The sequence below is a fragment of the Schistocerca cancellata genome, chromosome 3 (assembly GCF_023864275.1).
Source record: "Schistocerca cancellata isolate TAMUIC-IGC-003103 chromosome 3, iqSchCanc2.1, whole genome shotgun sequence".
In the NCBI taxonomy this organism is placed as follows: Eukaryota; Metazoa; Arthropoda; class Insecta; order Orthoptera; family Acrididae; genus Schistocerca; species Schistocerca cancellata.
The window spans coordinates 344,667,024-344,811,202 of NC_064628.1; the positions used below are offsets into that span (position 1 = coordinate 344,667,024).

The 144,179-nt window shown below is 42.2% G+C and overlaps 1 non-coding gene across 1 annotated transcript; it reads left to right on the forward strand.

Moving 5' to 3' along the window:
* The first annotated feature begins 37,973 nt into the window (after window positions 1-37,973).
* On the forward strand, window positions 37,974-38,048 carry Trnas-cga (transfer RNA serine (anticodon CGA)). Its single transcript has one exon. It is a non-coding gene; the product is annotated as a tRNA-Ser (tRNA).
* Window positions 38,049-144,179: the final 106,131 nt, after the last annotated feature.

Sequence of the window (144,179 nt, forward strand, 5' to 3'; positions counted from 1 at the left end):
ATTCTTTTTGGTCTGTGACCTTCAGAATGTAGTGAACATTTTAGAGAGAATAGTTTTTGATTATGAATCCCAGACAATCTCCTAATTCCTCAGAGCAGTAAGCTGTAGCTATAAATGTATTTCTCAGATGAAGTGGGCACTAGGAATTCTAATTACAGGCTTCACATTTTGCTAATGACTTTCTGGTTGCCAATGTTGTAGTTAAGGAGCCAGTGTTGAGAACAGCAAACAACAGCAGTAAATAAATAATAGGAACGTTAACAATTATTCCACCCACCGCCCCACATATGTTACTAATCGGCCGGGAAACAAATTGAGTAAAAGTGAAAGTGATTTTTAAATATTCGGATTCAGAAGTGAAATGTGACACGCAACTTAGCAATGGAACAGTGATAGACAGTGTTACGTGTGCATGTGGACGACGCCTTTGGATTAACAACGCATCTGGATTGACGGAGCTGGCACTGAGTCTAGTGGCGCTGCCGGCATCGCGAGAAGCCAGTTTCGCCTCACCGCATTCGTCCGCCGGAGCAACCGGAGCCGCGCCTGCAGTTGCGGGCCACGCAAACACACAGCAGCCGTCGAAGTGCCGTCTGCAGTTCGACGCGCTGCGTCCCATCAGTAATCCTGGTACGACGCGCCGGCAACGCCATACGTCGTGCAGAAGGAACTAAGTTAAGTGAAAAGCTGTTAAAACTTTTACTAACCTGCACTAAAAGACTGTCGGTGATGGAACCGCCAGAAGAAACTGAGGTTAAAATTAAATCAGAAACTATGTCTGTTGTGGGAACTGTAAATCCAGACAACGGTACAAGTGTAAATATGCACGAAAATAGTAACGTTAAAGTGAAATATGAAGTATTGTCTCCTAACAGTATTGTGAAAAGGGGCAATAATTCAATAATAGAGACCCCTGTAGTAATGCAGAAATCAGAAATTGTTAATTTATTGGATGATAGTTTATCTGATGTGTTAAAAACGAAACAGTCATCAGAGGTGGTAGAGTTTAAAAATGATAAGTTAGATATGACTGATCAATCATATGTTTCATTTCGTTTTGATGATTCTGGTATTGGAGCTACTTTTTCATCACCTGAGTGTGATAAAAAACCAGCTAGTGAGTAACCCAAAGATACTGGGGCTATTGATTTAAATGTTATATTACAAGCAATAGCTACCAGTAATGCTAAAATGACAGCTGAATCAAAGTATGAAATAACTGAGGTCAAAAGCAGTAACGCTGAAATAAAGTATGAAATTGTGGCCAGCCAAACTAATTTTAATAAACGATTGGAGATAACGGACAATACCTTCAAGGCTGGTAGCAATAGGTTGAAAGAGGATCTGGACAGTTTGAAGCATAAAATTGATTACAATCATGAGGATATTAAGAAAAAGGTTGCTTAACAATTTTCTGAAATGTATAAAACAGTAAAATCCGAAGTTGCTGAGGTTCGCAAAGACTTCCAAATGGAAGATGCGAAGCTGGAGCACAAGTTAACAGAAAAGATCGAGGCGGAATCCGAGCTGTGCTCAGATAGGTGTAAAGATGTTAATATAAAAGTAAACATATGTCAAGCAGAATTAAATGCAATCAAAACTGATACTACTCATATTGTGCAAAGAGTAGATAATGTTGAAATGAGAGTAGAAAATATTAGTACTGACATTGCTAACATTGAGAGTAAAGTAGCTTCAGTAACTTCTGGTACTGGTAGTATGCAACACGTTGTAGATGCAAACGCCGCTTTTATCGGATGTCGGCAGTTCTTGCGGTTCGATCCAGATAAAAATATCCACCCGCTAGATTTCTGGAACCATTTTGAAGATGTGATTCCACCAACTTGGTCTGAATGAGAGAAAATCTCATTTATTAGACGCCAATTAGCAGGTGACGCCATGCGTTGGTCAGCTGATGTTATGTTGAAGTGTAAAACATTAGCGGAATTTAAAACGGCTTTCATTAATGAGTATTGGTCTAGCAATAAGCAAAATGAAGTGTTGAGAGAATTTTGGAGTGAAAAACGCTTCAATGCAGGCAAGGAATCTATTAAAGAGTTCGCTAGGTCATGGATTTCACGTTTGTCACATTTGGCAGAAAAGCTGAAACCTGAAATGATAATACTAGGTCTTGACGCCAAACTGCCATGGTATTGGCAAACTACTGTAGAATTATATCTGCCCCTAGAGACAATCTTGATCGTTTCATTGAGTATTTGGAACGTGTAGAGCGTGTTGCTGCCAATGAGGGGCAAGCATGTAATAACAGAAATGGTAATAACACTAGTAGTAATTTTAAGAACGAGCAGAATGGCAATGCAAACATCAGAACAGTAGGTGTTCGCCATCCTAAGAGAGGTAGAAATTGGAGAAATAATTGTCAGAACCAACAATGGCATCCAAATGATAGTAATTTTGTTCCGAACAAAATTATGCAGGTAAACAGCAGTGCGGAAAGAAATGCTGCGCCAGTTAACTATAATGGAAATAAAGGAAACAGTAGTAGGCCGAGGCAGGAAAACTAGTTCCCGTCTATGAGGACACTGGCGCTCACCAGGCGGTTACTTTTCCCAAGCCAGTAATTACAGTAATTGGTAAGACAGATCAGAATACTCAGACTGAACATGTGGATGAGGGGTCGGTAGCATCTAAGGATACAGCAGAAATATTAGATCACTCACAGTATTTAATAAATACCATGTTAGAGACGCTTTCTAAGTGGGAAGAGAAAGAGAAGGCGCAGCAGTGTAATGGTAGGGAAGAGCTACAAAATACTAAATTGTCAGGTGAAGTAGAAGAAGAAAGAAGAAATTGATGCTTATATTTACGATAAGGATGATGTGCTCTTATCTAAAGTGCCTGTGCAGGATGTTGATACTGTAATAACAGATTTAGGACGGGAGGTAAGTGAGAATGTAGAGGATAGCCTGTTGTGGGTCGATGAACCCAGTACCTGCGACCAGTTGTCACTTGAGAAGGAACCTGACAATAATAGTGAAAGTGGTTTAGCTGTAACTAGTGTTATGCCCTGTCTGGAGGCGCAGAATCGCTCAGACTACAGTAATTTGGGTCATGTTCAGCAAACTAAATGTAATGAAGTCATGCGGTGTTTCGATTTAAAATTAATAGACCGACTGGAAAAGGCAGCTGAAAATGTAATTCAGGAAACCCCTACACACTTTGACCTAAATGTAATGAAGACAGATGTCGAGCACTTTAGTTGGAGACAAATCCAAAATGAATTATTGGATGAGTTTGAGGAACCACCTGTACAACCTAGATTAAGCCTCCTTATAATAATAGTGAATAAGTTGGGTATCAATGTACGTTGTCTCATAGACAGTGAAAGTGAGGTGAGTGCGATATCTCAGTCCTTCTGTGATGCATTACCTAGTAAAGACAAGCTTACCATAATGGGGGTATCAGGACTAAGGATAATTGGTGCTACTGGCAAGGTGTCAAAAACGGTAAAACAAGAAGCTTTGCTGCCTTTAACATTAATGGTAATTTAATTGATTATCCATGCTGAATTGTAAGTAATCTCAGTATTGAGGTTTTAATTGGCATAGATTTCTTGTCAAAATATCAAAGTGTTGTTAACTTTGAAAGAAGCCAGTTAAAAATGGTCTTGCCGATAACAGGAGTAATTACGGTACCTTTTATTGATAAACATGTAGTAACTAATGATGAAACTTGGAAGCTGCCTATACGAGTTATGAAAATTGGAGATATTGGGACGAAGGTGTTAATCTTAGTAAAAGTAATCTAAACACAGAAGAAGAAGAAGAAGAAATTATTTTGGACAAGATAGAAGCTAAATTGCAGGAAATTGATAAAATTTCAGCTAACCAGAAGGAAGAACTGAGACAGGGTTTCAAAAGGCATCATAAGGTATTTTCAAATCGACCTGGCGTGGTCAAAGGTTATGAATTTCAATTAAAGGTGAAACCTGGCCAAGTGCTTTTCAGGAAACCACATGCCAATGCATGTAGACTAGAGTACCCTAAGAGTAAAGAGCTATTCGGTCTCATGAACGTGATCGACATAAAGAAGTTCACAGGTAGTGAATGAATTCTGTAGGGAGAAGGGTTGTTCTGTAACCTCTACACAGTGTGGCAGCTGTGGAGATCTTCTTTCCCATTTCAGATTTCACTCTCTCTTCATCTTTTCTATCCACCTAAAATTTCGACCTCTTCTTTCGAACACATTAAATTTTCCGTTATGGTTATCAAGCCAATAATAAACTAATGAATTCTGTAGGGAGGAGGTTGTTCTGTAACCTCTACACAGTGTGGCAGCTGTGCAGTCCCTGCTGTGTGAGATCTTCCTTCCATTTCAGGTCTCACCAATTCCTCATCTTTCCTATCTAAAAAAATTTCGACCCCTTCTTTAGAATACGAAAATTTTCTGAAACCAATGAATTCTGTAGGGAGGAGGTTGTTCTGTAACCTTTACACAGTGTGGCAGCTGTGCAGTCCCACCTGTGTGAGATCTTCTTTCCTTTTCAGGTCTCACTCATTCTTCATCTTTCCTATCCACCAAAATTTCGGCTCTTACTCTCAAATACTAAAATCATCCGGTATGACTATCAAGCCAGCATTATGCTAATGAATTCTGTAGGGAGGAGGTTGTTCTGTAACCTCTACACAGTGTGGCAGCTGTGCAGTCCCAGCTGTGTGAGATCTTCTTTCCCATTTCAGATTTCACTATCTCTTCATCTTTTCTATCCACCTAAAATTTCGACCTCTTCTTTCAAACACATTAAATTTTCCGTTATGGTTATCAAGCCAATAATAAACTAATGAATTCTGTAGGGAGGAGGTTGTTCTGTAACCTCTACACAGTGTGGCAGCTGTGCAGTCCCAGCTGTGTGAGTTCTTCTTTCCATTTCAGGTCTCAATCATTCTTCATCTTTCCTATCTTCAAAAATTTCGACCCCTTCTTTACAATACGAAAATTTTCTGAAACCAATGAATTCTGTAGGGAGGAGGTTGTTCTGTAACCTCTACACAGTGTGGTAGCTGTGCAGTCCCAGCTGTGTGAGATCTTCTTTCCTTTTCAGGTCTCACTCATTCTTCATCATTCCTATCCATCAAAATTTCGGCTCTTACTCTCAAATACTAAAATCTTCAGGTATGACTATCAAGCCAGCATTAAGCTATTGAATTCTGTGGGGAGGAGGTTGTTCTGTAACCTCTGCACAGTGTGGCAGCTGTACAGTCCCAGCTGGGTGAGATCTTCTTTCCCATTTCAGGTCTTACTCTATCTTCATCTTTCCTATCCACCAAAGTTTCGACTCCTTCTTTGCAATACAAAAATTTTCCGTCATGGCTATCAAGCCATGAGTTCTGTAACCATTCTATCCAGTGATTAGTGAAGAAAATACCTAATGTGACAAACCTAACAGTGACATAAATAACAGAGAAGTATGATGTAATTAAGATTGAAAGGTATTTGAGTAACAAGTATGTATAGAACCCTGGTAATATTATAAGTGCAAAGTTGTTGTTTTATTGGAAATAGTCCACCAACAGTAATTTAAAAAGATATACAAATTCGTGTACAAGCAGGATCTGAAGTGGCAGTGAAACCTATTGTATGCTGTAGAGCTAACTAATTAATAGTAAAAGAGATTGCTTAGTGTTATGAAAAATATGCAGATAAGTTTTAAGAATGAACTCACCTTGTGTAGCAAGGAATGGCAATGTAATAGAATTGAACAGTGTTTGTGGTTGAGACGTGAAGGACACGTCCTTGAAATATTTATAAGGTTGGAGCTGGCCGTTATTTGGTGTAGTGTGTGACAGGACACACCTACACGTATTGAGGTTATGAGTTGGAGGCGTGAATGCAACCGTAAGTACCCTTATGTTAGATGAGACAGAGTAGCACATGGTGTCCTATAGGTTTAATGAATTTAGCATTACGCTCAGCCATAATTCCTTAATGCACTTTAGTGGTAGGTTGAGAGAGACTATCTGTGGTTTCAGCATCCAATCAAGTGGAAATGGATTGCAACGTGAGAAAACTGATCAGCTGCAATACACTATAGATATGAAATAAATGTGCTATCCTATGTGTTAAATGTTAATAGAGTGAGTGTTAAATAAGTACATACACTAGCAACATAATTGAGTAACATAATGGCAGACGTGAAACATTATTTATAGCTCAGCATAAATATACTTCGATGAAGTAAGTACATAATTGCAGATGTGGAATTGACACAGCAGCAGAGGACCAATAAGTGGATTAACTAAACATAGTGTGTTTTGAACACTCAGAACTGTACTATTACCACAAGCTTTTCACATATACGAAAAGGCTGAGAAGACAACTGCTAATCAAATATACTCATAGTATCTCTTTGAATAAGGTAATCGAAGATGAGTCAGTTAAGTAAATAAAATACAGATTTGTCAGGAATGTACTGAGCATTGGATCAGTGTTCTGGCCCAGAAATAATAAAGTGAGATTAAATAGGATTTATGACTATATGCCTTGAGCATAAATTTTCTCTAGTATGTGACTAACGGCGTTTTGAGCCATTTGTTTATCGATTTTATGACAGTTAGGTAACCGTGACAGTAAAATTGAAAAAGTTCTGTTAACTTTGTTCCAGTAACATATTGAAAGATAAAATGTATATATCCCCATTTCATTGTGACCCACCCTTAGATATTGTAAGTAGGCTGTTTATGTTTTCTTATTGGCAACGTTACGTAGCGCTCTGTATGAAAATCACTGGCTGTGCTGTGTGCAGCCTGTGGCTAGTTTGCATTGTTGTCTGCCATTGTAGTGTTAGGCAGCGGCAGCTGGATGTGAACAGCGCATAGCGTTGCACAGTTGGAGGTGAGCTGCCAGCAGTGGTGGATGTGGGGAGAGAGATGGCGGAGTTTTGTAATTTGTCATGAACTGCTATATATATTATGACTATTAAGATCTATTAAATGATAATTTTGTAATCCACATTCTTTAAAAAAAAGGAGCACTTGGAAAGGAAAGAACAATAAGAAGGGACTAGTAACAGTAACTGGACACATAATTTTCTTTTCAAGTACATGGTAATATTTTTTTTTACAATAAGTTGTTGTGGTGCACCAATTTAATTACATAGACATTAAGATGTGAATATGCATTTCCCTTGTCTGCATTGTTGTCTTTAGTGTAATATTTTTTCTGCTTGAGCTATGTCATGTTTCGGTATAAGTTACTGTTGTTTGCCAGGCATAGTGTTACTGAATTTGACTTTGTGTTACTCTTCTAAGCTAGTTTTCCTTGTTTGCTGCACAGTGCCTTATATTAGTTGTAATTTATGCTGCTTGCTTTGCCATTTCTATTTGTTGTCATTGATGTTTGTGTTAATTATTTTGTACTGCTGCATTGCCTCGTCCCTTAGTTTAGCATCTGAGCTCAGTAGATTTAAGTTAGCTTAAGAGGGGTAGACTATATAAGAAACTAACTATGATGACTTGGAAGAAATGTATTGAGAAGCTATATGAAAATGGTTTGGGCAAAAAAAAAAGGATACTGTACAGTGGAGAAAAACTATTTTGACAGAGGATGTGAACAGAATACAGAAAGCAGGCTTAGATAGGACTTTTTGGGAATAATGATGAACGAAGGGAGATCTCCATGCAAAATACTGCAGTAAAACAAACCCTGTCCTTTCCTTTTGTGTCATCCCTCTATATGTTTGTGTACCCTTGTGTATTTGTGTTTTTCCTGTCTTTATGTGTTTAGCTGATGAGAGCTATGTTGTAGAATTTTTCTATGTTATTTACTTTGTAAAAATGTTGAGACATTATTTATTCTGTTTTGTTTTAATGCTCATGTGTAAAGTTGATGTTTCAAAAGTTATTCTGATCGTTTATGTATTTACTTATGTCATAATTCCTGTAACACTGATGTATATGTTTATTTCTATTCTTTTGTAAAGCCTGTATTACTACAAATGTTATCTGTATTGTTATGTTTTTAATGATGTATTTTGTATCTTTGTAATTGTATTCTTATGTTATAATATTGTAATTGACACCAGTTCATCTAATTAAGTAACTTATACGTTACATTTCACTGCACACGTTTCTGTTGGTCATAGTATATGGACAATATGTGAGAAGTAGGGACTGATAAAGTTTGCACGTGTGTTAATAATTCAGCAAGGGACTGGATAACAGCATTGCTGGTTCTAAGGACAATTCCAAAAAACTTTGTGAGTGCACAAGTGGTGGTTATGGACTTGCTATATTAACTCTTCAATGGTGATTGTGCACCCGCACAGTCACAACAGATGGCTGCTGGCCATCTCTACAAGGACTACAGTGGGTCTGCACCTCTGGTGGCCCACCAATACCATACTCTCTACCAGGACTACAGTGGGTCAGCTCTGTGATGACCTACCTACCAATATTCATCAACTTCGACTGACTCTGCTGTGGGTTTGCTCTGTTGTGGCCCATTACCTGTCAGCATGTCAAGAGTCAGCACTGTCTTTCTGTTGGAAGGACAACACTACTTCTTCAAGACTGCATGGACATCAACTACTTCCGTGTGCATTGTCTTTTACTGCTCAGACTTTGATAAAAGAAACGGCAGTTTTACTGTGATGAATGATCAGGACTGTCTTTATGGACTGTGAGAAAATTTTAGCTTTTGACCAGCATTGTATAAATAAGTGTGTGCATTTGATATCTTTGTTATTGTAATTATGAAAAATTTTTTCAAATCATTATTGGCCACTGCCCAAAAATATTTTGTAAAATTTTTTGTGTGGAGCATGGGGGCTATGTAAGTTGGCTGTTTATGTTTTCTTATTGGCAACGTTACGTAGCGCTCTGTATGAAAATCATTGGCTGTGCTGTGTGCAGTCTGTGGCTAGTTTGCATTGTTGTCTGCCATTGTAGTGTTGGGCAGCGGCAGCTGGATGTGAACAGCGCGTAGCGTTGCACAGTTGGAGGTGAGCCGCCAGCAGTGGTGGATGTGGGGAGAGAGATGGCGGAGTTTCGTAATTTGTCATGAACTGCTATATATTTTATAACTATTAAGGAAAATACATTGTTTGTTCTCCATTAAAATCTTTCATTTGCTAACTATCCCTATCAGTAGTTAGTGCCTTCCGTAGTTTGAATCTTTTATTTAGTTGGCAGTAGTGGTGCTCGCTGTATTGCAGTAGTTCCAGTAACGAAGATTTTTGTGAGGTAAGTGATTTGTGAAAGGTATAGGTTAATGTTAGTCAGGGCCATTCTTTTGTAGGGATTTTTGAAAGTCAGATTGCGTTGCGCTAAATAATATTGTGTGTCAGGTTAAGCACAGTCGTGTATAAATTCTTCAAAGGGGACGTTTCATAATATTAAGTGAAGAGAGTCTTTTTGTTTGTTCTACAGGACAAACCAGATAACGGCAGCCTGGTAGCTGCATGAAAGCTTGGAGTGACCTGGACACAACTCACAGTGACCCGTCCCCTTTCTCCATGTAATTTAGAGTGAACGTGAAGAACGCACACCATAGCAACTTCCCCTCCTCTACCCTTGTAAATGGAAGTGTAGAACGCCAGCCAAAGCGGCTACAACCACGTGTGTAAAAATGAAATTGTCAAGGTTTGTGAAATTTTCTTTCAGGTTTAGAAAAGACTGCTAAGATATAATTATCTGTTTATGTATCATGAATAACTATGTTATTTTCTTTGAATTTGTGTATGTAAAAATATTTACAGACAATTTAATGGATTTAATATTTGCATAATTTTACATATTTTTATGTGTTTTTCTGTCTAAGGCAATATGTATGCCAACGTGTTTCATTGATTTTGCTTGAATTTTGAGTGATAATGTTGCTTAAGAGGCAGTGAACATGCCAGCAATCTAAATACAGTATGTAAGAACGCTGCGTGAGTAAGAAGGCCCCAGTTCTCTCCAGACGCTGATTAGCGCACTACCTGTGCCGGGAGTCGCGTCGCGTCGGTATCGTTGATATAAACAGCCTCGGATGCAGTAATAAGTTACTCGGGATATGCGTAACCGTGAAATCGTTTCCGAGTGAAGTGTTAATTTTGGGATGACGTTAATGATCTATCTTTAGTTTGCGTATGTCGTATTTTCACGTTCCGCCGCAGGACAGACATTATTAGCGTGGCGTTTGATGAACATTATCATCAAATTATGGTGAGCATTCACTGAAACATTTAATTTGAACAGTTATAGTTGCATCAGCGCATTAGACTCTGAACTGCTCTGGTAGTTGGATTGTGTGGATTCTTTTTGGTCTGTGACTTTCAGAATATAGTGAACATTTTAGAGAGAATGGTTTTTGATTATGAAGCCCAGACAATCTCCTAATTCCTCAGAGCTGTAAGCTGTAGCTATAAATGTATTTCTCAGATGAAGTGGGCACTAGGAATTCTAATTACAGGCTTCACATTTTGCTAATGACTTTCTGGTTGCCAATATTGTAGTTAGAGAGCCAGTGTTGAGAACGGCAAACAACAGCATTAAATAAATAATAGGAAGATTAACAAATAATCCACCCACTGCCCCACAGCTGCACCACCCCTGCCTAAGAAGGAAAGCACGAATGGTCACAGGTTTGTTTGACCCGTGTGATAGTGTAACCCAGATGCTGAGGAAACTGGATTTGTGGAAAGACAGACTCAGACTGTCCCGAGAAACCGTACATACAATGTTTCAAGAAGAGTGCTTATGGCTCCCTAGGTGTTGTAAGGACAGGATTAAAATAATGGCACCACGCATAGATGCATTTAAGTAGCCATCTTCCCACGCTCCTTACGTTAATTGAACGGGCAGAAGTCCCAATAAGTGATACAATGGGAAGTACCCTTTGCCACACATTTCACAGGTGATTTGTAGAGAATAGATGCAGATGTAGATGCAGATGCAGTTCTGGTATTGTCACCGCGGAACGATATAGTCGTGCGTGACTGCATTGGAGAGGGAGTCCGTCAAGTGATAACATGAGGTCCACTCGATCTATAAGAAGCGGCGCCGAGAGATCGCGCGATCCGAGGCGCCATGCCACGGATGGCGCTGCCCCTCCCGCCGTGGGTTCGAGTCCTTCCTCGGGCATGGGTGTGTGTGTTGTTATAAACATTGTAAGTAGGCTGTTTAGGTTTTTATGTTGGTAACGCCACGTAGCGCTCTGTATGAAAATCACTGGATGTGCTGTGTGCAGTCTGAGGCTGGTCGGTATTGTTGCAATAGTCGCCATTGTAGTGTTGGGCAGTTGGCTGTTAACAGCGCGTAGCGTTGCGCAGTTGGAGGTGAGCCGCCAGCAGTGGTGGATGTGAGGAGAGAGTGCTGGCGGAGTTTTGAGAGCGGATGATCTGGACGTGTGTCCGTCAGAGACAGTAAATTTGTAAGACTGGATGTCATGAACTGATATATATATTATGGCTTTTGAGCACTATTAAGGTAAATACATTCTTTGTCCTTTATCAAAATCTTTCATTAGCTAACTATGCCTATCAGTAGTTAGTGACTTCAGTAGTTCGAATCTGTTATTTAGCTGGCAGTTTTGGCGCTCACTGTATTGCAGTAGTGCGAGTAATGAAGATTTTTGTGGGGTAATTGATTCATGAAATGTGTAGGTTATCGTTAGTCAGGGCCATTCTTTTGTAGGGATTATTAAAAGTCAGATTGCGTTGCGCTAAAAATATTGTGTGTCAGTTTCGTGTTGATCAGAATAAGTAAAGAGAGTAATGTCTGAGTACGTTCAGTTTTGCTCAGCTGTTTGAAAAGCAAATAATGTAAGAGGTTTATCAGCACAGTCATTCATTAATTTTTCTAAGGGGACGTTTCAACATAAGTTAGTTTAAATAGTGTGTAAGTTTATGGACTGATAACCTCAACAGTTTGCTTACTTAGGAATTCATAGACACATTTGATCTATACGAGACATGCGGAATAACACTAGAACACTGGAGATTGTGGTATCCCTTCACTTGCGTTAAAATTTCACAGCACAATTAAAGTGACGCTTATATTTTCCTACTCATTTGTATGTTATGCACACATTTGACTCAAATCCTTACCCAGACGTTCTAACGCTTTTAAATTATAATTTTTGTTACAAAAATTTACATGTCTGTCCAGAAATGTGATATATTTAGAAAGTTCCTAACATTTCTTCATGTATTTCACTTGTTAAGAAACAAATATTGAAATCACACATTGAGCAGATTGTTGGTACTTTTAGAACACATCCTCGACAGAGGTTTTATTTGCATTTCTCGCTGTTGTCGTTGATGATGTTTCCTCCGCACATTCCAAAAAAGAGGAAAAGACTTATCTCTCTCTTTTTTTATTTGTTCTGCACCACAGCCGTTTCTGCGTTCGATCACCTTTTTTACTCCTGTCCTTAGTTATTTCGTCAGTTTGTTAACCAAGTGAAGAATGAACTCCTTACTCTCTTACTCTTCAGGTTACTTTGATTATTTGGTTGTGGATGTTACACACACTTGTTGCCGCTATGTCTAGCACACTGTAAAAGATATGCATCGGCCGTCCGCAAGCACCCTTGGTTGAATTTTTATCAGTCTTTTGATCAACGCCGTACACATCATACTTCGTGGCGTTATACGAGGTAACGGTTTATGATCTCGTCGTTGCTTCTTCGCTCACTGCTTCAGGATGCACTGTGTTGAGGATAATGACATTCTTATTCTTATTCCCGTCAGAACAGTTCTTGTTCACACAGTTGGGGAATTATCAGCGAATCCTATTAAGTGACCTCAGAAACGACGCTTCATTCGAAGTTTCTTGTCGAGGATGTGACGAAGGGGTATGTTGTCACGCTCCTTTTTTGGTTTAGAAATGAAACAATATTGCGATGTTACGTACTTGGATGCCGCGTCTGCAGTTATCCAAAACTTGGCTCCGTATTTGTCAGATTTGTTAGGCATAAACTGGGTAAACCTGCACCTTGAATTGCCTAGAAGTAACCACCCGTTAACTGGAACTTTCTTTTTTTCAGGACGTAATAGCAGAGGTAGTTTAGTACGAATCTGTTCTATATTTCAGAAATAAGAGCACACTTGTCAGCAGGGATGTATTGATCTCTGTCTGACTTCTTACCGAAGCGGAGAAATGTAGTAAGTTCGTGGGACGTGTCTCCTTGATTAAATGAGGTCGATAAGAATGCGAATAAAGAGTATCAGTGCATACACCTTTAGCACAGAAAGCAGCTCTGGCCTACATGATACCAACCACTTCCACCAGTTCCTCCAACGATATGGTCCAAGAAGTGCTTTTACTTCATTCCAATCATTCGACTCTGTGTGTTCCATGGTGGTGCGCATCATCAGTTAACCAAAATGAAGGCGAAAGGTACCCCGGTGGAAGGCAGACGGCTCCCCACCCTTCCCCCCCTCCTCCCCCACACCCAACCCTCACCGCTCTCACCACTTCAGGACGTTCAGGGAATTATAGTACACTACTGTCAAAAGCAGAAGAAGCGAGGAAAAGTCGCGAAGTTTGGCGGTCAGACAGTAAAAACTGAAGTTGTTATTGCGGAAATAAAAAGTTGGAAGGGTTATTTGGGCCGTTTTGCTGTTCTTGCGGAAAGTCGTGAGTATTTACATAATGTGAATATTGATGTATTCTTTAGCGATAGATATTAAATGCTGCTAAACTCGGTACATTTTTCCGTCGAAGTAACTTGTAGTAACGCCTATATCTCGATAGAAGAAAATGTTTCGAGTACTAATAATTCCGCAATAGATGCAATTTCTTGTATGCTGTCATTTGCAAAAAACTTCGTTTGGTTACCATAAACCGTTTATGAAATACGACGGGTGTTACGACCACGCGGTTCAAGATTCAGATGGAAAGATACAGGTCGCATTTCGAGCAACCCTACCGTGGATATAAGAATCAATATCTTGCTCTCAGCTTTAAATACGGTTTCGGTATCTCAGCTCCATTTAGTTCACTGTCAGCAGCGTCGTGAAACGAACCATATGCGATGTCTGTGCAATGTGTTTTTACATCTGCAAAAATCTTATTTAGCATTGCACAATAGTTTTTCATTTGATGCAGCACAGTAAATACGACGAAAAACGAAAAGTAATTCAGTTCATCATAGAATGAAGATATCATGCTGTAAGCTGTAAAACAATCAGTTTTTTTCGCCAACTAGTCTTTTTAAAACGGGATGATGGTTCTTTTTACACCTTTTACAGTAATGAAATACTTATCATCCCGTTTTAAAAAGACTAGCACACCATAGCACAATCAGCTTACCAGCAGGTAAATCCAAGCTGCCTAGACTAATAAACAGAAGTAAGTATTTCATTACTGTAAAAGGTGTAAAAAGAATCAATTGTTTTTGGAAAATAGTTGTATTTAAAACGGATTACAAGTATTTCATTAATGCCCCGCATTTTCGCCCAACTGCATGTCTGACACCGCGTGGACAGAATGAACAACCGTGGCGTGGAGATGTTATTACCGTCGTTCCCAACGCTTGCCACTGCATTTGAGCGATATCACTGATAGGTTCATCCTTTCCCTTAGTTATTACGAGTATGAATATGCAGGGTGATTAAAAAGTCAGTATAAATTTGAAAACTTAATAAACCCCGGAATAATGTATATAGAGAAGTACAAATTGACACACATTCTTGGAATGACATAGGGTTTTATTAGAACCAAAAAGAAAACAAAGTTCACAAAATGTCCGACAGATGGCACTGGACAGCAAAACGTCAGTAACTGCTACCGTGACGGTTGAGAGGTACGCCGAAATGTTACAGAATGGCATCATCCCCAGCCTGGCTGATGAACACCTGCTGGAAAGTGCGATGTTTATGCAGGATGGCGCTCCATCCCATATTGCTAGACGCGTGAAAGATCTCTTGCGCGCGTCGTTTGGTGATGATCGTGTGCTCCGCCGCCACTTTCGTCATGCCTGGGCTCCCAGGTCCCCAGACCTCAGTCCGTGCGATTATTGGCTTTGGGGTTTCCTGAAGTCGCAAGTGTATCGTGATCGACCAACATCTCTAGGGATGCTGAAAGACAACATCCGACGCCAATGCCTCACCATAACTCCGGACATGCTTTACAGTGCTGTTCACAACATTATTCCTCGACTACAGCTATTGTTGAGGAATGATGGTGGACATATTGAGCATTTCCTGAAAGAACATCATCTTTGCTTTGTCTTACTTTATTATGCTAATTATTGCTATTCTGATCAGATGAAGCGCCAACTGTCGGACATTTTTGAAATTTTGTATTTTTTGGTTCTAATAAAAGCCCATGTCATTCCAAGCAAGTGTGTCTATTTGTACCTCTATATCTACATTATTCCGTGATCTATTCAGTTTTCAAATTTATACTGACTTTTTGATCACCCGGTATGTAGGACAGCAGATTTATGGAAGAGTACCTATGAAAGAACACTACGTTACTGAGATGAATCAAAAGTGACACTTCGCTTTTGCCATAGGATTAAAAGACCCTACTAAAAACTTCAGGACAGATGTTATTCTTAGGCGTGAAACGATACTGTCATACCTGTGTATTTGCGTATTCTGTGATTCATTTATAGATGTGTTTTAAAGTCAAAAACTTAAATTGTTGGAGTAACTGCATTTGCAGTACGACTCTTGACTCTCCGATTCGTTACTATCTAGCGCTTATACTATCCGCCGTACTGAATTAATATCATAATAATACTTATTTCTGGTAAAATAAGAATTAATTATTGCATGTAGGCTACTGTACTTTTCCACCGCTTTCGCACAAGGGCGCCGGTATCTATTCTGCGTGGCCTTTCAGAATGTTTTATGCATCTTTAACGTGTCTAACAAATCTGGGGTTACATTTATAAGTCGCATACCATGTTGTTAATACCGAATAAATTACCGGAATTCCTCTACAACGAACGATACGTAGGTTGCGGTTACAGTGGAGCGGCGTGACACGATCTAAGCCAGGCGGCGTGGCGGGCAGATCAGCGCTGGCGAAACAAAGCAGTGCTGTTCTGTGGTTATACTGGCTGTGCCAGCACAGCGGCTCCGAACGAATCGAACTCGTTTGTTTCTGAGTGCGGCACCAGAGCGTTGGGCCGACTCTGGCTGTGTTTGGGCAACGCCGGCAGCATTCGCTTGTTGTTGCGAGTAGCAGAATCAGTACTGTTGTTGGCACTTGTGTTTCCTTTGGTGTACTATTGAGAAAGTAGCATCACTCATAGCATTAACTGAAGTTGTTTTTTGCTCAGCATCCGTTATGGGACCGGAGAAACAACTAAAGGTGGCAGCAGTATTACAAGCTACACTGACCGGCACTAAAAATGCAACAGCCAACTAATGAGGGCAATCATTGTGTAATTATCTATTTAATGGAAGTGAAGCACTTCGACCAAATTTTTTGAGACACGGTATTTTACTGGCGTTGCTTTTCGAGCAAACAATGATGTGTTGATTACTTATTGCACAATTGTCAATTGTTTCCCGCACAACCTGGAAAACACATCACTCAATGTGCGCGAATAATGTTTTCCAGCTCTTGTAGCGCCACGTAAACAAAGAGCAATTCATCTCAGATTCAAGAACAGTAAGAACATAGCTCACAAAGAAAAGCTGAACGAAGCGAAAATGAGCGTAGGGAGAGCAATCGGAGAAGCGTTCAATGATTTTCAAAGTAAGACGTTGTCAACCGACCTGACTAAAAACCCTAAGATATTTTGGTCGTTTGTAAAATCGGGAAGTGGGTCAAAATCATCAGCGACCACACCGGCACCGAAACGGAGGATAACAGAGAGAAGGCCGAAATACAGAATTCGGTTTTCCGGAGTTGTTTCACCGTGGAAGATCGCAGCACTGCCCCTGCTTTCAATCGTCGTGCTAACGTCGAAATGGCACATACTGAGATAGCCGATAGCGCAATTGAAAAGCAGCTACAATCGCTTATTAGTGGAAAGGAGTCAGGACCAGACGAGATACCTGTAAGATTCTATAAAAACTATGCGAAAGAACTTGCTCCCCTTCTAACAGCAATTTATCATAGATCGCTTGAGAAACGAAAGGTACCTAACGATTGGAAAAAATCGTAGGTAAATCCTGTTTTTAAGAAAGGCCGTAAGACAGCTCGACACACTTACAGAACTATATCGTTAATGTTTTATGCTCAAGAATTATGACGTTTTTGAAATATGAACATCTGCTCTATAAAAGTCAACATGGATTCCGCAGAGGTCCTGCGAAACTCAGCTCGCTCTGTACCTCTATAAGATCCACAGCGCAGTGGACAATGGCGGTCAGGTTGATGCCGTGTTCCTTGATTTCAGTAAGGCATTTGACACCACCCCGAATTGCCGTTCAATGATTAAAAAAAAAACGATCTTAAAGAGTATCGTAGCAGACTTGCGATTGGATTCAAGACTTTCTTGCCGATAGAAGTCATCTTGTCGCTCTTAACGGAACAACATGGACAGATGTAAAAATAATATCCGGAATACCACAGGGAGGTGTAATAGGATCGTTGCTGTTTACAATATACATAATAGATTATCTAGTAGAAAGCGTCGCATGCTCTTCAAGGCTATTCGCGGATGATGCGGGTATCTGTAATAAAGTAGCAACGCTAGAAGATAGTAAGAATTTGCAGGACGATCTGCAGAGAATTGATGATTGGTGCAAGCTCTAGCAGTTAAGCTCGAACATAAACAAATTTAACATATTCCGCATTCATAGGAAAAGGCATTCACTACTATCAGCTACACTGTTGATGACAAACAGCTGGAGACAGCGTCCGCGTAAAATATCTAGGCATAACTATCCAGAGCGACCTTATGTGGAATGACCATATAAAACAGAAAAGCAGACACCGGACTCCGATTCATCGGAAGAATCTTAAGGAAATGCAACTCATCCACGAAAGAAGTGGCTTACAAGGCGCTTGTTCGCCCGATTCTTGAGTATTGTTCTTCTGTCTGGGGCGCCTATCAGGTAGGACTGATACAGGACATAGAGAAGATCCAACGAAGAGAGGCGCGTTTCGGCAAGGGATCGTTTCGCGGCGAGAGAGCGTTACGGAGATGCTAAACGAACTCCACTGGCAGACGTTATATGGGAGGCGTTGTGCATCACGGAGAGAGTTACTACTGAAATTTCGGCGCAGCACTGTTCAGGAGGAGTCGGACAGAGTATTACTTCCCTCCACATACATCTCACGTACTGACCACGAGGAAAAAATTCTAGAAATTGGAGCCAATACAGAGGCTTACCGACAATCATTCTTCCCATGCATTATTCGCTAGTGGTTGGAGGGATCAGCTAGTGGTACCGAAAGTACCCTCCGCCACAAAGCGGAGTATGATATAGATGTAGGTGTAATGTAGCGCTTACTGTTGTTCTCTGAATTGTTACCCTTCCAATCATACGTGTTGTAGAACATTTCTGTGATTGTCGTAATCAGCGTTCTGGAGTAAACATGCCGTTAAGTCCTGAACAAGCTGCGAGAGCTGGCGCTCTAGCGGAAGATGGCCGCAGCGTGCATTACGTTGCTGTCTACATCTTCCACGTTTCCCAGAACTGTACCAGAGTACAGGGAAACTGTAGGCTTTGCAGGGAAACCAGGAACACGCCCGAGAAGAGCTACATCAGATTGAAATGACCGTTTATTATGACTTAAAGTTCTCTGCAACCGTCACACCATTGATACTGAAGCACGGAAACTGCTCCTCTAGGATAGAGTTATCAGTGTTAGTGAGAGAACCGTTCGAAGAAGACTGTAAGAAGGCAATCTTAAGTTCAGAAGACCTGCTACAGGTCCGGAACTCACCAGAGAGCATTACATAGCACAACTTAGTTTCGGAAGGGAACATCTTGGCAGGACAGTACAATAACGGGTGTTGTTCACTGATGAGTCGTGATTTGGGCTCTGATCACATGATGGAAGAGAGAAGGCCTGGGGAAGGTATTCCCCTTGCACAGTCTCATCCAAGACGCCTTTTCAGGGTGGTTCTGTGATGGTGTGGGCAGGAATCAATACGCTGCAAGGACGAATTTGGTCTTTATGGAGCATGGGAGCCTTACCGCATTTTGATATGTGAAGGAAATCCTTCTGGAGCTTCTTATGCCTTCCGCTTCATTCATTGGTGATGATTCTATACTAATTCACGACAATGCACGCCTACATGTTGCAAGAGTAGTGCAACAGTTCTTGGATGAAACAGGGATTTATGCTATGGGTTGGCCTGCCCGAAGTCCTGCTTTGAATACTGTGGAGCCCGTTTGGGACCGGCTGGGGGAAGACCCATCACCACTATACACAGAACCTGCAGGACATTCGGAACGCCGTCCTTGAAGAATGGGATATTATTCATCAACATAACATTACTGCATTAATCAGAAGTATGCCTGATAGGTTGCATGCCGTCGCTGGTGCAAGAGGTGGCAATGTACGCCTCTGAAGATGTGAACAGAGGTCCGGAAGATCGCCTCCGAGGTCTGTGAAGTAGGGTTTGAAGTGAAACTTCCTGGCAGATTAAAACTGTGTGCCGGACCGAAAGTCGAACTCGGGACCTTTGCCTTTCGCGGGGAAGTGCTCTACTCTTTCAGGAGTGCTAGTTCTGCAAGGTGCGCAGGAGAGCTTCTGTAAAGGTTGGAAGGTAGGAGACGAGGTACTGTTGGAAGTAAAGCTGTGAGGACGGGGCGTGAGTCGTGCTTGGGTAGCTCATTTGGTAGAGCACTTGCCCGCGATAGGCAAAGGTCCTGATTTCGAGTCTCGGACCAGCACACAGTTTTAATCTACCAGGAAGTTTCATATCAGTTCACACTCCGCTGTAGAGTGAAAATTTCATTTTAGAGAGTATGAAGTGTATAACATCAAAGCAGACATGTATTACCTTTCTGAGCTTACTCAAAATTTTCTTGAGGTGTGCATCACTGGCTTAATTTGTTACATTGGTTTATAATCACCTTTCTTTATCCAGTATTGGACACTTAGGAGGGACCGTAAAACAATATTCCATCATAAGATGGTGGATTAGTGTTATAAAAGCGTCGTAAATTTAAAATAAATTTCATGTTATGTAAGAAATTCAAGTGTTGCGTTTTTCTTGCAGGTCTGTGTATACGTACAGAATACATTCGCTTATACTCTTATTTCTTTCATTGTCTTAAAACGACAAGCGGTAATAAAGTTGAAGTAACATAACTGACAAACACTTAAAAATTATGTTTTATTGTGTGAAACAAGGTGTATACGACACGGGACAACAGGGAAATCCGAGACAAACCCAGATATTTTTTAGTAATCAGGGGATTTTTCATTGTTTTACTTGTCAGTTAAATTTTTGTAATTTTATCCGGTAAGAACTGAGCTCTAACTAAGCGTTTTACGTTTCCCCTCTACTCCAGAATACGATATGTCTTTCTCGTAGGCCTCGTTTCAAAAAATGGTTCTAATGGCTCAAGCACTATCTGAGGTCATCGGTCCCCTAGACTTAGAACTACTCAAACCTAACTAACCTAAGGACATCACACACATCCAAGCCCGAGGCAGAATTCGAACCTGCGACCATAGCAACAGCGCCGCTCCCGAGTGAAGCGCCTAGAACCGCTCGGCCACATCGGCCGGCGGCCTCGTTTCAAGGAACGTGTCATTCCGACTGCTTATATTTCCATTCGGTCGCTGGAAAATATTGGGAATGGAGGTTTGAGAAGTATTACTAACAAAGTACATTTCCTTTTACACAAATTGAATTACGTGTGAGAATGTGTCGTGAATTTCTTGAATCACGGAGCCTTATACTCTCATTCAAATGTTATCACACAGGACCAGCCACTTAGAAAGATTTCCAGCCTAGGAGATCAGCCATATCTTCTATTATTTAAAAAAAATTTCTGGCATATTTGTCTTCGGTACATCTTAAAGGATAACACACGCTAAAAAAGACCAAGTTTCAAGATTACATTTTAATATTTATTTTACTTATTTCATAGTTTATGAATTGTGCAATAACAGTTACAGCAAGTATAACTGTCATTCAAAGTGTGCCAAGTGATTTCCGGAGCAATTTAACCTATAACTGGCTGTTCTACGGAAAAGTCGAAGTGTTTGACGGAACATATATTCAGCCAGGTAACTCACAAAATGTTCAGTGCACAGTAGTGAATTTATAATCGTGCTTCTCAGAAATATTCAGTTGCTACTATTGAAGCTGCGCTCCTAGGCTTCTGTTTAACCACACCCTCGGAAGAAAAGCAAAAAATTAGGTATTGCCGTGCGTTAAAGGTCTTTCCGAAACGCGATGTTTTTTCGTTGCGTTTCGTTTCCTAAAGTACCTTGAAGTTCTACGCCTGTGTATAAAACGTTCGTCATTCAAGTAATTGATAAGTTCTACAGCGCCTGTAACCTCCACCTCACTTATCGACCTTAATGACAGTGAAAAATTAAACCGCGTGTACCTAATGGAAATTTGGGAAAAGCAATCGTCACCGAAGTTAATCTGCCGGTAAAGAGGGAGGAAAGGGTTACATCTAAATGAAAGGAAAAATGCAAATGAAACTGGTGGAAATTAATTTTGAAAAGGGTAAAGTTAATAAAGAAAGTAAATGTCCGGCCGTTACGTTAACAATTAACTAGCGGTAATTAGATATTTGAGATTGGGGGGAAATTACGGTCGCCAGCCCTATGGACAATTACTATAGTAACTGAAAAAGAAAGGATATTACACATATAATTAGCACTAGAAGCGTGGCAACTGAAGGTTGACACGTGTAGTCTGAAAACTGAAAGTTTGTCAGAAGTAATAAATTTCCCTACACTCTGACTTAATTTAGCAAAAGAATTAATAAAACCGGAAAATTGAAAGTTAATTTAGTGACTGAAATTAATAGTGAGCTTTGTTTCTGAAACACATCGAAATTCAGTAAAATACGGTTAGTCTTGTGCTACCTCAACAATCATTTGAAAAGCTACTTGAATCTACGCGATTTAGAAATAAGAGATTTAACTTTGAACTTGAATTAAATGATTCTGAACAATTAACTTTAGTAAAATTTAGTACGTACCAAGCTGAGCTGCAGTCACAGGTAAACTAAAATACGGTAACAAAACTCGCACTCTCAATTTGTGCTTGAGTAATCTAAATATTGTAGCCAGCTATGAATACCTTAACTGAACTTTGAAATTAAAGCAGTGAAATCGAATGATATTACTTTAATGCTGGCGTTTGAATTTCAATGACACTCGGGTTCATTCCGGAAAAGGAAGGGACCCTGCTTGGTAATGCAGTTGGAACAATGAGCAACAAAGGTTCACGCTACGTTGCTGCAATTTTGTGAGTAAAATTTAACAATTTGAAAAGCTGAAATCTGCCATACAGTTCTAAAACTTTACGTGCTTCCAGTCTTCCTTGTTGGTTGATTAAAGGTTTGCAGTCGTCGGTCGAGCAGGTGGCGGCAGTCACTCATTGTCGGCCGTCGCTGTTGCAGAAGCTGGATGCTGGCGCGCCTTCTTCTCGACACGGTTACCAGCCGAAACGGGCTCTTGATGTGTGCCAGCTAATGCTCCCGTCCGCGACACCATGTCAGAAACTAATATAGAAAGTCGAGCGCAATTACATGCTGCCAAACCCCGAAAGCGCGGCAACTCGCGGGAGCGTCACACAACACACCTGCTCCACTGCCCTCCTCCAGACAGACTCTCTCTGCTCTGCCTGCACTCCACGCGGCAGAGTTAACAGTACTAAAGATCTTAAACACTTGGGTTCTTCAGCCGACCTATCGATGTAATGGTTCGATAGCATAGTTTTCCCTAGACCAGACCCAGCGTAAAAATACAAATAATATTTACAAACAAACCAATTATACATCGGCATAAATGCATAAATAAATATATATATGCAAATAGTAGAACAATTAAAATATACAAGGACACAGAAACGTCATATCTTCAGGTAACAAAATAAGGAAAAAAAATTGTAGTACAATAGATGGAAATAGGAGGATATGCATTTCCGGCGTTACACACCGATGGAAAGTAGATTGTAACTTGACTCGGAAAAAGTCTCTTCACCAAGGTTGTAGGGTACTTTCACCCAGGGAAAAGCGTGATTTTAACTGGGAAATCTGCGAAAAACCCGAGATACTGTTTTCCTATCCCTGTACACACTTCGTGAAAAAATGTTTTTAAAACTGTCTCGTTTGGGCAGCTTCATGAGTGCTCCGTTGAAGTTTCGTCCTGTGAGATTAGTAACTTTTATAGAAGACTCAATTTTTACTATATGTTGCTCATCGACACCAAGGGATCCCTATAGCCATAGGACAATGACTGTGACGTCAGTAAATTCAGTCGGGATTTGTAGTGGCTTCCAAGTATGCTCTATTAGTGCACATTATTCCTAAAGCACATCTACTTAACTATCGTGGTCTGGAAAAGCTTTTGTCGAAACAATCTTTCCTTGGCTCTAAAACCCATCGACTGTATCTCCTTCTTACATCACGCGAAATACATTAGAAAAAATGAAATCTCCACCTTCGCTTTCCTTCCCATACCACCAAACACCGATAGTAATTAATTTCCTGTGAGGATCTGCACTTTCTTGTAGGATAATTGAATGAAAATGTTTTGTAGTTATAAACACTGTCACCGTCCGTTGTGGCCGAGTGGTTCCAGGCGCTTCAGTCTGGAACCGCGCGACTGCTACGGTCGCAAGTTCGAATCCTGCCTCGGGTATGGATATGAGTGATGTCCTTAGGTTAGTTAGGTTTAAGTAGTTCTAAGTTCTAGGGGACTGATGACCTCAGATGTTAAGTCCCATAGTGCTGAGAGTCCTTTGAAGCATAAACATTGTACCTTAATTTGCTGAGCGTTTTAGACGAACGTGTTTTAGGTCAGCATCACCGACAGCATTTGGAAATTTCTGTATGTTGTATAAATCATTGACAGTATTTAGAAAATCATCTTCAGAAGACACTCATGCGTTCTGCGGCTGCAGGCAATCCCACAACCCTTTGGTAGTTAACTCCATAGCTCTTACAATGGTTACGAATCCTATTGTGAAGTCAGAGCCATGCGTCGAAAACTTATTCTCCTTCCTAGGAATCTGTCGCAGTTCTCGTTTCAGCAGCTGTCGAGGACCATTAAACAACTATATTATTCCACGAAAAAAATCTGTAGTACTTGTACATCGTAGAAGATAAGAAAGTACCGCACAGTAACCATACAGCAACCTACTCTCCTCTTCGAATGCTATCATTTGCCAATATCTTGTTTCTATATCTTAAACTGTTCATGAAGTACAAGAATGTATCGAGTATTTAATTCCTGCTTTATAGTCTGTTCAAGAGAGCGGAATGGAGCGCGCAACATACGATCCATATACTTCGCGAATGCAGCGAGTTAAAGATCCCATCCCAAGTTTAACGAATAGTTCAACATGTTAACAACATTTGGCATGCACCTAACGTGCACAGAACACAAATTCATAGTGACCTCTAATTTTCATCGCAAACTATTAGAATTTCTTGCAGTAGCTTGCTTAATTTTGAAATATCACTGCGATAACTATGACGGCTAACGAAATGATAAGCAGTTCATCACGAAGCTGACGAATAAAGCTACGACGTGCGTGAGAACCAAAATTATTTGCTGAGTAGTTTCCTTAACACGCTGCTCTCTCCTCAACTACATCTGGAAGCGAAACAGCAGTGCGACAGCTGCCCGACCCGCAGCTCAGTTCCGCTGTGTAGCTCCGCTTCAGTACAATGCGGGACTCAGAAGCCCTTCTCGAGCAGTCGGAAATAACAAACAGCAGCTCTGTTGGCAAATCCGTGTTCTTCGTTTCTTCAGTTGCATACCAGACGTCCAGACTGTGTGCACTGTTAAATTTTTATTTTGTGTACTCCGTCGTGTTTCAATTAGAGTCCGAAATAGGTGATACGTTTTACGTAAGATGTCAGAAAAGTGAATAAAATCAGTTTTTATATAATAAAGAGTGTTTCGAATGGAAGTCGGAAGAGAGGATTTATAGAAGTCCTGCCTGTCTAGTTTTATTGTTATCCTACATCTACATCTACATTTATACTGCGCAAGCCACCCAACGGTGTGTGGCGGAGGGCACTTTACGTGCCACTGTCATTACCTCATTTTCCTGTTCCAGTCGCGTACGGTTTGCGGGAAGAACGACTGCCGGAAAGCCTCCATGCGCGCTCGAATTCCTCTAATTTTACATTCGTGATCTCCTCGGAAGGTATAAGTAGGGGGAAGCAATATATTCGATACCTCATCCAAAAACGCACCCTCTCGAAACCTGGACAGCAAGCTACACCGCGATGCAGAGCGCCTCTCTTGTAGAGTCTGCCACTTGAGTTTCCTAAACATCTCTGTAACGCTATCACACTTACCAAATAACCCTGTGACGAAACGCGGCGCTCTTCTTTGGATCTTCTCTATTTCCTCCGTCAACCCGATCTGGTACGGATCCCACACTGATGAGCAATACTCAAGTATAGGTCGAACAAGTGTTTTGTAAGCCACCTCTTTTGTTGATGGACTACATATTCTAAGGACTCTCCCAATGAATCTCAACCTGGCACCCGCCTTACCAACAATTAATTTTATATGATCATTCCACTTCAAATAGTTCCACACGCATACTCCCAGATATTTTACAGAGGTAACTGCTACCAGTGTTTGTTCCGCTATCATACAATCATACAACAAAAGATCCTTCTTTCTATGTATTCGCAATACATTACATTTGTCTATGTTAAGGGTCAGTTGCCACTCCTTGCACCAAGTGCCTATCCGCTGCAGATCTTCCTGCATTTCGCTGCAATTTTCTAATGCTGCAACTTCTCTGTATACTACAGCATCATCCGCGAAAAGCCGCATGGAACTTCCGACACGATCTACTAGGTCATTTATATATATATGGTGAAAAGCAATGGTCCCATAACACTCCCCTTTGGCACGCCAGAGGTTACTTTAAAATCTGTAGGCGTCTCTCCATTGAGAACAACGTGTTGTGCTCTGTATGCTAAAAACTCTTCAATCCAGTCACACAGCTGGTCTGATATTCCGTAGGCTCTTACTTTGTTTTTCAGGCGACAGTACGGAACTGTATCGAACCCCTTCCGGAAGTTAAGGAAAATGGCATCTACCTGGGAGCTGTATCTAATTTTTTTCTGGGTCTCATGAACAAATAAAGCGAGTTGGGTCTCACACGATCGCTGTTTCCGCAATCCATGTTGATTCCTACAGAGTAGATTCTGGATTTCCAGAAATGACATGATACGCGAACATAAAACATGTTCTAAAATTCTACAGCAGATCGATGTCAGAGATATACGTCTATAGTTTTTCGCATCTGCTCGACAACCTTTCTTGAAGACTGGGACTACCTGTGCTCTTTTCCAATCATTTGGAACCTTCCGTTCCTCTAGGTTAGGTTAGTGTTGTTTAACGTCCCATCGACAACGAGGTCATTAGAGACGGAGCGCTAGCTCGGGTTAGGGAAGGATGGGGAAGGAAATCGGCCGTGCCCTTTGAAAGGAACCATCCCGGCATTTGCCTTAAACGATTTAGGGAAATCACGGAAAACCTAAATCAGGATGGCTGGAGACGGGATTGCCGTTCCTCTAGAGACTTGCGTTAGACGGCTGTTAGAAGGCGGCAAGGTCTTTCGAGTAACTCTGTGTAGAATCGAATTGGTATTCCGTCATGTCCAGTGGACTTTCCTCTGTTGAGTGATTTCAGTTGCTTTTCTATTCCTTGGACACTTATTTCGATGTCAGCCATTTTTTCGTTTGTGCGAGGATTTAGAGAAGGAATTGCAGTGCAGTCATCCTCTGTGAAACAGCTTTGGAAAAAGGTGTTTAGTATTTCAGCTTTACGCGTGTCATCCTCTGTTTCAATGCCATCATCATCCCAGAGTGTCTGGATATACTGTTTCGAGACACTTACTGATTTTCTGTCAAGTGGGTACAGAGAATTTTACTTTCGGATTCACTGAACGCTTCACGCATAGCCTTCCTTACGCTAACTTTGAAATCGTTTCGCTTCTGTTTGTCTGAGAGGTTTTGGCTGCGTTTAAATTTGCAGTGAAGTTCTCTTTGCTTTCGCAGTAGTTTCCTAACTTTGTTGTTGAACCACGGTGGGTTTTTCCCGTCCCTCACAGTTTTACTCGGCACGTATCTGTCTAAAACGCATTTTACGATTGCCTTGAACTTTTTCATCTACATCTACATCTACATCCATACTCCGCAAGCCACCTGACGGTGGCACCCAACAACCTGCTTGACCTACCGCCACATTAGGCCTGTAACGACAAGCGGAGGCACGAAGATGAACAATGCAAGAGCAGAGTAGGCTGTGAGACGACGTCAGCCAACAGTACGCTGACTAGGCCCGCACCACGACAGCAGCGGCCTCTACAAGAAGAGAATATAAGCGCCGCTCTTGGCAGCCTCGGCCGGACACTAGAAGAAAGTACTAGAAGAGCCGTGGCTTGTGAACCAAATGAAAGTGTGTGATTAAATCGCATGGACATAGTACATAGCGAAAAACAGTTATTTGCGTGTCGCCAATTGCTTGCGTCACGACATTGTAAATCAAAGTTAAGTATTGCCAGCCGGCCGTTGTGGCCAAGCGGTTCTAGGCGCTTCAGTCTGGAACCGCGCGACCGCTACTGTCGCAGATTCGAATCCTGCCTCGGGCATGGATGTGTGTGATGTCCTTAGGATAGTTAGGTTTAACTAGTTCTAAGTTCTAGGGGACTGATGACTTCATATGTTAAGTCCCATAGTGCTCAGAGCCATTTGAACCATTTTTAGTTACATATTGCCAATTCAATTACTGTAATAAACTCCATTAATATGATTTGCTTGTATGTTGTCTAGCTTTCCGAGAACAGCTGTAACCTCCCCCTCACTTATCATCATTAATGGTAGTGAAAAATTAAACCGCGTGTACCTAATGGAAATTTGGGAAAAGCAATCGTCACCGAAGTTAATCTGTCGGTAAAGAGGGAGGAAAGGTTTACATCTAAATGAAAGGAAAAATGCAAAAGAAACTGGTGGAAATTAATTTTGAAAAGGGGTAAAGTTAATAAAGAAAGTAAATGTCTGGCCGTTACGTTAACAATTAACTAGCGGTAATTAGATATTAGAGATTTGGGGGAAATTACGGTCGCCAGTCCTATGGACAATTACTATAGTAACTGAAAAAGAAAGGTTATTACACATATAATTAGCACTAGAAGCGTGGCAACTGAAGGTTGACACGTGTAGTGTGAAATCTGAACGTTTGTCAGAAGTAATAAATTTCGCTACACTCTGACTTAATTTAGCAAAAGAATTAATGAAACCGGAAAATTGAAAGTTAATTTATTGACTGAAATTAATAGTGAGATTAGTTTCTGAAGCACTACGAAATTCAGTAAAATAAGGTTAGTCTTGGGCTGCCTCAACAATCATTTCAAAAGCTACTTGAATCTACGCGATTTAGAAATAAGAGATTTAACTTTGAACTTGAATTAAATGATTCTGAACAATTAACAATAGTAAAATTTAGTACGTACCAAGCTGAGCTACAGTCACCGGTAAGCTAATATACAGTATGGTAACAAAACTCGCACTCTTAATTTGTGCTTGTGTAATCTAAATATTGTAGCCAGCTATGAATACTTTAGCTGAACTTTGAAATTAACACAGTCAAATGGAATGATATTACTTTAATGCTGGCGTTTGAATTTCAACGACACTCGGGTTCATTCTGGAAAAGGAAGGGACCTTGCTTGGTAATGCAATTGGGACAATGAGCAACAAATATTCATGCTAAGTTGCTGTAATTTTAGTTATGAAAATGGAACAGTTTGAAAAGCTGAGGTCTGCCATACAGTTCTAAAACTTTGCGTGCTACCAGTCTTCCTTGTTGGTTGATTTAAGGTTTGAAGCCGTCAATCGAAGTGGTGGCGACAGTCACTCATTGTCGGCCGTCGCTGTTGCAGAAGCTGGATGTTGGCGCGCCTTCTTCTCGACACGGTCACCAGGCGAAACGGGCTCTTGATGTGCGCCAGCTAATGCTCCCCGTCCGCGACACCGTGTCAGAAACTATCATAGCGAGTCGAGCGCAATTACATGCTGCCAAACCCCGAAAGCGCGGCAACTCGCGGGAGCGTCGCACAACACACCTGCTCCACCGCCTTACTCCTGCCAGCCTCTCCCTCTGCCCGCGTTCCACGCGACAGAGTTAACACTACCAAAGATCCTAAACATTTTGGTTCTCCACACGACCTATCGATGTATTCGTTCCATAGCATAGTTTTCCCTAGGCAAGACCCAGCGTAAAACTACAAATAATATTTACAACACAAACCAATTATACATCGACATAAATGCATAGTAAATAAAATAGTAAAACAATTACAATACATAAAGGCACAGAAATGTTATATCTTCAGGTAACAAAATAAGGAAAAAAATTTGCAGTGCAATAGATGGAAATAGGAGGATATGCATTTCCGGCGTTACACAGCTTCCTAAGACGCAAATGGGCAAGACACCACAAGGCCGGATAGTCAAGAGTCTACTGAGTTTTGTGTTGGAGGCGGCGAAACCCATTGTGAGAGAAAATGTGACACGAAGTACTCCAGGAATATTTGGTTCTGGGAAAAAAGGACCGTGAGGCGGGACCCGTTCACAGGTGGTGGCCAGAACACTGTCTCCCAGTGGGCTACAACAAATCTGAGCCGTGCGGCTCAACTTCCTTCGAATTCCAGGAGTCTCTCTGTCCTTTATTTGCTCACTTCTGATATATTCCTATACGGATGAAGGCGCACGCGTCGCGCCGGCAGCTCGATTCCAACGACGGTGGCCGAGGGAGGGCGCAAGAGGAAGTGACAGCAGCAGCTAGGAAGTGAGGAGGCGGCCCCATCGTTTTTCAGAACGGTAGGGCCACAGGTGTTGGCGTCCGGTCGAAGGGGTCCATTGCCCGCCATGGTCGTTTTTTCTGCTAATGATCTTCTTTAACTTCCGTTTTCTGCTGGACTGGCTGTAGCGCTGTGTTTCCGGACACAAATTTTGATCTTAGATGCAAATTCTGACTTACGGCTTAGCTGTTTGCTTACGTGGATTACTGAAAGAATGAGACTGGATAGTGTCGCCTTGTTGGCTATTGTGCTATATTTATCAAATTAATTTGAAGTCCTACCCGGTATTCTATTCTGAATGCTTCAGGGTAATGGGTGTATGTCATTAACTCCAGCAGTGAACTGTGTAAGTGGCCGTTTCCTCGAGTTGACCTAAATTGCGCGGCTGTTTGCTTTAACCTTCGCATCTGTCGGCTAACACTTGATCTGTTCTCGTTCTCCACAACATCTCTCTGGTGTTTTCGATCGGTATGGCTGCGTAGAGTTGCGGGCCTTGGTTTCTGCTCATTGCCTTTTGAGCAACTGCTAGCTCAGCGTTGCCATTCAGACTGGTATTTTACGAAGGTACCATATTATTTCGCACCGGAGGTATAATCCTCTGCAGTGTGTGTTTATTGAAACTATTCTGGAATTTTTTCTTTTTTTGAGTCATCAGTCTTCTGAGTATTTTGATGCGCTCCGCCACGAATTCCTCTCCCCTTTCAACTTCTTCATCTCAGAGTAGTACTTGCAACCTACGTCCTCAATTATTTACTGGATATATTCCAATCACGCCGGCCATGGTAACCGAGCGGTTCTAGGCGCTATAGTCGGGAACCGCGCGACTGCTACGGTCGCAGGTTTGAATCCTGCCTCGGGCATAGATGTGTGTGATGTCCTTACGTTAGTTATGTTTAAGTAGTTGTAAGTTCTAGGGGACTGATGACCTCATATGTTAAGTTCAATAGTGGTCAGAGCCATTCCAATCTCTGGCTTCCTCTAAAGTTTTTGCCCTCTACAGCTCCCTCTAGCACGAGGGACATCATTCCCTGATGTCTTAACAGGTGTCCTATCAGCCTGCCCCTTCTCCTTGTCAGTGTTTTCCACATATTCCTTTCCTCTGCGATTCTGCGCAGAACCTCCTCATCCGTTACCTTATGAGTCCACATAATTTTCAACATTCGTCTGTAGCACCATACCTCAAATGTTTCGATTGTTTTCTGTTCCGGTTTTCCACAGTCTGTGTTTCACTATCATAAAATGCTGTGCTCCAAACGTACATTCTCAGAAATTTCTTCCTCAAATCAAGGCCTATGTTTGATACTAGTAGCCTTTCGCTTGGTCAGAAATGGTCTTTTTGCAAATGCTAGTCTGATTTTCTTGTCCTCCCTGCTCCGTCCTTCATTGGTTATTTTGCTGCCTAGGTAGTAGAATTCTTTAACTTCATCTACTTCGTGATCATCAATCCTGATGTTATGTCTCTCGCTGTTCTCATTTCTGCTGCATCTCATCACTTTCGTCTTTCTTCGATATACTCTCAGTCCATATTCTCTATTCATTAGACTGTTCATTCCATTCAGCAGATAATGCACCTCTTCTTCACTTTCATTTAGAACAGCAATATCATAAGCAAATGGTGTCATTGATATCTTTTCAGTTTGAATTTTAATCCCACTCTTGAACCTTTCTTTTATTTCCATCATTGCTTCTTCGATGTGCAGGTTGAACAGTAGTGACGAAAGACTACATCCGTGTCTTACGCTCTTCGTAATTCGAACACTTCGTTCTTCGTAGTCCACCCTTATTATTCTCTCATGGCTCTTGAACATGTTGTAGTATATTACCCATATATCTCTATAGCTTACCCTTACATTTCTCAGAATTTCTAACATCTTCCACCGTTTTACACTGTCGAACACTTTTTCCAGGACGACAAATCCTATGAACGTGTCTTGATTTTTCTTTCAGTCTTGCTTCCATTATCAACTGCAACGTGAGGATTGCCTGTCTGGTGTCTTTACCTTTGCTAAAGCCAAACTGATCATCGGCTAACCCATACTCAGTTTTCTTTCTCATTCTTAGGTACATTACTCTTGTAGAAACTTGAATTCATGAGGTGCTGGTGTGACAATTCTCGCACTTGTCAGCTCTTGCAGTCTTTGAAAATGTGTGATGACATTTTTCCGAAAGTCTGATGGTATGTCGCTAGACTCATACGTTCTACACACCGATGTGAACAGTCGTTTCTTTCCCTCTTCCCTCAATGATTTTAGAAATTCTGATGGAATGTTAACCATCCCTTCTCCGCTATTTGACGTTAAGTCCTCCAAAGCTCTCTTAAATTCTGATTCTAATACTAGATCCCTATCTTTTCTAAATCGACTCGTGTTTCTTCTTCTAACACATCAGACAAATCTTTCCCTTATAGAGGCCTTCAATGTACTCTTTCCACCTATCTCCCCTCTCCTCTGCGTTTAAATTCTTGTTGCGCTCTTAATGTTACTACTCTTCTTTCTAATTTCAACAAACGCTGTTTTCACTCTCTATATGCTGAATCAGTCCTTGTGACAATCATTTATTTTTCGATTTCTTCACATTTTTCATGCAGCCTTTTCGTCTTACCTTCCCTGCTCTTACTGTTCATTTGATTCCTCATCGACTTATATTCCTGAATTTCCCTGAAAATTTTTGTATTTCCTTTATTCATCGATCAACTGAAGTATTTCTTCTGTTATCCGTGGTTTCTTCGAAGTTACCTTCTTTCTACCTTTGTTTTTCTTTCCAACTTCTGTGATTGCCCTTTATAGAGAGGTCCATTCAGCTGTACTGCCTACTGAGCTATTATTTACTGCTGTATCTAAGCCTTATAGAATTCCAAGCGGATCTTGTCATTCATTAGAACTTCCATATCCTCCTTCTTTTAGCATTGATCCTTCCTGGCTAATCTCTTAAACTTCAACTTACACTTCATCACTGCTGCATTGTGATCTGAGTTTATATGTGCTCCTGTATACGCCTTACAACCCAGTTTCTGATTTTGGAACATCTGTCTGACCATGATGAAATCTAACTGAAATTCTCCCGTATCATCCTCCTTTTCCAAGTGTACATTCTCCTCTAGTGATTCTTGAACAAAGTATTCGCTATTACTAGCTGAAATTTATTACAGAACTCAATTAGTCTTTTTCCTCTCTCATTCCTTATCCCAGCCAATATTCTCCTACAGCTGCAATCCAGTACCCCATGACCATTAACTTTCATCTCCCTTTACGTACAGTATTACCCTTTCAATATCCTCATATACTTTCTCTGTCTCTTCATCTTCAGCTTGCGACGTCTGCATGTATAGCTGAACTATCGTTGTCGGTGTTGGTTTGCTGTCGATTCTTATGAGAACACCCCGGTCACAGAACTGTTCACAGTTACACACTCTCTGCCTTACCTTCCTATTCATAACGAGTACTACTCCCGTTACAGTATTTTCTGCTCGTGTTGATATAACCCTACAGTCATCTGAGCAGAAATCTTTGTCTTCTTTCCATTTCATTCCACTGATCCCTACTATATCGCCGGCCGGTGTGGCCGAGCGGTTCTAGGCGCTTCAGTCTGGAACCGCGCGACAGCTATCGTCACAGGTTCGAATCCTGCCTCGGGCATGGATGTGTGTGATGTCCTTAGGTTAGTTAGGTTTAAGTAGTTCTAAGTTCTAGGGGACTGATGACCTCAGAAGTTAAGTCCCATAGCGCTCAGAGCCATTTTGAACCTACTATATGTAGATTGAGCCTTTGCATTTCCCTTTTCAGATTTTCTGGCTTCCTTACCACGTTAAAGCTTTTGAAATTCCACGCACCGGGTCGTATAACGTTATTCTGTCGTTAGTTATTCAATCTTTTTCTTATCGTCGACTCCCACTTGGCAGTCACCTCCAGGAGATCCGAATGGAAGACTATTCGGGATTTTTTGTCAATGGAGAGATCATCATGACACTTTTTGCGTTACAGACTACTGGTACAGAACCGGCCGTTAACACGCGCCTTAGTGTGTTTTCGTTTTGCCGTCGTGAGGGCCACACATCGAAGATGAGGACGCCGGTGAGACAGGGGAAGAACGGTCGGACCTGCGACAACGGGGGGACGGCGGCTCGGCGGATGGCTCACCGAATGAAGAGACACGTGCAGGAATTATACATAACTGAAACCTTGCCTTGAACGTGTACCTAGGGCGGAGGCTCTCAGATGTTTTTTCTCTCTTTTCTCAAACCGTTGATACTTAAAAAGTTTTATTGTTGTTTCGTAACTGAAGGAAATTGGAAGATTTTATTAAATATGATGGAAACATGTTGAGTTTAATATTTTACAAAATTATACATAATTCGTAGCTTGCCTTGAAGGTATGTTAATAGCGTCCCTTAAATGGTGGTTTTTGTTAAATCGATAAAATATCTTTTTAAGAAAAAAAAACGGGTTGCTCTTAACTGTCAGAAAAGTGTAGATTTAGATGGTTAACATTACTTTTAAGGATTTGGTAATTGTTGAAAGGTGGCTACACTGAGCCACAGTGCCAAAGATCGCGCCAGAGAGTATTGTTCCGCCGCCTCCACTGGCAGTGCCTATTGAGAGGTAGCGGCAGGCAGTTATGCCGAGAAGTTATGGTGGACACTGCTTGTCGCTGAAGTTGGAGTGAGATGGGGTAGTAGTGAGTGTTTGTTCCATGTTTTATGCAGCTATTTGATGGGAGAGATAGCAGATGTTATTCTAATGGAGACATTGTAATGATCAGAGTGCATTTCGTCAATATAAATTAAGGTAACAAACTACTTTTATTTTTCTCTCTCATTATTTCAGTGACCTAAATAATGCATCATTACAGGTTCAGTCAATAAAGCATCTGGCGTGTGTTCTTGTATTAGAGTGTAATTCTGGTTTTCTTGCGCAATTATAGTATTTCTAATTTTCTTTTATCACGTCAGTATAATTGGTATTTAAAAATTCTTGTCTTGTTGAAGAAGAACCGTGCCAGATGTGCGTTGAGTCATACTACCACATACAGAACAGCTACACTTGTGTTTGTTGTTTCGTAGGTTTTATAGTTGCTGGGGACTTAATTAATTAATTGTGCTAACAGAAATTTTCTTACATTCTTTGTTGTCATTCTAAGCAGTCAGATTGCGTACTAAAACTAGTCAGGGCAAGCCGTTTACGACACAGCGTAATCGGACTGACAGCTACTAAAAAAAATTTTTTCATTAAGATTTAATAGAGCCCCCATGCATTGTGAACGGTCCTCAAGCGCTTTAGTTGAACTGTGAGTTATGCTAAGTGTTTTTATGTAAATTATTTTTCTTAAGTGAAAATTTTTCAGTTGAAAATTCTTCGATCTTGATTAATTAAAGCGTGTAAACAAAAGGGTGAAACATGCTTTCCCTGAACCTTGTCCAGCCGTGCCTCGTTCCCTTGGCCTTATTTCTAAACCTGTTATCACGTTTTATGTAGCCATGTAAAAAGTCGCGTCCTCCACGCAATGCAGTGGGCACGTTTGTAGCAGTCAGAGAATTAACGTACTAAGTGAAGCTATAGGTCTATAATTTTCTAGTGTGTCATTTGGTTTCAGTAAGCCTACCTCTGTTCCCCGTATCATTTCATACGGTATTGCCTGTTTACTGAATGTTTGCGACAGACTCAGTCAATCACATTTTCACATACTCGCCAGGGCAATGAGAGAGGAATTCTGCGTGAATGCCATCAAAGCCGCGGACATTCTCTGGTTTCATTTGCTTTATGGCAGTCGTTTAATCATCAGTGCTGAATGGTAGAGAATATTCAGTTTCAGATTACCAATCTGTTTTGTGTGCCTTTAAATTCTTCCTAGGATGTGTACAGGGCGAGTCTGAATTCTAATAACAAACTTCTGTTTAGTCATCTGGATTATACAGCAAACGAGACAGCATACGTGGCCTGCTTAGAGTTACCAGTTTGAATTGCGGATGATGTCTTTAGAGGCCTTCCCTCATGGTAATAACGAAGAGTAGAAGTTTTGGAAATCACTCAACCGAGTCCATTCTGATGTCGCAAGGGGTTATAGTAATCTCCAGAAAAAGGCTCTCATTGTGGAGGTTGTGTCTTTTGAATCTATTCTGAGTCTCGTGCACCATGGAGGACTTAGCAGATGACTAGTTCTACTGAGTTTCCCATGATTCGGTCAGGACCCGATTTATATCTGGAGCGTTTATATAGAGTCCTTTATTATGATGTACTATGTGTTACTTGCTTTTGAGACGATAATGAATAAATAAAAATTATTAAACGCCCCGGTTTACACAAAAAGTTGGTCCCGAGTCGCACGTTTTATAGTGAAATTCGGTTTCTGTTTCAACTGAACCCTCGACACCATTTGCTTTGGACGTGTTTGTAAAGACGAAAAATCAAGTATTCTCTGTCATAACTCAGAAATAATTCGCATATTTTCTTAGAGGCTATGAACGGCAACCAAAGACTGTATGTAACTTAGGAGACGGACCTGTTACTTGTTAGCGCTCGTTCAGCGACCTTCGACGGCCCTCGTTTAGTGGTTCTTCTAATGTTTCACTGAGGATGTAGTCATTGAAGGTTACAGTCACTACAACCGCTTATTAAGTTTAATGAAAAGAGTTAAATCTTCACTATACAGCTCTTTTATACACAAATAAAGTTATGAATGTCGGTGTTTGAAGCGCCAGAGATTTATATGCACTTCTTGCAGGTAATGTGCAGTTAGAATGTTAATTTCTGTGATGTTCTGACTCATTACAACTTAATATTTTTCTGGCAAAAGAATCCGCATTTTTCAAGATTTCAGGACAGTTTATTTAGAAATGGTAAATATTCTGAAAATCCCAAAATGATGTGGATGTTCGCTCTATAAAATGTTGTGCTGCACTGATACTTTTCCTACTGTGAGGTTTCCCATGGCTTTTCCCACTGCTGGTTTGCCTCTTTGTTTGGAACGTGGAGAATCTGTATAAATAGCGGATTCGCTTCTTTTATGCTTTCTTTTGCGACTCCATTTACTACTTCATTTTGTCGAGTATCTGAGTACCAGTTTAACTACATTACATGAATGGTTTTATTTTGTTCGCATTCTTTCATTCATAGGCGTCGGCATAAATTTTTCCAAGAGTGGGCAAGATTCAAAACCAGCAATTCTCTATGTAAGTGATTTAGTGAGTTAGCAAAAGTGCAGTACTCAAGGAACTAAATTTAACGAGAACTACACAAAACTTATTGCATCCGAAAAGACTCAGAGTATGCTTGGTATTTCTAAGGTAGGTTACGTTGGTACCTAAACGGTAAGCATGTTTCAATAGTATGTGCCAAGCACACCTTTTTATGTTATTAATATATCGATCTGACCATTTTTAACCAACGATCTCAAATTACAGCAATCCCGGATATCCAACGAGTTGTGGAACAAAACTAGAAAACAGATTCACCTGCCTCGAGATGACTGGGTGTTTGTGTTGTCCTCATCATTTCATCATCATCCCGGAAAGTGGCGAAATTGGACTGAGCAAAGATTGGGTAATTGTACGGGCGCTGATAACCACGCAGTTGAGCGCCCCACAAACCAAACATCATCATCATCATCATTAGAAAACAGACACAAAAATAATTTTTCATTCTTTCACAAATTCAGAACTAGGCAATAAATTTCAGAACTACTAAGAAAATCATGGTGTACATCAACAAAAACTCCACGTCAGTATCCCCCGAAGTGGGAAAACAGGTAATAAACGTAAAAAAATCTTACTGAATTTGGATGTCACCTGTAACACTTTCTTCATTCGTGTGTACCTGTCGCCAATGTAGAATATTGTACCATAGACTCAACGTTGAGGATGAAACTTCCTTGCAGATTAAAACTTTGTGCTGGACCGAGACTCGAACTTGGGACCTTTGCCTTTCACGGGCAAGTGCTCTACCAACTGAGCTACCCAAGCACGACTCACTCCCTGTCCTCACAGCTTTACTTCTACCAGTGCCTCGTCTCCTACCTTCCAAACTTTACAGAAGCTCTCCTGCGAACCTAGCAGAACCAGCACTCCTGAAAGAAAGGAGTCGTGCTTGGGTAGCTCAGTTGGTAGAGCAGTTGCCCGCGAAAGGCAAAGGTCCCGAGTTCGAGTCTCGGTCCGGCACACAGTTTTAATCTGCAACGAAGTTTCATATCAGCGCACACTCCGCTGCAGAGTGAAAATCTCATTCAAGGTTGAGGATGTTTGGTGGCCGGTATCCCTCCCCTTTCTACAAAACAACAGCACACATGTATTAACAGGGTTCATTATTTACATAAAGAGGAAGCTACTTATCTTTAAGAGAGTCCACGTGTTGTGGTACAAGCTCTTCAATATTACTCCACGTTATCCTGAATGCTGGTGAAGTGCAAGTCCTACTATGCGATAAATGACAGACGCCAAACTGGAGTCCTAGTTGTTGCATCAGTGAGTTAGCTAGTGACTGAGCGACTGTGCTAGTGACTGAAAGACTGAGCTAGTGGTTGAGATTGAGACTGAGCCCTCCAGTCAATGGCATCGATCTAAATACTAGCGGTCGAGACACTGTTAGTGGCGTGTTGCTTGCGAGTCTGTCTTTGGCCTCTCTCCTGATAGGCGCGCTTGATCAGCTCCTGCTATCTGCCAGCAAGTTGCATGATATTTTCTGTTTTCGACTGATATGTTTTGGATTAAGTATAGACGTACACTCCTAAAATATAAGATGTCTTGAGTTCCTCTAAGTGTAATTCAACAGCTCTGCCGTGCAAAACTTAATGAAGAAGCAGCAAGCCATCACAGGTTTTCTTTTTACCACTGACAAATGGTAAATTGGTATTGTCATTCTGTTCTGTATCAAGGGGAGGGGACATACAGATACTTGTGTAAAATTGAATGAAGAAGCGGCAAGAATGGGCATAATTTGCGGTGAAGACGAAGACAACTAAGAAAACCCAAGAGATATAGTGATTGCTTAAGGTGCAGTATTTCTAGACGCAGTATTAAACTTGCAATTTTATGTAGTCTTAGACAATGACTGCTAGAAACACCAGAGAATTCTGTAATGAATAAAAAGCCTTCATCAAGGTTCCAGAAGGGAGAAAGCGCCGCGTCTTGTCCCTCTAGATCCCCATCTCCCCTTACCCTTGCAGACGCCTTTTCTTTCATTATTAATTACATTGTGTCATAAATATAGCTGTTGTCACATTTCCACTAGCTAGATATGCTCCAAAACACTTCTGGAATCGGCTAGAATTAATGTTTTGAACCCTTTTCTTAATCCAATCATAGTACATCTCAAATTACCGTTAGTTCTGCAGCATAAAGAGTAATTAATTGCAGTAAAGAAATTTTTTTCGCTAGTGCAACGTAGGGCAATAACATGACAAGAATTTACCCTCCGCTGCTGGTGGCGAGTTACATTGGGAATCTTTGGCAATGCTAGCCACTCTTGGTGGAGACACGTCAGATCCTGGGACGTACGCCAACACGCCACACATCACATAGTGGCCTCGAAAGCCTAAAAAATTCTGACTGCGACCTTATTACGCTGTTCAGCATTGGAAACAACCTTCTGTAATTTAGACGTGTTACTTCCTCAAGTGGACGATGGTCATAATTAGTGAACAAATAGAGAAGTATACCGATTTTAGTCGCAGAAGCCCATCGGTCAAGTAGTCGTATTAGTACGAAGCGACGATTCACTAACTTTTACTGAATGCTGCACTACACAGATACATGGCACTACTTTATCTGCATAGTCACCAAGTCACAGCTGTGGCAACGCTTTTACCGTTAGAGAATCTCTTTCTCTCCAGATGTTCTTCCATCTTATCGAAAAGATGGAAATCATGCTGTCTTCTAGCGCGACGCACGAGAAATATTGCAGCTTTAATAGTGTCTATATCTCTTGGACTTTCCTGGTTGTCCTCTTCTTCATTGCTAAATTATATCGATTCCTTGATGCGGATCTGCCGTGGAGGAACAAACTCACCCAAGCCTGTGCGGAGTTGGTCAAACTGCGGGCATCATTTCGCTATAGCTGGACGCGACATTGTATTTGATCCTTTTATCGCCATAATTTCATGGTGAATCTGTGTAATTTAAAGGATTTTTCACACACGAATAGTAGTGTTCCACACTGCGATATAACAGAACTGATTCTGTAGCAAATCTTGAACATCTATTCTTTTCTGACGATGCCCCAGCCTTGTGTCGCAATGGTCTTAGCTTGGAACATACTTTCTCAGTTCGCTAGGTGTGTTTCTTTGCATGGCCCAGTAGGATTAGTAGTTCATATTCGTATCGGGTCTCCAGCTGGAGCATAGCGTCGTCTTGACATAATATTTCAGCGGTCCACGTGGCCGCCACCTTCAAGTGAGCAAGCTGTCGCACTAACTCACGAGAACTGAAATCAAACACGCAGCGGCGGCTCCATTATACACCGGGTGTAGGTCCACCGAGCGTGCGCGAAGGTAAACTGTCCTCTAGCGCACCAGTGGTGAAAATTCCCTGAAACAATAAATCGATATCAGACACTGTCAGCACCTTTTCATGACCAAACAAAGACAGTTTTTTTTTAATGTCAACAAAACAGGTTTCCATCTCTTACATAAAGGATGCCCCTTGTCTCTGTTTATAACATGGTCAGATAGCCGGATTTCAATACCTTCTTTCACTACACAGTTCCAACAACGCGGCACATGGAGAACTATTTGTGTCGCATCGCTCAACATTTTGTGTCCTTCAGTGAGACAATGTTCGGTAACCGCAGATTTTTCTGTTTGAAATAAACGCTTGCGGCGATGGTAATTGATTTGATATTAAAAGTGTTTTGCGTCCGCCAGCTAAGACTAGAGCGCTGCTGAGCTCAGTGAAGGATGACTTTGGTTTGAGGAAGTCCGGTGTCTACAAAATTTCCTGCCATTGTGGAAAAGCCTGTACTGCTCCAAGATCGATGCGTGGAGCACCATCGCCACACGCGTTTATTTCAGCCAGAAAAATCTGCGGTTGCGAAACACTGTCTTACTGAAGGACATAAAATGCAATACGATGAGGCACATGTGGTTGCCCCTTTCCCGACATTGAGACTGTGTAGTGAAAGAAGCAATTGAAATTCGGCTATCTGGCAATAATGTAAACAGAGATAACGGATATCCATTGTGCAAGAGTTGGAACCCTGCTGTGTTTGATATTAAAAGACAACGGTCTTTGTTTCGGTTATCAAAAGGTGCCTGCAGTCACCACCTGTGCATTGTCGTTCTTTGCGCTAAAGGGCAGTTACCTTAGCACACGCACTGTGGACGTACAGGCGGAACGCAATGGAGCAGCCGCTGCGTGTATGATTTCCGTTCTAGTGAGTCAGTGCGATGCCTTAGTCACCTGAAGATGACGGCCAGGTGGAACAGCGAAATACAGGTTGTTTCAAAAAGCACTTTACAACTTTGACAGTTCGTGTAAATTAATTTACAGTACCTACAGAGGTGACTGTAGTGTCAATTTGTAGGGAAACGCATCAAGTTCTGTTTCGCGTAGTTAGCTAGTGCCGAATCGCACCCTAAGGAGCTCTAGCGGCAGATGCGTTAAATATGGCTGCCTTCAATGGACCCGAGCGTGCTAGCTGTGTTTTTTGGTTTGAAGAATCGAAGTCGGCGACAACAGTTCAGCGTGATTTCCTTACCAAGTACGCTAAGGATCCTCCCAGTAGGCCTACAATTTATGAGTGGCACAAATGTTTTGTAGAAACAAGGTTCTCGGTTAGACATGGGAAATCAACAAGTCGTCCAAGCACATCTGACGACGTCGTTGAACGAGTGAGACAACGTTTTGTCAACAGCCCTACGAAATCACCCCGGCGTGCTCCTTGCGAACTGGAGATCCCACATACGATTGTTTGGTGATTGTTGAGAAACCGTTTGCATTTGAAACCGTACAGATCAACGATTGTACAAGCAATAAAATTTCTCGCAAGAACTTCTGTGCGGTTATGTTAAGTCGATTACATGGGAATGAAAATTTCTTGTACAAAATCATCTTTTCTGACGAGTCGACTTTTCAATTGTCTGGCAAGGTTAACACACACCACTGTAGGATTTGGGGCAGTGAAAATCCACATCAAACATTGCAACATGTTCGTGATAGCCCTAAACTGAAATTTTTTTGGGCAGTCAGCATGAACTTAGTGTACGGCCCCTTTCCTCCGTTAGAGAACCGTCAACGGGATAGTGTACCTGGATATGTTACAACAATTTTTCATACGACAGATCGATGAGGATGACCAAGAATGAAATGTTTACTTCATGCAAAATGGTGCACTACCCCACTACCGGTTCACGCCCTGATTTTTTCAGTGACCGCTTTCCAGGTCAATGGATTGGCCATGATGCGCCAGTTACATGGCCCCACGTTCCCCAGACCTGACAACACTCGATTCATCAAAGATATCGTGTTTGTACCTCCTGTGCCGGCTCCTCTACCTGAATTTAGAGCAAGAATTTACGACGCTACTGTGCAAGTTACACCTGCAATGGTACAGCGGGTTTGGGAGGTAACTAACTTCCGATGGGATGTGTGTAGGATAAACCAACAGAAGCCACGTAAAACATCTTTAGTTTAAGGTAAAAAATCTTGATGTGTTTCCCTACAAAACTACCCTGCTTTATATCTTCTTTGAATAAACTCATACAAGTTTTTAAAGTTGTAAAGTCCTTTTTGAAATACCCTGTGTTATGTCAATATTACGTTGGATTCAGGCTGGAGGTCCTTTATGAAAATCATCAGCCTTCAGCCTATGAACTTCATAGGCGAAGTACTGATGCTAAGCTGTGTTCGTATCGACCCTCTGTCCATAATCATGCTGTACAAATGGAGATGATGTTTTAACTACTGACGACGCCTTTGGAACAATTGTTTTATTAATCTCCCTTGCAGGATGTAATTTTAGATATTTTACATCTGATGAAGGTATATTTATATATACCGAAACCCTTGGTCAAGAATTTTAATAAATCTTTATCCTGCAACTGTTTTGGCTGCATCATTTACCGTGAAGAATTTCAACAGTTGCTGTTTCAGCCATGTTTAAAATCTTAAAATAATCAGCTACTACCCCTGGAAAATTTACAGAGCCACATGATTAGTACTTGTGTAATTGAGTAAGATATAAAAGTAATTTTTTCTTTTTCTTTAATTGTTGTAGTATTAGGTACTTTTTCTTTGTAGTGTTTGTAGTACTAAGTTATAGTATCTTTTCATTATTTATAACTATCACGCTGTAGTAATTGTTACATTCACTTTTCATCATACACAAAAAAGTGTGTTGGATATTACCTTTCCTGAGAATAGGCTGCAATTGTGAAGAATGAGGAAAGAACTACTATTGTATGCTTTGCAAATATTGGCTGTATCCTTTTTCTTGAAGCACTGCCTGCCACTCTGTTTTAAGATTCATATCTTCATGACAATTCAAACGCTCCAGTATGAGGTTCCTCCTCTGAGCTAAGTTGAAAACGTGGAGGGTGGTCTTGTATGATGGACTGTAAGTGAGTCCTCAGCCACATTTCTGACGTACCCGCTCTATTCCGTTTTTGTACGGTATGAATCAAAGGCTTTATAGTATTAAGAAATACGGAACGCGAACGAACGTCTTGGTACCGGAAGATCTCCGGCATAGACATTCAGCGGCGGCATTCCCTTTGGCAGGAGCAACGTCCACGGGAAGCGCAGGCGGCTACACTCGCCCCCAGAATTCCAGCCGCCCTCTCCCCGGGCGGCCGTCGGCCCTTAAGACGTATTTCAGTCCTGAGAAGTTTGCTCCTGACAACCAAGTTTCGGAACGACCGCCATTCAACCATTTGCGGAGCTTTGTAATGTTTCCCCGTGGGAGGAACATCCTCAGAAGGCCCCCCGCCGCCGCAGTTTCGCGATATGAATCCCTCCAGAGACAAGGAGCGCCGGCCGATTTACCCTGCACCACAAAGGCAATAACGTCTGAAATGCACCTCGTTCTGTAGTTGAATTTATCACTGCATTGCACGTGCTTTACAGCTTTGATGTTCAGATTTATATAACTGGAAATATCTACTGTAAATGTCATGCAGAATTGCTCTATTCTAGTAGTTGAGACACACTCAGAAGCTACCGACAATTCTAACGGCGTATTCGTTGTTACCAACTAGCTATATAAAATTGTGCCTGTATTAAAATAAACGAAACACCTATAAACTCCAAGAAGCAATGGAAATCACGCGTCAGACTTTCGGAACAAGAGGATCTTCACATACATTCAATAACAAACAAAAGTATCCCTCTCCAAAAACTTCATCGACTTCTACTACCCCATATCTTAGCAGGAAGCTACTACAGCATCAGTCCTTAAGTCTCTGTATGTGGCTAACAGCCACACTTGCTCCCACGTATTTTAGCCTTTTACTGGTGTGCCTAAAGGCTTTGTCTTATGGTGTTACAAAAAGTTACGGCCAGACATTCAGGAAACATTCCTCCCACACAAATAAAGAAAAGATGTTATGTGGACATGTGTCCGGAAGCGCTTAATTTCCATGTTAGAGCTCGTTTTGGTTTCGTATGTACTGTACACCGTGATCAAATTGTAAATTTTCACAATCAACATGTGTGGGCTGACGAGAATCCGCACGCAATTGTGCAATCACGTCGTCAACACAGATTTTCTGTGAACGTTTGGGCAGGCATTTTTGGTGATGTCTTGATTGGGCCCCATGTTCTGCCACCTACGCTCAATGGAGCACGTTATCTTGATTTCATACGGGATACTCTACCTGTGCTGCTAGAACATGTGCCTTTACAAGTACGACACAACATGTGGTTCATGCACGATGGAGCTCCTGCACATTTCAGTCTAAGTGTTCGTACGCATTTCAACAAAAGATTCGGTGACCGATGGATTGGTAGAGGCGGACCAATTCCATGGCCTCCACGCTCTCCTGACCTCAACCCTCTTGAATTTCATTTATGGGGGCATTTGAAAGCTCTTGTCTACGCAACACAGGTACCAAATGTAGAGAATCTTCGTGCTCGTATTGTGGACGGCTGTGATTCAATACGCCATTCTCCAGGGCTGCATCAGCGCATCAGGGATTCCATGCGACGGAGGGTGGATGCATGTATCCTCGCTAACGGAGGACATTTTGAACATTTCCTGTAACAAAGTGTTTGAAGTCACGCTGGTACGTTCTGTTGCTGTGTGTTTCCATTCCATGATTAATGTGATTTGAAGAGAAGTAATAAAATGAGCTCTACGATTGGGAGTACCTTTTTGTAATACCATATATATATATATATATATATATATATATATATATATATATATATATATATATATACACTCCTGGAAATGGAAAAAAGAACACATTGACACCGGTGTGTCAGACCCACCATACTTGCTCCGGACACTGCGAGAGGGCTGTACAAGCAATGATCACACGCACGGCACAGCGGACACACCAGGAACCGCGGTGTTGGCCGTCGAATGGCGCTAGCTGCGCAGCATTTGTGCACCGTCGCCGTCAGTGTCAGCCAGTTTGCCGTGGCATACGGAGCTCCACCGCAGTCTTTAACACTGGTAGCATGCCGCGACAGCGTGGACGTGAACCGTATGTGCAGTTGACGGACTTTGAGCGAGGGCGTATAGTGAGCATGCGGGAGTCCGGGTGGACGTACCCCCGAATTGCTCAACACGTGGGGCGTGAGGTCTCCACAGTACATCGATGTTGTCGCCAGTATGGTCGGCGGAAGGTGCACGTGCCCGTCGACCTGGGACCGGACCGCAGCGACGCACGGATGCACGCCAAGACCGTAGGATCCTACGTAGTGCCGTAGGGGACCGCACCGCCACTTCCCAGCAAATTAGGGACACTGTTGCTCCTGGGGTATCGGCGAGGACCATTCGCAACCGTCTCCATGAAGCTGGGCTACGGTCCCGCACACCGTTAGGCCGTCTTCCGCTCACGCCCCAACATCGTGCAGCCCGCCTCCAGTGGTGTCGCGACAGGCGTGAATGGAGGGACGAATGGAGACGTGTCGTCTTCAGCGATGAGAGTCGCTTCTGCCTTGGTGCCAATGATGGTCGTATGCGTGTTTGGCGCCGTGCAGGTGAGCGCCACAATCAGGACTGCATACGACCGAGGCACACAGGGCCAACACCCGGCATCATGGTGTGGGGAGCGATCTCCTACACTGGCCGTACACCACTGGTGATCGTCGAGGGGACACTGAATAGTGCACGGTACATCCAAACCGTCATCGAACCCATCGTTCTACCATTCCTAGACCGGCAAGGGAACTTGCTGTTCCAACAGGACAATGCACGTCCGCATGTATCCCGTGCCACCCAACGTGCTCTAGAAGGTGTAAGTCAACTACCCTGGCCAGCAAGACCTCCGGATCTGTCCCCCGTTGAGCATGTTTGGGACTGGATGAAGCGTCGTCTCACGCGGTCTGCACGTCCAGCACGAACGCTGGTCCAACTGAGGCGCCAGGTGGAAATGGCATGGCAAGCCGTTCCACAGGACTACATCCAGCATCTCTACGATCGTCTCCATGGGAGAATAGCAGCCTGCATTGCTGCGAAAGGTGGATATACACTGTACTAGTGCCGACATTGTGCATGCTCTGTTGCCTGTGTCTATGTGCCTGTGGTTCTGTCAGTGTGATCATGTGATGTATCTGTCCCCAGGAATGTGTCAATAAAGTTTCCCCTTCCTGGGACAATGAATTCACGGTGTTCTTATTTCAATTTCCAGGAGTGTATATATATATATATATATATATATATATATATATATATATATATATATATATATATATATATATACGAGCCCTCCCTCCAACCGCCTACAGACTCTGCATATCTATCAGTCACTTCCCCTTATTCTCTAATGTCTCTCTGTAGCATCAACGTAAACCTATTGGTGATGTAAAAGAAATAAAGTACAAACTAATCCTCAGGAAGGCCAATCCACCACATTTAGCAGCACCAATCGAGTATTATGTTGATATAATTCTCATCTCTCTACCTCTTTCACGATCGCAGTCATAGATTTTAGTCAAACTTCGATATAAACAGGTAACCTAGAATGGAACCCCATTATCGTATGCCAAGCCCAAAGCCAAGAAAACAGCTAATAGACCGCGACTGGGGACTAAATCCTTCTACATTATCCTCAACTACGACTATTTCACTTGACTCATCTTAACCGATGCCAAGGTGTCCACTTCTCCCAAATTTTACAAATCGCACAGAATCCTAGAGATATACCAACTGCCTTCTTCGCCTTCCATCCTATGTACACTCATTCCTTCCTAAAACACAATTCAACAGATTAACTTTAAATCCAACTATCCAACTACTCTGAATATTAGGAAAGCCCCCCCCCCCTCCGTTTCCAAGTTAGTATCGAAAGCTTTCCTACTCAATAAACACGTAATCGATCTTCTATTCACTTCCATGCATTATCTGTCTCGTAGTGCCAAAATTATAGCCAACTCTCAGGCAGTCAAATTCGCGCTGACATAGACGTCCACACTAAGCTGCTTCTTCTCTTTTGTAAGTTTCCTGTCACCCTTTTTCGTGATTACATCGCCATTCATGAATATGATCATTTCCATAATTCATCACCTATACCGTCATGGTTAGCAACAACATCTGCGTATTTTAATATTTTAACATTTTTACGAAATAGCCTTTTTCTAAATAAAAAAATTATCAAATTCCATTATTTTCATATGGTTTCATTATCGTGAAAATACACTCAAAAAATGCAAACGAAGGATTTATTTGAATGAGACTGAAATAGGTAGATGAGATCTACATGTACAAATGATTAAAATTTCAGAAAAATTTGTTGATTTATTCAAGAAATGAAATGATCGTATGGCATCGTCGGCCGCCGTATTGCAGGTCCTTTTTAGTTGACGCCACTTCGGTGACTTGCGAGTCAATGATGATGGAATGATGATGAAGAACACACAACACCCAGTCATCACGAGGCAGAGAAAAATCCCTGACCCCGGCGGGAATCGACCCGGGACCCCGTGCTCCGGAAGCGAGAACGCTACCGCAAGACTACGAGCTGCGGACATTTATTCAAGATAAAGAGATTAACAGCTTGAGCAAGTCAATAACGCGTTGGTCCACCTTTGCCCCTTATGCTAGCAATTACTCGGCTTGACATTGATTCGTGGTTGTTGGGTGTCTTCCTGAGGGATATCTTGGCAAGTTCTGTACTATTGGCGTGTTAGACCGTTAAAGTACAGCGTTTGGAGGGCACTGCCCATAATGCTCCTAATGATCTCAATGGAGTAGGGATCCGATGACCTTACTGGTTAAGCTAGGCTTTGGCAAGCACGAAGGCAAGCAGAAGAAATTCTCGCCGTGTGCGGGTGGGCATTATGTTGCAGAAATGCAAGCACAGAGTGGCTTGCCGTGTATGGCACACAACGGGGTTTAGAATACCGTCGACAAGGCGCTGCGGATAACAACCAACATAATCCTGCTATGAAAAGAAATGGCACCACAGACCATCGCTTCTGGCTGTTCGGCTGCATGCTGGACGACGATCTCATTGGTTTTCCAGTGCTGTCTCTGTTCCAGGCACGTCTGCACTGATCATCGTGGCTCATTTCGAAGCCTGACTGAAGCGCCTAGAACCGCTCGGCCACAGTGGCCGGCTCTGCGTGCCTCTCTAACGATTACTCAGTCCTCTCGTTTTTTCGTCTATCTATGTTGACCGCTCTTCTTGATTCTGTGTTGACTCGTTTTTCATCAGTTCCTGTCAAATTCGTCGATTAGTTGCATTGTTACTACTCAAATATTTTGGGATTCGCTGATCGCTCCAACCGGTTTCTTTGAGCCCAACTACATGTCATCTCTGAAATGCACGCCTACGCATATATCGTTCAGGCGCCTGTCTGCGAGGCGTAGATACTGTCAAACTGAGTACACGGAATGAAATTTCGCGAAGACTTTATGCACTGCAATCGGCATGTCACATGTTTACTATCATTGCCAGTTGTATGGTGAAACAGCGCAGAAGCGTCACACGTTCATCCATCGGCCACTAAAGTTTACAGTTTTGCATACCTTTATGAATATCAATTTGTGATCAGTCTGCATAACTCCTTCGTGGTGGATAGCTTTTTGTGTTTCAGAGTGTGTATAAGCCCACAGCGTCTTGTATAAGGCAAAAATAATACCAAATTTTCATTTTCAAGTATGGTAAGTAAGAACAGATGCAAAAATTTCAAATAATGGTTGTCTTATTTCTGGAAATAAACTAGCGAACTAAACAAGAGTAGCCAGCAGGTGCGTCATGATGATGAAGAAAGCATGACTGGTCGTATGGCAACAGTGGTCTCTATTTTCTCGTTTTACCTTTTGAAAACGAACCAACTTATACTACAACGACTTCTGCAAAGAATTTACATCTACATCTACATCTGCATCTACGTGATTACTCTGCACCTTCATGAAATCTACATCTACATACATACTCCGCAATCCACCATACGGTGCGTGGCGGAGGGTACCTCGTACCATAACTAGCATCTTGTCTCCCTGTTCCACTCCCAAACAGAACGAGGGAAAAATGACTGCCTATATGCCTCTGTACGAGCCCTAATCTCTCTTATCTTTGTGGTCTTCCCACGAAATCTCACTACCGTTCCGCTCTCGAAAGGCGCGCGGGAAAAACGAGCACATAAATTTTTCTGTGCGAGCCCTGGTTTCTTTTATCCTATCGTGATGATAATTTCTCCCTATGTAGGTGGGTGCCAACAGAACGTTTTCGCAGTCGGAGGAGAAAACTAGTGATTGAAATTTCATGAGAAGATTCCGTCGCAATTAAAAACGCCTTTGAATGATTGCCAGTCCAATTCACGTGTCATGTCTGTGGCATTATCTCCTGGCATTATCTCTCCTATTTCGCGATAATACAAAACGAGCCGCCCTTCTTTGAACTTTTCAATATCATCCGTCAGTCCCACCTGATACGGATCGCACACCGCACAGCAATACTCCAGAACAGAGCGGACAAGTGTAGTCTCTTTAGTAGATCTGTTGCACCTTCTAAGTGTTCTGCCAATGAATCGCAGTCTTTGGTCTGCTCTACCTACAACATTATCTGTGTGATCGATCCAACTTAGGTTATTTGTAACTGTAATCCCGAAGTATTTAGTTGAATTTACAGCCTTCAGATTTGTGCAATTTATCGCGTAATCTAAAATTAGCGGATTTCTTTTAGTACCCATGTGAGTAACTTCACACTTTTCTTTATTCAGGGTCAATTGCCACTTTTCGCACCATACAGATATCTTGTCTTAATCATTTTGCACTTCGTTTTGGTCATTTGATGACTTTACAAGATGGTAAATGCCAGCATCATCTGCAAACGACCTAGGATGGCTACTCAGATTGTCTCCTACGTCGTTAATATAGATCAGGAACAATAGAGGACGATAACAATTTTTCGGGGAACGCCGGATATTACTTCTATTTTACTCGACGACTTCCGTCTATTACTACGAACTGTGACCTTTCCGACAGGAAATCACGAATCCATTCGTACAACTGAGGCGATATTCCACAGGCACACAGTATTTCATTTTGTTTTTTAAAACGGCTTCGTATTGCGTCTCACTTTAGTGGCTCTACGAGATTACTCACCGATGACGCTGTTGTTTGCAGAAAAGTATCGTTGGATGAACGTGAGGAAATGTAGAAAGGCTTAAATAAAATGTCTACTTGCTGTAATGAATGACAGCTATCTTTAATGTAGTTAAAACTATGATGATACATATTCCACAGATAGAAAGTTTGATAGTATACGATTACTTGTCGACATCTTGAGCACGTTATAAAGTATAAGAAGTTGCAAGAATGACGGCAGTGCAGGAAAAACAACTGCATATTAATCCTTTAACTGCTGTGGACGACTTAACTTGTGACGCTCCGCTGCTCTCCAAGTGCTGAGGACGCGTTTAAACGCAGCTCTTGGGTTTCCCTGAAACTCTGTTACCATGTTTACACATAGCGTTCCGCGGAACTGTTGCTGCTGCAAATGATTTACGAACATAGTTCGGTCAATAAAAAAGTTTCGAGCGTTTATTAGACAATATACGTGCCCCTTTACGTGCTAACATTTGGAAAAAAATACTTGTTTTGATATCTTGAAGCGTTAATGAAATTTGTCGATTGTTATAATCACGTGATTCGCTATGCGCATGGATGTAAAGGGCGCTTCGAGCGACTGTTTGTAGGATATAAAAATCAGTAACTCGAGAGCGAAATGAGATATCATTCTGCTCTCAATTTTAAATAAAATTTCGGTACCCTACTAGATGCGATGTAAAGTCAACCATATGAAGAGTTTACAAAATCCTTTTTCCCCTTTGCAAACTGAACACTTTGCGCTATGTTTACTTGACTTGTTGCAGAGCATTAACTATGACGAATACCAAAAACAAATTCAGTTCTTCATCGAGCGAAGACATACGGCTGTTGGATGTGCAAAAATCATTTATTTAAGCCGAATAGTTTTGTTAAAATCGGATTTTAAGTATTTAAGAACAACGACTTTCAACACAGGCACCAGAATTTGGCGAGCAGTGTAGCCATAACAAAAGCCGCCTCAGCACAGAACGCAGAGAGCATGTGTGTAGCATTGAACTGCCGTCAGTTTCCTCCTCCAGCAAAGTACTACGTTAAAATTATTACTTGTAAAACTGCCTAAAGTGCAGTGAGAAAAAATCCTTTATTTGTGGTGACTAGTTTCGGACATGACGGCCTTCATGAAACCACGCCATCATAATGGACGTCATGTCCGAAACTAGTCACCACAAATAAAAGATTTTTTTCTCACCTCAACGTCGACAGAAATATAAATAAAAATTTTAATAAAAGGTAATTTTCAACCATATTTCCTGCAACATTTGGAAGTTCATAAAACAAAATGCAATGTTGGTAACTGGGAAACATATTTTATATAAGTTTATATATAAATGTATTATAATTATTATATTTCTAAAATTATATATATATATATATATTTATTTATTTATTTGTATAAATTCTTATAGTAGATAAAGCCTTTTCCTCTTATAATAGGTGCGTTCGATACGTATGCAACACATTATTTTCTCGGGAAATTTAGGTTGAAAAAAATTTGAATTTGTTGTAGGACATTGTGGAGTATTTCCGCTTCAACTCCTATAATTTTATGACGTTCCGATAGGTGGCGGCATTATTCGTAGCTTTCAAACTAGAGTTTGTAGCCGGCCGTTGTGACCGAGCAGTTCAAGACACTTCAGTCTGGAACCGCGCTGCTGCTGCGGTCGCAGGTTCGAATCCTGCCTCGGGCATGGATGTGTGCGATGTCCTTAGGTTAGTTTGGTTTAAGTAGTTCTAAGTCTAGGGGACTGATGACCTCAGATGTTACGTCCCGTAGTGCTTAGAGCCATTTGATTTGAGGTTTGTAGCGAAGGTCCGTTCCAAGCAGGGGGCTGTAATTGAATTTCTTTTGGCGAATAACCAGAGCAACGCAGATATTCATAGGCGCTTGCAGTATGTCAACAGGGACATGACAGAAAACAAAAGCACGGTGAGTCGTTCGGTGTGGCGCCTGTCATAATCGTAACTTGGTCGCCCTAAAGCTGTTCAATTTAGCCCATGCTGGCCGGCCGCACACAGATATGACTCCTGCAATGTTGGAACGTGCGGACACTCTCATTCGAGGTAAACGACGGATCACAAGCAAACAACTTCATTCCACAACTGGATGTCTTTGCTGGTAGTGCTGACAAACTCGTCCAGCACTTGGGGTACTCAAATATGTGTCTGCTGGGTTCTTCGGCACCTAACAGAACACAATAATGAGCAACTAAGGACCATCTATGCAGGACTGCTTCGGCGTTGCGAGGCTGATCCTGACAGTTTTCTGTGGAACATCGTCACAGGCCATGAAATGTGTGTTCATCAGTTCGAACCAGAAACAAAACGGCAATCTACGGAGTGGCACCACAGCACCTCTGCTTCGAAGAAAAAGTATAAAGCCTAACTCTCAGTCGCTGAAGTCATCGCGACATTCTTCTTTAGCGGTTATTCTTGTTGATGTTCTTCCCTATGGTGCAATGATAAACTGTGAAGAGTACTGGGCTACCTTCAGGAAACTGGAACAAACGGCTTTAGCGTGTCCGTCGGCACAAAAATGCAAAAGAGTTTGCCCTTGTCCATGACAACACAAGGCCTCATTAAAGTCTGCGCAATGTAAAGGAGCTGACACGACATCATTGGATTTATCTTCCTCATGCATCCTACAGCACGGTTCTCGCACCTTCCGACTTGAATCTGTTTGGCCAAATGAAGGATGCCCTTTGCGGGAAGGAGTACCTCGATGACTGATGCAGCAAATTAATGGTTCAAAATGGCTCTGAGCACTATGGGACTTAACATCTGAAGTCATCAGTCCCCTAGACTTAGAATTACTTAAACTTAACTAACATAAGGACATCACACACATCCATGCCCGAGGCAGGACTCGAGCATGCGACCGTAGCAGCAGCGCGGTTACGGACTGAAGCGCTTAGAACCGCTCGGTCACAGCGGCCGTCTAGCAAGGTATTGGCTCCGACGCCGACTAGTAGAGTGGTGCCATGCGGACGTACAAGCTTCCCCTTAAGATGACGTACCCAAAAGATTGGGGAATATTATGGTGTATTAGAATCCTGAATAAAACCAACCGGCTTCCAGAAAGAAGGTCTTACGTTAGTTATTAAATGCCTCACATATTATAAAACTGAACATCCACAGGCAGTCTCTTCTTGCAAAAGTAATGTTGAATAAGGATCTTCCTGGCAGATTAAAACTGTGGGCCGGACCGAGACACTAACTCGGTACCTCTGCATTTCGCGGCCACGTTCTCTACCAGCTGAGTTACCCAAGCACAACTAACGACCCCTCCTCACACGTTCAATTCTGCGAGTAGCTCGTCTCCTACCTTCCAAACTTCACAGAACCTCATCTGCGAACCTTGCAGAGCTAGCACTGCTGGAAGAAAGGATATTGCGGAGACATGGCTTAGCCACAGCCTTTGTGATGTTACCAGAATGAAGTTTTCACTCTACAGCGGAATATACGCTGATATGAAACGTCCTGGCAGATTAAAACTGTTTAGAGCACTTGCCCGGGAAAGGCAGAGGTTCCGAGTCCTAGTATCGCTCCGGTACACAGCCAGGAAGTTTCATATCAATTCACACTCCGCTGCAGAGTGAAAATTCCATTCTAATCTTGAATAAGTTTTTGCAGAGTCTGCAAATCATGATACACTTTATTCTCCCTCATCGGTGAATTAAACTTAGGCACAGATCATCCTACTATTGCAGTGTAGCGACACTAAAAACTTCTCAGATAATAGTTCAACGGAGATATTTATCGTACACGTAACTACGCGACGCGCTATGTGCTGATCAGGGTGACGACAAACGCTAAAGACCGTTTAGTCGTGAAAAACAAAGTTCTGATTATTTTTTTTAAATTCTTTGCATAAAGACTTGCGAGCAGTCCGTGGACAACGCGTGCGCATCTCGGTTTCACGACGGCCTCCGGCTCGCATTGACTGAAGGCCAGATGTACGTGGCACGGCTGGCTCCAGCGATGCGACGCGCGCTGCGCTCGTTACCAAGCGTCATGAGACAGAAAATCAACGATACCCATTTCTGCAGTAATTTATGCATATATACATTTCCATTAATAAAAACAATGCATATGTAATCGACTGAACTGCAGCAACACAAACATCATGGAGCACACATTCAGAAGGCTACACCCGTAACCTAGTATCCACATACTTGTAAATTTGGTCCACCACAACAGCTGTGTGACTTACGAGGATCACATAAAATCAGCATCGGGGAAAGAGAATTGAAAATTTTTATTTCCCGGTGGGGCCCTTGGAAAATCCAGTGCATTTGTGTAGGAAATCACATTCAAGACGCTAATGCGACAGATTGTGAGTATTGTTTCGAGCTTTTTATAATGTACGCATGTCAGCTGAACTCGAACGAATTTGGGTACAGTGTTAGGATCGTAACAGGTTCGCATATTACTATACGGAAATGTAACAGAAGCTTAACGATGGCGTGCTGAACAGTAATTCCTGCCAATCCTTCATTTGAAAACTCTTAAAGCTTTCAAATAAAACAAACGTTATTAACATTCTACATCTTTATTCTTCATGTGTTTTCTTGTGCCATCCATGACCAATTATCCATTTATTTCTCAGAGATGCGTCTAGTAATATCTCTTATTCCACAGTTCTGTGATCTTCTCCGCGGCTTCCTATGACTGTTTGATATCCTCTTCTATCATTCCAAACTCTTGTCTCCAATAAGCACAGTCTAAGTAGGAGTTTCAGGATCTTCCACTTTAGTGATACATTCTTCCTCCTCGTCGGTTTCGCACCCTGTCTGAGCATCATAAACCTGGACAAGGTCAAGAATATTTTTGCTTCCTTGGTTAAGTTTGATAATTCTGTCGCTTACATTTTTCGCATTAAGTATTTTGTTCGCTAGTTCATTAGCCACTATTACTACACATCATTTCATCTTCTGCGTCTTCCTGACCACCATATCTTATATCCTTTCTCCTGCGCCCCATTACGATTCGCTTAGTCCCATTACCGTATTGTTCCTCCCCATTCCCAGGATTCTTGCACCCTTGTCTAAGGATATAACATGAATAGCCCCAATTATTATATACTACTTCGGACGAAAGTGTCTTTCATCTGGACCATGTTGGCCGTCTTACATGCCAGATCTGCTCAAAGGCTTTGTCACTTTCTGGATCGCTTTTAATTTAAAGCTCGTTTTATTGTTGAAAGCAAGTACCTTAACCACTACTGGCTTCCTGAGCGTACCATGGCTTCACCAAAGCCCTTTTGGCTGTCGCTTTTCGGGGCCATTACAGCTACGATAGCATTATCAGGGCACACATAGTTCCCACTCTTTGTAATGGTAGACAAATAAGTGCAGCATTTTAACAGGTGCCAATCTGTGGTGCCAACGTAATTCGACCGTGAATCTTTTCATTTATTCATAAATATTTACACAAAATCAGATTATGGTTAACACAGTTATGATCGGCTGTACTTCCAGCATTGTGAAACGTTTTCGTGTAACGATGAAGGTGAAAAGTTCGTTAAGATGCGCAATGTGCACCATTAATTTACAGACATGAATTATCATGCGTTTTGAGTAGGAGATGTGTACTCGACTGAACGATTATGTCCGGTAGGGAAAAATTGACGCTAAGTGTTTTACTTGCCAGCTTTGTGGCCGAGCGGTTCTAGGCGCTTCAGTCTGGATCCGCGCGACCGCTACGGTCGCAGGTTCGAATCCTGCCTTGGGTATGGATGTGTGTGATGTCCTTGGGTTAGTTAGGTTTAAGTAGTTCTACGTTCTAGGGGACTGATGACCTCAGATGTTAAGTCCCATAGTGCTCAGAGACATTTTTGTTATTACTTGATTACTAGCTTCTCTGTTTTTTAAAATTTTTATCTATTATGTAACAGCGCCTGATGTACCCTAAACACCACAAAGAAAAGGCGTCCATTCGTACCCGACTACACAGAAGGCACGGGGAAGTGAAGTTCTGAAGAAACATGCTCCTTCAGAGTTCTTGGCGTGTAACTTTTTTCCCTGGACAATACTAGATATTGCATTGGGACCAAACAAGCGCGTCTGGAGGGCGGGAATTATATTGGAAATCCGTCCGGCTCAGGAAAATTGATTCTGTCAGACTTGTTGCGCTGCCGTTGTCAGTGTGCACGGGCGAGATTCAGCGCGAGAGATATCGCCGCTTGCCGTATTACTTTGTGGACATGTATGCATCTTCCGGAAATCACATTGCAGACTCCGTCTGGGTCCATATTTATTTTTTTCCCTTTCGTTTCGTTCTCGACAGGAAAGATGAAAAAACGTGTCTGTTATTATTTCCTTTACACACGCCACAGTACCTCGTAGCTCTATCAAGTTGTATGTCACCACGTGAAGAACAGTATGTTACTGCATGTTTCACATCTGAGTCACGGATATCCTAAAAAGGGTGTTTCGATAAACTAGACAAAGGTTATTCTACAAGTAAGTAACGTATTGTTATAACGTAATGTCGTAGGGAAATGTTGTATTTCTAATACAAGGCGTTAACGGGGGTAGGACGTCAAACGGGCTGACTTGAAGCAGGAGAGGCACCACAGGTCATTTTAATTTCCACTGTCTATACTTTTACAAGTAAATTCATAAAACTTTGTCAGCATGACCAGGAAGGATTCAGGATTCACACTCGTAGCAGCGGAAGTTCAAAAACATTACAAAATAATTTTTTTTACATGTGAAATTTCATCATTTTTTCACTTACTATTGGCTGCATTTGCTGCTATAGGTACACTTTCCTTCATAAGTAAGAGAGACCGTTCAATCAATTTTGCACAGCATACAAACCATACTTACAGGTGTCTGAAACTCTAGAATCTCTTTAATTTATGAAAACATGAATGAGCTGTTACGTTTTAAACTTTATGTTTAGAAAAAAATCAAATTTTGTAGTTAATTATCTGAATTTCTACCACAGTTTTTAATAGATTTGGAAACTTCTAGAGTTTCATACACTTGTAAGTATGGTTTGTATGCTTTGCAAAATTCATCAGAGACTCTCTCTTTCTTGTGAAGAAAAATGTACCTATAGCAACAAATGCAGCCAACAGTAAGTAAAAAAAATGATGAAATTTAAAATCTAAAAAAATTTATTTTGTTATGTTTTTGCACTTCCAGTGCTATGAGTGTGAATCATGAATCCTTCCTGGACATTCTGACAAAGTTTTATGAACTTATTTATAAAAGTATAGACAATAGAAATTAAAATGTCCTGTGGTGCCTCTCCTGCTCAAAGTCTGACGTCCTACCCCCCTTAAAGAAAGGTTCATCCGATTTCACGTATGAGATTCTCCAAGGCTCAATCTTAGGTCTACTACTGTTCCTCATGAATGTAATTGACCTTCCTCCTAATATACAAGAACCAGAATTAGTTTTTTTTCAGATGACAATAGTTTTGCAAACAATCCAAGCATACATACAGAAACAGAAGAAATGGAAAACAATGTTCTTAAAAGTATCGTTTACTGATTTTCTGCGAAGGGGCTCACACTCAGTTTTATAAAACACACAGCATATTTACTTCTGCACAACTAAGGCTACTACACCAAAGGTAAGTGGAACACATGGTAAGAAAACAATAAATAGGGTGGAAACTTCAAAATTCAGGAGTGCCCATATTGCTGAGAATTTAAACTGGAAAAATCACATTTTGGAAATCCTAAAACAATTTAGTTCAGCCACATTTGCTCTTAGAATCATTGGAAATCTTGGGAAGAGGCAGATCGGTACCTCGACATACTTTGCATATTCTCATTGAATAATGTCATATGAAATAATGTTTTGGAGTAATTCATCTCTAAGAAATAAAGTCTTCATGGTCTAAAAACGTGTTATATGAATAACATGTGGTGTTCATCAACGATCATTTTGTAGGTACACGTTTAAAGAGTTGGACATTTTGACTACTGTGTCACAGTATATTTATTCTATCATGAAATTCATTGTAAATAATACACTACAATTCAATAGGAGCAACGCTGTGATACGCCCGTTAAGCCCACTGGGCAGAACAGGTAATAGAATTGTGGAAAGGGCCAAAGGTTGCGGTCAGGTTCTCCTTCTAATTGTCATTTATTGTAATTTAATAACGTTTACAACCAAAGCGGCACATAGCCGGATCTTTACCAAATGCAACTCTTTCACGGCTGAAGGCCTTCAAACAAGAAATCTTAACAAATCAGCAAGATAGAAATCCAATTAAGATACCAATAAAATAATTTACAAAAAAACAGCAAACATATGCAAAGTGCAATACAAATGGTCGAGGGCCACAATTACATTTCAAAATTTTAGAGTATATTAACATAGACTTTTAAAGGCAGAAGGCCGCAATTTTTAAGCTTGAAAGATAAATTTAAAAATTAATTTTGCAAAATTTTTAAGAAAAAAATAACCATAAGCCTTGATTTTAAAGTAGCTGACAACAGATAATTAAACACCGGTGCCCTCGTCCACGTAGGCGAGGCTGGTGGTGAGTCCAAATATACTTGGGTAATGGCACAGGGCCAACAAACTCTAATAATAACCCACGTGTACGGTTTCCAATGCACATATAGTAATGCCCCCCCCCCCCCATGAACCATGGACCTTGCCGTTGGTGGGGAGGCTTGCGTACCTCAGCGATACAGATGGCCGTACCGTAGGTGCAACCACAACGGACGGGTATCTGTTGAGAGGCCAGACAAACATGTGGTTCCTGAAGAGGGGCAGCAGCCTTTTCAGTAGTTGCAGGGGCAACAGTCTGGATGATTGACTGATCTGGCCTTGTAACATTAACCAAAACGGCCTTGCTGTGCTGGTACTGCGAACGGCTGAAAGCAAGGGGAAACTACAGCCGTAATTTTTCCCGAGGACATGCAGCTCTACTGTATGATTAAATGATGATGGCGTCCTCTTGGGTAAAATATTCCGGAGGTAAAATAGTCCCCCATTCGGATCTCCGGGCGGGGACTACTCAGGAGGACGTCGTTATCAGGAGAAAGAAAACTGGCGTTCTACGGATCGGAGCGTGGAATGTCAGATCCCTTAATCGGGCAGGTAGGTTAGAAAATTTAAAAAGGGAAATGGATAGGTTAAAGTTAGATATAGTGGGAATTAGTGAAGTTCGGTGGCAGGAGGAACAAGACTTTTGGTCAGGTGATTACAGGGTTATAAATACAAAATCAAATAGGGGTAATGCAGGAGTAGGTTTAATAATGAATAAAAAAATAGGAGTGCGGGTTAGCTACTACAAACAGCATAGTGAACGCATTATTGTGGCCAAGATAGACACAAAGCCCATGCCTACTACAGTAGTACAAGTTTATATGCCAACTACCTCTGCAGATGATGAAGAAATAGATGAAATGTATGACGAGATAAAAGAAATTATTCAGGTAGTGAAGGGAGACGAAAATTTAATAGTCATGGGTGACTGAAATTCGTCATTAGGAAAAGGGAGAGAAGGAAACATAGTAGGTGTATATGGATTGGGGGGAAGGAATGAAAGAGGAAGCCGCCTTGTAGAATTTTGCACAGAGCATAACTTAATCATAGCCAACACTTGGTTCAAGAATCATAAAAGAAGGTTGTATACCTGGAAGAATCCTGGAGATACTAAAAGGTATCAGATAGATTATATAATGGTAAGACAGAGATTTAGGAACCAGGTTTTAAATTGTAAGACATTTCCTGGGGCAGATGTGGATTCTGACCACAATCTATTGGTTATGAACTGCAGATTGAAACTGAAGAAACTGCAAAAAGGTGGGAATTTAAGGAGATGGGACCTGGATAGACTGAAAGAACCAGAGGTTGCAGAGAGTTTCAGGGAGAGCATAAGGGAACAATTGACAGGAATGGGGGAAAGAAATACAGTAGAAGAAGAATGGGTAGCTCTGAGGGATGAAGTAGTGAAGGCAGCAGAGGATCAAGTAGGTAAAAAGATGAGGGCTAATAGAAATCCTTGGGTAACAGAAGAAATATTGAATTTAATTGATGAAAGGAGAAAATATAAAAATGCAGTAAATGAAGCAGGCAAAAAGGAATACGAACGTCTCAAAAATGATATCGACAGGAAGTGCAAAATGGCTAAGCAGGGATGGCTAGAGGAAAAATGTAAGGATGTAGAGGCTTGTCTCACTAGGGGTAAGATAGATACTGCCTACAGGAAAATTAAAGAGACCTTTGGAGAGAAGAGAACCACTTGTATGAATATCAAGAGCTCAGATGGCAACCCAGTTCTAAGCAGAGAAGGGAAGGCAGAAAGGTGGAAGGAGTATATAGAGGGTTTATACAAGGGCGATGTACTTGAGGACAATATTATGGAAATGGAAGAGGATGTAGATGAAGATGAAATGGGAGATAAGATACTGCGTGAAGAGTTTGACAGAGCACTGAAAGACCTGAGTCGAAACAAGGCCCCGGGAGTAGACAACATTCCGTTTGAACTACTGATGGCCTCAGGAGAGCCAGTCATTACAAAACTCTACCATCTGGTGAGCACGATGTATGAGACAGGCGAAATACCCTCAGACTTCAAGAAGAATATAATAATTCCAATCGCAAAGAAAGCAGGTGTTGACAGATGTGGAAATTACCGAACTATCAGTTTAATAAGTCACAGCTGCAAAATACTAACGCGAATCCTTTACAGATGAATGGAAAAAACTGGTAGAAGCCGACCTCGGGGAAGGTCAGTTTGGATTCCGTAGAAATGTTGGAACACGTGAGGCAATACTGACCTTACGACTTATCTTAGAAGAAAGATTAAGAAAAGGCAAACCTACGTTTCTAGCATTTGTAGACTTAGAGAAAGCTTTTGACACTGTTAACTGGAATACTCTCTTTCAAATTCTGAAGGTGGCAGGGGTAAAATACAGGGAGCGAAAGGCTATTTACAGTTTGTACAGAAACCAGATGGCAGTTATAAGAGTCGAGGGGCATGAAAGGGAAGCAGTGGTTAGGAATGGAGTAAGACAGGGTTGTAGCCTCTCCCCGATGTTATTCAATCTGTATATTGAGCAAGCAGTAAAGGAAACAAAAGAAAAATTCGGAGTAGGTATTAAAATTCATGGAGAAGAAGTAAAAACTTTGAGGTTCGCCGATGACATTGTAATTCTGTCAGAGACAGCAAAGGGCTTGGAAGAACAGTTGAACGGAATGGACAGTGTCTTGAAAGGAGGATATAAGATGAACATCAACAAAAGCAAAACGAGGATAATGGAATGTAGTCAAATTAAGTCGGGTGATGCTGAGGGAATTAGATTAGGAAATGAGACACTTAAAGTAGTAAAGGAGTTTTGCTATTTAGGGAGTAAAATAACCGACGATGGTCGAAGTAGTGAGGATATAAAATGTAGACTGGCAATGGCAAGGAAAGCGTTTCTCAAGAAGAGGAATTTGTTAACATCGAGTATAGATTTAAGTGTCAGGAAGTCGTTTCTGAAAGTATTTGTATGGAGTGTAGCCATGTATGGAAGTGAAACATGGACGATAACTAGTTTGGACAAGAAGAGAATAGAAGCTTTTGAAATGTGGTGCTACAGAAGAATGCTGAAGATAAGGTGGGTAGATCACGTAACTAATGAGGAGGTATTGAATAGGATTGGGGAGAAGAGAAGTTTGTGGCACAACTTGACTAGAAGAAGGGATCTGTTGGTAGGACATGTTTTGAGGCATCAAGGGATCACAAATTTAGCATTGGAGGGCAGTGTGGAGGGTAAAAATCATAGAGGGAGACCAAGAGATGAATACACTAAGCAGATTCAGAAGGATGTAGGTTGCAGTAGATGCTGGGAGATGAAGAAGCTTGCACAGGATAGAGTAGCATGGAGAGCTGAATCAAACCAGTCTCAGGACTGAAGACCACAACAACAACAACAACAACATATAGTAATGAAACAAAGAAAATTCACAAATAGGAAAAAATTGTCAAGATCCGGAAATGATTGGAATGTATACACACGCAGTCACAGGCACACAAACATTCACACTGAACCGAGGGCGCACTTCCTACGTGAGATCACATGAACATATGCAACACCTTTGTGCTACGTTCTTCATAAGGACCAAAGTCTTCATTAGGAATCAAAGTGAAAGTCTGCCAAAGCCTAACATCACCTGCTGCGACCTAGAAAAACAATCTTTATAAGACAAAACGCAAGGCCAAAAGCTGCACAAGGTGCAAATTCAGTGAGACTGAACTACAAAAAGCTCCCCTCTCGCTATTACACAAAGCGCCACGCGTTTAAATCAACACATCCTTCTTCGAAGAGACATCGTCTGCAGACCCTGGAAGAGCTGGAAGCAGACTGACCGTCTCACACTAAAACTTATCCCACACAACCCCATGGCTATAAAAACCCAGAGATGAGGCTTCCGCCACCAACGTAACACCGGTAACATTGACACAAAGGGAACAAACCTCGTTGTCTACCTGAAAATTACAAGGGTTGCCCATTCTGCAAGACCACCGCTGATTCTCTGCAGCAGACTAAACCACTGTACAGCAAAAGGAAACACACCCACATTCATTCACTTACGAATGCCAGAGAGTTTTGGAACAAGAGAACAAGGGATAAACATTTTATGGAATCATAGTCGTGAGTATGGTTACACATAAAATCATGGAATACTTATAATGGCGTTAAAGACGCGTTCTCAAGTCTGAAAAGAACCAATATAACAGGCATATGATGCTTGCCAATCGAAGAAAGAAATAGGCTACGGGCAGATTGAATGATAGCTCAGTCTTCTCTGGTACGAAATTTAGCAACGAAAACACCCGAATTTGTCTGTAGTACGCAAAGTGCACTGGAAAGCAACTAAAGTGATTATGAAAGGGGACTATAGGATCTGTCCTCTGCAACAACAGAAATGAGTATGGTCTGTACCATGTACGATGCTCGTGTGAGAGGCAAGTGGATGTACCAGTAAAAACTATATTATGCGATATCTTGCAGTTGTATAAGGGGCAAGCTATTGAAAAAAAATTCTATTTATAACAACACAATAATCTTTTTACTGAACTTAGCACTTTTACAAGTGCAAGCTAGCACATAAGATGGTTTTTACTGGTAGATCTAAATTTTGTCCTACTTGCGTCTTATACGAGCATGGTATACGACCATTCTGATGTTTGTTCTTGTTGTTATCAGAACACTTCTTATTTAAACTGCCTCTGATAAAAATGCAAGTTATTGCATGGTATGGTTATTACAGGTACATCTAGTGTTTGTTTAACCTACGTCTAATACCACCATGGTCTGAGGTTAGTTGCATTGAAAATTAAAAAGAGTCTAGCTATAATATTTTACCTTTTATATCCATACTGTATCTAGGCAATTATAATAGCTTTGAGAAAGAGATTCCTTATCATTTTAACAAATTATGTAATGCCACTTTCTCCATCCCTGAAAATTCAAGTGCTATAAAAACTTGAGGTAAACTTTAGCTCTTGCAGAAGACTTCAAAGTCATTATTTTAAGAATAATCATTCGATTTAACATGAGTGCATCCTTTGCATACATGCGTGTACAACAATGGGATCTTGTTAACAACAACGGTCAGCCTCAATGTTTTCAGTCACTTTTCACAGATGTTCAGCGTGCCCTCCTCTGATTCATGACATACAACCAGATGACAGTGAAACTCGTCCCACAGTTTTGCAAGTAACTGTGTTCACTGCTGTCATTCTGCAATCTTTCACCAATATGAGGGTCACACTAAAATTAATGAGCAGTAATTTTTAATTTTTGAGACAAAATATATCTGTATATTTCTGTCACTTTACAACATCGTTCCCATTTCTTTGCGCAAGTTTTCTCCATAGCTATGCAAATTTGAAAAGACTCTTACGGCAGAACTCCACTTCAGCTTCCTAAAGACACTAACGCACTGCCTGCAAGGCATCCTCCCCTCTCTCGTGGCGCTGGCCTCTGTTCTGTTCACTGGGGGTCACGTTCATGAAAAACACACAATATTTTAAAGATGCACCACATCTACAATTTTGAAGGTATGGGAATGAATTTTGTACCGTGTTTTGCATTAAATTAACTCAGTTGTTGTTAGGTTCTTTGGAATATATTTTACTTTTTTATGGAATTTTAAAATTTTATTTTCAAAAAATAATATATGTACTTCTTTCTCAGAAACTATTCAAGAGAGTTCTACATATCTTTCTCTGTGTAATTTCTTTGCATGTGGTAAGCTTGTCTCATGAGGTTTCTTGAACATACTGAATAGAACAATTTTAACTATTTTTCTAAACTATAATTCTGTCACTATGATATAAAATTAGTGCAAAATTCAAAGCATTTTGCCCTATATCTCAGCTTACACTCCCAATTTCAAAATTTGCTCTTTAGACAACATTTATTAGGTTTATAAAAAAAGAGCACAAAATTTCGTAATTGTAGCCTTCATAGATTCTGAGAATAAAGTACATAAACTTTAAAAAATCAGTGTAGCTTACGGAAGTACCAGCCAACAAAAGCAACGAAGTGTGCGTCAAAGACCGTGTGTGTGACAGACACCGGAGTGCAGTTCTTGTATAACATGTACACTGCGACCTGCACTTATATAACATCTACATTGCGACCTGTAGAAAATTTGAAAGTTAATATCAGAATGTCAATTTATCCTTCAACCTTTCCCGATGGTTTGTTTCTGTTTCTGATTATTCGTTGTTTATGAAAGAAAAGCATCGCATGGAATTTATCACAAAATCAATTATTTCTAGATTTCATAGAAACTTATGATAGGCTACTACTATTTTTTCGGAATATCATTTGCTTTTTCCAGTATTATTAATATTTTGCTATGGCTTAACGTTAATATGTTTGAAAATACATATCGTAACAAGCTGACATCAATAAACAAATAGTGTGCTAAGATAATGTTCTGTAATTCAATAATAAACTTTCAGAATCTGTTGGACAGGATGATAGCAATTACGTTCCGAAATCGTAAGATGCCAGTAAAGAGCTTGGGGTGCTCGCAACTTTCAGTATGGTCCTCGTACGTCTCCTGAGATCCTGGAGGCTAACGGTGTATTGCGAGTTCCTTACACTCATTACAATGGAGAGACCGCAGTACTGTACTCTCGACGGAAAGCACACCGCAACAGCTGTAATTGGCCTTCTGCTGTTGAGATAAAGCTGATGAACTCGAATGGTAATTTGTTGCTGTGTTATCGCAAACTCGGTGTGGAATGCATAACGAAGGAGCAAGCGAGCTACCTATTTCGCGAGGGCAGCCTCTACCGGCAACCACATAAACCTCACAACTGCTGCCAGGATAAACTTCTAGTTTAAATGCCTTAATTAATCTCCACCCCAAGTCTCTGTCTTCACCCATGATGATGATACGGGTGATATGGTTCGCGTTGGCGCACGACAGCATGTCCCTTAACGCCCGAATCTCAACTATTTAGAAGATATGGTCTTGCGAAACCGCTTTAATTTTTCAGAAATATCCTGTATAAATCATGGAATTTTTTTATTTTTTCAAAAAACCTTTTAATCGCCTAAATTGCATAGATACATACCCTGTCTAGTTACATTAAGCCGGCCGGAGTGGCCGTGCGGTTCTAGGAGCTTCGGTCTGGAACCGCGTGACCGCTACGGTCGCAGGTTCGAATCCTGCCTCGGGCACGTGCATGGATATGTGAGATATCCTTAGGTTAGTTAGGATTAAGTAGTTCTAAGCTCTAGGCGACTGATGACCGCAGATGTTAAGTCCCATAGTGCTCAGAGCCATTTGAACCATTTTTAGTTACATTAATTGAGGTAGGACGTCAAACGGGGCGACTTGGAGCAGGAGAGGCATCACACGACATTTTAATTTCCAGTGCCTATACTTTTACCAATAAATTCATAAAACTTTGTCAGCATCACCAGGAAGGATTCAGGATTCACACTCATTGCAGTGGAAGTTCGGAAACATAAGAAAATAATTTTTTTACGTGTGAAATTTCATCATTTTTTCACTTACTAATGACTGCATTTGTTGCTATAGGTACACTTTTCTTCATAAGTTAGATTCTTCGATGAATTTTGCACAGCATACATACTATACTTACAGTTGTATGAAACTCTAGAATTTATTTAATTTATGAAAAAACGAATGATCTGTTGTATTTTAAACTTCATGTTTACAAGAAACACAAATTTTGTGGTTAGAATGAGATTTTCACTCTGCAGCGGAGTGTGCGCTGACATGAAACTTCCTGGCAGATTAAAACTGTGTGCCGGACCGAGACTCGAACTCGGGACCTTTGCCTTCCGCGGGCAAGTACTCTACCAAATGAGCTACCCAAGCACGAGTCATGCCTCGTCCTCACAACTTTACTTCTGCCAGTACCTCGTCTCCTACCTTCCAAACTTTACAGAAGCTCTCCTGCGAACCTTACAGAACTAGCACTCCTGAAAGGAAGGATATTGCGGAGACATGGCTTAGCCACAGCCTGGGGGAAGTTTCCAGAATGAGATTTTCACTCTGCAGCGGAGTGTGCTTTGATATGAAACTTCCTGGCAGAGTACTTGCCCGCGAAAAGCAAAGGTCCCGAGTTTGAGTCTCGGTCCGGCACACAGTTTTAATCTGGCAGCAAGTTTCAATTTTGTAGTTAATTACCTCAATTTTTACCACAGTTTTTAATAGATTTGGAAAATTCGAGAGTTTCATACACCTTTAAGTATGGTTTCTATGCTGTGCAAAATTCATCAAACCATCTCTTTACTTATGAAGAAAAGTGTAGCTTTAGCAACAAATGCTGCCATTAGTAAGTGAAAAAAAATGAAATTTCACTTGTAAAAAAATTACTTCATTATGTTTTCGAACTTCCACTGCCATGAGTGTGAATTCTGAAACCTTCCTGGTCATGCTGATATAGTTTTATGAATTTATTTGTAAAAGTATAGACACTGGAAATTAAAATGTCCTGTGTTGCCTCTCCGGCTCCAAGTCGGCCCGTTTGATGTCCTACCCCCCTTAATGCAATCAGCTGTCAAAAGCCTGAAAACCACCTTCTGCAGAGCGACACGTGAAGGAAGAGGCTCTGGAAGGTACCGACAGGGACAGGGACGTGGAGCCATGCCGACTCCAGTGGCGTGGCGAGCTGCGCCAGGTTTCCATGGCGCAGACAGAATGATCCAGATGGTTCTACAGAGTATCGACTTGATTTAAACCCGGAAAGTTTGATGACCAGGGTAATACGACAAACTCATAGTGGTGCTCTCCGAGCCACACACGTACACCGCGAGCTGTGGGACACGGTGCATTGTCCAGTTCGTACATGCCATCGTGACGTAAGAGCGGACTTGGTCCCCAAGGATAGATGCATACTAGATCCATTGTGCCTTCGAGAATGACGAGATCATCCAGGAAATGCCATGAAAACATTCACCCTTACCATAACACTCCCTCCTGGTTGCAGGGGATTGCTCTCAGAAGTTTCACGCCATACATAGCAACAGTTATTTGTCCGATGAAGCATGGAACACGATTCATCTGGTGAGGCCACCTGTCGCTAGTCAATGGTGTGCTGGCGTGCAAGTTCCAGAATTTGTAGCCAATGAACAGTAGTCAGCATGGGTACATGAATTAGGCGCCTGCTGTGGAGGACGAAATGCAGCTACGTTAGCCTAACAGTCGTTGAACAGACGCTGCTGGCAGCCCATTGGCTCATCTGGCCGATCAGTTGTTCAATAGCTGAACATCCATTTGCCCGAACACATTTCTACACCCACCGTTCACCGCTGTCGTCTATGGTCTGTTGTGTAGCTCAGTTGCCTCGGTGCTGGTTTTTCATTGCGCCATTTTACCATGCACAGTAGCACATGAACAGTTCGCAGACGTAGCCGTTTCGAAAATGTTTCCTTCATTGTACCAAAAGCCAATAATCATGCCGCTTTAGATGTCAGATAAATCGCTCCGTATACACATTATAACAACAACTACACTGCATCCCTCCATCGGTAGTGCTGCCATCTGCCGCCTGTGAATAGTTATTCCACGTTGACGGCTAACATTTGTGGAAGATACATTAATATGACTGGACCGTGCTGAAATTACTACATTATAATGTGGAACAGGTGCATTTTCTATATCTCTTGTTCATTAACTATATTACGTTCTATGCACAAATTAACGATCTTCCTTTCATGCCTCTGATCAATAGGTTAAATGTACTGGGTAATCAAAAAGTCAGTATAAATTTGAAAACTAAATAAATCACGGAATAATGTAGATAGAGAGGTACAAATTGACACACATGCTTGGAATGACATGGGGTTTTATTAGAACCAAAAAAATACAAAAGTTGAAAAATGTCCGAAGTTGGCGCTTCATCTTATCAGAATAGCAATAATTAGCATAACAAAGTAAGACAAAGCAAAGATGATGTCCTTTACAGGAAATGCTCAATATATCCACCATCATTCCTCAACAATAGCTGTAGTCGAGGAATAATGTTGCGAAGAGCACTGTAAAGCATGTCCGGAGTTATGGTGAGGCATTGGCGTCGAATGTAGTCTTTCAGCATCCTTATAGATGTCGGTCGATCACGATGCACTTGCGACTTAAGGTAACCGCAAAGCCAACAATCGCACGGACTGAGGTCTGGGGACCTGGGAGGCCGAGCATGACGAAAGTGGCGGCGGAGCACACGATCATCACCAAACGACGCGCGCAAGAGATCTATCGGACATTTTGTGAACTTTGTTTTTTATTTTTTTTATTATTCTGGATTTACAATGTGAGTACATTTTTCCAGCACCTATTCTAGATTACAGTAAGTCACTAATTATTGTTCTCCACTCTTCTCTATTTGTCCATAAATCTTCAGGAATGTTGTTCTTCCTCATTGCTGACTGAACTCCCTGTTTCCATAAAACCCCATGTCATTCCAAGCAGGTGTGTCAATTTTTACCTCTCTATCTACAATATTCCGTGGTTTATTAAGTTTTCAAGTTTGTACTGATTTTTTGATCACCCGGTCTCTACTCACGCACCGATCAAGGTTATGCCTAACACGATTAAGCTCGTCATGTGACAATATATTCTGTAACTGAAACTGCGTCTGCATAGTGTGCGTAATTAATAGATCTTTTATCTTACACGGTTCACGTATCTGCAATTTTAACCTGACCTAGCCCTTTTACTTTTAATGGTTTGAGATAACTTGGACATATTAGCTGTTTTAATTCTAGCATATTTAGTGGTCACGCCCATCTTAGAACACCTCTTATTACAAATAATTTTCAGTCATTTGAGGGAAAACAAGCGCTGTATCATTGTAAAAGGTACAGAGGCGAGACAGTTTGCCGGAGTTTACCCCAGTTTGCTACGACCAACGCCATGTCATCATGACGCGCCTGTGCGTAAGATACAAAGGACTACGCCATAATCTAATAGTGAAATTAAATATGAAAATAGCTTTTCCAAACTTCGTCAGAGTATGCTTAAGCACCGGGTGATCAAAAAGTCAGTATAAATTTGAAAACTTAATAAACCACGGAATAATGTAGATAGAGAGGTAAAAATTGACACACATGCCTGGGATGACATGGGGTTTTATTAGAACAAAAAAAAAGTATTGCTTGACGCGTGAAAGATCTCTAGCGCGCGTCGTTTGGTGATGATCGTGTGCTCAGCTGCCACTTTCGTCATGCTTGGCCTCCCAGGTCCCCAGACCACAGTCCGCGCGATTATTGGCTTTGGGCTTACCTGAAGTCGGAAGTGTATCGTGATCGACTGACATCTCAATGCTGTTCACAACATTATTTCTCGACTACAGCTATTGTTGAGGAATGATGGTGGACATTTTGAGCATTTCCTGTAAAGAACATCATCTTTGCTTTGTCTTACTTTGTTATGCTAATTATTTCTATTGTGATCTGATGAAGCGGACATTTTTTGAACGTTTGTATTTTTTGGTTCTAATAAAACCCGATATCATTCCAAGCATGTGTGTCAATTTGCACCTCTCTATCTACATGATTCCGCGATTTATTCAGTTTTCAAATTTATACAGACTTTTTGATCACCCGGTATATTAACGTCAACACTTTAAAGTCTAAGTCAGGCAACATATACAGTCTTAAGAGAAAAAGTATCCCTAAATAATAAAACCAGAAAGCTAAAAAAATGTCAGAATATGCTAATATATGTCACAATTAAAAGTTACAAGTCCCAACATGATCAGAGCAATATGTTTGGTTAAAGTCGGCGCTTTTAGGATAAACTGGAGTCGCTAAATGTTAGACTCAGGAAGCTGTGATTTCGTATGTAGCCTCAGTTTCATGTAAAGCATTAAATATGTCACTCCAATAAGCTACCTCAATTGGCTTTCAAGCTATTTACCAAAACCAAATTTGAACGAAAATGTCCTTATTCATAGTATATTAAGTACCATTTGCATTTGTAATAGAAAGTCCTAATTACACATCCTATTACATTTATACAATAATACGGCTGTACCAAATTTAAAGACTTGTAAATAACAATGGTTATGAGAACTCATAGAGAGGCAGTTCAGATGTCATGTCCGACTGCCGGTTGTGTCCTAGAAATTCTAGGTGGAAAAGTTTGAATATAGCCGAGCTAAAACTTTTTCAGTAATCAATGCAATCTTAACCGTATTAATATAAAAATAAGATGACTGTAAACTGTTAAACGACAGAGCTATTAATTAATATTGCTACATGTGCCTAGGGCGGTTGAAAGCAGATGCTCGTTTGGCGATTCGCTGCGCTCTTACATAAATACAGCGAGCGAGGAAGTAAGGAGATACACGTCACAGCGAGATATCAATCTGTACGCGTCAGTAAAGCGTGCGTGCGTTGTGCTTCGGCTAATGTCAGACCTGGGAATGCGTTTGCGGCAAAAGTGGGAATTGAACTTGCGAAGACTATACGCTGTGCTGGATCACTTAGATTTCATGGTAGTAACTGCTTCTGTGCTGCCCGTAATATTGACAAAACCGCGTGGCAAGTGACGAGATTATTTTCCACTTTTAAGCCGCGCAAATTACTTTTGGTGATTAGAAGTTAGGGCGATAGACCATTCTACTTGGAATGTCGTGTAAAGATCGCCTCTCAACTGTTAATAGTGCTGTTTCCGACAGGAATATTATTATTATTATTGGTATTATAAGGAATATTATCATATTTTGTGTGTGTGTACTTTTAAGGAATATATCAAACAGTTAAAATTCAGAACTTTTATTCAGTGAGCACGAAGAGTAATGTGGACTTACAGACTGGAAGTTACGCTCAGTATTTTCTCCATCGCCTTCTGCCTGACCGGAAAAACATTTTACAGGCTCTGGTAAACGGCGAAGGTAGGTGTAAAGCTCTCTTGGAACTACCTAGATGTAGAAATTGAAATATGGTACTACCCTATCGTAAAAAAGATGCGACTGATGACCTCAGAAGTTAAGTCGCATAGTGCTCAGAGCCATTTAAGCCAAAAAAGATGCATATTCTTGGAGTCCTCTTCATTAAATGCATTATGTTATGTGCTCAGGTCGGTTAAACATTCCCGAAATTTTCTTTTTGTAACCTGTATATCGTACTGATGTCTAGTCTTTGACTGTTTTTGAAGTCCTTCGACCTTCGTACACACTTTTGTTCTATCAGCGCTTGGATAGTCTTGGAAAATTACTTTCTGGAGTGATGTTCACTGCCAGGGACAAGTATTGGAAGGCATTGAGGATTTAGAAACAGCTTCTTTACAGCACTCATTTGAGATTTGCAAACAAGAATAACTTACACGGAACTACGTTTAGGGAGTAGAGGGCCAATGTGTAAGTAGGCTATGTAAGTAGGCTGTTTAGGTTCTTATATTGGTAACGCCGCCGCCACGTAGCGCTCTCTGTATGAAAATCACTGGCTGTGCTGTGTGCAGTCTGTGGCTAGTTTGCATTGTTGTCTGCTATTGTAGTGTTGGGCAGCGGCAGCTGGATGTGAACAGCGCGTAGCGTTGCCCAGTTGGAGGTGAGCCGCCAGCAGTGGTGGATGTGGGAAGAGAAATGGCGGAGACTTGAAATTTGTAAGACTGGATGGCATATATATTATGATTATTAAGGTAAATACATTGTTTGTTCTCTATTAAAATCTTTCATTTGCTAACTACCCCTATCAGTAGTTAGTGCCTTCCGTAGTTTGAATCTTTTATTTAGCTGGCAGTAGTGGCGCTCGCTGTATTGCAGTAGTTCGAGTAATGAAGATTTTTGTGAGGTAAGTGATTTGTGAAAGGTATAGGTTAATGTTAGTCAGGGCCATGTTTTGTAGCGATTTTTGAAAGTCAGATTGCGTTGCGCTAAAAATATTGTGTGTCAGTTTAAGCACAGTCTTGTATAATTGTTAAAAGGGGACGTTTCATATGGCGACCCTGCCAGGATACCTCACTGGAATCTTCTGATTTTTTCTTGTAGTTTGTGTAATTAGTGTAGCTATTGTTTATTGCTAGTGCTTAATTGTAGAGAGAATCTCCTTTGTAGTTGCAGTCTTTCATTGTTGTACAGTAAAACAGTTCTGGCATGCATGTAAATTTGCACCAAGTATGTCGCAGCTGCGCTTGCAATTAACAGGAGGGTACACGCCTACTTTGTGTACCATGTGTTTGGCAAGCACAAGGAGCCCTAGCTAATATGGTATTTGCTTATACAACTTTACACATCGGTACCATATTTCTCTAACACAAATTACACAGCTATCTGATCATTTAACTGAGAGAGACAAACTTTTTTACTACAGCAGTGACAGATTTTTACGTAATTACACCGTTGGATAACTTCACACTTACGAAATTGTATTTTGTCTGTACTTTGTGAACTGTTCATATTTTTTTGGACCCATTGTGATATTATGAGAGCTTTGAATGATATATTTGGTATGGGATCACGATTTTTAAAATACGTTTGAGGCAGATGACACTTTTGACATGAGCAGAGAATTTTTTTAGGTTTTGAAATTACTGGAGGAAGCTACGACGATTTTGAGAGTTGACTGAGGTGTTATGATGTTATTATTACGATGACTATGTGTATTATGCTGTTGCGGTATGTTTATGATCAATAAGCTGATGCTATATGAGGAATTTGATTATGCTATATATTTATTATGATGAAATATTGAAGTGTCGTCACAAGATTGACGTGTCGACGAATATATATATGTGTAATAAGGTAAGGAGTAATGAATAGTGGTTAGGGACTCTGACTTGTGAAAAAGGATGTTGGAAACCAAGAATCGTACATTTTATGAAATGTGTGTACATATGTGAATGTATCACAATGCCGGCGAAAATTTTTTGGACACTGCTATATTCATAAGATTTTGCTTCTACACATTTGCAACTCAAATTCTTGACCCATGAAATTTTGTATATTAGACTGTCACTGTAGCGGAAACTGCTGTCGTAAATATTTCCATAAGAAAGTTAAGTAACCACCTGCATGTAATGCGTCGTGGGGACCCAGCTGTGTCAGACACCTGGAGAACAAGCCATTAGGGTGTGACTTTTCAGAGGCACAGGTAGATAAAAAAGGGAGGCCATTATCCTCGCTATTGACAGTCCTTTGTAGAAAGCATTGCAAATATGACACGCTCATTACTTGGAAACATTCTCACATCTGCACACCTGATTATGACAAGTATCTTTCTACGAGAATTGAGAGATTTTTTTACTAGTTTATGAAATGCCATATGGCTAATGAATGATGTTTTATGACTTCCTTTGTACATATTTTCATTTTTTTTAATATCTAGTTTCTAGCTGCACTGCAGCATTGGTTAAAATAGAATTTTATAGATGTACTAATATAAATATTTTCTGTCTACAGATCCAGTAAATACTAATTTTGTAACACATTTCCCAAAAATGGGGGAGCACAAAGACATTTCCATTCACAGGAACTGCATACATATTTTTCTTTTCATCTACTTGGTAATTTTTTTGGTAGAGTAAGTTTTTGTGATGCATCACTCTAGTGTTAAGATGTGACATAGGTATTAAACATGGCCATATTTACTGTAATATTTTTTCTGCTTGAGCTATGTCATGTTTAGATATAAGTTATTTCATTTGCTGCTGCTGTTTGGCAGGCATAGTGTTACTGAATTTGACTTACTCTTCTAAGCCAGTTTACTACTGATTTATTTTTCTTGTTTGCTGCATATTGCCTTATATTAGTTGTAATATTGCAATTGCTTTGCTAATTTCTATAATGCTGCTTGCTTTGCAAATCTGCATTTTTTCATTGCTGTTTGCATTAATTGTTTTGTGCTGCTGCATTGCCTCGTCCCTTAGTTTAGCATCTGAGCTCAGTACATTTAAGTTAGCTTAAGAGGGGTAGACTATATAAGAAACTGACTATGGAGAATAGGTAAAGAATGCATTGCAAAGTTATATGAAAAAGATTTGGGCCGAAATGAGTATTGTACAATCAGAAATAATTATTTTGAAAGAAATAGGAATAGAATACAGGAAGGAGGTATATATAGGACTTTTTGGGAATAATGATGAATGAAGGGAGATCTCCAAGAAGCAAAGAAAGTTTTTTTTTTTTTTTTGCAAAAACAGACATAATGTCTTACGGGATAACCGCAATCAGTGATTTTATAATGTTACTTAAAATCCGTCTTGATTGCAAATTTTTTATTATTCATATGACCGGTTTCGGTTCATTCAGAACCATCTTCAGATCTGATATTTCAGTTACAGGAGTAACCCGTCCAAATCCAGCACCTTTCACATGCTACGTCACATGTGTGACGTAGCATGTGAAAGGTGCTGGATTTGGACGGGTTACTCCTGTAACTGAAATATCAGATCTGAAGATGGTTCTGAATGAATCGAAACCGGTCATATGAATAATAAAAAATTTGCAATCAAGACGGATTTTAAGTAACATTAAAGAAAGTTTTGTTTGCAAAATCCTGCCATAAAACAAAACCTGTACTTTCCTTGTGTTACCCCACTATGTGTTTATGTACCCTTGTTTATTTGTCTTTTTCCTGTCTTTATGTGTTTAGCTAATGAGAGCTATGTTGTAGAATTTTTCTGATAATATGTTATTTTGTTTGTAAAGATGTTTAGACATTATTTATTCTGTTTTGTTTTAATGCTCATGTGTAAAGTTGATGTTCCAAAAGTTATTCTGATCTTTTATGTATGTACTCATGTCATAATTCCTGTAACACTGATGTATATGTTATTTCGATTCTTTTGTAAAGCTTGTACTATGAATGTTATCTGTATTGTTATGTTCTTTAATGATGTATTTTGTACCTTTGTAATTGTATTCTCATGTCATAAAATCGTAATTGACACTGGTTCATCATATTAGTAACTTTTAAGTTACATTTCACTGCACACATTTCTGTTGGTCATAGTATATGGACAATATGTGAGAAGTAGGGACTGTTAGTGTTTGCACATGTGTTGATAATTCAGCAAGGGACTGTATAACAGCATTGCTGGTTCTAAGGACAATTCCAAAAACTTTGTGAGTGTACAAGTGGTGGTTTATGGACTTGCTATATTCTCCGCAAGACTCTTCGATGGTGAATGTGCACCTGCACAGCCGCAACAGATGGCTGTTGGCTGTCTCTACAAGGACTACAGTGGGTCTGCATCTTTGATGACCCACCAATACCATTATTTCTACAAGGACTGCAGTGGGTCTGCACCTCTGGTGGCCCACCAATACCATGCTCTCTACCAGGACTACAGTGGGTCTGCTCTGTGATGACCAACCTACCAATATTCTTCAAATGTTCGAATGACTCTGCTGTGGGTTTGCTCTGTTGTGGCCCATTACCTATCAGCATGTCAAGAGTCAGCACTGTCTTTCCGTTGAAGGACAACACTACTTCTTCAAGACTCCATGGAAATCCACTACTTCCGTGTGCATTTTCTTTTACTGCTCAGACTTTGAGAAAAACACTGCAATTTTACAGTGATGAACAATCTGGACTGTCTTTATGGACTGTGAGAAAATTTTAGCTTTCGACCAACATTGTATCAATAAGTGTGTGCATTTGATATCTTTGTTATTGTAATTATGAAAAATTTTATCAAATCATCATTGGCCACTGCCCAAAACAATTTGTAAAATTTTTTGTGGGGGCATGGGGGCTAAGTAAGTGGGCTATGTAAGTAGGCTGTTTAGGTTCTTATATTGGTAACGCCGCCGCCACGTAGCGCTCTCTGTATGAAAATCACTGGCTGTGCTGTGTGCAGTATGTGGCTAGTTTGCATTGTTGTCTGCCATTGTAGTGTTGGGCAGCGGCAGCTGGATGTGAACAGCGCATAGCGTTGCGCAGTTGGAGGTGAGCCGCCAGCAGTGGTGGATGTGGGGAGAGAAATGGCGGAGATTTGAAATTTGTAAGACTGGATGGCATATATATTATGATTATTAAGGTAAATACATTGTTTGTCTGGCGTGAGGTCAGTCGCTTGACGGCGCGTTTCGGCGCGGGCCCGCCCGTTGCCGGCGCGCCGTAAGGCACGGAAGCTCGCACTGGGCGTATCGCTTCTAGTCGAGCGTGCCGCGGCAGTCCTCACTCGGGGAAGTGATGCGTCTCTTATAGCCTCTCCTTCCCAAGTGGCTCTTTCCGCCTTCCCGTGGTGCCAGACGTCAAGCTCGGCATTCTGCCTTGCGTCAAAAGGGAGAGCTGCGACCCAACCCTATGCGAAAGCGAAGGGTGCGTGGCACAGGGGGAGCTGTGTCGAGGGACCGAACACCAGTCCCTTTCTGTTCGCAGGGCACAGACCAGCAGGTGCTCTGCATGCCGGCGACTTCGTTTGTCGGCGTGGGATCGCGGCGCGAGTCGGCAAGGGTGCTTCGCCGCGCCCCTGGGTAACCGGGGCGTGTTCTGCCAAACCCAGGAGGTGGTGACATCGCCTGGGCCAGGTTAGATGGGCCCAGACCTCCAAACGACTGGGGGACCGTCCCACCACCTGAGTAGGAGTGGGTCCTTGGCCTTCAGGTGGAAACTTGGGCTAGTAGGCGGCGAAGGGCGAGAGGTGCATCCGCCTCTCCGGAGTGCGGGGTGCAGTTGCCGAGGAGCGTCGTGTGAAATCGTCGATGACGAGGCCATCGATGGGGACCAGTGCGCTGGCGACGGCGCGCTGAACCCGGCAGCTCTGGAGTGCCCTTGACCTAGGGGCGAGGTCGGTGGGCGAGCTGCTGAAGTCCCCCCCCCCCCCCCCCATGCCAGAGGAGCCGGTCCGGGGCAAGAGACGGGCTCCCACCCCTTTTTTTATCACTCGTTCAATATGGAGACATCAGAGACGAGTGATACGAGTGCGCTATCTCGAGTTTCTGTGATGCCTGTACCTGCTCCTCAGGACGAGTCGGGACAGGCAAACGAGGAAAACGTTTTTCAAAGACACACATGAATTACTTTGCTCCTTGAGAAAAATATTAAAAACGGAAAAATCAGCCAGGCGGCACTGACAACAATCAAAAATGAGTTGGCGGCGTGGGCCATAGCCAACGCCAAGCTCGAGGGCCGTGTTGAAGAATTAGAGAAGGAAAATGAAAGATTGAGAAAACAACCGGCTAAGACCTGGGCGGGAGTGGTCGCACAAACGCCACCAAAACCACAAACAACTAGGGACACGATTGCAAAAGTAACAAAAAGAGCAGACACAGCGGTCTTCCTAAGGACCTTACCTGGTCAGGACACCAGTGTGAGAAAAATACAGGAGCTGCTCACCACTACAATAAATCCAATAAAAGACAAGATTAAAATAAATAAGATTAAACCAAGTAGGAATTCTGTAATTGTAGAAGTGGCCTCTAAAGAGGACAAAGCTAAATTACTAGACAATGCTAAACTAAACTCGGTGGTCAAATGCGAGCCACCGAGGAAAAGAAACCCGTTGGTCATCCTATATGATGTACCAACAATTATGACAAACGAGGAGATACATGAAACCATAAGGGCACAAAATTTCGAGGAAATGACAGAAGACGAATTTAAAGAAAACTTTAAACTGAGATTTAAAACAGGGCCTCGGGACCGTGACGTGGTTCACTACGTTGCTGAGGTCTCTGCTCAAATGTGGAAGAAAATAACTACAATGGGCAAACTCTATATCGGCTTTCACGCCATAAACACACTCGATTATCTTGTGGTACCGCGTTGCCACAACTGCGGAGATCTCGACCACGTTCTGAGGCACTGTACCAGGGGGTCGGCCTGCTCAAAATGTGGTGAGGATGGACATGTACGTAAAGATTGTAGGGCTGCAACAGTCTGCATCCCTTGTAAAAGAAGGGGCAAAAAACCTTGCGGCGCCACTGGGCGAAACTGCCCCACCTACAGACTCCTAGAGCAAAGGCTAATCTCGAGGACAGACTATGGCTGAACAGGCCAAAGCGAACAGGATGCCCAAAAGAAAATCCCCGAGCAAAAGGAGGAGGGATGCCATGAGGGCAAGAGCCTTTAAGATATTTTAGAGGTCGCTCACTGACGCCTCAGTCATCACCAATGATGCGAGTACTCAAACGGAATCCACCACAACTGACAGAGGAACTCAAACTGATCCTCTTACAGTCAAGTCTCCCTCCTCCCAAAGTCGGGGGAAAACGCCGACTAAAGATCAACGGCAATGGCATCCTGCAACAGAGACGGTGGCAATCTCAACGAAAGAGAACAGAAACATAAACCAACCACTCCAGGAAAATAAAATAACTAGCTCTAGTGAACTAAACACGAAAGATCCTGTCGTGAGATTGCCACCCATCGACCCAGTCAGAGTCTACCCAAACCTCGAATTTACTATGCAATTAGCAAGATTAGAGCAGCTGACTACCCTGACCACTGCCTTAAGACACGTGGTCCAGGTGGGACATGAATATGGTAGGAGAGTCACCTTCCCGGTAATGGAGGCCGTAGACAGAATCCAACTTAAGTCAGTGAATCTTCCTACCGACTTCGGAGCCCTGCGGGACTTACTCAAGAAAGTTTTTGAAAGACGTGGCGAAAAATTTGACTTGAACGATATATATGAACAAGCAGTTTTAGCTAATGGACGTATCACATTTGACTGGAACAAGACTTGGCCAAATGACAGAATTCATACATATTTTCCATAAAAACTAAATGACAAAAATCACCATTGGACAACTTAACGCCCACAACAACAGACTTGTGATGCAGGAGCTACGTAAGGAAGTGGAGGAGAGGAGACTGGATCTGATCTGTCTGCAAGAGCCGTACTCCCTAAATGGAAAATTAGCTTTCACAGCCGCGACATGGCAAGTTATAAGCAGAGGAGAAGACCCAAGATCGGCAATAATTATAACTAACAAAATCCTAAGAGCCATAGTTCGGACACAATTCACAACCAGCCACTGCAACGTCGTGGAGCTGCAATCTCCATCCGGTAACATTATCCTCATCAGTATGTACTTTCAGTATGATGATGACATCACCTTACCACCTTACCACAGTTATCACGGCGTTGCGGGGAGGAAAAGTAATTATAACTGCCGACATAAATGCTAAATCCCCCCTATGGTACAGTGGCACCAGGGACCCAAACGGAGAGAAGGCAGAAGAGGCCATCATGGCCTTGCAGCTGGTGGTGGTAAATAAGCCTGGAAACCCTCCGACCTATGTGGCGGGAGGTGGCCAAGGCACAAACATTGATGTGACCTTGGCTACGCCTAACGCGGCGTACCTAATTCAGCAGTGGCAAGTGGTAGAGAACGCCACCACTAGTGACCACAATCTCATTACTTTCAGTGTGGGAGACAGGGAGAGCTGCTGGGCCATAGGGTGGGAGGTGCAATATAATTACAAAAGAGCCGACTGGCAGAAACTTGCTAGGGAGTGCGACATTCCTGCACTACCAGATGGTGACGGACACCTGGACTATGACATTGACAACAGAGCTGAGGAACAGATGACGACAATAATTCGAGCGCTGAAGGCTGCTGTACCTACTAGGAGGAAGGCCATAGCGGCCTCTCCGTCACCATGGTCAGCTGAACTAGAGGAGATGCACTGGTCTGTCAGAAGGCTCAGGAGGCACTACCAGCGCAGTGTCGTCTGGCTAGAAAGACAAAGATGGCTGCAACTATACCGAGAAGCGAAAGATAACTTGCACAGACACTTACATGAGGTAAGATCCAAAAGTTGGGAACACTTTGTTCTAAACCAACTTGCTCTAGACCTTTGGGGAGTTCCCTACAAGCTTATCCGGGAAAAAATCCGCTCTCCGATGGAGCTCTCAACCGTCAGGCATGGGGATGGGATGACGGAGTCCTGGCAAAAAACTGCTGAGGTCCTTCTCCAGTCCCTGCTGCCTGATGATACAGCGGATGGAAAGACAAACGAACAACGGCAGCTGCGTGAGTACTATAGCAGCAATGTATATGGAAATGATACGACAGTCTATCCATTCTCTGAAGAGGAGGTAGCTGCCCATATAAAATCCCTGAAGATAGGGAAAGCTCCCGGGCCAGATGGCATTGTGGCGGAGGTGGTGCAGTTTCTGGCTCCCCAGATAGTCGCCCCTCTAACTCATCTTTATAACGAATGTCTTAGGCAGCAAAAGTTCCCTCGAATTTGGAAGAGGGCAAATGTAGTGATCATCAAGAAAGGAGCTGACAAAGACCCAGCAGAAACAAAATCCTACCGGCCAATCTGTCTGCTTGATCTGCTTGGGAAGGTTCTGGAGAGACTGCTGGCTGACAGACTGGCTGCGCACCGAGTGCTGTGCGGGATGAGCAGCAGGCAATTCGGCTTCAGGCCTGGGCATTCGGCATCTGATGCAATCGCACTGGCAGCTGAGGTCTGTGGCTTTACCCCACACAAGTACGTTGTCGGCATCATGGTGGACATAAGTGGCACCTTCGACAACCTGTGGTGGCCTTCGCTCTTCTCCTGTTTACGGGAGAAGGAGTGTCCAGGGCCGCTATATGGGTGTCTGAGGAGCTATTGTGAGGATCGGGAGGTCTGGCTATCATCCCCTGGCACAAGGGTAAGAAAAACAATCACTGAGGGATGTCCCCAGGGCTCTGTACTAGGTCCCCTGTTTTGGGACATCCACATGGAACCTCTATTAGACAAATTACAGCAAAGTGATGAAGTGCTAGAGATGATAGCCTACGCCGATGACCTCCTCCTACTGGTTGGCGGCCGAAGCCGAGAAGACATAGAGCCTAAAATAGAACGAGCAATAGAAACACTACAACTTTGGTGCCGGAATACTACGATGACAATTTCACCAACTAAGTCCACATACCTCCTTCTAAAGGAACAACTAGTCAGAAATCCAACAGTCAGGATAGAGGGCTCACCAGTTTTCAGGCGACGTGAGACTCGATACCTGGGCATCATCATTGATGAGAGGTGGTCATTTGGCAGACACATTGAAACCGTAACACAAAGAGCCATACAAGTACTCAACAACCTCATCTCCATTGGACACAAACGTTTCCACCTCCCACCACATCTCATCAAACTATATCATAATAGCATACTCACCTCCATAGTGGTTTACGGTTCTGGAGTCTGGGCACACAGGCTCACGAGAGTGGTGCCCGCCATGACAGTGAGAAGAGTGCAGAGGAACATGATTATGAGATCAATGGGGGCTTACAGGACCACACCGGGAGGAGCCCTGTTAGTCATAATTGGACTCTGCTCCTTAGATATTAAAATTCGAGAGCAGGCCGCTTGGTACTGGCCAAAAAAGGGGAACTTGGATAAAATAGAGGAAATTCTAGGAAGTAGGATTGAAAATAACGTTGAGATCAGGCTAAGAGGGGATCAGTTGTGGCAACATTCATGGGAAAACGAAGAAACAGGGCGCAGAACTTTTGACTTATTACCAGATGTCAGGGAAAGAATGGGAATGTCATATTTCGAACCAACCAGGGGACTGATTCACTTTCTCACTGGACATGGACCCTATCCGACATACTTATGTCGATTCGGGAAAAAGGCGACACCCACGTGTGACTGTGGTGTTCCGGAGGATACTCCTGACCATGTAGTCTACGAGTGCCCCCTTTTCAATGATGTGGCCTCAGTGTTACGTGACCAACTACCTCATAATGACACACATAGACTGCTAAGACATCATGACACCTTTCAAACCATTAACAAACTGGTTAACGCGGTATCACAGAAAGTCTTAAGGGAAGTCTGAGAGAACCAAATTAGCACATGATTAGAGACCTACCGAAATACCGATAAAGCCAGCACCCTATTCCCAAACCGCCCAGGCGCGGAAAGGTCGACTCTTCAGTCTAGAATCCGCCGTGCCTCGGGATTAGGGGGAGTGGGGTGTAACTTCACCGATCTAGATAACGCACCTAATTGTGACCTTAGGATAAGTTTAGTTGTAGGACCTAGTTTATAGATACTTTTCTTAGGAACCTGCAGCGACCAACTCCATGGCCTGCCCAGTGTCAGGGGCACGCTCATTGGGGTTAGCTCAATGAGCAAGGCCTTATAGTAGGTTTATACTGTCAGCTGACACATTTGTAACGCTGCAGGCTTTAGTGACTAGTTTATAGTTAGTTAGTTAGGTTATCACTTAGTTCTCAATTAACATACTAATTTACCCATTGTAGTATCCATGTACTTTGCTGCTAACTAGTTACTAAATTACACTTAGAAAAGCTGCAATTGTATAAATGTATAAGATCTTCGGCCTACTAATCACATAAGGCAGTGGGCTAGATTGTCTAATTAATAAGTTTTTGGAAATAAAGATTTTTTTTTGAAAAAAAATACATTGTTTGTTCTCTATTAAAATTTTTCATTTGCTAACTTTGGCTATCAGTAGTTAGTGCCTTCCGTAGTTTGAATCTTTTATTTAGCTGGCAGTAGTGGCGCTCGCTGTATTGCTGTAGTTCGAGTAATGAAGATTTTTGTGAGGTAAGTGATTTGTGAAAGGTATAGGTTAATGTTAGTCAGGGCCATTCTTTTGTAGCGATTTTTGAAAGTCAGATTGCGTTGCGCTAAAAAATATTGTGTGTCAGTTTAAGCACAGTCTTGTATAATTGTTCAAAGCGGACGTTTCAGATGTTTGGCACAAAAATCGCGTACTGGTAAAACTGAACGGGTAAGCGTTTTTCGTGGCGGGGAATCATGAATTGCTTGCCGCAACTTCCGACATTTCCTCGGGAAACCTTTTCGAAATGGTTCTACGAGGTCTGATTGCAAAGTTACCATTAACACATTGAAAAAAAAATCAACTTACGACCACGAAAGTTGACGATCGTGCCGATCCTTCTCTATATATCCATCCTTCAATACGATACGTTTTTCCCCAACCTGTCACGATCCCAAATGTACTCGTAAATCACAGAGTTCGACATTGTTCCCGCCAGAGTAAGTGTAATGACAAGACCGTCTCTGAATATTATCTTGTGACAAGATTCAAAAAATAATGAGTTTTATAAACCCCTTAAAATTCTGTAGGCCTGAATTTAAAATAAAAGTATAGAAATGTTAAGTACAAGTTGTACAGAAACCTGACTGCAATTCTAAGAGACGAAGAACATCAAAGGGAGGCTGAAATGGAGAACGTAGTGAGACAGAGTTTTAGTGTGGCCTGATGTTATTGAGTCTGCACATTGAGCAAGCTGTGAAAGGTACTGACAAGAAATTTGGAAAGAAAACTGAAGTTCAGGACGAAGTATAAAGACAGCGTGATTCTAGCGGAGACGGCTAAGTATTCGGAAGAGCAGCTGAGAGGAATGGATGGTGTCTTCGAAAGAGATTACAAGATGAACATCAACAGAGGTAAAACAAAGGAAATGGTTTGGCGTCGATTTAAATGAGGTGATGTCGACGGAAATAGATTGATACTAAAAGTGGTAGATACGTTTTTCTATTTGAGCAGCAAGAACACAGAAAGTAATGAAGGTATATGACGTAGATTTGGAATAACAAGAAAAACTTTTCTGAAATGAGACATTTGTGGAAATTAAACATAAATTTAATACATTAACAGAAACTCTTGGTCTGTTGTGCTACAGAAGAGACGAGTAGATCACATAAAGCATAAAGACGTATTGCATCGGACTGAGAAGAAAATAAATAAATTGATTCACTTGATTAATAGAATGGGCCGTAGAGGGTACACAACTTTAGGCATCAAGGAATTTTCAGTTTGTTAACGGAAGAAACTGTGGGGAGTGTTGTTTTGCACAATGGTAAGGAGAGGCTGGCTACAGTGTGGTGCAGCTCTGTAATCTTAGGAAAGCTGGACAGGAACAGAAGTGATCGGCGAACAAGATAACACAGCAAACAAAAGATTTGTTTCACTAAGCGTATGAAGATTCATTATAAATAATGCAGCAAGAATTAGAGTCCAGCTCATAGAGTAGCAACTAGGATGAGGCTCGCTGTACTAAGCACGAACGATGATGTCCTAGTGATGAGGCACGAAGTAGAAGTGGGGTGTGCAGTTGCCAACATTTGTCCTGTATCACAGTGGCAGAGGGCGTTCATAGTCCAGGCCCACTGGATGTGTGGCTCAGTGGGCGCGCACCCTTGGGTCCACCAAATCTCACTCGACCGCCATTGGCATCATACGAAAACTTGCTGTTCCATTGCCATCTTCGAGACACTGTAGATGGTATCGATATATTATGCCATGGGGTGTAACAATTCTGCAGGGAGACCAATGCTTGACTACAGTAAACAAGTCTTAATGGATGTAGGCTGCAGAGATGAAGAGGCTTGCTCAGGATAGATTCACCTAGAGCACTGCATCAAACCAATCTTCTGGTTGTAGACCATAACAAAAACAACGCAAATACGTTTTGATGTGTAAAGTTCTTTCGCTTCACCCCAGACAATTGTATTGATGAACCTATGCTACAAACGTAATACTAAAAATTCTCAGTCGTCACAGATAACGAAGGCGTCATGCCTCTCATGACCCAAAGAGCAAATGCCCTAGTTTTTCATCCAGCCACTCAATGCCTAACGCCTGAATCGTATTTGAATAGTGTCCTGTGATAAACTAGAAAAATTATTGAACTGTATGTACAAAAGAGCAAGAGTTGTCAGAAGCTACTGTCTAACAACTTGGCTTAAAAGTAGGAGCTAATGTTATATTCTCAGTTGTGACCCTCCTTGTCATTATTCCACCCTCAGGTCACTGCAGTCTTTTCGAAAAGTAATGATAGTTCTACAACAGCCTTCCACGCATCTTGGATTTTGGAAGCAATTGTAGTCTGTAGTATTTGTGTGACTGTTCAGTGTCACAAATTATATCATCCACAAAAATGGATGGACACCGACAGACTTTTGATATCCAGCAGGGTTACAGTAACAATTAAAAAAGATTATCCGCAGATGTGATCGGAACAGTAATTGGAAATAAACTGCCAATGAAAAGGAGAAATCCAGAGTAGCCCTGCTTACCCCAACAGTTTTAAAAAGTGTCTCATACACAACATACGGGTTCTACTCTTTGTGAGAAATATTGTTCATAAATCCTCAGTGGCTCCTTTGCAGATTCGTCACAAGGCGTCGACAGTTATCTCAGCAGAGCGACAATGTTGCAGAATATTAAGTTCAGTGTGGGGAGGGTGGGGCAGTTATGAATTGACAAACTACTATTATGAAAGATAGAATTAACGGAGGAATGCCAAAACCTGGCTCAATCCCGGCCTGTTAATATGAGTGCGCCGGAAACACAGCCTGCCACGCCGCAAATGACGGCTGCAAGCACCTCCAGTAGCGTAGTACCCCAGCCGTATGTTGCAACCTTGGCTAATAGTTTCCCTGCAGTTATCTTTATCCCGACATTCTCCGGGAAACCCAGCGAACAGATAAACTGCTTCTCGCAAACTGTCCGAGACGTCGGCCGCGCTTGCGCCTGGCCAGACGATTTCTTGTTAAATGTACTCCGCCTTAAATTTTCAGGTGATGCCCGTACCTCTGTTGAATCAGTGCGCGCCCTTAGGGACACCACCTCTTTCGTCACGTTAGAAGCTGGACTGAAAGAAACGTATTCGGACTGACGTGACCTCCACTATTACATGGAAAAGTTATCCATCCTCCGACGGAAGCAAGGAGAGGACGTAGAAGCATTTGTTGACCCAATCCGCGCTGTGGCTTGCCGCATTTACACACCTGGTTCGGATTCCGCACGTAACTAGGTATTAATCGAGCAAGCAGAAGCCCGCTCGATTGACGTATTTATACGTGGAATCGACCCGTACGTGGGAGGGGAGGGAGGTCAAAATAGCATCACCCGGCTCGTTGCATGATGCACGACTTGCGATGATGCGGGAGGAGGTAGCACATTTTGCTGCGCCCGGACGAACAGCCGCGACCTATTTTCAAATATGAGCAGGCATGCCAACGCTGCCGAAAGGCAGGCCATGGTGCTGCGCAGTGCCGTGTCCCTTATTGCTGCCAGTGTGGAAACATAGGGCATGTGAGTAAAAACTGCCTGCAGAACTTGGGAAACCGGGGACCCTCGTACAACCAGCAGAGGGAACAATTCACCAACAATCCACCCCGACCCCAAAGACAACCGAGAAACGGTCGAGGGGCAAGTCACGCTGCCATACCGCGCCCCCTGTAAAATTTACGCATCCTCCTCAAGGGTATAATTAGAGGAAGGAAAGTGAGAATACTTGTTGACACGGGAGCTCAAACTAGTGTGTTATTCGTAGGGCATGGGGAGAGACAAGTGTTAAAACCACCCCGTTACTACATTAACGGTTTGAGTGACGAGAAAATCATACCCGCTGGGTACCCCCAAGTTTAGCTGAAAATCGGAGCCAGCTACTACCCTTTCGACATGGACGTAATTCGAAAGCGAAGGCGAGATTTCGATGTCATTTTGGGATGTGATTTCCTTCACCACTACCAGAGTGTAGTCGATTACAGAACTAAAACCGTCCGTCTCGGTGAGGAAACTCACCGTTTCGGCGGCTCCCACGTTAATCCGTCGCAAGGAATTTGTGAAACACGGCCGCTTCCAAAGGTTCCTTACGCGAAAAAGTGAGCATTACGTACTACTACCTCTGCTGGAATCAGCAGTGGCACGGGACGCATTCTCTGGCTTGGGGTCAAATACCGAAAACAGCCGAGAACACCTGTACTGGTGGATCCACTCCGTCAAAACGATGTCCTCGACAGATTACATGTTCATGTTAGACGTGGTTTAACAACAGCGGAAGTACAAGGGAAAAAATTTTACATTCCTGTCTGTGTAGATAATTTTGGAACTAAGGAAGTAGAGATTCCTCGTGGCACCATTGTAGCTAGTCCAGTCTGGCCCAGTCTTTAACTGACCTGGTAAACAGAGACTTAGGACAGATTACGCTAGATCGTGCCACCGCGCACATCACGGATTGGCACCACCACCAGTATCTCAGTCGTGTAGTTATTCCTAGTTCCATGTGTACCTCTTTAGTAAATATCTTTATTGGTTTATCGCTATGTGTAGCGTTTAGAGAAGAACTTTTTGCGCGACTTCGGTCGCCCCCTCCTGCTGTCCCCGAACAGCAACCTCCTGGGGAATACTATGCTTAAGCAAGAAATGGGAGTGTTCCGTTCTGCCCCCATGCTGTAGTAGTCAGTAAAAGATAGTAGTGAGTAGAAAAGAATAGGAAATAAGTAAAATCTATCCAAAAGGAAAGGCATGGCCCTCCTTTAGATGTAAGCAACAAAATATGCGTGCGAAGTGCTCCACCATGTTAACCCCTACCCCCACCCCCTTGTGATTTGTGTATCGCCCCTTCCGGAGGCCCCGCTTATGCGCTTAGGCGGGAGTTGCAGTGCGTCACAGCGCGCTGCTGCCTCCCGAGGTCAGCGACCTCCGCCGCTGCCACCTCCAACAGCGGATCGCCGGAACCGGCGCGTCCGCATCTCGTGGTCGTGCGATAGCGTTCTCGGGTTCCCGGGTTCGATTCCCGGCGGGGAAGTTCTAGGGCACTGATGACCATAGGTCTTAAGTCCCATAGTGCTCAGAGCCATTTAAACCATTTTTGGAACCAGCGCGCTACACGCAGCGTCCCACACCACCGCCGCACCATCTGCCGTCGTCCAAATTTTGTCAAGCAAGCATTCATCACCTAATTATTGATATTTTTAATACAAATCTACCACGAAAAACGAATAATCAAGGTGTATTGTTATATGTCCTTCGCAGGAGCTCCTTAGTAACTGTCAATCTACCATCCACCCATGCCTCACTCCTGCGGAGGGGAGAAGGTTGTACAGGGAGAGCCTATACTGAATGGATTTATTAATATAAAGTTCGATTTTTATTTTTTCGCTTGATGTTCGTCAGTGCCTTGTGCCTGGCGGTAAGTTGCAGCATCTCAGTTAAGTTGCCCAGAACAGGATAGAACCACCCTGAAACTCACATGTTGAACTATCAGCAGCTAAACTCATGTGTTGCTGACGAGGTAACGCTACCGAACTAGGCATCTTACGATATGACCGACCAATAGGGAGGCTTGGAGGTGGTCAAGTGGGGATGGAGCCGCGGCCGGCTGCTGGGAGCGGACACGCCGGTCGCTCTCTTCTTCTGGCAGCTTCCAAACCGGTCAGACGCCCTCCTCACCTGCTGTCTTGGGCGGCTGCCCGTTCAGTCACGGAGGCTTCTCCAGGCCTGCCTTTCTTGACGGCATTAAAACTTCATACAGTTTCAAAATGGCTCTGAGCACTATGGGACTTAACATCTATGGTCATCAGTCCCCTAGAACTTAGAACTACGTAAACCTAACTAACCTAAGGACATCACACAACACCCAGTCATCACGAGGCAGAGAAAATCCCTGACCCCGCCGGGAATCGAACCCGGGAACCGGGCGCGGGAAGCGAGAACGCTACAGCACGACCACGAGCTGCGGACTCATACAGTTTAAACTATGTTTTATTCTTCACCTCAAAGGGTGCCTACTACTTTCTCCTCCTGGCCAATCTCTACGCATTAAAAATACTGTATCCAATAGTAGATACTTCACCCACTAAGGACCGTTTGTGGGGAAGAAAAGGAGAGGTAGAGGACAGTTAGAATGTAGATAACTGATTTGCGGTATATGACATCAACAAAAGCAAAACGAGGATGGTAGAATGTAGTCGAATTAAGGCGGGTGATGCTGAGGGAATTAGATTAGGAAATGAGACACTTAAAGTAGTAGATGAGTTTTGCTATTTGGGGAGGAAAATAACTGATGATGGTCGAAGTAGAGAGGATATCAAATGTAGACTGGCAATGGCAAGGAAAGCGTTTCGGAAGAAGAGAAATTTGTTAACATCGAGTATAGATTTAAGTGTCAGGAAGTCGTTTCTGAAAGTATTTGTATGGAGTAAACATGCATGGAAGTGAAACATGGACGATAAATAGTTTGGACAAGAAGCTTTCGAAATGTGGTGCTACAGGAGAATGCTGAATGTTAGATGGGTAGATCACATAACTAATGAGGAGGTATTGAATAGAATTGGGGAGAAGAGGAGTTTGTGGCACAACTTGACAAGAAGAAGGGACCGGTTGGTAGGACATGTTGTGAGGCATCAAGGGATCACAAATTTAGCATTGGAGGGCAGCGTGGAGGGCAAAAATCGTAGAGGGAGACCAAGAGACGAATACACTAAGCAGATTCAGAAGGATGTAGGTTGCAGTAAGTACTGGGAGATGAAGAAGCTTGCACAGGATAGTGTAGCATGGAGAGCTGCATGAAACCAGTCTCAGGACTGAAGACCACAACGACAACAACAGGTTAACATTTACGTAAGGATGAAAATCAAGATAGGTAACTGCATGAAAACTGTCGAAAATCGTGTTGAATAGAACAAGATTACGCAGTCATTAAGTTACTTCGTGGGATTTCAAAACACTCGAACCTGAAATTCTCATCTCGTCTTCAAAAAGTACTTTGATGAGACGAAACATTACAATTATGCAGCGATTCCGCGTAGAATAGGTACTACCAGTCCTTGGTAGGTTTCCAGAAATCTGTTTACGCACAGGTCACGCAACTTCAATAAAGTTACGGACCGTTTGTTTGCGGGCGTAGGGATGGCTCCCAGTCTACATACATACTGCGCACACCACCGTACCGTGCTTCGCGGAGGCTACCCTGTACCACTATTAGTCATTTCCTTTTCTGTTCCACTCGCAAATAGAGCGAGAAAAGCCACAACCTGTACGCCTCCGAACGAACTTTAATCTCTCTAACCTTATCTTCATGGTCCTTACGAGAAATATACGTTGGCGGGAGCAGAATCACTCTGCAGTCAGCCTCAAATGCAGGTTTTCTAAATTTCCTCAATGGGGCTCCTGTAAAGAAGGTCGCCTTCCCTACAGTGATTCACGTTTGAGTTCCCGAAGCATTTCCATGATACTTATGTGTTGTTCTAATCCACAGGTAACAAATCTAGCAGCCAGCCTCTGAACTACTTCGATGTTTTCCATTAATCCGACCACGTGCGTATCCGAAATACTCGAACAGTACACAAGAACAGGTCGCACCAGTCCACTATATGTGGTCTCCCATTTGGATGAGTGATACTTCCATAAAATTCTCCCAACAAACCGAATTCGACCATTCGCCTTCTCCGCTACAGCCCTTACATACGCATTCCATTTCATATCGTTCTGCAACATCACGCCCAGATATTTAATCGACGTGGCTATGTCACACACCACACTCATAATACTTTGTTCCAATATTATGGGTTTGTATTTCCTACTCATCTGTACTACCTTAAATTTTTCTACACTCACACATAGCTGCCATTAATCACACCAACTACAAATTTTGTCTAAGTCATTTTGTATCATCCTGCAGTCACTCAAAGACGACACCTTCCCATACACAACAGCATCACCAGCAAACAGCTGCAGACTGCTCCTACTCTCTCCGCCAGATCATTTACGGATATAGAAAACAGCGGTCTCATCACACTCCCCTGTATCACTCCAGACGATACCGTTGTCTCAGAAGTACTCCCGCCGTCGAGAACAACACACTGGTTTCTGTTACCTAAGTACTCGAGCCATTCACATACCTGGGAACCTCTTCCCTATGCTTGTACCTTCGTTAACAGTGGGCAGCGTGGCATCATGTAAAATGCTTTACAGAAATCTACCTGTTGCCCTTCGTACACGGTTTGCAGGATCTCATGTGAGAAAACGGCTTCATACAGGAGGAGGAGGAAGTTGAAAAACCCGTCGACAACGAGCACAAGCTCGGATTGTTTCAAGGGTGGGGAAGAAAATCAGACGTTCCCTTTCAATGGAACCACCACGACATTTGCCTGGAGCGATTTACGAAAATCAGGGAAAACCTAAATTTAGACTGTCGGAAGAGAATTTGAACCATCGTCATCCCTCATGTGAGTCCATTGTGTTGCTATCCATTCCGCCTTTCCGCTCGGCAGTTGTTCGACCCATTCAGCTAAGGGGAATTTACTGGCCAAGGCAGCAATGAGCAGGACAGCCGTCAACGATTGCCTGCGCTTGCTAGCGCAGATGTATGTACAGGAACAGTATGGCTCCCCCCCCCCCCCCACCAATCAGCGGTTCCCTATCCCCCTGAGGCCTGGATGTCGTCAGGCTGCTATGTGGCTGTACCGCCAGAAGTAGGTCTGCAGCCAGTGGAGGACAAATCACGTGTTCTTATAGAACTACGTGATGGATATGCCTTTGATTAAAAATAATTAGAATTTTTCTAGCGGCTACTACATCGAGTGTTGTCACGTAGGCCACAAGTCCTCAGCTCAGGTGTGGCGTAACTGAGCTGCACCAAGTAATTTATTATAACGGTCACAGTTCTATGTAGTCGTGAAATTCACTTACTTACAATCTACAAAGCGTTGCAAGTGAGATAACATCAGGTAGCCCCCTAACTGGTATGATACTGCTCCCCGCTTGAAGTTTTGCAAGAAACTTTATATTACACAGCTCCACTAATTTCCAAGGCTTTGAGAGATGAAGCAGTGATTCAAAAATATTTTTGTATGTTATATTCCCAGCAAATATAGATAAAAAACTATTCTGAATCATCGCTACAGATTTACTAAAATGCTCACATCAAGTGACTGAATTTTCAAGTCGTTTCACGAGATGTTGGCTGTATCCTCCCTTATATAGCGCACAGAATGGCAGCCGTCTTTATGTTTATATATTACGCAACCTAGATTAGGCCATAAATATAGCTTGGGTTCTCAAGATGGCAATGGAAGTATCACAGCAACGGCAGTGTCAGCCGCAGGAATCGCGATTTCCTTCAGTGCACTGCTTTTTAGAAGCTCTGCTGACTGTACTTATCATCATGAAGCTCGCCTGTACCCAATATCGATAAAATAAAATAAAGAGATGCTGTTTGAATTTGCCTCTCAGGTTTTCCACCCGTTAATGGCTTCTTGCTCTGTTTCAGGGATGCTCGCCCCTCTAAATCTTTGTGTGCTACGTAATAGACAGGAAGGTACCACGTTCCGTATCCTGAATGCTCCATATCTGATGTCCGCCTGCTTAGCTGAGTGGTAACGTGTTTGCCTACCATGCAGCGGGCCCGGGTTCGATTCCCGGCCGCTCGTGGACAGGGTGTTGTGTTGTCCTAATCATCTTTTCATCATCATCACCGACACGCAAGTCGCCCAATGTGGCGTCACCTGGAGTAAGACATGCAACCCGGCGGCCGAACTTCCTCGGATGGGATCTCCCGACCAGCAATGCCACGCGGTCATTTCATTTCCTTTCCAAATATGGTAACTTTGAGCAAAAATCTTATATATATCTATGTATCAGAAACATTACGGCCTACTACAACCACTTTCCATGGGTTGTCGCGACAGTAACAAGTGAACAGTAAATCAGTTCCGCCGTTTCTGAGGTGTCATTCCCAAATGCCGCCGCAGAATACTGTGCCCCTAGTCAACATCGTTTGTCAATGGACTTCCAAACTTGCAACCCATATAGTCACTGGAGTAATTCCCCATTCCTTCTGCGCCGATCGTATACCGGGTGATCAAAAAGTCAGTATAAATTTGAAAACTGAATAAATCACGGAATAATGTAGATACAGAGGTAAAAATTGACACACATGCTTGGATTGACATGGGATTTTATTAGAACCAAAAAATACAGAAGTTCACAAAATGTCCGACAGATGGCGCTTCATCTGATCAAAATAGCAATAATTAGCATAACAAAGTAAGACAAAGCAAAGATGATGTTTTTACAGGAAATACTCAATATGTCCATCACTCCTCAACAATAGCTGTAGTTGAGGAATAATGTTGTGAACAGCACTGTAAAGCATGTCTGGAGTTATGGTGAGGCATTTTACCACTCTATCTACATTATTCCGTCGTTTATTAATTTTTCAAGTTTATACGAACTTTTTGATCACCCGGTACTTCCGTCACCTCGTCAGGCGTCCACAGCACCACCCAGCTTCGTGGTGGACAGTTGTCAGATGGTTTTGGCTCATCAGTGTAGATTTCCTGTAACATTTCAATTTACTTAAAGGAAGTGGATGACTTTTTTGTTTTCTGGTGCACGAACCACATTTGAACAGAAACGTGCATAGTAGTAAGTAGACTGCAGCAGCACCAGGCATAGACAAGTGTGCATGTTACGTCTTAACGAAAAACAACACATCCGTCGCAACGTTACGACGTGAGCCGGACAGACGAAGTGTAGAGAGAGTTGACTCGCAGTTCCTATGCAGAAGCGGGCGGAAATCTTTTCACGACGGCTATTGTGGAAGTGTTTAGCATAAGTGAAGCAAGTAACATCAAAATCTAAGCAAATATGTAGAAACCTAGCTATTTTGTGCTAAAGTCACTTGTGCTAGTATCGCAGCTCTACAACCACGGGGCTATGACACTTGGGGCACCATCCAGAATGTTGTTCATGGACCTCCGTTCGACTGTCTGCGACAGAACAGTCAGAACAGAAACCATGGGAGTTGGACCCGTCGTCTCACCAGATCATTAGGATAGCACTGGCCCTGGGAAGCAGTTTGCCGGCCATCAGTTGGGAGCAGTGCGTCACGGCCGTTAAGTCACCTGCCTCCCACCTGCTGGACAGGGCTAGGGATGTGAACCGTGCCAACACACTCATGGCCGTAGCTGGCCACCGAGAGTGGAGTCATCATCAACAGAGGCCGTTGCATCACGCGCCACAGCTCGGCTGACGCCTCGCTTTGTTAGCATTGCTGGATGACGCAGCGCGAGCGCTCTCTCTCTCTCTCTCTCTCACTCACGCACACACACATACATACACACACACGCACACGCACACCGAGGAAGTTGGACGCTTCAGGAACGCGGCTGTTACCTGTGTTGAATCATGGCGAGGAGAGGTAATAAAGATATTTCCGTATTTTAAGCTGTTTGTCTGACGTCGTAAGGTGTGCCCCAGCATCCCACTGGCTCCAGTGCACATCAGTTCGAAAACACCTGTCCATTTTCTTTTCACCTCATTGCATGTGATCCGTCTATTGATCTTACCAGCATGAGCCTGTAAACCTCAGTATTTCATCCTTCTGACCATAGGGTGGCCATCCCGAATGCCTCTCCGATCGAACAGATTTTAGTTAGCATGTGCTAGCTTCAAAAATACGTTCCATTGTGGTCTTAGTATAGGTTGTCAACACTGAAACCATAGATGACAGACGTCACCGCAGAACTGTACAGATTACACATCATAGCGGCAGCCCTTGTTGCGTCGTCGTTGGGAATGTTGGGGATGGTACATCACCCAAGTGATGTTGCTAAATAGTGTGGGAGAAAAAAATCCTGACTGTCGTTGGGCTGTGAATTATTTCCCAAATTCATCTAACTTAGAGTTATGCAAGGTCGTGCAGACTTTAGTTTACTGTAGGCAGATCTGGACTTCGAATAATTTCGTATGTACGAACTTTAAGGATTTTATGTGGAGGGGTTGTGGTAGTCTGGTATGTTCTGGGCAGGGCCCAATGACAGATATCGGGAGTGAGTAGGTATCTTAGTGGTTAGCCTGCAGAAGACAGTACTTGCCACAAGCCTTTCCAGAGCGTCTTAGCAACAGATTTGTTCGTCGTGGTAAGAGGGCAGAAGGTAGCCAAATGTGACTGCAAATCCGTGGCCACGACACTTGATGCCCGCTGCGAAACCAGACGGCAGCCAAACGAACATTTTAACAGCCCAGTCACAATACAGGAAGGAAAGAAGGATAGCGTTTAACATTACATTGACATCGAGGTCATTACAGATGGCACAACATTCCTCACACTGATTGTATTGTAAGTAGGCCTTCCACTAAATTTAGTGGAAGGGGTTCAAGGCTTTCCTATTTTTGGTTAGCTGGTAAAATGACGTCGAAAAAGCAGTTAAGTTTACCACTGGAATTTTATTCTACTCACAAAACATCGTTTATAAATTGCACTATTGATAAAAGGAAATGTTGTAATACAGGATGGTAAAAACCAACTGCGTTCAACGAAAATGTGAACGAATATTCCCTAAATGGGTTTCCAAGTTCTACAATGGGTCGATGGATGACCTATGCCATATCACATCTATAATCTAGGTTCAAATTAAGTTTCACAAAAGAGAAAACTATCAAAATGGTCTACAGTGAACCTCAATTATCTTTAATTACTTATCTAACTTGTTATTAAGTACAGTGACTGATGTGGCTTCTCAATAACTATATAACAGATAAATTATCGCGTTTCAGATTTTTACTTCAAGTGGCAAATGTGAACACCATGAGCTTCAATTGACGATCGACACTAGTATTACGCAAAAAAGGGGGTGTAACAGATGAGACTTCTGCAGTTCTGAGTGAAGCTTTATGCGCTGTTATGGGGCACCGCGTGCGTTCATTACCTTTGTCCGTGTTCGTCAGGGGGCGGCGGGCAGCACAGCTCCGCTCACCTCGCCGTCTCGGAAGTAACTCTCCCCTAACTTCTCCTTACTACAATTTACCGAAATTGGTTTAAAAAAAAAACTATCTGGCTGTGTTTTCATCTGACCAATCAGGGTCTCAATGTTAACCTTAAGCTCCTCCTACAAAAATTCTGTCTATCCAATGAGAAACGTTATACTTTTCGTGGTGGGGCAATGTTTTTAAAGTTTGCAACGTAACAGAGACGCGAAAAAGTGTCACGCTAAAACTTGCAGCTGGTGTGGTCCATTAGTGTTATCGTAAGATCTATACTGTTCTTCTGGAGGGCTCTAGCTTTTAACATGGTCTGGGGGGTGGTCCTTACGTAACAGAGACGCGAAAAAAGTCTCACGCTAAGACTCTAGCCTTTAACATGGCTGGGGGTTGGTCCTAACGGTTAGCTGGCGACGTGGGTGTCCGTCCCTTATCGTAGGGCCTTCTAACTTAACACGGTTCTGCTCTCGGCTTCTGTTCTCGTTTCTCCCTTCGGAACTGTGTCTGTCTCACGGTGGGAAGGTATGACATGCATTTAGGCATTCTTGTGTTAGTCTGTGGTATTCCATTTGTTACTCGTTACTCGTATTACTTTGGTTAATTTAATGTCACGATTTATTCGGAGCTATGTGACATACTACTGGATTTGCTTATGATGTCAGGGTTTTCATGGAAGCTGTTGGATTTGCCTGACACCTTACAATGGAACCTGTGTACGCCATACATATGAGTAAGTTGTACGTTGCAGAACAATTAGTTTAGCAGCTACAGAGCTATTAATATGGACATATCTTCGTAAGTTATGAAATCAGTAACGTTTGTTATATTAATGGAAGAGAGTTGTAGTTCAAAAGAAGCGTAATGCAAAGTTGACAGACCTTTAAGTTGTACGTCAGGTAATTTCAGTGCCTCTGGGAAGCGATCAACTCGACTATAAATAGGGGTGAGGGGTGTGTGTGCAGTCAGTCTTTTGTTGGAAAGAGCTGCGGGCGGTCATAATGGTGTCAGGAGATGAGCGGTGAACCTTCCAGCCGCGTGGAATTAGCGGAATTCTGTTAGTTACTAAGTTGTGGCACTTAAAAATATTCAGGTCGGTGTTGGACTTTGACATATTTTCGACAACCGTTGGACGAAGTCTATTGGTATCTAAGTCGTGGGACAAAAGATTTTCGACTGTCGTTGGACTGTGAATTATTTCCGAAAGTCATCTAACTTAGAGTTATGCAAGATCGTGTGGACTTTGGTTTAATGTAGGCAGACGTGGACTTCGAAACATTTCGTATGCAAGGACTTTGCTGATTTTATGTGGAGTGGAAATATGCACCAAATAGAAATTTCGTGCATTGGTCACTAGACATTTAAACTACATGCTACTCATCTTGTTTATTGTGTGGAAGAACTAATAAATGCAGCGGATCTGCTTAATTGCTGCAGTTAAAGATCCCTGTTGCTGTGTTACAACTAAGAAAACGGCATCGATATTCAGAAACTGAATGGCTTTACTAGATTTTGGCGGGCGTGAAAGTAGAAGCTTACACCTCCTGGCCCCCTAGACACCCTTAACTATAAGAGTCATATTTTTATAGAGTCCCAAGAGAGGGCTAGATTCTTATATCCCAGCACCAACGGGAAACCCATATCATTTGCCTCTGAGAAGCATTCCGAACCGCGAAGGACATTTGAAAATAGGCAAACTAGAGACAATATACTGCGAATCTCGGTTCTGAGGCACAGAGACCGTTTGCAAGTTGAAAACGTCTCTGTGGAAAACCCTGCATGGTATGCCGAACTGTCCTGGGTATCGCAATCGATATATAAGATGATTAGCCAATCTTACTAGGAAAAAAATGTTTTCGAATTTAAGAAGTGAAAAAATGTATTTTATAAGCAAAAAGTAAAGTTCGTACACGCCCACTCACAGACGAAAACACAGGTAACCTGCAAATATTCCGGAGGTAAATACTTGGCTAAGTCTCTTGGACAACTAAGAGCCAAAAGTAAAACGGTATTGTAGGAAACTCTGCTTACGAGGATCTAATGAGGTCTGCTATCGACATTCAAGTACTTACAAAACCACCGTTTCATCGATGTATTCGATAGTAAATTGTATGAACGATCATTTAATTCCAGCATTTGAGGCAGTTACAAAGAAGAGACTTGCGGAAGGACAATGCAATTCTTTTAACTCATGACTTACGAGTGAGAAGGGCGTTCGTTAATCGTCACTTCGAGGTGTACGAAGAAACGACAAGGTGTCTGTCCATAAAGGAGGACCAAAAATAATAATTTACAAGAGCCAGTCTTGATGACCAATTTAAAAACTTTACCGGAATCTTTTTGGTTGGTTGGTTGATTCAGGGGAGCGGACCAAACAGCGAGGTAACCAATCCCATCGGATTAGGGAAGGACGGGGAAGGAAGTCAGCTGTGTCCTTTCAAAGAACGATCCCGGTATTTTCCCAAAGCTATTTAGGGAAATGACAGAAAACCTAAATCAGGATGGCCGGACGCAGGTTTGAACGGTCGTCCTCCAGAATGCAAATTCAGTCTGCTAACCACTGCGCCACCTCGCTCGGTAATAGGTTTGATCCAAAGTGTTCTATGCAAGAGTATTTTTCTACGAAGATGTTTAAACACTGGATAAGGCTGGAATTACTGATCTGTAACACTTTGTTCTGAAGCAGAGATCAAACCCACACATAAGCAGATGCTATTTGACGTTAAGATTTGATCGAAACTACTCAGTACTCTGAATTCTGCGTTCTTTCCCCAGACGGGTCAGTCGATCCAGACTGACCGTCGGGCCACTGTCTGCCAGTGGCGTCACTGGATGCGGCACGGTGGGACATGTGGTCAGCACACCGCCCTACACGGTCGTTGTCGGATATCTGGACCGCAGAACCACTAGTGTTCGGTCCAATAGCTCACCTGTTGACCTCACCAGGTTGAGAGCAGTTCGTACCAGTCCGCCAACCAGGAATTAGATACATGGTACGTCTATATCTTAGTCTAATAGGTAGCCCGCATCTCGTGGTCGTGCGGTAGCGTTCTCGCTTCCCACGCCCGGGTTCCCGGGTTCGATTCCCGGCGGGGTCAGGGATTTTCTCTGCCTCGTGATGGCTGGGTGTTGTGTGCTGTCCTTACGTTAGTTAGGTTTAAGTAGTTCTAAGTTCTAGGGGACTGATGACCATAGATGTTAAGTCCCATAGTGCTCAGAGGCATTTGAACCATTTTTGAATCTAATAGGCGCTCCACAATCCACCGTACTGCACGTGCTGGGGCGTACCCCGTACCACTTCTGGTCATTTCCTTTCCTGTTCCACTTGCAAACAGAGTGAGGGAAAAACGACTCTCTATATGCCTCCGTATGAGCCTTAATTTCTCATATCTCACCTTCGTGGTCCTTACGCGCAATGTATGTTGGAGGGATCAGGATCGTTCTGCAGACAGCTCCAAATGCCGGTTCTCCAAATTTTCTCTATAGCGTTTCTCGAAAAGAAAGTCACTTTCACACTAATGATTCCCATTTGAGTTCCTGAACCAGGGCTGTAACATTTTTGTTGGAACCTTCCTGTAACAAATCTTCCAACCCACCTCTGAATTGCTTCTACGTCTACCTATAATACGACCTGATACTGTCAGTGATGGTCACTGCTCAACAACAGATGCCACACGGGTCCAATATTCGGTCTCTTTTACAGATGAAACACGTTTTCCTAGAATTCTCCCAAAAACCGAAGTCGACCATTCGCCTTCTCTACCGCAATACTCACATGCTCGTTCCGTTTCATACCACTCTGCAACGTCACGCCCCGACATTTAAACGACGTGTCTGTGTCAAACAGCACACTGCTAATGCTGTGTCCGAAAATTATGAGTTTGTTTTGCCTGCTCATCGGCATTAAATTACATATTTCTACATTTTCCGGGAATAGAACCCGGTTCTTCCGAGTGGTACCCAGGCGCGCTGCCACCTTTTCTTATTTTTTTATATTATTGTAAATCAATTTTTTTTGGCACAGGGGTGGGGGGAAGGGCTTTCATCCTACAGGGCCTTCGTTCTACCCTCACAGCCCACTCTTACACACTCCAAATGTCACCTTCGTCGTTGCTGGCACATAGGCCCCGAATTATCACTCGTAGGGGACATATTTCTTCCATATGTGCCTTAAATCTTGTAACCAAACTGAAGCACTAAGTTGAAGTGAGATACTACAGAGACGGACTTCCCTCATTACTGGGGGTTATAAATTACTAAATGACTTGTTCGTCTTATATCGCTCAAGTCAGGAGTGCTGGCTCTGTTGTTAGAAGCTCATACAGTGTCGGAGCTCGTTCTTTACACTTGAGCTCATCCACTGTACATAGCTGCAACACCTCAGGCGCAGCACCTGTGAAGGTGCGAGGATTAATCCTCCGTGACAAGATTAAGGAAGCCGTGCATTCTGCTGGATAATCTACTCTCTGACTGGGAAAGTGCTACGGCAGCTAAATGGAAATATTATCGCTCCTAGTTAATCTAAGCAGTGTCAGGAGACAAGAATCTAAGAACTTATCTCTTTGAGGTAAGTTCGCTGTCTCCTGCACTATTTTATTCTTATCTAAATTACTAATGAAGTGTAAAATTTCTGGCCGGCCAGAGTGGCCGAGCACTTCTCGGCGCTTCAGTCTGGAACCGCTCGACCACTACGGACGCAGGTTCGAATCCTACCTCGGGCATGGATGTGTGTGATGTCCTTAGGCTAGTTAGGTTTAAGTAATTCTAATTTCCAGGGGGCTGATGACCTCAGATGATACCTCCCATAGTGCTCAGAGCCATTTTTGGTAACATTTCTTTGCTTTATTTAATCTGATAATCTACTATGTTGACAAGTAAAAGTCTGGAACTACTATTTGTTCTTACAGTATTAAAATATTACTTACTGGCTAGAGATAATTCAAGTTACGCCTATGATGGTGCGTAAGACTTAAGGGGGAAACAGTGTTTTATTTGAGAAGTGCCGGCCGGTGTGGCCGTGCGGTTCTAAGCGCTTCAGTTTGGAACCGCGTGACCGCTACGGTCGCAGGTTCGAATCCTGCCGCGGGCATGGATGTGTGTGATGTCCTTAGGTTAGTTACGTTTAAGTAGTTCTAAGTTCTAGGGAACTGTTGACCACAGATGTTAAGTTCCATAGTGTTCAGAGCCATTTTTTTGAGAAGTATTATGATCAGACGTCTTTTCTAAGGCAGTCACAAGTGTTCATAATCGTTCTGGTTGCATACATCGTCTGCGACATCATAGTTCATTACTCTAATGTTTCTTGATTTGTGCAGTTAGTTTCAAACCAGCTAAAACATGAGATGCGTTAAAATGGTTTAAATGGTCGAAATGACTGTGGGCACTATGGGACTTAACATCTAAGGTCATCAGTCCCCTAGAACTTAGAACTACTTAAACGTAACTGTTGTGTACATAGTTCCGCGTAGTCAGCGCGTACCTAACTTTCCCACAAGAGCGCGCCCCGCTAAACACGACAGCGCAGGAGCAGCGCTCGTCCATCTCCGCACTACGAGATGGCGCTGTCTTAGAAACGGACCAAATTCTGCTTCCGCCGATCCGCGTATTAATATGTAACGCAGCCTATGAGATTGCTGCTAATTTAAACCTTTTCTCCTCGCGGATTACACTCGCGCATGGATACCTCAACGCGCGGGGTATTATAACGAGTGTACAGACCTCCGATTAGCCCAGTCTGCATCAGTCTGCATTAGTCTGCATTTGTCTGTACCAGTCTATAGTGAAGATTCAGTCCGCGCCTAATAAGATTATCATATTCCTGTACATAGCCATTAAGATAAACGAATAGACACTTTGTCAAATATAAGAGATATGTGAGAATAAGATTAACGTACCAAGACCAAAGGAACTTCAGATTGTCAGTTGTAAACAGCATCCAGAATCAAGTTAAGCAATTCCTATGCTTTTTATTATTTTAATAAATGTGTGTGAAAATTAATCTAGTTCTGTTTAAAGTTGGTCACCGACAATATGCTACTCTAAGCGTGCAAGTGGCATTTCTATCGTCTGACCTAACGGCAGAAGATAAAGACGCCACGATAAGACCATGAGACAAATTGCTGACACTCGCCTACTTCGCTAGAGCGACAAGTCAATTAATCTGATGGTGTCTGTACCGAAGGTCTTACAGTACGCACGCCACAGTAACTAACCTAAGGACATCAAACACATCCATGCCCGAGGCAGGATGCGAACCTGCGACCGTAGCAATCGCGCGGTTCCAGACTGAAGCACCTAGAACCACTCGGCCACAACGGCCGGCTGAGATGCGTTAAAATATGAGTCGGTGATCTTCAATAGCGGAAGACAAGAAAAAAGTTTTGAGAAGTAGCAGGTTAATGGCCTGTTGTTTTGGCGTTATGTTCCCATTCAAAAACCACATGCGAGATTTCCTCGCACGCTACGTGCAAACTATTAGTCCTACAGAAAAAAATGAACAGGGTATTTTGGTAGAAAATTTAATGTAGTTACAATTTTTACTGGGATTCACTTTCGTTGGAGGCCACAGTTTTCGATTTATTCAATAAAAACGCGTTTTTCTTGAATAATTCGAAAGCTACAGCTTCTATCGAGAACGTATCGTAGTATAGTACGTAATGTAGCGTAACGACGTAAGTTTTTTTATAAACGATTTTCTTTTGACATATGACCACGTGTAGACTTCGTCACCTACATCAGTTACAATCCACTTCAAAAATATTTATATTCTTTTTAAATTGTGTCAGAATGGTTCTTGAACGAAACTGTAAAACATCATTTGAGTCGTATGCGCGGAATTACGTCACTCAGTCCAATTGGTTTGCGAAAACTTTTTTAATTTAGATGTCGTTTGTTTCTCCTCAGAAATTATATTAATGCACGTTATCTGATTTAATAAATATTGGAAGCACATTGAATAAACTTTCGAGATTCAAACTCGCGATGAACGTCAAAAATTGATAATCTTGTCAAATATATTATTAATTCATTCACATAATTCTTCACAAATAAATCCTCGGAACACGTATTTAAACTTTTGTAGCATCCACTAGTTCATTATCTTCCTACATATAGACGTGAACCTGAGCCTTCACAAGACAGGACTGAACATTTCCAACAAGATTAAACTTTCTATGACGTCATTGTTGTACAAACGTTACAAATTCGCAATTATTTAATTTTTAGAAGCACGACGCAACAACTCGGTTTCAGGATCTTCTTTTGCTCTTTGGCTGTCGACCCGCGACGTATAGTGGCCAGCAATTTTCTCTCTGGTCCCGGCTGCGAAGATGCTGTCTCCGTTCGTTGCGCCGCCCTCTCCGTACATGAAACATAAAAAATAAATACAAAACTTTAGATAATTCACAGCTATTACAAATATTACAAAAATACATAAACAAAACAATAAATTAAACTTATATTTACCTGCAAACTGGGCTGACACTGGTGGATGGGGGACGCTTCAATTTCAAGTCCTACTACATTAACTACATTAAATTTCCTACAAAAAGGTCTGTTCATATTTCCTGTAGGACTAATATTTAGCGACTAGCGAGCGAGAGAATATATAGGGTGTTTCCGTAAAAGCGTGCGAAAATGTAACACGATATAGAGAATACTCCACTGAACAATTTGAGACAGGGAACCTCGGGTGGTAGAAGCCAGCTTAGGGAGATATGGAAGTAAACTTGTCTGCAGCTTTGTCTAGCATTACTGTTTGCTAGCTTATTTACGACTAACATGTGTACAAGTTTACAAGTACTATGCTCTTTGCCGGCCGGGGTGGCCGAGCGGTTCTAGGCGCTACAGCTGGAACCCTGCGACCGCTACGGTCGCAGGTTCGAATCCTGCCTCGGGCATGGATGTGTGTGACGTCCTTACGTTCTAGGGGACTGATGACCTCAGAAGTTAAGTCCCACAGTGCTCAGAGCCATTTGAACCATTTTGAACTATGCTCTTTATTTACATGTACATAATTTATTTCCTACAAGGAAACCAGGAGAACGAGCCGGACTACTAAGAAGTGTTTCCTGGTCGCTATATTGGAAGGGGAGGTCCTATTCCATGGCCTGCGAGGTAACCTGACTTGAATCTCCTCTATTATTTTCTGCGGGGATGACTAAAGTCTCTTGTGACTGAGACCCCAGTGGAAACGGAGATGGAATTAGTTGCCAGAATTGTAGCTGCCTGTGATGTGATTCGAAACACACGAGGGATATTTGTGAGGATGCGTAAAAATTTTATACCCCGATGTCGTGTTAGCATTTAGGTTGATCACCGTCACTTTCAGCACATTTTGTAAGATACAGTACGAATGGTACGTTCATTGTGTCATTGATGATGCTTGCAGTTAACTGTAACTAATGTAAATAAAAAAGGACACAGTGCTGTGATTTTATTCCTATTTCCTTCTTAAGCTGGCTACTATGACCTCAGGTTCCCAACGTCAAACTGTTGAGTAGCGCATCCTCTATGTCCCGTTAAACTTTTGCACGCTCTTACGGAAACGCCCTGTATATATCTCGTGGGTGGTACCTGAAGGTATTGCTGGTTGCCTGAAACTCATGAGTAGGGGAAGCTGAATCACCATGTGTGTATAACCGACAAAATTAATTTTGTTACCTGGAAGGAATCGTTTGATGTAGCCGGAATTCAGAAAATACACTGTATTTGTAACATCACGAAAAGGTCATTTAACAAACGTAAAATTGGTAGTAGGTAAACTACGGGACTGAGTATGTAACCAGTTGGCGCTTCGGCACAACCGAATGAAATGGGTAAGAGGAACGCTATCTACATTCTGTGTACAAATAAAAAGTTTGCAACAAGTTTCTCATTTAGGAAATGCATTTTAATATCGATTATTTGAGAGGAGGTCGTGTTATACATCTTGTCAGAGGGAGAAAAGTCTACCAGCAAGTACTGGAATTCGACAGAGGCGTGGTAGCGGCCTATCTAGCATTACAGCTCCACGAGACTGCTACCCTCAGTGGTCAGGATCCGAAAACTCTCATGCGAATATAGAATCTGCGGGTCCAGGACAGTCACAGCGCTATGCAGGATCTCAGCTTACCAATGCGACTAGCGCCTCAGAGGATAGGTACACTCTGCACACGGTCTTGTAGCATCAGTCACACAACTGGCTTGTTCGTAGCAAAACAAGTACTTAAACGGACAGTGCGCCGACATCTCGAGCACAACAGATTTTCAGCATGGTGACTATCGTTGACACTTTCTTTCACGTGAAACACATCGTCGTCATCCTTGCACAGTACTGGCGTCATCCTGTGGAGTGCCACTGGATACAATATACAGTCACCTGTTGTGATATCTATGTGAGGCATTACATTTCTGATATGTTACGACAGATGGCTGTGTCCTATTTTCGAGGTTGCCTTTCAAAGTTAAGTATGTCAAACATAATGCTTGCACCCACGTTTCCTATGCTGTCTTGACCTACATCGATACTGAAGCCGCGCGGGGTAGCAGTGCGATCTTAGGGCGCCTTGCCACGGTTCGCGTGGCTGCCCCCGTCGGAGGTTCGAGTCCTCCCTCGGGCATGGGGCATGGGAGTGGCTTGGCCGGTTCAAATGGCTCTGAGCACTATGCGAATTAACTTCTGAGGTCGTCAGTCGCCTAGAACTTAGAACTAATTAAGCCTAACTAACCTAAGGACATCACATACATCCATGCCCGAGGCAGGATTCGAACCTGCGACCGTAGCGGTCGCTCGGTTCCAGACTGTAGCGCCCAGAACCGCACGGCCACTCCGGCTGGCCATGGGTGAGTGTGTTGTCCTTAGCAGAATGGTTTGTAATAGGCATGTCGTGTGATACATGATTATTGTGCAGTATAGTAGAGGAAGAGGATTGCTGATTATTTGCATGAGACAAGGTTAACAACAGTTGATGTACAGTCAGTTAATATTTGAAATTGCACTAATTCACGAAGTAATGTAGATAGAGAGCTAAAATTTGAAACACGTGCCTGAAACGACATGGGGTTTTATTGACACCAAAACCGAGTGCAAAAACTGGGCAACAAATGGCGCTGGATGGCAACATGTCACTACCCGCCAATGCTATCCGTACAAAATCCAGCGTCGTCATGAACAGTTAGTCGCCGATTTTGTGACATGGACATCATTTGCAGTGTGGGCACTTCACAAAATGGGGGAAGATGACGGTTGGTTGTCTAACGTGTGATGGACCGACGAATCGTATTTCACGCTGGTCTGGCTACATCCACAACTGCGGAAAGTGGGCTACCGAAAATTCCAGAACTGTCGTGGAAACACCATTGCACGACGAGAACGTCACGGTGTGGTGTGGATTTCTCACATCACTCGTGACCTCACCCTCTTCCTTCAAGGGAATGGGAAGTGCAGCTTTTCAGACTGTGAGCGTGACGGGTGCAGGGTACGCCGATATGTTACAGAAACGCATCATCCCTAGCCTGACTGATAAACACCTGCTGGAAGGACCGACTTTTATCCAGGATGGCGCTCCGATTCCTACAAGTGTGAAAGATCTGTTGCGCCTATGGTTCAGTGAGGATCTCATGCTTGTCTTCCCAGGTGCCCAGACCTTTTTCCATGCAATTATTGGTCGTGGGTTTACCTGAAGTAACAAGTCTACAGCGATAGTCTGACCAAATTAGGGATGCTAAATGACAACATCAGCAATTTCTTAGGCAACTGATAAGCTGTACAGTGCCGTTCACAACATTGTCCCTCGATTACAAGTATCGTTGGTGAATGAGGGCCGACATGTTGAGCATTTGTTACAAAGAACATCGTCTTTGCCAAAAATAGTTATGCTTACTATTGATCTTGCATGATATGAAGCCCTATCTGTTGCTCATCGTGTGCAGTTTTTTAGTTTCAGTAAAACCCCATGCCATTTCAAGAAAGTCTGCCAATTTTTACCTCTCTACTTACATTATTCCGTGAAGTATTGAAGTTTGAAATGGTAACGTACTTTTGGGTCACATTGTAATTTTAAAGGGAATTATTGTGAGTGTTCCGGGGGCTGGCTCATCGACTTCAGCAGTATACAACCATGAGTACTATTGTATGTATCTAAGACACAATACTGGACTACATGAAGGAAACCACACGTGTCGTCAAGGTTCTGTGCGAATACACTATGTGATCAAAAGTATGCGGACACCTGGCTGAAAATGACTTACAAGTTCGTGGCGCCCTCCATCGGTAATGCTGGAATGCAATTTGGTGTTGGCCTACTCTTAGCCTTGATGACAGCTTCCACTTTCGCAGTTATACGTTCAATTAGGTGCTGGAAGGATTCTTGGGGAATTGCAGCCCATTCTTCACAGAGTGCTGCACTGAGGAGAGGTATCGACGTCGGCCGGTGAGGCCTGGTACGAAGTTCAAAAATGGTTCAAATGACTCTGAGCACTATGGGACTTAACTTCTGAGGTCATCAGTCCCCTAGTAGAACTTAGAACTACTTAACCCTAACTAACCTAAGGACATCACACACATCCATGCCCGAGGCAGGATTCGAAACTGCGACCGTAGCGGTTGCGCGGTTCCAGACTGTAGCGCCTAGAATCGCTCGGCCAGGCACGAAGTCGGCGTTCCAAAACATCCCAAAGTGTTCTATAGGATTCAGGTCATGACTCTATGCAATCTAGTCCATTACAGGGATGTTATTGTTGTGTAGTCACGCCGTCACAACCGGCCGCTGTGACCGAGCGCTTCTAGGCGCTACAGTCTGGAACCGTGCGACCGCTACGGTCGCAGGTTCGAATCCTACCTCGGGCATGGATGTGTGTGATGTCCTTAGGTTAGTTAGGTTTAAGAAGTTCACGTTCTAGCGGACTGATGACCTCAGATATTAAGTCCCATAGTGCTCAGAGCCATTTGAACCATTTTAAACTCGGCCACAGGCCGCCTGTTATGAACAGGTATTCTAGCGTGTTGAAAGCAGCAGTCACCATCCCCGAATTGCTCTTCAACAGTGGGAAGCAAGAAGGTGCTTAAAACTTCAATGTAGGCCTGTGCTGTGATAGTGCCACGCAAAACAACAAGGGGAGCAAGCTCCCTCCATGAAAAACACGACCACAGCGTAGTATCACCACTCTGAATTTTACTGTTGGCAGATGACGTTCACCGGGCATTCGCCATACCCACACCCTGACATCGGATTGTCCCATTGTGTACCGTGAATCGTCACTATGCACAACGTTTTTCCACTGTTCATTCGTCAAATGTTTACACTCCTTACACCAAGCAGGCATCGTTTGGCATTTACCGGCATGATGTGTGGCTTATGAGCAGTTGCTAGACCATGAAATCCAAGTATTCTCACCTTCCGCCTAACTGTCATAGTACTTGCAGTGGATCCTGATGCAGTTTGGAATTCCTGTGTGATGGTCTGGATAGATGTCGGCGGTCTCTGTCAGTCAACAGACGAGGTCAGTCGATACGCTTTTTCTGTACGTGTCCCTTGATGTTTCCACTGCACTATCACATCGGAAACAGAGGACCTAGGGATGTTTAGGAGTGTGGAAATCTCGCGTACATACGTGTGACATACGCGACACGCAGTCATCTGACCACGTTCGAAGACTGCACGCTAGTGTTATCCACGGTGTGCCTGTGTAGGGAGCTTTCGGGTATGACTTTAAGGAACCTCTGTCTCTGTTGCAGAGAATTCTGATATCACAGCAGTACGTCAGAGACATCATGCGTCCTCATGTGTTACCTCTCACGATCCGGTATCCCGCTATCATATTTCAAGAGTTATCCTCGTTCTATCCTTGTGCGTGAGTGGTGGCTTAAACAGCTGTTTTGGCACTTTGCAGACTTCTTTCCTAATCCCTGTTTTCCTGCATTTCATAAAGAGTGCAAAATCTGATGTTTTGACAGCTCCGGCAATACAGCATAGTCCTAGTAGGTCATAGAGCAGAAAACGAAAAATTAAGCACTGTTTTCACACATGTGATGGCCGCCCTCAGTGAGAATGGTCCTTCTGAAGAAAGTATGCAATATTTTTCCCTGTGAGGCACAAGACAGTTCTGCAAGACGCTAAATTCGCATTCAGATCGTCATTTTGGCTCATTTCTTCACTTGGGAATCAATGCCGTATTCGTCGATCAATGTTGGGAAATTAGTTCACCCAAGAATAGCTTCTACTTTGCTCAGTAACATGTTGCTCTTCACGAGAATATCAATAAAAATTTGCAGTATTCTTCATTTTCTACGTACTACAGATTTCCGCATTGCTCGACTCAAACGAAACGTCATTCTCCTGTTTAAAAGAGCGACGCTGATAGGCGGAATATTTCTGATGCATACAGCCAGAGGAGTGAGGGGAGACAGCGAATGATATACCCTTGCAACTTTTAATGAGAGCGAGTGCACTCGTACATGCATGCAAAGAGCGAGGAGCAAAGTCTCTCCTCAGTACTTCACTGGGAGAGCACCTCTGTCGTTAGTGAATCGGAGTGACACTCTAGATAGAGTCGCTCACGATTAAGCGTTGTTCACTGTGTTGGCCGCCACACTTATTGTGCGGTGTGAACACGGGCAGAGTACTACTAAAACGCCTGCGGGCGAGTATTGAGTGGCATCGCGGTGGACTGGTTATGTGACTGGTGTACCACGCCAATAATTAGACTAGGGGCGGATAGGAGTCCTTGACTTCATCTAGGCATAGGGAGAGTTTGATTGGCGAAAGTCAATCCAGATAGAAAGAGACAGTTGTGTTATTTGTTAGCAGCGAGCGACACAGGCAGCAGTCGTCGCAGCTCACGGTATTGTGCGCTAAGCATATGTGAGTCCCGTATGTCCTCCCCAACAGTATACTCCACTACACTTCTCACGTGACAGCCTTGACCGTACCTAGAAAAGTCTTTCAAGTTATGTAGGTGCGGCTCTCAGCATTCTGCCGAGTAAATAGCATTGTTAAAGGAAAGGGAGAAAAGAACCTTTCCATACTTTGTAAAATAATTCATTCCTATCCACAAGAGGCAATCTACTGTTCCGAAGAGAACCCGGAAATTTATTATTATCTTCTAAAAAAAAGTTTCACTTGATTTCTCAGAATTTTTGCAATAGATAATATTTTTCGTTCGTTTAATGTTTTTCGTACACTAACTAGCAGTACTCCCATACTCAAGTATCCCACTAGTTACATAAGAATATATAAAATATTTTTGTGTCTTTTCCTTACAGTGAACGACTCCAGAAGATATTTGTTGCTGAATGTTTTTCAAGCAGTTCTTGTTGGTGCATTAGGAGCGTCTGTCTGACTTCTGTAGTAGTGTGAGGTGGAAAGTGTTTCTTGCAGGAGCCAAAGGGTACTTTTTGGATGAATCCATTGCGCAACTTGACAAAATAAAACCTACACACTCACAGTGCCACAGGTGTTTCACAATTACTTGGTCGTAACACCTGGTGGTTTAGTTAGACTTAGGTTAGTCTTTATAGGGGTGTCACCACGAGTTACTTGTAGATGTGAGGAAGCACAATCAGTCATTCAAACTTGCATAAGGGTACGAAAGTTTTTACATGATCTTATCAGCAAAAGGCAAACATATTTCATCACAGAGCACTCTGAAACTTCATACCGTTGATTTACGGTGGATTGCACAGGCTACTGAATGGATTACTTCCTTTAGTACTTTCGTAACTATACAGGGTAGTCATAAACTATCTGAAAAGCTTGTAACGATGTTGAAGGGTAGGCTGGGCTGAAAAATAATTGTTAAGAAGAAAATTCGATACGTTGCGCCGTTTCCGAATTAATTAGCGCTGAAGTTAGCCAACCAGTCCATTGTGCCGCGCAAATTCTAGCGACCCGCCAGAGACGGTGTTGCCAAGCCTTTTCGTCGTTTGGTTTCCCAAAATCGAAAGGGATATCGAGACAAGAATTTTACATGGGCCGGTGGTAAGGATCGAACCAAAGCCATAGGCTGAGCAGCCTCCTGCGCTGTCATTCTCGCTGTGGGAACAATTGACACTAATTACATCTGGAGGGGACGCTTGAATTTCCGCGCACTACGAACTGATTGCCTAACTTCAGTGCTAATTAACTCGGAAACGGCACAACGTATCGAATTTCTTTCATAACAATTACTTCTCAACACAGCCGTGCAATACTCTCATACGTTTTTCACATTGTTTCTGACATCCCCTATATCTACCGACATATGCCAATGAAGAGATCTTAAGTGTTAAACCTTATTTCTGAAAAAATATAGAACTCTTTGTGAACACCTTTAATTTAAAATTTCAAAATTTAGAATTAATTGGTACTTAGCTATTATTAGAAAGTAATTTATTTACTGAAATTTTAGTTTTACTTTCCAAAGAAAATAATATAATTGGGAAATCTGCTGGGAATGCTACCAGTTTTCAGTATCTTTATATTTTAATCTGCCTCTTTAAATTATTGACTGAAAACTACTAATAAATTTTAAAACTCATTTCACGTGAAGTTTTCTCGAGGAAACACTCTTAAGCACATATTTCTTAGGTCACTATCAACCGAAAACAGATTGTAAGTTGTGCCACTAGTTCTACTTCAACATTATTACAGAACAGCACACAGCAGTTAGTCATTTATGAGAAACAATTAGTGCTGACTATTATATGTCACAGAAACATATTATGAATGTACGTTTAGCTCTAATATTCAGAACTGTCGACAACACTCACATCGGTAGTACAAATGCAAATACTACAACAATATTTTAAACAACATACCCTTCCTGTATTACTTACTTTCGATAAAAGATAACTGCGGCTAGACGATTATCTTTATACAATAAATCCAGCAAATCTTATATCACTTATTCATTAATCACAGCACTTTTTTTTTCTTTGAGTCAACATTCTCCTTACTGGTTTGATAAGGCCTCCACGAAATTCCTCTCCTGCGCCAACCTGTTCATCTCCAAGTAAATCTTACAACCTACAACCTCAGTTATTTGCTCGATGAATTCCAGTCTCTGTCTTCCTTTACAACTTTTACCCTCTACAGCTCCCTCTAGTACCATAGAAGTTACTACGTGATATCTTAACATATCCTGCCACACTGTCCTTTCTTTTTTCAGTGTTTCCCATATATTCTTTCCTCGCCGATTCTGTGGAGAACGTCCTCATTCCTTACGTTGTCTGTCCACCTAGTTTTCAGTATTCTTCTGAAGTACCGCATCTCAAATGTATCGCAGTCCATGCTTCACTACCATATACGATGCTGTGCTCCAAAGGTATATTCTCAAAAATTTCTTCCGTAAAATTAGGACCTATGTTTGATACCAGTAACTTATTGTACGCCAGGAATGCACTCATTACAGCGCTAGTCTGCTTTTTATACTCTCCTTGCTCCGTCCGTCACGGGTTTTTTGCTACCTAGGCAGCAGAATCATTTAACGTCATGTACATCGTGATCACCAATCCTGGTATCAAGTTTCCCGCTGTTCTCATGTCGACTGCTTCTCATGACTTTCGCCTTTCTTGGGTTTCCTATTAATCCTTATTCTGTACTCGCCAGACTGTTTATCCATTCAACATATCCCGTATTTCTTCTTCACTTTCACTGAGGACAGTAATGTCATCAACGAATCTTGATATCCTTTCACCTTGAATTTTATTTCCACTCTGCATCCTTTCTTTTATTTCAGTCATTGTTTCTTCGATGTCTAAATTAAACAGCAGGAGCGAAAGACTGCATCCGTGTTTTATACCCATTTTTACCTGAGCACTTTGTTCTTGGTATCTAACTCTTATTTTACCTCTTGTATCTTGTACATACTATATATTACCCATCATTCCCTATAGCTTACCCCTACTTTTCCTTAGGATTTCGAATACCTAGCACCACTTTACGTTGTTGAACGCTTTTTCTAGGTCTACATATCTTATAAAAGTGTGCTGAATTTTCTTCAGTCTTGCTTCCATTATCTACCGCAATGTCAGAACTGCCTCTCTGGTGCCTCTATCTTTCCTGAAGCCAAACTAATCCTCATCTGACCTGTTCTCAGATTTTTTTCCAGTTTCCTGAATATTATGCTTATCAGCAACTTGGATGCTTGAGCTGTTAATGTGATTGTGCTGTAACTCTCGCATTGGTCGTTTCCTGCAATCTTCGAAATTGTGTGGTTGATGTTCTTCCGCCGGCCGTTGTGGACGAGCAGTTCTAGGTGCTTTACTCTGGAACCGCGAGACCGCTACGGTTGCAGGTTCGAATCCTTCCTCGGGCATGGATGTGTGTGATGTCGTTAGGTACGTTAGGTTTCAGTAGTTCTAAGTTCCGGGGGACTGATGACCTCAGATGTTAAGTCCCATAGTGCTCAGAACCATTTCTTTTATGTTTTTCCGAAAGTCTGATGGTATACCGCCAGTCTCATACATTCCGCATACCAACTTGAATAGTTTGTTGCCGTCCCCCCCCCCCCTAAAACTTTAGAAATTCTGATGTAATATTGTATACCCCTTCTACCTTCTTTGATCTTAAGTCGTCCAAAGCTCTTTCAAATTTGACTCTAAAACTGGATCCCTATCGAAACCTGTTTCTTCTTCTAACACGTCATCAGACAAGCCCTTCCCCTCATAGAGGCCTTCGATGTACTATTTACGCCTATACCGTTCTCTTGTCAGCATTTAACAGTGGAATTCCCAGTACATTTTACCACCCTTGCCTTTAATTTCGCCGAAGGTTCTTATAACTTTTCTATATGACGTGACAGTCGTTCCGACAATCATTTCTTTTTCGATTTATTCATATTTTCTAGCAGCTATTCCACCTTAACTTCCCTGCACTTCCGATTTATTTCATTCTTAAGTGGTTTGTATTTCTGCATTCCTGAATTTCCCTCAATGTTTTGAACTTTCTTCTTTCATCGGTCAACTGACGTATTTCTTCTGCGACCCGTGGTTTCTTTGCAATTACCTTGTGTGTACCTACCTTTTTCTCCCCAGCTTCTATGAGTACCATTTTAGTGATGTCAATTCCTCTACATTTGAAATGCCTAGTATCGCGGTATCTATAGCCTCAGAGAACTTCAAGCCTGTCTGTTCATTCTTTAGTACTTCCGTAACCCACTTCTTTGCTCATTGATTCTTCCTGATTGGTCCCTCAAACTTCTACCCACCCTTCATCATTACGAAATTGTGATCTGAGTCTTTATCTGCTCCTGGGCACTCCTCACAACCCAGTATCTTAGGCCGGCCTGGTGGCCGAGCAGTTCTAGGCGCTACAGTCTGTAACCGCACGACCGCTACGGTCGCAGATTCGATTCCTGTCTCGGGCATGGATGTGTGTGTTGTCCTTAGTTTAGTTAGGTTTAAGTAGTTCTAAGTTCTAGGGGACCGATGACCTCAGATGTAAAGTCCCATAGTGCTCAGAGCCATTTGAACCAGTATCTTATTTCTCAATCTCTGCGTGACCCTGATGTAATCTAACTTAAATGATTGTGTATTTCCCAACCTTTTCCAAGTATACCACCTCATTTTGTGATTATTGAACATAGTATTCGATAGCACTAGTTGAAAGTTATTGCAGAACTCAATCAGTCTTTCTCCTCTCTCATTCCTATTAAAAACCCAGTAAATCTTTCTTCTACTCCTTCCCCAACAAACACATTCCAATACCGCATGACTATTAGATTTTCATCTCACGTTACGTAGTGAATTATTCGTTCAACATCCTCGTACACTTTCTCTGTCTCTTCATCTTCTGACTGCGACGTCGGTATTTATATGTGAAATTGTTGTCTGTTTTGGTTTGTTTCAACAAATGTGAACCCTTTTTCTGCATCTGGTTTGTAAATGCGCAGCGGAATCGAAAAGAGTACTGGCGAACTTTGGCAGAATTAAGACTATCAACAAATACGTATTCAAAGTTTTAGAAATCAATACTATTTAATATATATTTTAAGGAATGACGCCAATAGAACATTTAACTTATCTCAAAACATATTTTCATCGTAAATTCTTCTTTAGTACTCGAAATGTACGTCAACGATGTTCCTCGTTTGTTTGCCATTTCTTTATTACACCTTCCATCTAGTGACGACTTATAGATTTACTACCACTCTTGTAAAATAAATCCAAACAAAAGAACAGTAAACATAGAACTACGAAAAATAGGCAACAAAAGCCCTTAAAAATTAAAAATTCTTATGTGACAGAACATCTTGAAAGGTAAGTTCGGATTCAACACAACAAAATACATACGACATGTTGCATCATATCCCGAACGTAAAATGGTTTATGAGTACTGTAATCAGCAAGCGATATCCAGTTATACAAAAATTGTACAAGCGACGCTAAGATAATGTCAATGGCGACACCAATACAGTGAATAAAAATTAAAAAGTAAACAGCGAATTATTGTTCCACGGGCAGCATTTTGACTAAGAGTACCTCTTCATGCAGTTACCGACGGAGAGGCTACAATGTAACACTAACTGCGCCGTACATAACGAACGTGGGTGTTATATTTTTGTTACGTCCATCGGCTAAAAAACAACATACTCATTATTATTTTAAGACCGATGTTTTCAACCCACGCACATGTGTAGCGGCTTCAGCGTATTAAAACTAAGTCTCTATTACAACTAGAGTCGTTTATGTGAAGACTCACGCGCGTCCCTAATGTTAGTAATTAACAACACGCCTGCAGCAGCTCGTGATGCTGACATCAACTTTGTGCAGATAATTAACTGCAACAGCTCGTTACAAGTGAGGTTTATTATTTCGATGCTAGGGCACATTTTCAATATAGTGCGTCACTAAGATGCGAAGTTTCACGCTGTACTTCAGTAGCACGCTGTAACGAAATTGTCGATACGTCTCACAATCCTTATGAAGTAATTACTAAGTGCCTTTGATCCCATTTCCCCCTTCTGTCACGATGTTTCAGTTTTTTCCTTGTAATTTCAAGGCGATTCATGCAATCCCCAACAAGTTTCTTACTATCTATCATTTATTCTCTTCTGCAAATCAATTAGTCTCGTCAGGTGCTCTGTGACCAATAGGAGTTTGTACATGGCAAAGAATTTCCAACTCTTGATGATCGCTTACTATCTTTTTAACGATGGAATACTCTAAAAATGGATGACAAATGGACTTCATTTTTGTAAATCATACATTCGCCACTGCTTTTCCGAAAATACCATGTTCTCAATTTCATCGTAACACTAGTAATGGATAAAACTCCCTCATTTCAAAATGTAGCTAAAATCGATATAAAACTCTCAGCTACTTGTACACATAAACCATAGTCTGCTCAGTGTTTGTCTCAATGTGTAATGATTACCTCAAGCAGCGACCGGAAATACCATAAAATACGAACGAGTACCTTTGATGTGGCAAAAGATATAGGCAGCTAAACATCACTTAGGCAAAAACCCAAAGCCCTGTAGAAAATCTTGAACAATACACAACGTAGTGAATTTAAGTGAAGAAAGTAAAAAATACATCAAATGTTACATGCCAAAGGGAATACAAACGTTTACAAAATTAGAAGAGCAAAGCGGCACAGCAGCAATGGCTAGAACTGAAACTGTGTAGCAGCACGCGTGGCTATCTGAAAGATATATGCTGGCAGTAGGAGAATTAAGGACCGTTGCTGATTAGAGAAACACCTGTATGAATATTAAGAACTGAGACAGTAATCTAGCGCAAATCAAAGGTAAGAAGGCGAATCGTAGAAGGAATCACATTACTACGTTTACAGAAGAAGAAATAAATGAATATGGGACTGAAAAGTCATACAGCGAGAAGAGTTTGACATAGTAATTGAAGACCGAATTTGAAATAAGAAACCCTTAGCAGATATTTCCTCTGACTTATGAAGAACTTTGACAGTGGCTCTCATCACTAAACTACCACTCTTGGTAGACTGTATAACAGGCAACATACTGTTAGACTTCAAGACGAATATAATAATTCCAGTTCCAATGGATCTGGTGCTGACAGATGTGAACACTAACAAGCTGTCAGTTTACTATGTCATGGTAATACCCACTGACAAGAATTATTTACAGAAGAATAGAAAGATTGGGAAAAGAAGAGTTGGGGACAGATCAGGCGGCGTACTGGAGAAATGGAGGAACACGCAAGATAATACATACCCTAAGGTGCATGTTAGAATTCAAAATGAAGAGACGCGTATGTATAATAGCTGGATCTGTAGATTTAGAGAAAGTTTTTCGCACCGTGTCTGGAATGACTCTTTGAAATTATGAAGGTTGTAACGCTGGAAATGCATATCCTCCTATTTCCATCTATTGTACTATAAATTTTTTCCTTCTTTTGTTACCTGAAGATGTGAGATTTCTGTGCCTTTATGTATTGTAATTGTTTTACTATTTTATTTACTATGTATTTATGTCGATTTATAATTGGTTTATGTTGTAAATATTATTTGTATTTTTACGCTGGGTCTTGCCTAGAGAAAACTATGCTATCGAACGAATACATCGATAGGTCGTGTGGAGAACCAAAATATTTACTATCTTTGGTAGTGTAATCTCGGTCCCGTGGAGCGCGGGCAGAGGGGGAGTCTGGCTGGAGTAGTGCAGCGGAGCAGGTGTGTTGTGTGACGCTCCCGCGAGTTGCCGCGCTTTCGGGGTTTGGCAGCGTGTAATTGCGCTCGAATTGCTGTGATAGTTTCTGACACGGTGTCGCGGACGGGAAGCATTAGCTCGCGCACGTCAAGAGCCCGTTTCGCCTGGTGACCGTGTCGAGAAGAAGGCGCGCCAACATCCAGCTTCTGCAACAGCGACTGCCGACAATGAGTGACTGTCGCCACCTCCTCGATCGACGGCTTCAAACCTTCAATCAACCAACAAGGAAGACTGGTAGCACGTAAAGTTTTAGAACTGTATGGCAGACCTCAGCTTTTAAAATTGTTGCCTCACAAAATTACAGCAAGTTTGCATGCACCTTTGTTGCTCATTGTCCCAATTGCTTTACCAAGCAGGGTCCCTTCCTTTTCCGAAATGAACCCGAGTGTCGCTGAAATTCAGACGCCAGCATTAAAGTAATATCATTCCATTTCACTGCTTTAATTTCAAAGTTCAGTTAAGGTATTCATAGCTGGCTACAATATTTAGATTACACAAGCACAATATAAGAGTGCGAGTTTTGTTAGCATATTTTAGCTTACCTGTGACTGCAACTCAGCTTGGTACGTACTAAATGTTACTATTGTTAATTGTCCAGATTCATTTAATTCAAGTTCAAAGTTAAATCTCTTATTTCTAAATTTCGTAGATTCAAGTAGCTTTTGAAATGGTTGTTGAGGTAGCCCAAGACTAACCTTATTTTACTGAATTTCGTAGTGCTTCAGAAACAAATCTCACTATTAATTTCAGTCACTAAATTAACTTTCAATTTTCCGGTTTTATTAATTCTTTTGCTAAATTAAGTCAGAGTGTAGCGAAATTTATTACTTCTGACAAATTTTCAGTTTTCACACTACACGTGTCAACCTTCAGTTGCCACGCTCCTAGTGCTAATTATATGTGTAATAACCATTCTTTTTCAGTTACCATAGTAATTGCCCACAGGACTGGCGACCGTAATTTCCCCCAAATCTCAAGTATCTAGTTACCGCTAGTTAATTTTTAACGTAACGGCCGCACATTTACTTTCTTTATTAACTTTACCCCTTTTCGAAATTAATTTCCACCAGTTTCATTTGCATTTTTCCTTTCATTTAGATGTAAACCTTTCCTCCCTCTTTACCGACAGATTAACTTCGGTGACGATTGCTTTTCCCAAATTTCCATTAGGTACACGCGGTTTAATTTTTCACTGTTATTAAGGTCGATAAGTGAGGGGGAGGTTACAAGGTACCACTGGTAAAACACAGATAGCGAAAGACTGTCTTCATGTTACATGAGTACAGAGACCAGAGTCGAACGGCATGAGAGGGAAGCAGTAATTGTTAAGGTGAGAGATGGATTGTTGAGTATCCCCTCTGTTACATAGTACGTAAATGCGGTGTGACAGTGTATGTTCCAGGACAATTTTTATCTGATTCACGACTTTACCCCTTACCCCTAATAAGAAGTTAATTAATTGGTTACTAATTGATCTCTTACGTAATAGTGCTCTCTGTCTATTCCTCTCTCAGTCCCTAACGGCGTTGGGGCGTCCGATAGCGTCTGAGTATCGATAATTGTCGGTCAGTGTGCTCCTGACCCCGGGGACTGCATGTGGTGTAGCATTTCTACGGCAACAGCAGCAGCGGCATTAGCAGTGGAGTCCCGGACCTGTCGGCATTTGATCTACAGCAACCACAGCAGTAGAGGTCTGCATTTGAGTTCCCCGACCAACTGCCATTCTATCGATCCCAGCCAGCAGCATTGAAACTGCAGTCGAGTGCTGTTACTACTAATAGCAGGATGATGCCACTGTTCTTCGCTAGTAAGTACAATTTAACAATAACTGGTTCGTAGCGTGTGAATGTGGGGCTAATGCCAGACAGGATTCTGAAGTTGATATCGAAATGGAGAATGGACACTGAAGTGGTAACGAAGTGCGCTGTACGCGTCTGGAATTACACTAATTTTGTGGTATTAGTGAGTGCATTGTAAGAAAACTTACTGATGCGTTTAACTCTCTGTGTTCGTCAATTAACGTCGGAATGTTAAAAGATGAAGCAGCAGTAGTGGACAAGTATAGAGTAACAGTGCTCGAGTTAAGAGTTGACGGTGCACCCATATACATCAAACAATGAAGTGTAGCGCATTTACGTGACCTATGGTGTGCATTAATGATTGTATCAGACCAACTGAGTCACTGGCGGCTGTATGATAGGGCAACATTCCATGACTTCATTACGTATTTGCATGCCAACAATGCTAAGATGCACCAGCTAGATCAGTCTATTAATACATTTACTGCACATGTGCCGCAGTCTGTTAAAGTTCAAGCGACTTCAAGAGGTATACACTTGAACCATTTGGACAATAGTGTAAAGAAATATTTATTTATATGTGAAATAATAAAAAAAATCTTATATTAAAAATGTATTAATTTCTCTGACTCCCATCACTACATAAAAAAAACCTTAAAGACTTAGAGAGAGAGACGTTATTTCATAAATGAAGAACAGTTTTTATTATTTGTATATATGCATTTTTTAATTTCATAGTTAAAGTATATAATAATTACAAAATAAATCTCTGGTAGTTTTTCTATTCAAATTTTTTTGGTATTTTCATTCCATATTTATAATACATATATTCACAAAACATTTTATGGTACTATTTTTACTTATAATATGTATGTGCAGAGATAAATACTCATTACTAACAGAGAGGGAGAGGAAGAGGGAGATAGAGAGTAGTGAATTTGTTGTATTTACTGTCTATTTACAACAACAACAGCAGCAAGAAACCTGAACACACACATACGCACTCACTCACACACACACACACACTCACTCTCACTCTCTCTCTCTCTCTCTCTCTCTCTCTCTCTCTCTCTCTCACACACACACACACACACACACACACACACACGCACACATACATACACACTCATACAAACACAAATTTATGTATATACACTCACAGACAGTGTACAGATAAAAAAGCATTTACTCACATTCACATAACTAGCTATGACGAACAATTCATACTACTACTATTTCACATGCAAATATATCCATCTCTGTTTACAAATAAATAGTTCATCCAAGTGTTCAGGCATTTAACAATATCCAAGTGAATTGTATGACAATGGTATGGTTCCCATCCCAGCATCAACGATGAAGCGCTTTCGTCATGACGTGACAATCCGACTTTCAGTTGCGATGCGCTATGCAGCACTTTATCTCGCTCTCCAACGACTACTTGGCGCACCATATGCGGTGGCTTAGGTGCAGCACCATATACGCCATCTAAAAGACACACCTTACAATCCTCGGTCGGTAGATGCTTTGAGGCCGCCTACTGCCCACCTCTGCCCCACTTTTGGATTGTTCCAATATCTGGACAGTACGAGTACATCTTAGATCGGAGCCCAAAACCTCACAATCTATGAGCCATTCACCATGTACTACACCAGTATGGTAAACTTATTGTTTCATGGGGCAATACCATAAGGATTATCGGTCGCGAATCCAGACTTGTCGAAATCCTTGATACGACACGTAATTAGTTCATACTGATCACAGCCATGCAGCCAGTGGATGGAACTGCCTGTATCCATGTAAAGTAACTTTGTATTAGCAAAGTTCCGCTTAGCGGAACTGTAATGAAAACTGTACATGTGGAGTCTGGAGAGGTCCAGCACACACATACCGATGTAGAAAGGCTTCGTATACCACATGGAAACCTTAGTCATCTCCAGAGCGACAAGTCCTTCATTGAAGAGTGCCGCCTGCTTAAAATTTGGTCGGTCGGACGATATAACTACGCTCCTGAAGGTAAATTAAATGGGTATCAAGGTATTCTCTAACATTTGCCGCAGTTTTACTGAGCATCATGTTGTTCACTAACCTAAAAAAGTGAATTTTTTTTTTTAGATCACATGTTGCGAGAGCCTTCAATTCGGTGTTTAAATCTATATACACCTTCAGGCTGGGACTCTGGTTGAAAGAAATGCCACCGATGATTCTAACAAGATTCATTCCCTAATTGAGACACTGCTGGGAGTTACGGTGGTGATTTTTGTATCTCTTCGTATTAGCGAGAGTGGTTATCAGCCTGGGAAATCAATCATTACATGGGGATAAGTTCTGTGAGCACAATGGCAAATCGGCGTGAGCATCATACAAGTCACTAGGATATTCGAGGTCTGCCTCCACGGCATATCCCGTATCAGAGTTAGGTGACACACCTTTAATCTTTGTCTGTCATCTGATGAGCTCCTCTTTGTCGGTTACCCATGAAAACCTTTCAATCAGCAAGGATTGTTCCACAGGGTATCCACATAAGTTATTCACATCCTAGTGTATACCACTCGATTCATCTTCAGTAGTCTTGTACTCTTCTTTGCCCATTCGCCAGTTATTCGTTTAGCATACCTGTGCATGTACTGGCAAAGTCCTCAGCGGATCTTGCATTCCCAAAACTGTAGCACGTCGACACTGGTCAAAAGATGGCTACTGACATCGCAAAAATGTGTCTCATGAAAGTCCATGCACAGTGCATTAAGTGGCAGACTCCAGAGAGTGTGTGTCCTAGCATACACTTCACAACTCCTCAGAAATGTTTGTGAGCAGTTGTACGTCAGTGTTCCTACATAATCTTTCATACTACTCTACTTTAGGGACGTTGACACCTGTCAAACATTCACCACATGCTCACACTCTGCAGCTGTTAGTACAGTGCGCGCGAGTTTGTTGGGGAATGCAGCACTGTCGGGCAGTGTGGTTTTGTCCTGTCTCTCCTTTGAATCCAGGTATTCGTAAGGGGAGATCCCTATTTTCGTCACAAGCTGAACTTTGTGTCATCGGGATGTACTCCTCTGATGATATGCTTATTCGACTGATGAACTGTTTCAGTGAGTTTCTGAATAGGTGCGGGCATGAACCGAAGAGAATCCAGGAAGCAGAGCGCAATTTTAGGTGTGATCCACTTGGAGAATGAAATGTACAGCACAGTGGTGTCAGGTAAGACACTTTGTCATCTTTTAAGCCGCACAATCAGCTTAACAGCTCATGCATCGAACCTGCTTACAAGAATAATATACAGAAGAATGGAAAAGAAAATTGAGAATGCGCTAAGTGACGATCAGTTTGGCTGCAGCTGTTAGTACAGTGCGCGCGAGTTTGTTGGGGAATGCAGCACTGTCAGGCAGTGTGGTTTTGTCCAGTCTCTCCTTTGAATCCAGGTATTCGTAAGGGGAGATCCCTATTTTCGTCACAAGCTGAACTTTGTGTCATCGGGATGTACTGCTCTGATAATATGCTTATTCGACTGATGAACTGTTTCAGTGAGTTTCTGAATAGGTGCGGGCATGAACCGAAGACAATCCAGGAAGCAGAGCGCAATTTTAGGTGTGATCCACTTGGAGAATGAAATGTACAGCACAGTGGTGTCAGGTAAGACACTTTGTCAGCTTTTAAGCCGAAATCATCCAACTGCACAACAAGAAAGCGATCATCATACCCGTTTAATTTATGAAACAAAATGGGTGTGAGTCATGGTAATTAATACATTAAATTGCATGTATTGTGAGGTGCACTGTGGAACTTCCCTGTTAGACGACAGTGGTCTCTACCAGGAGAGCGTGCACCTTTATCCAGTCGCGACCCACAAATATGAATCAGTTATTAGAAAGTTGTAGCTGTAATAGCGATGAACCTCCCATGTGAGTTCTTGCAGCTTAGTGAACAACCATGTCGCAGGATTGTATCCTACATTTGTTCTGAAACGACAGAGATTGACAGGACGTGCAAAGAACCTGGAATACTGCTGAATATGATGTGTGTCCTCCTGCGAAAGACATATTAAGAGGCGGTGGGATCGACTTCACAATGCGCCACTGCACTTAGGAGCCACTCAAAATCAGTATAAACTGCAAAGGAACATACCTCCTAGTGGTCGGCATTGTCAGACCTTAAGAACTTGTCTGCATCATTCAGCGTTACCATAAGCATTTGTTCCTGGGATGAACAATCAGTGATACGTTTAGCTACATACTCGCTCAAAGCAAATGACCTAAGGTGTCTGCGACAAAAATGACGTGTACCACACTGGGTTGACAATTGGGTGGAAGGGAGGCAGGACACACTCTTGATCCAGCCCATCTCCTCTGGAAATTAACGGGAAAAATAGGTCTTTGGGATACTGGCCGTCTACTTTAGAAAAATAGAGTGTCCGACCACTTTGTGTTGCACATCGTTTTTTTCCATGCGTAGCATGCTCATTTCCTTCTTCTGGCTTGTCTTCATCCAGGCCATAAAAGTGTAGAGAATAATCTGGAATCTGCCTCTCAAATGTTGATAGGTCCTGTAGTCTGACGGGGAATGATATTCAGCTGAAGCTATAATTCCTGCGAAATACTTCGTTTTGTATTAAGTATAATGTCTTGTATGCATTCATAATTTCTGTCACAAGCCAGAACCCACCTTAGTAGTATTTTGGACATGGATATAGGCATTTAAGCAAGTAGGTCTTTCTGGAGACGTGTGAAGCTCGTCTAACAAATTGCTGTATCATTTATATGTAGACATCTAGGTGGAATAAACGACAGAGTGTCTTACAGTACCTTCTGTCTACGTTTCAGAAAACTGACGCAGTATGATGCTCGGAATACAAATACAGAACCACTTTGCAATTGAATCACTCAACAATTCCCCGCCATTTCCCCCGCGAATGTAGACAATATCTGCCTCACCAATATCGTCGGTGCTATCTTTACTTTTCGCGGTGAAAGTGAGTACAAAGCACGTCACCGCACTGCATTTAATGGTGGGATACCGGGGATTTCTAATGATTCTAGCAATATCCCTTTCCAAAACCGACAAACCTGTGTTGACTAAAGAATGAGGGGCCCTATCCCAGCAATAGTGTTGTCTACGCAGGCATAGGACGTCCTGCTCCTAAAAGTGTCAGAAATCATCGAATAAGTTAAGGATTGTGTGTGACTAACCTGCGGCTGCTATTAACAGGATGGGCTGGTGGAAAACTGGTGTCACTGCATAGTGTATATGGCGCTGACCATACCTCATGCCAGCCAATTTTGGATGGCCCAAGCCATGGAGAGGTGGCGTAATGGTGGCAGCACTGTGTGGCCACCAGTTGGATGGACCTGGCTGAGGTGATGTAGGCGCTCACCAGTGAGGCGTTCAACCCCTATTGTGGCAGTGGTGCGATGGCCCAGCCTGCTGTAAGATTAGTGGTGGTGGTGGTGGTGGCGACAATAGTGGTGGTGGGGAGGGTGGATACGAAAGAAGTGGCTCCACCTTCCGTGGGAGTGATGGTCCTACCTATGACAGCCAGTGACACGATCTGATCTACAGTGTGGGATCTGGAGGGTGTAGGCGGTTTGGTCCTTCCTGACCTACAGCTGGGATGCAGCTGGCTGTGCCAGAAATTTCACAGCAGCATTGCAAGCCCACCAGTATCCATAAATTATGCACAGAAGCAGAAAAATGAATTTAAAATCTCTAATACTTAATGCTTAAAAAACCAGTAGAGAGTCATTGTTGGCAAGTATAATGTCCAATGCCGATATAATTGGTGAAATGCGTCTAGCAGACCATTATCAATCGGTGAACCATCATCAGGTGCTGCAAGCAGATCTACCAACACTGGCATTGGTGGCAGCGGAGGAAGAGGTGTGCACTGTAGGCCGGGAAATGTGTCCGAGAGGGTTCTGTCAATGACTGACGACAGCATTGGCGCGGCTGCAACGAAAGCTGGTGATTATATTGGTCATGATGGTGGTGGTGGAACACCAACATTCTCTTCGGACGCAAGGAAAAAGAAACAACAGCATTTAACACGTAATAAGCACAATAAAAATTATTGTAGAATAATGAATTGAATTACTACTACTACTTACGCAACTGGATTTCTCAGGGATCGTCACCAACCATGGGGCTGAATTCCCGCAACATCTAGAAAGCATCTAGAAAGAAAGAAGAAGAACACAAGAATCACGAATAAACATGAAAAATACAAATAGTCGTTTACTATATAAAAATTCGCATACATACTTTCATCCTCATCTTCTGCCAAGATGCTTAAGATGTGCGGCATCACACCATCATCGGTAAATAAGTATAACAGTGTGGTGTCGTCATCATTCTTTATGCATGGAGACTTAAGGGCTCATCATCGGCTTCACGACAATTATTAATTTCTGAACGTCTCACGTTCATACGTCGGTACCAGGTGGTGATCTGAGGCAAAGTGAGACTGTCGTTGCGCTCCTCAGAGCTATATTTTATGATCTATAACCCTCCAGCCATGCACCGAGCACTAATAGCGATTTCAAGTTGCTGCTGCTACACGTGTACAGTACAGCCATCAAAAATTACTTAGCCATAACGTGCTGCGTGTTTGAACACACACGGTACTGTTGCTACTGTGTGGAGCCGACATCACTACCTGTCATGGAATATGTTGGCTGCAGGGAGTTAGTTTTAATAAGTACTTACCAGAAATGCAGAAACGGGTTAATTTATCGAAAGAAGAAGAAGCTGTTTGCATATTAAACGATTGGGATTATCCAGCACGCAAAGATGCACGAGATGAAAATGTTTGCTGCAAATAGCTATTGATCGCCAGCATTTTGAGCAATGTATTTCAGAGTCTTCTAAAATCATTTCACTAGCTCTCGACGAAGTACACAGACGTCACGTGTTTAAAAATTTACCTGACAAACAAACCTGTGAAGAAAGAGAAATGAGCTCTTGTGTGCAGTTCATTGGCACGAATTATAATTAATCTGTGTCTTCCATCATTCCCCGCGTTCGGAAACAAAATCGTGCGAGAAATATCTTTCATATTGTTATTTTTGACAACATTAATCATACTAATCATACATTAATGTCCTTCACTCAAAAAAAAAAAAAAGAAAAGGAATGATAGTGACGAGGTTAATGAGTCTACATGGAGCCACTGAGATTCCTGGAGGGAAAGTAATGAGGTCTATAACATGACAGATCTTTAACAACATACTCATTATCAAAGACAATGTACGGTGTATGTCGAGAGATACTTCGTATTATTGCCGCCAATCACATTCAGCAGTAGCAGCAAGCAGCCAGTGAATATTTATGGAAAAGACAGTATTTGCTAAATATTCATATTGTCGAAAAAGTATTGTTGGTATTATAATTGTTGCTATTATACTTGTTTACATCAGCAGCTGTATATCGTTTGTTCAATGGACGAGATGCTTGAATTTAGCAAGGAGGAATTCCCGACCACTCTATTTGTTGTAAACATCGACCAGAGAAATGTAATCACAGCTCTCTATATCAGGAATGGAACTCCATTACAGTGGTGGAGTGTAAGACCGCAGGCAGGCAGAATATTGTTCTGCAAATACTGGACATGTGGCAGAATGCTAAGAAGCTCGGTTACGTGACCATCTCACCTTGCTGCCTATGCTGAAATGTTTGCCCTTCCTAAAATCCCTCTTCATTCTTCCACAATGCAAGAAGTGTAAACAATAATTGCAGTAGGGATTCATCTATCTATAATAACTATTTCTGTTATATTCATACACTTAGGGTTTTGTTGTTGTTAATATTACAGCGCAAGTGGTGGTCTTCAAAACTCTGTGAAAGAAAGCTGAGGTGGGGTTCTTTAAAAAAAATCGACAACATCGCTCTGTCGCTGTATTTGAGGCTTGACAATGACGGTGTGGGACGACGTAAGTATTGGAAGCTGTGTATGCACCATACTCTCACAGCGTAGTCCTAAGCATTTAGCGAACTACTTGTCCATAGCATTTCATAATGCTTCTGACATAATGCAGAGGTGTTCTAACTGCACTGCTGAGGACAGTGTGAATAGCAGGTCGTGATGATGATGATGATGATGATATGCAGAGGTGTTCTAGTTGCACTACTGAGGAGGATGTGAATTGAAGCAAACATGCTAAGAAAGCCGTATTCTGGAAATCATGAAAACAATATTTTCTGCAATCGTATAAATGACTGAGACAGAGGAGAGAGGGAGATAGAGAGAGAATCATGCAAAATATGAGAAAGAAAAAAGTCGTGTTTTTATAATAATAATAATAATATAGAGCGAAATAGTACCCCTGTTGTACATGTGTCAAATAAAAAGTTCTACAAACAACGGCTTTGTCTTTTTTAATGTGAAAACCCAGTTCACATTACGTAAGTGCATTCAGTCTTTCAGAGAACGTAATTTCGCTTCCACGATACGAACAAAAACTGATATAAACGAGTAGTCGTCGCCATGGCTGTGTGGATGAATCTCCATCAACACAAGGTGCTTCTAACAACAGACTGATCCTGCAGTGATGCTAGAAACCCGAGGAAGCAGCAGCAGCAGCAGCAGCAGAAGATTAACCACACCAGGGCTTTAATTGTTGGTGCTACAGGGTGCGGAGAAACTAATGTAATTCTGTCAGTGTTAACACATGTCGTGAGGTTCGTCACGAGCATATAAATGTGTTTTCAGATACCAGAGATTACAGAAGATTTTACGTGGTACTGATGGAGCTAAACACTAGGCACTGAGCGAAATCAATGATATTTCACCACCAGAAAATGTGAATCCCAGCACAGTATCTATATTCAATGATGTCACCGTCGAGAAACAGGATCAGATATGCGAGTATTTCTGCTTCAGCTGACATGTAAAAGTGGACATATTTCATTTGAGCTGGAAGCATTCCTAGATTTCAAAGCAGTTAATTCATGATCATAGTAACATCATGTCTTTCAAATAGGACAATATTGATTTAAAGCATGTTTACCAAGTGCATGCGGGTACTGACATTACGTTCAGTGAATTTATAAGCATCTGTGCAGGTATCTGGAATTACGTGCTGTATGGGTTTCTGGTTACAGACAAAACTAGAAAGTTGGATGTCGGAAGGTATAGACGAAATTACCAGAAGGCTCTTGTTATTAAAAAAATAGCAACAGTAATAGATGGCAGATTTCAGACTACCTAACAGATCAAAACGAAAATTTCTGTTCCGACACTGACAATGTCGAGTGTTTATGGAAAAAGTTCAAGGCAATCGTAAAATGCGTTTTAGACAGATACGTGCCGATTAAAACTCTGAGGGACGGGAAAAACCCACCGTGGTTCAACAACAAAGTTAGGAAACTACTGCGAAAGCAAAGAGAGCTTCACTGCAAGTTTAAACGCAGCCAAAACCTCTCAGACAAACAGAAGCTAAACGATGCCAAAGTTAGCGTAAGGAAGGCTATGCGTGAAGCGTTCAGTGAATTCGAAAATAAAATTCTATGTACCGACATGACAGAAAATCCTAGGAACTTCTGGTCTTAGCTAAATCAGTAAGTGCCACGAAACAGCATATACAGACACTCTGGGATGATGATAGCACTGAAACAGAGGATGACACGCGTAAAGCTGAAATAATAAACGTCTTTTTCCAAAGCTGTTTCACAGAGGAAGACCGCACTGCAGTTACTTCTCTAAATCCTCGCGCAAACGAAAATATGGCTGATATCGAAATAAGTGTCCAAGGAATAGGAAAGCAACTGGAAACACTCAACAGAAGACCTGACGGGATACCCATTCGATTCTACACAGAGTACGCGAAAGAGCTTGCCCCGCTTCTAACAGCCGTGTACCGCAAGTCTGTAGAGGAACGGAAGGTTATAAATGATTGAAAAAGAGCGCAGGTAGTCCCAGTCTTCAAGAAGGGTCGTCGAACAGAATCGCAAAACTATAGACCTATATCTCTGACGTCGATCTATTGTAGAATTTTAGAACATGTTTTTAGCTCGCGTATCATGTCGTTTCTGGAAACCCAGAATCTACTCTGTAGGAATCAACGTGGATTCCGGAAACAGCTATCGTGTGAGACCCAACTCGCTTTATTTGTTCATGAGACCCAGGAAATATCAGATACAGGCTTCCAGGTAGATGCTATTTTTCTTGACTTCCGGAAGGCGTTCGATGCAGTTCCGCACTGTCGCCTGATAAACAAAGTAAGAGCCTACGGAATATCACACCAGCTGTGTGACTGGATTGAAGAGTATTTAGGAAAAAGAGCACAGCATATTGCTCTCAATGGAGAGACGTCTACAGACGTTAAAGTAACCTCTCGCGTGCCGCAGGGGAGTGTTTGGGGACCATTGCTTTTCACAATATATGTAAATGACCTAGTAGATAGTGTCGGAAGTTCCATGCGGCTTTTCGCGGATGATGCTGTAGTATACAGAGAAGTTGCAGCATTAGAACATTGCAGCGAAATGCAGGAAGATCTGCAGCGGATAGGCACTTGGTGCAAGGAGTGGCAACTGACCCTTAACATAGACAAATGTAATGTATTTCGAATACATAGAAAGAAGGATCCTTTATTGTATGATTATATGATAGCGGAACAAACACTGGTCGCAGTTACTTCTGTAAAATATCTGGGAGTATGCGTACGGAACGATTTGAAGTGGAATGATCTTATAAAATTAATTGTTGGTAAGGCGGGTGCCAGGTTGAGATTCATTGGGAGAGTCCTTAGAAAATGTAGTCCATCAACAAAGGAGGTGGCTAACAAAACACTCGTTCGGCCTATACTTGAGAATTGCTCATCAGTGTGGGATCCGTACCAGATCGGGTTGACGGAGGAGATAGAGAAGATTCAAAGAGGAGCGGCGCGTTTCGTCACAGGGTTATTTGGCAAGAGTGATAGCGTTACGGAGATGTTTAACAAACACAAGTGACAGACTCAACAAGAGAGGCGCTCTGCATCGCGGTGTAGCTTGCTGTCCAGGTTTCGAAAGGGTGCGTTTGTGGATGAGGTATCGGATGTATTGCTTCTACCTGCTTATACCTCCCGAGGAGATCACGAATGTAAAATTAGAGAGATTCGAGCACGCACGGAGGTTTTCCGGCAGTCGTTCTTCCCGCGAACCATACGCGACTGGAACAGGAAAGGGAGGTAATGACAGTGGCACGTAAAGTGCCCTCCTCCACAGACCGTTGGGTGGCTTGCGGAGTATAAATGTAGATGAATGTAGATGTAGATGTAGATATGCAATGGCCGTATTCGGAGATACACCGAGTATTCAGGCCGACAAGGGGGTTATCGACAGACAGAACATTCGGCAGTTCGTGGACGCGAAAATTGTAGCTATCAAGCTGCTTAATCGTCATACAACAGAAATGCAGGCATTGGGCAACAGCATGCAAAAGATAACTGTGAGGGTCCACGAAGAAACCGAACTGCTGGAAATCATCAACGAAACTATTACTCACCATACTACGGAAATTTAGACGTTGGGTGGCGCAATGCAAGTTGTAACTATAAAGGTCCATGAAATAAGAGAAACGCTGGAAGATTTATATCAACTCCTCTGAGCCGTGGTGGCTTCCGTGAGGGCGCTCGCATGATCCTATTGGCGCAACTTGTGCGCTCGTTCCATTGACTCTGGTCCTCGTCGTATTATCTCTGCTGCGTTATGTGTTACCTCTCTGGTGCTGTGTGGTGGCTAGCCTTGTGCCGGACACGGAGCTGGAAGGGTGTCCCTGGGTACTCGGCGTCCTGGCGATTGCAGCGAGTTAACTCCATTGACCGTTGTACTATGGGGGCCAGCGTTTTCCCGCGGCAATGACCGTTGCTACCAGTGAATTTAGAGGTCAAGGATCGGGTTTCGTCGCGTGCAACCTGGTTACGACTTTCATGAGTCAACAGTGGTGTACTAAATAGCCGAGATGTACTGAACAACTTGTTAGCGGCCACGAGCAGCAGGGCAGTATTATCCGGTGCCTACCTAAAGTCCTGAAGCAGTTGGCCTCCTTGGAATTTGTTTGAAATTGTCTGTTATTGTTGTGGTCCTCAGTCCTGAGACTGATTTGATGCAGCTCTCCATGCTACCCTATCCTGTGCAAGTTGCTTCATATCCCAGTACCTACTGCAACTTACATCCTTCTGAATCTGCTTAGTGTATTCATCTCCTCGTCTCCCTCTACGATTTTTACCCTCCACGCTACCCTCCAATACTAAATTGGTGATCCCTTGATGCCTCAGAACATGTCCTACCAACCGATCCCCTGTTCTAGTCAAGTTGTGCCACAAACTCCTCTTCTCCCCAATTCTATTCAATACCTCCTCATTAGTTATGTGAGCTACCCATCTAATCTTCAGCATTCTTCTGTAGCACCACATTTCGGAAGCTTCTATTCTCTTCTTATCTAAATTATTTATCGTCCACGTTTCACTTCCATACATGGCTACATTCCACACAAATACTTTCAGAAACGACTTCCTGACACTTAAATCTATACTCGATGTTAACGAATTTCTCTTCTTCAGAAACGCTTTCCTTGCCATTGCCAGTCTACATCTTATATGTTCTCTACTTCGACCATCCTCAATTATTTTTCTCTCCAAATAGCAAAACTCCTTTACTACTTTAAGTGTCTCATTTCCTAATCTAATTCCCTCAGCATCACCCGACTTAATTCGACTACATTCGATTATCCTCGTTTTGCTTTTGTTGAATTTCATGTTATATCCTCCTTTCAAGACACTGCCCATTCCGTTTAACTGCTCTTCCAGGTCCTTTGCCGTCTCTGACAGAATTACAATGTCATCGGCGAACCTCAAAGTTTTTATTTCTTCTCCATGCATTTTAATATCTATTCCGAAGTTTTCTAACATCAGGGAGAGGCTACAACCCTGTCTCACTCTCTTCCCAACCACTGCTTCCCTTTCATGTCCCTCGAGCCTTGTAACTACCATCTGGTTTCTGTACAAATTGTAAATAGCGTTTCACTCCGTGTATTTTACGCCTGACACCTTCAGAATTTGAAAGAGAGTATTCCAGTCAACATTGTCAATAGCTTTCTCTAAGTCTACAAATGCTAGAAACGTAGGTTTGTCTTTTCTTAATGTAGCTTCTAAGATATGTCGTAGGATCAGTATTGCCTCACGTGTTCCAATATTTCTACGGAATCCAAACAGATCCTCCCCGAGGTCGTCTTCTACCAGTTTTTCCATTCGTCTGTAAAGAATTCGCGTTAGTATTTTGCAGCTGTGACTTATTAAACTGATAGTTCGGTAATTTTCACATCTGTAAACACCTGCTTTCTTTGGGAATGGAATTATTATATTCTTCTTGAAGTCTGAGGGTATTTCGCCTGTCTCATACATTTTTCTCACCAGATGGTAGAGTTTTGTCAGGTCTGGCTCTCCCAAGGCTGTCAGTAGTTCTAATGGAATGTTGTATACTCCCGGAAATTGTCTATGAAGACTATTTCGTACGTAATGTACCTAAAAGAGTGTTCGTTCATTCTACCAGTTGTGAGCTGGCCAGGATTCCAGTTTCTTTATGTCTTTCGGTGACCCTTCTGGGGCTGTGTGTATCAATCTGGAGGTTACTGTATGCCTCAAACTAGTATTTTGCAATATTGATATTGTACTTGAAATCATGGTTTGTCATTATTAAATATTCGGTACTATTAATTGCAATTCTGTTTGATGTAGACCTCAAGGCCTGTAACTAAAGTTGTGTGCGCTCAGCCTAAAAACACGCACATGTGGGTCATGTACGTGTGCGTGCTTGTATTTGCACACCCTCTGACTCTACGTTGAGCAGCCCTTCGGGTTATGGTTGTACAGTTTAACTGGCCGTCTGCAGTTTGGTACGAACCGGAATTACAGTGTCTATTAGCCCCTAAGAGACGCAGTAAAGGTAGAGCTTGATTTTTTAAATCTTGTTGAAATGATTATGTAAATGACTTTGTACATTGCTTCTTGTTGTTGCTGGTAAGATTAACTTGCAATGTTATGAGCGGACCACTCCCATTCTGAAGTTTTAACACTTCAGTTTTCAATTGCCCTTTTAAGTGTTACTGTGTATGTAAATTTTTATCAAACTTGTTTTGCTGTTTGTTATTTGGTATATTTTGACAGAAGCGGTAGCGTTTGACGCGTTGCTGTTCTGCTGTTCCGGGGCAGGGAAGCGCTTTTCTGTGCTTCGTCGGCCTTCCCGTCATCACACGAGGCTAAGTGCTAGAAGGTCACACGCTAGTCTGTGGATCTCCCGTTTCAGTCTCAAGTTGACTAGTTTGTTGCTACTCCTGCTGTCGTGCTACGACGGAGGTGTCGCCGGATTGGAAGTAACTGACTCAGCATTTCTGTTATTGTAAGGCCCTCGGGGGCGCGTGATGAAGGTCTTTAGCACAGACGTTCTTCTTTTCTTTAAAAAAATTAAGGGTTTAGCTGTCGTTATCATTTTAATGTTTTATGGGTCCGGTAGTTTATTTAAGTACTTAACGTGATTTATGTAGAATAGGCTTTAGGGCAGTCAGTGAATTACTACTGTGGCTTCGGTTATCTATATGAGAGCAGAACAATCAAAGCAGATGTATGTATTTCATTGTATTTTTGTTTAGTATTTGTTGAACTTATATTCAAGTCCTGTTGTAGGATTAACCCACAGCTGTGACCTAGTTGCGGGGGCTGAGTGCCACCGCAGGTTTATTTAATTAATCAACATTTTGTAGTCGGGCCACCATTGTGACGTACTGTTGACATTTTTGGGGTACTATTCTAATTTTATATTTAATGGAAATGTCCTTATATATAGTAAATTTAATTTAAAAACCTTAATTGTTTGTAAGTATTTCGCAAGTATCTTGGTAACTGTCAGTTGCCTCTGGATTGAATTGTTATTAAATAAAAATATTTGTTTGGGAATGATAAATAACGCATAGAGTTGTGCCACACTCCCACGTGTTTTCCTTAAATTAATCTCAATCGTTGTTCTTGCGATTTGTTTTTGGTCTCATCCTCCAGTAACTATTAAGGAAGAAAATCATCACGAAGAAAGCATTAAACCCTTCTGCAGTTAATCAATGTAGTAAACACGAAGTGTCAACGAGATTGTGAATACCTGTTTCATACATACGAAGAGAGACTGTATAATTCTCTGCCTCATGATGACTGGGTGTTGTGTGATGTCTTTACGTTAGTTAGGTTTAAGTAGTTCTAAGTTCTAGGGGACTGATGACCATAGATGTTAAGTCCCATAGTGCTCCGAGCCATTTGAACCATTTGAAGACCGTATAAGATGTTAGCAGTCACGAAGCCAGATTAACATGCAGCAGCATGTCGAAAAAAAGCAAAGTCATCGAGCTCGGGATGCTATTCATCCGAAATAAGGAATAATGCAGGTAGAACAGGTGCAACGTGATCAAACTCTGTTCGAAACTTTGAAAGCAGTTACTGATTCCATCAAGCGACTGTCGAAAGCTGAGAAAGACAAGGAAGGAGAAAAGGAAAAGGAGTAAAAGATTCAGTTACTGGTTTTATTAATTGTCACGGTGATAATAAGACAGACAAGATATATGGCGTCAGGAGAGTATAACTGTATACGCTGAGCACGCACCCAAGTATACAGTTCGGGTTGGTGACAGACAGTTTAAAAGGACGCCTGGTTTATTGTATCTAACATTCCTGATAGCAACCAACTGCAAAGGTACAAGGAGATATTACATTTAACAGTGGTTCATAAGAAAGTCAATTTAGAACCGAAAGGTCCATCCAGTGTGAGGTACAAGAATATTATTAAACCAACGTCAATGGGCGAACATAGCACCGGTGAACGGATTCTCAGTCAGTAGAAAAGAACGACCACTCCAACTTAGGAGCATATATTCTACGACAAGCCGAATGAATGTAGGTGATGGATCCATCATTTGAATGCGATTATACATCGTATTTAGAAACTCATCATGGTGAACATCAGACGGATATATTTTTATTGTTCTGTGATGAGGTCGTCGTACTGATATTCTGGAAAACATCTAACCATTTGCACGGACCACGAAGACTGAATTCCTTATGTGACTTTATCGTTCTGTTCAAACGTTTCACTAAACTGACTTTCAAGTGTGAGAATTTCGGATAGTGTCTTCAAATACTCGTTGTAGCGTTCACCACTGTGACTGGTTTTCTGTTTGTGTGGATATCGGTTCATTCTTGTCAGCAGCAGCTGTACAGAAACATGTGCAACGTCGCACCCAGACTTTTTATAAACTGGTAGACCCCATGTGAATTTGGAATACCTGCCTATAACCATTAATATGCACTTGAAATCTCTATTCACTCATGAATACTGTCTCATACGAAAAAGACCTGCCTGCCATAAATCATCAAAACCTTTTGTTATTACACACTTACGTGGGAATTTTTTGCGTGCTGTCTTATGCAATACATAAACAATCATGTCCATATTTTATTTGCTCGATGATTCATCCTTCCCGTAACTCTGAAGTTATTGATAGAGTTTCATTCAAATGAGCAATTCCCTGCGCTGGCTGATGCTGTAAGCAGTTGTAATCGTTCTGTTACTACATTCGAATTGTCGTAGAATATATGCACCTAAGTGTGATTCGAGTGTGTTCGACAAATGGAGACTAATCAGTGGAAAGGTGTTTCTGAATGCTCAGTTTTTCCACATGATAGTAATTTGCAGCTCAACAGGCATAATGATATGTACAGTCTACTATATTAAACATATTTAAGGTTCGCTCTTCTTAGTATCTATGCCGGAGATAATGAATCTGAATGTATGCTCACTCCACACCACTTTAAAGACCAGGCACCAGTTGTCATAATAGGTTGCTCTAAAGAATGAATATAGTTAATTGGGAACCACTGATATTCGAATTGAAATCGAATCATCGGAAAATTTCCCACTAGGCACAGCTGCATACACATTATTACTGCGCCGCACTGTGCTCAGTTGTTGACCTTCGACTGGCGTTGTACAGCGAGCCATAGAAAAGTGTGGATGTACTTCACAAGTGCACCATTGTGAGGTGAAACGTAGTGCTCAATATGGGAATGGATTGTGACACGGCAAACGTCAATACTTGGGCGCAAATCATTGACACGAATTGCCCAGGAAGACGCCACTACATTCCGCATTGTAACTTTGTTCACTGGGTTCGCCACATTCAGGCGCGAACTAGGTCAATGTGACTAAACGTAGAGGGACGTAGCTGCGGCTTAACAATGACAACCTACAACTGTCAGCCGTAAATTTAAGAATTCTGTAAACCATTAGCAGGCTTCACTTTACCAGTGGGTCATTGGTACGTGGCAATAACAAGCAAAAAAATTCATAATGTTTCTCTTATAACCTATCTTGAGACACATAAGCCCCAATGGTGATGAAAGGATTAGTAGGAGACCCCCTTCATTAAATCATTTCGAGGAAAGGTTATCTGCAAAGTAATTTTATAAAAATCTTATCCCTCTTATGAGGACATTCTGAAAATTCACTGCGAGCCATTTTACCTCAATTTCAAGACAGTGCGGATAATAGCTGTCACTAGACAATCGACCGCCTTTTCGGTTCTCTGCACAATTAGCAAAGAGAGTCGCTGTGTTGAACACCAGCTTCTTACATTATACCGAAATTTGAGTGATTCATTAGTCATTTTCATCCATGTCTTGCACTTAAGCCTCTCGCCATCAGTACAGTAAAGTATTTAGTGGCAAAAGTGGCCTTTTTGGTTTGAGTGCTTTCCAAGAACAATATGAATGAGTGCAGAAAATTCGTCTATATTTACAGATAATACATGGTTGGGATGTTCCACTCAGCTATCAGACATTATTTATAATGTTCATATTTTATTGATTTAGATGCTCAGACGTCCAAGCGACTAGGTCATACTTGTCCTGACATATCTGCTGGAGTACTTTCACATACTTCACTGACGTCTTCACATGGTAAGCACACTAGCAGCTTTCAGCAGCGTTGGTAGATATCTGGCTGTACCATTTCAACATTTTTTTAACTTTCTAATAAATCGGTTATATCTGTAGTACACTCATGCTCATAAATTAAGGATAACTGCAGAATGTGGTGCCACACAACGTGGCACTACACAAAACTGGCGCTAATAGCATAGGCACAGAGGCAAAACATACGACACAGATCTGTAAGTCCACGGTCTTGGTGATAAGTTGAGAAAACCATTCCGAAACACATGTGCTACAAAACGCCATTGGTTCCTGCGCATTTACCCCGACATCAATATGGGACACGATCACCGTGCACACATACACAGGCCACACAACGGGTTGGCATAACTGGATCAGGCGGTCGTTCAGCTGCTGGGGTATAGCCTCCCATTCTTGCACCAGGGCCTGTCGGAGCTCCTAAAGTGCCATAGGGGTGTGAAGACGTGCAGCGATACGTCGACTGAGAGCATCCCAGACGAGCTCGATGGGGTTTAGGTCTGGAGAAGAAGCAGGCCACTCCATTCGCCTGATAACTTCTGTTTCAAGGTACTTCTCCACGATGGCAGCTCGGTGGGGCCGTGCGTTATCATCCATCAGCAGGATGGTGGGTCCCACTGCACCCCTGAAAAGGCGGACATACTGGTGCAAACTGACGTCCCAATACACCTTGTAAGGGGTCCGTAGGCCCTTACTATAAATTTGCACTCGGCACAGGTCGATAGGGCGAACAATCGATTGTGTCGTGTTGCGAGAGCGAGTGTGGAGTTGAACCGAGTCCCATGTTGCGGGTAGAGGTGTGTGGAGGCCAGTTGTTGTAATGTAAGGCTTTAACGACAAAGGGAGTTGCCATCGCCGTGGTTTAACCCCTTTGTACTAGAATAATACCGGGAAAGTAAAGATGTATAATTACGGAAGTGATTAGTGACATTCTAGGGCCGATATTTTGGTTTCGCGTCTACCGCGCCGGCATCACTTTGGATTGCAGTGTTGGATTGCAGTGTTGGATGCAGTGATGGATTAGCGTGTGACGATAATGAAAAACGAAGAAGCCTGTGCTTAATTAGATATATATGACGAAGGCAGTGGCTGTCTCCTCCTTTTTGTGTTTTTGAGACGAATATAGATTCTTGATTAGTGAAACTGTGTTGGTGTTTTCCTTGTTACCAGACATTTCATTATTACAGCATTTGAGAAGGACGAACTGGAAAGTAACAACTTCCGTAGCAGTCAATTCCGATTGCCAGCCCCATTAGGTACACGGTCACATTAATAATAATTATTGGGCTGCTATTCGACCAGATCAGATCAGCTCGGGTCGAAAAAAACGGAGGTGTTACAACCTGACCTGTTACATTTCATCTGTCAAAGATATGCAGGGGTGTACGTGCACCAATCATAATCCCACCCCACACCATCAAACCACGACCTCCATACAGATCCCTTTCAAGGACATTAAGGGGTTGGTATCTGGTTCCCGGTTCACGCCAGATGAAAACCCAGCGAGAATCACTGTTCAGACTATACCTGGACTCGTCCGTGAACATAACCTGGGTCCACTGTTCCAATGACCATGTACTGTGTTCTTGACACCAGGCTTTACAGGCTTCTAGGGGTCAGTGGAATGCACCTTGCAGGTCTCCGGGCCAATAAACCAAGTTCATTCAGTCGCCTGTAGACTGTGTATCTAGAGACAACTGTTCCAATGACTGCGGTAAGGTCCTAAGCAAGGCTACCTGCAGTACTCCGTGGCCGTCTGCGGGCACTGATGGTGAGATATCGGTCGTCTTGTGGTGTTGTACACTGTGGACGTCCCGTGCTGTAGCGCCTGGACAGGTTTCCTGTCTGCTGGAATCGTTGCCATAACCTTGAGATCACACTTTGTGGCACACGGAGCGCTCATGCTACGACCTGCTGTGTTTTACCAACCTCCAGTCGCCCTAGTATTCTACCCCTCATAACGTCATCAATATGTGTTCTTTGAGCCATTTTAAACACACAGTCACCATTAGCACGTCTGAAAATGCCTGCATACTTAACTCGCTGCACCGTACTCTTACGTGCACCAACACACCGCTGTGTATGTGGACTACTGCCAGCGCCACCGTGCGACGACTGCAGGTCAAATGCACCGCATGCTCATACCCAGAGGTGATTTAAACAAGCAAACGGCCCACCAGATTGTTGTTTCACCATGCATCAGCATTACCTTTAATTTATAAGCATGAGTGTATGTCTCATATTTAGACATTAGCTTAGTCCATCGTGTTCCAATTTCCCAGATTACAGGGTGAATCATATTTGCACTTGTTGATCTATCTCGGTGTAACTAGTAGCACTTATTCAGCGTTTCAGCATTGTATGCATTTGATTTAGTACAGTATTCACATTTTGGTAGTGGTCCCTATCTGGATACCAGTTACGGCGAATATGACTGTGATCTGAAAAATCATAACATATAGCAACTAATTTGAGTGTGTTAAAATTCCTCTGTTTCCTCTGCAGGAAGTACGGGATATGTCACTGCTCACCACTTGTCTGCAAGTGGAGTGTCAGTGGCAGGTATGGGTGTCCTGTACAGGGTGGACAGCGACCCTTGGGTGTCTCGCTAACCAACAGGTTCGAGGTGCTGTCTCCCACTGTAAATGAAACTGAGCCAGTAGGACTCGCTTCGCCTGCTGGGAAACCTGCTTTTTTCTGTGTCACGAGGAAGCAAACCCAAACTGGTTGGGGTCTACGAATTGTCGGCAGTTCAAATACACGACGAACAATGACTCCTCTTAGAGAAATGGCAGCACGACCCAGGAAGAAACACCTGATATACTCATTGTGTTCCCCCAGGAGATTTATTCAACAATTTGAAGAGGCTATTCCAGCAGTCGTTGGGGAAATGGTGCGCAATAAGATGCATATTATGGTGGAACAAACGAATCGTGTGGTCTGGGGTCCGAAGTCATACTTGGATATTTTCAGTGATTGGCAGAGAAAGTTCAGAAGACCTGACTTGCGTGCGGAGTTTAAACGGTGCTCACAATTTGCAGCATTGCCTCAGAACTGATCGTAACTCCTTGGTTTGAACTCGAGTGTAGAAGCTGGACCAGAATCTCTGAAGATTCTGTGACAAGCTATGCTGCTACTGCCTAGACTTGCGCCATAGGGTTCCCCCTAAATGCGACAGGTGTGCACTACACATTAGAGGCTGCCACCCTGGTAGCGAACTATGTGTGGGCTGTACGCCAAGATTTTCTTAGATTAGGCGACTCTCCACGTCCAGAGAACGACAGGTGAAGGAGATACCGAGATATTAGTGTAAGCTCGAAATAAATGCCCCCTCCCCCACATGCGAGAGGATTAAAGTGCTAGTAGTTAGCTATAGAAGCATTCACAACAAAGATCCAGAGTCTGAAGCGCTCCTGAAAAGCAATGAACTTGACATAAACTACATACAGACAGGTGAACCAAAATCCGAAGTTAACAGCAGCGAGACTTTTGGGGAAAATTTAAATGTTTATCGAAGGAACAGGCTAATGGGAAACGGAGGTGTTGTATTTGGCGAGTTAGACAAAAAACTCGAGTCCCCAGAGATAGAAACTGAAGCTGCGTGCGAGATTCTTTGAGCAAGACTCAATATCAGGGTTGGGCATAGAAATGTAATTTGATCCTTTTGTCGACCACCAGACACATCTGTTAATGTAACCGAAAACTTTAGAGAAAACCTCAGTTCGTTTGTACATAAGTTCCCCAATCATATTGTAATCATAGGTGGAGACTTCAGTCATCCGGCAATGAACTGGGAAAATTACAGTTTTGTTAATGGGAAGTGAAAAGACATCCTACAAAACATTACTAAATGTCCTCTGAAAACTTCTTAGAATAAATCCTTTTACCACCACTCACGATGGCAAGAAATAGATCTGATCTCTTTGAGGATGTCAGCACCGAAAGTGATGTCAGTGACCATGAGGATCATTATCAAAGTACAAAGGATATCTAAGGCAAGTAGAAAGACATGTATGTTCAACTAGATGAGAAAGCGGTAGTGTCATATTTCAATGAGGAACTTGAAATTCTTAATACAGGAAAGGAGCATGAAGGAGAACTATCTATCAAATTTAAAAGAATAACTGACCATGCTTCATACAGACGTATACCCAGTAGAACAGTTCATAATGCAAAAGATCTCTCACGGTATACTGTTACTGTAAAGAAACTTGGAAGTAGAAACTACTGCGTAACAGGTGTAAAACAAAGAATATGACCATAGATAGAGAGATGCTGAATGAAAAGCATTTGGGAGTAAGAGAGCAATGCGGGAAGTATTTAGTGACTACCCAACGAAATTCTGGTCGCTCGTATGGGCTGTTAGTGTCACCAACGTTAGCGTATAGTCATTCGTGGATGAGACAGGAACTGAAACTGAGGGCAGAAAAGCAAAAACAGAAATCCTTAACTCACTTTTCACACATCCCTTTATAAGCAAACTCCAGGAGCGTTGCCACGATAACATCCTTAACCAGTGGAAAGACGAGTGAAATAAATGTTAGTGGCAGTGGTGTTGAGAAACAGCTGAAATCACGAAAATCGAATAAAAATCCAGGGTCCATTGGAACTCCTATCAGATTCTATGCTGATTTTGCGGCTGAGTTAGCCTCTCTGTTACCTATAATCTATTGTAGATCACTCGAACGAAAAACTGTGTCCGGTAGTTGGAAGAAACCACAGGTCATACCCACTTATAAGAAGGGTGGTAGATATGATTCACAGAACTGTCGTCCATTAAACTTGATACCGACTTGTAAAATTTTATAACATATTCTGAGATCAAACACAAAGAGGTATCTCGAACTGAATGACATTTCCGAGGCAACCGGCATAGATTCCAAGGACATCGGTGTGTGGAACTCAGCTCGCACTTTTCCTACATGACATACTGAAATATTTGGATTAAGACAGTTAAAACAAATGCAGTACTTATTGTTTTCCTAAATACACATCTACGCTTATTATCAAAAGCACGATCGGATGGGATATATAACTAAATTAGTGGCATGATTAAGGAGTTTTTGGTAAGAAGGTTACAGCAAGTTATTGTGGATAGATGAAGCGTCATCAAAATATGTAGAACTAACTTCAAGTATGCCCCAAGGAAGTGTTTTTGGGGCCTTGCAGCTCAGGTTGTGTATTAATGACCTTGCGTACAATATTAATAGTAACCTCAGACTTTTTGCAGATGATTTCTGCAATGAAGTACTTTCTGAAAGACACTGAATAAATATTTGGTCAGGTCGTTCGAAATGATGCAAAGATAGGTAACTTACTTTAGAAGTTCAGAAATGTAAAATTATACAATTTTAGTATCCTATGACTACATTTTCAATGAGTCGCAGTTGAAATTGGTGAACTCGTACAAAATACTGTGTGTAGGAATATGAAAAGGATTGAGCACTTAAACTCAGTATCGGCCAAACAGATGGACGAGATTTATAGGTAAAATAATGAGGAACTGCCATCATTTCGGTAAGGAAATAACTTACAAATCACCCATTTAGAATGTGTTCAAGTGTGCGGGATGTGTACCAAGTAATACTTAACAGAGGATATTGAACGTATACACAGAAGAGCAGCATGAACTGTTACAGGTTTGTTAGATTTGTGCAAGTGTCACAGAGATTCTGAGGAAATTAACAGGTAGAGTCTTCATGACAGACATAAATTATCCCGAGAAAGTCCACTTACAGAGTTTCAAGATACGGCTTTTGATGATGACTCTAGGAATATACAACAAACCCATTCATATCGCTCCTGTAGGGATCGTGAAGGCAAGATTAATCACAGCACGCATGGAGGCATTTAAACAATCATTCTTTCCGTGCTCCACACACGAGTGGAACGGGGAAAGAAACTAATAACTGGCAGAACGGTAGGTACCCTCTGCCATGCACTTCACAGTGGTTTGCAGAGTGAAGAGCACATCTCACTGCTCATTATAGAAAGTCAAAATAGTTTGATCGTGTCGCAAAACGAGGCAATTCTTCGTCAGCATACATTAGTTGCAGATAAAAATTTCATTTCGAACAATCGACTTACGCATCCAACAATGTGAACCTTCAATGAAGAGATGTTGGAATGGAAAGTTGAGGAGGAAGATCTGCCAAGGAGTATTACTTAAAACTAAAACAGGTTGGTAGAACACCTGCAAATAATTCTGTAATAACCAAGATGGCAGTCCTAGGAGATATTAAAATATACTGA